Source organism: Xenopus laevis, chromosome 7S, assembly GCF_017654675.1.
Source record: "Xenopus laevis strain J_2021 chromosome 7S, Xenopus_laevis_v10.1, whole genome shotgun sequence".
Classification (NCBI taxonomy): Eukaryota; Metazoa; Chordata; class Amphibia; order Anura; family Pipidae; genus Xenopus; species Xenopus laevis.
In genome coordinates this window covers 27,266,213-27,410,391 of record NC_054384.1, presented here as the reverse complement: position 1 = coordinate 27,410,391, position 144,179 = coordinate 27,266,213, and the positions used below count along the sequence as shown (strand labels likewise).

Here is a 144,179-nt window from a genome sequence, read left to right as displayed (position 1 = left end):
GGCCGACCTGATACCCGCGGGTCGGGCGGGTTCGGGTCGACCTCGCAGTACTCCTCGCGGGTGGCGGGCGGGTGCAGGTTGAGCTCTTCTCCTGCTCTCCCAGCCCGCCACCCTCAAATGCCGGCATCCGACTTTTGGTTTCCAGTTTTATAGTGTCGCGTCTGCTCGCCCCGCCCCTATTGTGACGTCATGGCGGGTCGGCGCAGGTCTATAAATGGACCCCCGGAAGCGGGTGTTGGCTTGCAACTTTTTTTGAAATGCGCCCCACAGAAAACCTGACTTTATTGAATTCTCGCTGTGACAACTCGAATTTATCAGATTATGGATAATGATGGACGAATAAATTTTCCAGGCACGGATTCAAAGAAAATTTCCGAGTTTTGCCGCCCACGAATGTTTTTGTGAAACTGCTGCGAAGATTCGCCAGTGAAAATAAATTGTCGTGCGTCAAAATTGCTACGTGCATAAAAGTCGTCACACTTCAAAATTATTTGGACGCCCATTGACTGCATTTCGCTAATTTTTTCACTATTCGTGAATTTTTTTCACCGCTTTGCAAATTTTTCTGGGAAGTGAAATGGGACAGATTCGCCCATCACTAATAATGGAACAAAAACCAGCGCAAATAGCCCAAAACTATTGAGAATCCTGGAGGTAAATTACATGTCCCAATTGTTAAAGGGACCACCTGCCAGCTTCTACATGAGTTTAACAGATTTAAGCTGGAGTATTTGGGATTTGAATTTGTAGCAGCTTCAGAGTCAGAATTTTTTTTTTATAATTCTAGTTTTTCCCCCTTTAAAAACTCGACCCAGAAAAATTGGAGGTTTGATAAATAGACCCCTCAGATTCCCCTGAGGTCAATGTTTCTTTAACAATTTTCAGGGGAACCAAATTAATTCAGTAAGCATCTTAATAACCCAAAAACTTGGTGAAGAACCAGCCAATCTCATTTTAGTGACAATTTACTGTTGTAGAAAAATACACACATGTCACATTATCACAGGACTCACCCTAAACTGCATGAAGATCCATTTCAGTCCCAAACCATAGGTTAAGAATCTCTGCCTTAGGTTACAAGTGTCAGGCTTAAACCAGCACCTGAAATCATAAAAACATTCATCTGCCTAGAAGGACAAAGTTCTTCAACATCAATGATGGTCAATAATGACCTTTATATTTCCTCCTTCAGAAATGGATGACCAGAGCATTCCTAAGCACTTTACCGATAACATAGACTGGCTCACAAAGTCCCCTTGAACACAGCATAATGACTAAGGGCAGGTGAAGGACAAGCCCTACTGCCCATGGAGTGTTTGAAGGAGACAAACAGACAGCAATGCCCACAGGTGTAATGATGGGACTTATAACATCTCTGCAGATAGAGAGGCATCACCTCAGGCCAAGAGAAAACTGCTAAGAACTGAATATAGAAATAATCCCCTTTATAGAGAGTAAAATACCAGACTGAGTGTTTTAAAAAGAACACATGAAAGAGTCCATGTTAGTAATGTAACGCCTGTTTAAACTGACACATAAGACAATATGGTTTTCATTTTTCAAATGGATGGTAAGTGGATTTAAAGAGAAAACCTTTCACTGCTGGAACCCATGGGGAGATGGAATGCTGGAGATTATGGCAACTTTCATTGGACAAGCATGTGGATTACATTACATGCTTTAAAATGTCCTTTTGATATGGAAATGGAAGACATATCTAAGTATACTATACTAGTATAAGTGATGCACAACATTCTGATTGCAAACAAGGTCCGTTGAAAAGAAAGTATTGGCACAAATAAATGTACTTGCAGGTGCTGGGCAGTGAAGGAAGCCTGGACATTATAGGGTATATTTATCAAAGAGTGAAGTTAGCGATCGCCCAGTCCGCTAGACTAAAATACTGCCACTCTCCATTCATTCCTATGGGCTTTTTAAAGGCGTATTTATCAAAGGTCAAACTTTCACTTTCACCCATTGATAAATACTCTTTTAAAAATCCCATAGAAATGAATGTAGAGTGGCGGAATTTCACTCTAGAGGACTGCGGTGATGTCAGACTTCAATCTTTCATAAATATACCCCAATGAGTGGTCAAAAGAGTAAAAAAATTTGATTTGTACCAAGCTTCTAGGGGTGGTTCACCTTTCAGTTAACTTTTAGTATGTTATAGAATGGCCAATTATACGCACCTTTTCAAATGGTCTTCATTATTTATTTGTTTTTGTTTTTTTAAATATTTACCTTTTTCTTCTGACTCTTTTCAGCTTTTAAATTGGGGTCACTGACCCCATCTAAAAAACAAATTCTCTGTTATTGTTACTTTTTATTCTGATCTTTCTATTCAGGCCTCTCCTATTTATATTGCAGTCACTTATTCAAATCAACGCATGGATGCTAAGGTATTTGGGACCCTAGCAACCAGATTGCTGAAATCAAAAACCTTTGAGCTGCTGAATAAAAAGCTAAATAACGCAATAACCACAAATAATACGTGAAAACCAATTACAAATTGTCTCAGAATATCCCTCTCTATATCATATTAAAAGTTAACTCAAAGGTAAACAACCCCTTTACAGGGATCCTGTCATCGGAAAACATGTTTTTTTTTCAAAATGCATCAGTTTATAGTGCTACTCCAGCAGAATTCTGCACTGAAATCCATTTCTCAAAAGAACAAACAGATTTTTTTTATATTCAATTTTGAAATCTGACATGGGGCTAGACATTTTGTCAATTTCCCAGCTGCCCCTGGTCATGTGACTTGTGCCTGCACTTTAGGAGAGAAATGCTTTCTAGCAGGCTGCTGTTTTTCCTTCTCAATGTAACTGAATGTGTTTCAGTGGGACATGGGTTTTTACTATTGAGTGTTGTTCTTCGATCTACCAGGGAGCTGTTATCTTGTGTTAGGGAGCTGCTATCTGGTTACCTTCCCATTGTTCTTTTGTTTGGCTGCTGGGGGTAAAAAGGGAGGGGGTGATATCACTCCAACTTGCAGTACAGCAGTGAAGAGTGATTGAAGTTTATCAGAGCACAAGTCACATGACAGGGACAGCTGGGAAATTGACAATATGTCTAGTCCCATGTCAGATTTCAAAATTAAATATAAAAAAATCTGTTTGCTCTTTTGAGAAATGGATTTCAGTGCAGAATTCTGCTGGAGCAGCACTATTAACTGATTCATTTTGAAAAAAAAATGTTTCCCATGACAGTATCCCTTTAAACTCAGTCTTCTTGTACCTTGTGCACCTAACAATGGTAGCTAGAATTTATTTTTAGGGTTGGGGCAGACAGGCAGATTCGGGGAGATTTAGTCGCCTGGCGACTAATCGCCTCTTCTGCGTGGCAACAATCACCCGAACTGCCTATCATCTGCTTGAATGAAGAATTGCCTGCGCTAATGCAGTCGTGGCACTTCTATTACAGAAGTCGCCGAAGTTTCCTCATAAGGCGACTTTGGAAATCGAAGTGCCGCGAGTGCATTAGCACAGGTGATTCTTCATTCAAGAAGACAGAAGGCAGTTTGGGGAGATTGTCGCCACACAGAAGAGGCAATTGGTCGCCAGGCGACTAAATCTTCCCGAATCCGCCCGTCTGCCCCAACCCTTAGGGTCCATTATGCCTTATTTAAATAATTGTCTATCTGTGCCTTATCTTTGATGCACTAGGTTCATGAAAGCTGAAGTTAAGTAATAAGTGGCATGGCACAAATCTTTTTTTTTTCTTCTTTTTTCCTTCTTTGACCACCCATTAAGTCCATGCTTCCTTCAGTGCCTGCCAGTAAATTAATTTGTGCCAATGGAAAAGTACTCAATGGGAAGGTGCCTGAGAAACAGGAAAAATAAGTGACTTGCCAAATTCCACAAGCCCTGGACCTAGGCTTCCCTCACAATCCAGCCATTTAAAGGGGTATTATGCACCTACAGTATATCTATCGTTGCTTAAAATCAGTACAATAAATAGGAGTTATGTTAAAATATCTTCTGCCTATTCTTTGAATTAAACAAAAGTGATATATCTACACTGTTATAAAGTTATAAGTTATAAACAACCCCCTCCTCCCCTATAAACGGTAATTTGTTCAAATGGAAATAATTATAAACAAACCTTTGTTGGCCTTTAAGCTACAGACCAGCTCATTATACAGAGGGCTTATTTTTGGATTAATCACTGCCAGATTTATATGTGGCAATTCTCTAGGCAAGGCCTCCAACTGCCAGTTACCCAGTGGGCACATGTGCAGACAACTCTTTGTCATTGAACTTATTGCCTACAACAGGGTTTACCCCACTTCCAGGATATCTGGAGGGTCATGTACTCCATACTGCAGAGTTTTTTTTTGCATTAAAGGAAAACTATACCCCCCAAACAATGTAGGTCTCTATAAAAAGATATTGCATAAAACAGCTCATATGTAAAATCCTGCTTCATGTAAATAAACCATTTTCATAATAATATACTTTTCTAGTAGTATGTGCCATTGGGTAATCATAAATAGAAAATTGCCATTTTAAAAAATAAGGGCCGCCCCCTGGGATCGTAGGATTCACTGTACTCACAAACATACCAACAAACCATAAATGTTAGGTCACATGAGCCAATTAACAGACAGAGTTCTGTCTTTTGCTTCAACGCTTCTTCCTGTTACAGTTAGAGCTGCAGTATTTCTGGTCAGGTGATCTCTGAGGCAGCACACAGACCATCACGAAATGGTGGCTCAAGGCAAGAGATGTAAAAGGGCAATATTTACTTAAATATATATTCCAGTTTGGTAAGATTCTTTAATATGCCACTTAATATGATATGAACTATCTGTTGCTTAAGTGTTCATTTTGGGGGTATAGTTTTCCTTTAATACCAGCATATTTGCAGGTGACCAGTAAATCCTAACTATGGATTGCTTGCTATGGGTTACTGCTCCTTGGCAAACTTAGCGCCTTTTATTACAAGACTTCATGTAAGCTTTACCAGATATGCATGGGGTCTTGACTTTTACTGGTTATTTTTCATAGGTGAGGGGATCTTAAGGGGTAGTTCACCTTTAAGGTAACTTTTAGTATGTTATAGAATGGCTAATTATAAGCAATTGGTTTTGATTATTTTTTTTTATATAGTTTATAATAATTATTGGCTTTTTTCTTCTGACTCTTTCCAGCTTGGGCGTCGCTGACTTCCTTTTAAATAGCAAATGTTCTGTAAGGCAACAAATGTATTGTTATTACAGCAATCATAAATACTCCATTTAGAACCAGAACACAGGACATTCTGGACAAACACTATCCATATGCTAAGCAGAAATTGAAATTCAATTGGCAATAGTAGAATCTCATAAATAATGCTGGTCTACAAGACCCAGAAGAATACATTCATTCCCCACTTCCACGTGTCTCCTGGAAACTGTAGCTTCTGAAATCTTCCTTCATCTATACTGCAAATAAACTCTTTCCTACTACACCTAAATACTTACATTTTCTGTATTATTCTCCTGTCTGACCCTGAGATAATATTATATTGCTGCTATGTAATAATTCAAGCTAATTAGCAAGACACTTCTGTCTGTTTTATTAATGATACTTGCTATATAGAGTTTCAGTTTTACTTTCCCCTCCAGCTCCAACACGGAAAGATTAAATCAATGGCACAGTTTGCTGATGCTCTGATTTATGGAAAGAGATGACAAATAGAGAGCTATGGAATGTAGCTGTAGAGCGCTTTTTCTCCATCCTCTTAACATATACAGGTATCGGATCCATTATCTCGTAACCCATTATCCAGAAAGCTCTAAATTATGGGAAGGACATTGCCCATAGACTCAATTTTAATTAAGTAATTCAAGTTTTTACAAATGATTTCCTTATCTGTAATAATAAAACAGTACATTTTGCAGGTATGGGATCCATTATCTGGAAACCTGTTATCCATAAAGCTCTGAATTACAGAAAGGCCATCTCCCTCAGACTTCATTATAATCAAATAATCTAAATTTTTTAAAATGATTTACCTTTTTCACTGTAATAATAAAACAGTACCTCATACTTGATCCCAACTAAGATATAATTAATAGGGATGCACCAAATCCACTATTTTGGATTCGGCTGAACCCCCGAATCCTGGCAAAAGATTTCGCTGAATACCGAACAGAATCCAAATTCTAATTTGCATATGCAAATTAGGGGTGGGAAGAGTAAAACATTTTTTACTTCCTTATTTTGTGACAAAAGTCACGTGATTTCCCTCCTGCCCTAATTTGCATATGCAAATTAGAATTCGGATTCTGTTCGGCTGGGCAGAAGGATTTGGCCGAATCCGAAACCTGCTGAAAATGCCCGAATCTTGGCCAAACCGAATCCTGGATTCAGTGCAACCCTAATAATTAATCCTTAATGGAAGCAATACCATCCTATTGGGTTTACTGGGTATTTATTAAAGTCCAAATGCGAATAACTCGAATTTTTAGTGGAAAAAACCCTCAAATTTTTTGAGATTTATTATACCCCGAGGATGAAAAAAGTCAGAATCTGAAAATACTCCATCTTAAACCTACTGAGGTTGTATATAAGTCAACGGGAGAGGTCCCTATACCATTTGGAAGTTTCTGTGGTCTGCTCTGCATTTAGCCTGAAAAATCTGACTATTTCTGTCCTTTTCGTGCAAAAATCTGAAAAATTCTGACTTTTCATGAAAAGGCCTGAAAAAATCAGAAAAAATCTGATTTATACTCGATTTTTTCGTGATTGTCCACAATCTGATTAAATTGTGCTTTGATATTAATAAATAAGGTCCAATCAGGGATTTTAGTTTGATCTGACTTTTTTTCATTTAAATACTCGGATTTAATGTTTATCTAATTTTTCAGTAGACTAAGGGGTTATTAACTAAACTCTGAATGCAAAAATCACTGAATTCTTTTGATTTTTTTTTTTAAAAAAAATGAACTTTTAAAAAAGCATAAATTTTTTGGATGGAAAAGTCCGGATCAGAAAATCCGGCATCTCAGACTTGTCGAGGTTGCAAATAAGTCAATGGGAGTCCCATTTTTTGATGTGCACAGGGTTTTGTTCAATATCCCAAAGTTTTCAGGCAAAAAACATAAGAATTCAGAGTTTTTCGGTGAAAAATCCAAAAAAATTGTGAAAATTTGAATTTTTCTCGCAAATACTCGGATTTAATGTTTATCTAATTTTTCAGTAGACTTAGGGGTTATTAACTAAACTCTGAATGCAAAAATCACTGAATTCTTTTGATTTTTTTTTAAAAAATGAACTTTTAAAAAAGCATAAATTTTTTGGATGGAAAAGTCCGGATCAGAAAATCCGGCATCTCAGACTTGTCGAGGTTGCAAATAAGTCAATGGGAGTCCCATTGTTTGATGTGCACAGGGTTTTGTGCAATATCCCAAAGTTTTCAGGCAAAAAACATAAGAATTCAGAGTTTTTCGGTGAAAAATCCAAAAAAAATTGTGAAAATTTGAATTTTTCTCGCAAAGCAAATTTTCGGGAAAATGTAATAATAAATAAACATAAAAAACCTGAGCGGATTTGATCCGAGTTTGCAGCAGAAAATGTTGAGATAAAATCGGACTTTGATAAATAATGTATGAAGATCCAAATTATGGAAAGATTATATTTTCTGGATAACCTGTCCTATACCTGTGCTCAATCCCAACTAAGATACAATTCATCCTTATTGGAAGCAAAACAATCCTATTGGGTTACATTAATATTTAAATTATACATTAAGGTATGACGATCCAAATGACAGAAAGACCCCTTATCCTGAGCATTCTGTATAATAGGTCCCATACCTGTAGTACACTGAGGCCAGTTAGTTGCATAATCAACTTCATGATTGTTGCCTGATCTGACATAAGGGATTTGTAGCATCCCTGAAGCTGTGCGGGGGACAGACTCGACAACAAACGAATTATCGATACAAGGGGTAAAGAGCTTAGTGTCTCTATAAGACCAACCTCTAGGTGAATTGTGAATCATCTAGAATTTATTTGCCATTTTTTTAAGGCAGACACCTAATCACGAAGTCGAAGGATTTAGCGCAAATCCTACGATCGAACGATCGAAGGATTATTCGTTCGATCGAACGATTAAATCCTTCGAATCGAACGATTCGAAGGATTTTAATCCAACTATCGAAGGAATATCCTTCGATCAAAAATTCTTAGGCAAGCCTATGGGGACCTTCCCCATAGGCTAACATTGAGTTCGGTAGCTTTTAGCTGCCGAACTAGGGGGTCGAAGTTTTTTTTAAAGAGACAGTACTTCGACTATCGAATGGTCGAATAGTCGAACGATTTTTAGTTCGAATCGTTCGATTCGTAGTCGAAGGTCGAAGTAGCCCATTCGATGGTCGAAGTAGCCCAAAAAACACTTCGAAATTCGAAGTTTTTTTAATTCGAATCCTTCACTCGAGCTTCATGAATCGGCCCCCTAAATTCATGACATCCTTACTGATTATGATAAACAGACAAATACAAGAGTCCTCTGCACTCAATCCATTATCAATATATTTAAGACAGAGTGTTGTAGCTCCCACCCTATAGTCAGGTGATCCCACTGGTGTCTAATAAAAGGGCAGCCAAGTTTGGGAGTTTTACTTTGAAAGCAGCTAGTAAATTGCAGGTAAAACTTAGTCCCTTTGTAAAATGTATAATGAAGCAATAGAATTCTTAATGAATCAGATTAAATTAAGCGTAGGCCTGGCCAGATATGGGATGACTTTGACGTAGTTGGCCAGCTTAAATATATTGCAATATATGGACAAACAATCCCTGTTTTGTTTAAAGGGTAAGGCATTTTTTAGTAGCAGTATGCACAAAATGTCTCTGTCTTAAATACATTGATAATGGGTTGAGTGCAGAGGACTCTTGTATTTGTCTATATGTATTTTGTGGCCACAGCCTCATTGCACCCCCGCCTAATGGTTTTAAAAATTAGTGGTGAGCACAACTTTCCCTTGTTTGTTATGATTATGATAAACAGATTATGCTGATTGGAGCAACATTCCACAGTATTTATTCCAGAAAGATCTTTTTTAGAAGTCACTGGTGACTGGTGAAACGTCTTCAAGAAAAACACAGCAAGTCCAGTTGATTTGTCTTATTTCTACAGATTTACAAACTCTTTTGGTTTTTATTTGTTTCTAGTTAACAGATCGCTGGGGTTTCCTGCGGAGTCACTTTGGTGCAACTGTCCCCAGTGGTTTGAAAGGTCCCTGTGTAACATTAGCCAAACATGCTGTTATTTTGTTGTCAAGTTCAGACAAAAAAAAATTTGATTAGAATCTCTACACATGAATTTGTCTAGATTATTTTCCAAGTGTGGTTTTTCTAGCCCGGCAGTGTATTTTTAAGCAATCAGTTCCATAAAGTGCTATGCCGCAAATATTTTCTCTGGTGCTTTGGTTAATAACCTCTTAAATGTGGCTGTTGCTAAAAATCACACCGTACCGCATTTTCCTATGTAACGTTCCACTCCCCTCAAAGCACTATTTATTTTACAAAGATCCTTCTCTTGTAGAGACCTACAGGACAAACCCCTTTTCTGCTTATTTTAATAAAATCTGTTTGAAATAAAGCACATTACAACTACTGTTTACGGCAGGAGCCAAGGTAAAAATCTGTACTAAATATATTGGAATTTGCAACCATGGAAAGGAATTCCATGTATCTAATTTTTTTAGCTCAGACATAGCTCCCAGGTTTTAATGTTTAACATTATTTTTTTTTTTTTTAAATAAAAAAAGGTTATTTATTGTGAAATAGATAGTTATAGAGCATAACAGAGCCAAAGTAAGGTACGAAGATAAATGGCTGTGTATGACTGCTGATCTACACAGGCTATTTTGTGTTAAAGGTTTTTACACATTCTAAAGAAAACCAAGAAATTGATGTCAAAGCTGCCAAAGTTCTTTGCAGTGATCATTTATCAGCTCAGGTTCTTTCTGTTTGAATTATTACTGCATCAGCCAGGCATATCATTTTACTGTTAAAACAGCTTCCAGTTAGTAAGGAAGATAGGGCTGATGGAGTATGGTAGATCCTGGGCAGCTGAAATGAGCTAAAATAACACAATATAGTGGATCCATCATTGCTCGGTTTGTACTTATTTCTGGAAGTGCAATTTGTAAATGAAAACTCTTGTGAATAGATTCATTGGGCTTGTACCAATTTAGAGCTCTTTCATGCAATATATTGTGTGTCGCTGATGCTTTCCAAGGTTTTTGATGTTTAAAACACATGGGGAGAGGTCTATATAGAACATTCCATTTGAAACAAAACCTTTTTATTATTAAGAAGATGACATATTTGATCATTTTTGAGCATCTTTGATTGGCCTGCTTATGATATTGTATGTGGGCAATATGTAATTAAAAAGATATCTTGAATAAAAATAAGTTAAACCAGAAACTCTGTAGGCCAGGGAGTCTTCCTGTAATTTGATTTAATCATTAATCTTTCTTGGGGAAGTAATACTGAGTTCATAGAGGCCTTGAAAATTACATAGAATATGCTCAAAGTATCCAGACACCTTCCTGTTCTACATCTGTTCACATCGGTCCACCCATTGCTGCTATAACAGGCTCTCTATGTTGCTGGGATCGTTTTTCATTGGATGTTGGAGCATTATTGGTTGACTCACGTTGCCATTACAATTCACCCCACAGCTGTTCAGTCTGTTGAGGTCAGGGCCTTCTGCAGGACAGTTAAATTCTTCTAGTCACTTCTCTGCAAATCAATTCTGTGCAGACTTTACTTAATGTATAGGGTTGTTGGGGTTATCATGCTTAAAAACGGAAGGAAATGCAATTTTAGAAGAACTCTCCAGATACTTTTGCCCATGGAGTGTAGCTCACTAATAATGGGCAATAGGATTTCCCCCTAAAATTCTGAGCTTTGGCTGCTGAATGTAGATAATTGCAGTCATTAATACCTCTGCTAATGTGCACCGTGGGCTCATTATAAGTATTGCTAATGATTGAATTGAAGTGCTCAGTTGGGTTCATCTTTGATCCCTTCCAAATATGATACATAGACATCAGGCCCGGACTGGCAATCTGTGGGTTCTGGCAAATGCCAGAGGGGCTGCTATAAGGTGCCATACAAAGTCAATATTTAGTGGGCTGGTGTGGGGCTGTTTGGGCCTCTGTGTACCTGAAATGCCAGGGCCTATTTTAATTCTCAGTCCGGACTTGATAGACATTCCCTGTACTCTCTATTCTCTGTACAATTACATTTTGGCAAACATTTTAGTTTTGGGGAAACATCATAACCTATTATTAAGGGCAACAAAAAGAGTGAGACAAGTAAGGTTGTGTGTACCCTAAAATGTTCATGTGTGTGCACCACTTTCTGGTTACCAACCCTTGCTGATGAGATATGGGGTCTGGGGTATGAACAATCCCTGTTTTGTTTAAAGGGTAAGGCATTTTTCAGTAGCAGTATGCACAAAATGTCAATGTCTTAAATATATTGATAATGGGTTGAGTGCAGAGGACTCTTGTATTTGTCTGGGCTATGTACACCAGGACTCCAGGTTATACTAGGGTTGCTTGTTTATAATTATCATTATATGTCCTTCACATTCAAAATGACATCCCATTTAACCTTCCAGTATAGTTTTGGAGTGGTGGAGGAACCTGGTAAGAATGCATGAACATTGAACTTGCAGATACTGCTCCGGCTGGAATAGAACCCTAGCACTGCAAAGGCAAGTACCTTCAGTATATACATATCTGGTAGTCAAGCAGCCGCACTCAAATCTGGATTTTTTGGTATACGTGTGGGTGCAGGCTCAAAGTATATTGATACTTAATAAATTGCACAGACCCGCACTCCAAATAGTTTTGTGAATCAAATAGTTTTTATTCGCATATGTGTCCAACGTTTCGGCCCCCCTTGAAAATGGCCCCAAGGGGGGGCCGAAACGTTGGACACATATGTGAATAAAAACTATTTGGTTCACAATAACTATTTGGAGTGCTGCTCTGTGCAATTTATTAAGTATATATATATATATATATATATATATATATATATATATATATATATATATATATATAATATATATAGCGGAAGAAAGAAATGGTGAAAAACTTTAGATGCAGCCACCTAACAATAATGTTATTTTAATGTTAGGTTGCATTTAACTTGCTTTGTTTTGCTGTGCTGAATGCCTTTGTATCTTAGTTTTTGTGCTCGTGCTCTTAATACTGAAGGTGGGGATTTGTCATCTTACAGAAAATGTTCTCCTGGGAGACTGAACCTGCAATCCATTATGCTATCTGGAGCAAGGCTATATTTATAAAATTATTTTAAAAGGAATAAATCATTCATTTAGTAGAAATTACCATTTTTTTTGTTTATTATCTCTCAAAGAGAGAAAGTCATTCCCAGCCATGGCTGTAAATATAAGCACTGCTTCATCAATTAACAACATTGAGACAATATGTCCTCATGCATGACTTGTTTGCCTCACTGTTACTGTTGAATAGACCTCAGTATTATGCACTGGTACAAATTTGTTTAAGAAGATGTAAACTTTCCTATTGCATTTCCCAGCACTTCCGCCTAAACCTACACAGAGACAAGAGGATTGGGGCATCAGTCATCCTGCTGCTCTACAGCACGGCGTTTGCTGTGCAGGTTTGGTGGGTCTTTATTACACAGTTGTGGTAAGCAGACATACGGCTGTATAGGTGGTCTGGATAGTGTATTTAATGATTCCAGCACCAGTCTCATAAACAAGGAAAGTCAGTTGGAACAGGCAGAATTCTCACTGCATTAAGTAGGTTTCTGACAAGCCAGAACTGAGGCAGGCAGCAGAGGTGACAACAAAATAAGGCAGCTAGGGTTACCAAAACAAATCCCTGGCCATCACTGCTTCACACCCACCACTAGGTGTAGAGCAGTGATGGCCAGGGATTTGTTTTGGGCACCCTTAGCTTTTGGCCTGGCTCTGGCTTCTGGCCCTGGAGAGTTGGGAACAGCTATAATAGAACTGTGCTGCTCTATGATGAACCCTTGTTGTAGAACTATGTTTCCTAGTATGCTTTAATACTAAACTAAGTTGCATTTATCAACATCTAGGTAACTGCTAGCCAAGCAAGGCCAGTAAAAATCTTTAAGGTTTATAAGGAATATTAAACTCAGACAAGAAGAACGGCAAGGGATTGTTTATCATTTTGGAGCAAGGGCCAACAAAAGTGCAATTTTGTTCCCCGTAGGTTCTAGCACTTGCGGCCATATAATTAGTAAATTAACCTTTCTTGTTTTCATATTCTGTTAACCTTGTCTGAGTCTTCTTGGCTTATGAAGCATAGGGCTGTACACCTTCAAATAAAAAGCCTATCACATATGAAGATGCCCACTATACCTGTATATCTGTGCCCATTCAGTCTTCTCTTGGCCTGACTCTTGTGTAATGCCTACTGGTTGCATGGTTGGCAGGTGGTTGGCAGTTCCTATTGCTAAACTCCCCTGGAGTAAATTAGAACTCATCTGAGCACAGGGCAGACCAAGCTTCACTGTCAAGCTCAGTGTCTCAACATAAAGCTACCCGGAGCTCACGGAGAAACTCAGCCACACTTTCCTAATTCAGACTTTACAGCGACATCAAAAGATCTACCCAATCTAGGGGATGGAGGGGCCTAAAGCTATTTTTCAATGTGTATGGATTAAAGTTAGATTTGTCCTTGGTCAAAGTTAAACAGAAATTACATATGGGTACCAGTGTCGGAATGGGGGAGGTGTGGCCCACCAAAAAATCTGAGATAAGGGCCCACCCCCAACTTAGGGTCCCCTCTAGCACATTGGCTGATGCAACCCCCTCCAGTGCAGGTGATTTTTTTCGGATTATCGATCACTGTATTCTGCCTCCCACATTCCACCACTGCACTACATAGTCTGCCCATGTAGCCTGCATTGCAGGACCCAAAAGGACTGGGGGCCCATTGGGTAGATGCAACAAGGGCATTTACTTTAGGTGCAAGTAAACAAGGATGTAAGTGCTTCATGTATGATGTTTGAGCACAGGTAAACTATTCAACTAACCCGGCACCATGTAAAAAACGATCAAAATGCTCAAACTAATAATAATAATCCAAAATGCTCAAGCATGTTGTACGCTTCCTGCTGGTGTCACCTAAAGCAAAATTCTTCCCTTGCCTTATGACAGATATAGCACTGCCTTTAAGTACCTCTTTTTTTTAAAAAAAATATAAATAATTTTTTTTTGCAACAGGAGCTACATTCCAGCACAAAACACACAAAAACGCTTCTTTTGAGTCCATTGAATAACTAGATTCCCAAATGATCAACCTGGAAATAAAACTCCTACATAGACTGAACACTGGTGACTCATGAGATGATCCAAAAATAAAGTCTGGCTTTGTACTTGAGCTTAGCGTCGTGCATTGCAAGCTGTTTGCTTTCTCACGTAATAAATATTGTCATTGCCTCTCATTGGCTGACGAAGTGTGAATAAATATCTCTCCATGAATTATTTCTGCACACAAGTGTATTATTCACAAAATGCAATAAATAATGTTTGCAGCCGTTACATTAGGTCTCGCTCAGCCATCGCTGGAAATTTGGACTGCGCTTGGTATTTACTGTAACAGAGTTGCTGCCATTGTGCAATACACAAGACAAACGCTGTTTTGTTCTAATTTATTCTTATTTAGCTTAATATGAATCCTACCTTATGTAAATAAAAACAATTTGTTTTTTTCTTTTAATGCCAAGCTGTCTTTTTTTTCACTGATTGATTTGCCTCATACTGGTATGGGATCTCTTCTCTGGAAACCCACTATCCAGAAAGCCCCAAATTACAGGAAGACCATATCCCATAGAGTTTGAAGAAAATAATTCTTATTTTTCAAATGATTTCCTTTTTCTCTGTAATAATTAAACAGTACCTTGTACTTGATGGTACCATCACATATTGGTGACAAAGTAATCCTATTGGATCCTATTTTCATGTTTAAATTATTTTTAGCAGACTAATCCAAATTACAGAAATACCCCTTCTACAAAAAAGCCTTGTCTCCAGCATTTCAAATAATAGATCCTGTTCTTGTACTATGTGGAGTTAGTTTATTACATTTATATATTTTTAACCTAAAACAAAGGATTTGCATCTTATTAGTAGAGTCCATTTGGGCATATCCCTGCCATAAAAGGACAAGTATGGGACCTGTTATTGAGAATGCTCAGGACCTGGATAACAGATCTGTTTGTAATTTAGATCTTCATACCTTAAGTCTGCTAGAAAATCATGTAAACATAGGCTGATTTTGCTTCCAATAAGGATTTGCTTCCATAAGGTGGCACCAGACCTAAATACAGTGCTGACTTGCTTTCGCTAGAGTTACCACCCGCAGGGACATCGCCAAATCACTAACAAAAGAGACCATCGCTAGTGTTCGTTCGCACTCGCCAGGTGACTTTTCGCTTTGGCAAAAGGTCATTACTCCGCAAATTCAGTAAAGTGCGGATTTTACCGAATGTTACCTCTTTCGCCAGAGTTGACTTCGCCACCTCAGACCAGACGAAGTGCTAAAAAGAAGATAAATCTTCCTCAATCTTCTGTCACTTGCGTCATATCCTGTGTGCCAAAAATGCATTGAAGTTACAAAAATGCTGGCGACTTTTCCTTTTTTGAAGCGGGATTGGCTGCAAAAGTCCTAACAAACTTTTTTTGTAGAATTGGTTTTCTCCAGACATTTCCTAACATACAGTATGGAACATTCATTTTACAGTGGGCTCATGTGTAGGGCATTATATAATTGCTCTTGTCTTTATTAAAGGGCATGTAAAGGCAAAAAAATAAAATCCCATTTTTACTTTCTTTAATGAAAAAGAAACCCATCTCCCATGTACTTAAATTAAAAAATGTGTACCGTTTTTATAAGAAACCTGACTGTATGCAGTGAAATTCTCCCTTCATTTACTGCTGTGGATAGGAATTGTCAGATGGTCCCTTACTACTGAGCAGGGAAACAATCATACTTATGAACAGCAGGGGGAGCCCCCGCCTTACTTCCCAGCGATGCAGAATCCAAGCAGCTTTGTTTATGACGATCCCTAAGCAGCCCAGACCACACTGAGCATGTGCACAGTCTTGGTCTTGCAAAGATGTTTAACAAAGTTACAAGATGGTGACCCTCTGTGGTCAATTTTGAAAGCATAAATCCTTTGTTTGATTAGGCTTGTGGTGCAGTAAGTTCATGTTTATATTTAGTATACAAAATACAGCACTTCTAGCCGTTTTCTATTTTAGACTTTACATGCCCTTTAAGGTTCCCTGGACATTTGTAATAAAAAGTGGTAACTTCAAGCATTTGCACCAACATTTATTATAAAGACCTCCATACAACTTTAAGTTACCCGCCGTATGCAAATTGACCTAAGGGCAAGATCACTAGCGAATTTTCGCTAGGCACAAACGAACACTAGCGCAGTTTCGCTATGGAATGCTCGCACTGCTGAAGTAACGCTAGTGAAAAATTGCCAGCGCTTGGCGCCCAGGGTGCAACTTCCCATATGAGTGAATTAGTGTAGTGGTAGCGAATATGCGCCTGGCGAAGTGGTGCGATGTGTGTGAATTGGTCGATGGCGACAATTTACCCTTTAGTGAATCTGCCCCTTAGAATCATTTTCCCATTTACCAGGGTTTGCAATGGGTGCCTATACATACTTTATACTATGCAACATACATTTTTCCTCTTTTAGAACACAGACATCATAGTGAATTTTAACCGTCTTATTACGATATTTAGCAGGATGCAGTGAATTCCATTTGTACAGTGGTACTCAGAATGCAAACTGCTTCCGTTGTTCAGATGGTGATAAAATATAGAATTTAAAGTTCAGTAAACAATGAAGCAGACCTTATCTGTGAACGCTGCTGTGGGTCTACACCAAGCTTTTTATTCAAGCCGTATCGCCTGGTACATGGGTGGTATGTTATATTTCCCAGCTCAAACAAAAGATAGAAACATACAGAATATTTCTTAACACATTTCCAGAACATGAAAACCAGCTAAATGATCATCTGGGCAATGGGTAAACAGAAGATTCTCATGTAAACAAAAGAGAATGAACAGAACGCCAGGGCATTTGTCTGCGTGTCCATCTTTCAGTAAATGATGGAAAAATTCCAGACTCTATTCAATAATCACAAAACTTGACAAATGATTCTGCTTTCCACTTCTCTGCCAGCTGGCACGGACAAAAAGCCTCTAAGAAACCGTGTTTTTAAAGGTTCTTCAGAGCAACTGTATACATGATATACATAGATAAATGTCCGACTGGGGCCGCTCCATCTTCCATGTCAAGATGGATGAAGTGTTATGGCAAGGCCCAACCTGGTAGAACAATGATTTTCAGGCATATGCTACTGAACTTTATTCTGTTTTACAGGAGACATACACAATTTATTTCTCATTGTTTACTTTTCTAAATGTACTGTCTTTACTTTCAGGGGAGAAGGATAATGTTTGGTCAACTCTTCATAGCAGTGAGAAAGAAAAATGAAAAGAGACGCTAGTGAAGCATCTTGAAATGGTAAAGCCCAGTGTGCAAAGTACTTATGGCTTCAACAAATTACAGTCATATGAAAAAGTTTGGGAACCCCTCTCAGCCTGCATAGTAATTTACTCCACTTTCAACAAACAAGATAACAGTGATAGGTCTTTCATTTCACAGGAACATCTCAGTACTGGGGTGTTTTCTGAATAAAGATTTTTAGTGAAGCAGTATTCAGTTGTAAGAAATTATATGAAATGTGAAAAACTGGCTGTGCAAAAATGTGGATACCATTGCTAATTTGAATGCATGTAACTGCTCAATGCTGATTACTGGCAACACTAAATTGGTTGGATTAGCTTGTTAAGCCTTGAACGTCATAGGCAGGTGTGTCCAATTATCAGAAAATGTATTTAAGGTGGCCAATTGCAAGTTGTGCTTCTATTTGACTCTCCTCTGAAGAGTAACAGCATGGGGTCTTCAAAGCAACTCTCAAAATCTGAAAACAAAGATTGTTCAGTATCATGGTTTAAGGGAAGGCTACAAAAAGCCATCTCAGAGGTTTAAACTGTCAGTTTCAACTGTAAGGAATATAATCACGAAATGGAAGGCCACAGGCACAGTTGCTGTAAAACCCAGGTCTGGCAGGACAAGAAAAAAACAGGAGTGACATATGGGGAGGATTGTGAGAATAGTTACAGACAAACCAAAGATCCAAAGAACATCTTGCTGCAGATGGTGTATCTGTACATCGTTCTACAATTCAGCACAATTTGCACAAAGAACATCTGTATGGCAGGGGGATGTGAAAGAAGACTTGCTTGTTATATGCAAAAGCTCATTTAGACAAGCCACAATGACCCTAAACACACTTGGAAATCTACAAAGACATTTATGCAGAGGGAGAAGTACAATATTCTGGAATGGCCATCACAGTCCCCTGACTTGAATATCATGGAAAATCTATGGGATGATTTGAAGCAGACTGTCCATGCTCGGCAGCCATCGAATTTAACTGAACTGGAGAAATTTTGTATGGACGAATGGTCAAAAATACCGCCATTCAGAATCCAGACACTCATCAAAGACTATAGGAGGCGTCTAGAGGATGTTACATTTGCAAAAGGAGGCTCAACTAAGTATTGATGTAATGTCTATGTTGGGGTGCCCAACTTTATAATGCATATTGCATATTTTCTGTTAATCCATTAAACATTATGTCACTGCTGAAATACTACTGTTTCCATAAGGCATGTTCTATACTAAAAGGAAGTTGCTACTGAAAGTTCAGCCAATGATAAACAAAATAAATCAAGGGGTTCCCAAACTTTTTCATATGACTGTATGCTTTAAAGGAGTAGGAAAGGTTGAAACTAAGTAAGCCTTATCAGAAAGGTCCATCTAAATATACCAGTAAACCCCCAAAGTGGTGCTGCTTTGAGTCCCCTGTCAAAAGAAACGCTGCATTTCTTTCCATTGTGTACACATGGGCTTCTGTATCAGACTTCCTGCCTTCAGCTTAAACCACATTGCCCTGGGCAAGAGCATGCTCAGTTTGCTCCTCTTCCCCCCTCCCTTCTCTGCTGTAATCTGAGCCCAGAGCAGGGAGAGAATCAGGCAGGAAGTGATGTCACGCCATGTTAATACTGGAAGTTACTGAATCCCAGAGCAAATCCAATTTAGGGTCCCAAAATACCATATGTGTAAGTTGACCTATTCTACCAAGATATATTCAAATTGCTGATTAATTAGGGCCTCTACTCTCCTGCCCAACCTCCCCCCCCCCACCGTGACCAATGGGTCTGCTTTCTCTGTAGCTATTACCCTTACTACCACCTTTTTCCGGAGGTGGCAGTAGCTTCAGGATTCCCCTTCTTCCATAGGCACAGTGTTTTTCAATTCAGAAGAGCAAGGAGCACATTGCAACTCAAGTGGTTTTACCTGAAACTGACAGCAGGGATATTGTGGGAACCGCAACTGCACTTGCAGACGTATGTGAACCCTACAGCAATATGCACCCAACTACATCAAGAATTTAATAATTAATGTATCTATTGGAGGAATGTAATAAAATATTAGCATTGTGAAAAGTTATATATATATATATATATATATATATATATATAGCTTTTACGAACCAACGCAAGCACCTTTAATGAAAGTGGTTTTACGGAAAACTGATGTTGTGGGAACCGCAACTGCACTTGCAGGCGTATACGAACCGTGTTATTTTCCAGTGTGGACAGAATCACAACACATAGATCACCAGGCTACTTGAAAAATAGACTGATTAAACCCCAGTGGAAATATTAACACAAAAAGGTTTTTTTCAGTATATACTGCTCAATAGACATTGTGACTCAGGTCTCTATGCATTTTGTCCCAGTAGTCAAACCCACTGCCTCAACAGAAAACAGACAACAGAAAAAAAAGAATGACTCACACATTATTTTTTTTTTCTTAAACAAATGCTTGTTTCCCTGGACCACAATAAATAATAACTGGAACAGAGTTTACCCTATTCTAACAGAGTAAATCCTAAAATGAATTACAGCCCTTCCCTGCTGTGAACCAATGATATGTAATGTCTCAGCGATAGCCAAGACGGATCTAATATACAGTTTATATGGCTGAAAGTAATCTATAGACACATTAAAAGTGGGACTCAAGAATGTAAAAGTGTCAAAACCATAGGAGAGTTTGAATGATTTATGGTATCTTCAGTGTACAAACTTGTTGGTGGTTTATTGACTCGAAGCCAAACTGGACAGCTGCCTCAGCGATCAACATCATCAGCCCCACGGTGAATGTAACTCAATAACCTGGGATGCTATAAATACATGTAAAACTGCCTTCCCTCCTAATTGCCAGCTCTGTCTAACTGTCTTGTCCTGTAAAAACTGCTCAGCGTTACACAGTTGGCCTAAAGTGATTGCTGTGGTTTGAAGCATCTTTCTTGAAGCAACTCTTTGGGCCTTTTTAGATTTGTTTGTGTGTGTGTGTGTGTGTCTAGAAAAAAATTGAGAAACTTAACATAAAAATAACATGAAAACGGCAATTTTAATTCAACACCATCCACAGTGTAAAGATGTGGATGCAAATCAACGTATTTTTTTACCCATTACCCATTACATTTTCTCTAATTCAAGAAAATTGCAGTGAAAATGTTGCAGCAGTTGCTGCTGTCAAGTTTTTTTTTCCCAGTGATACAATGCAAAACAAGCTTTTGTTGTTTGAATTTTCTTGGAAATATGGCAGCGAGCAAGAAGAAAATTGTGAACATGAAGAAAAAGATTTTTTGAAATTGAACCTGAAAATTGTTATTGATTGTTGGCTTCCACCACAACTTGTGTGCAATGCACCAATATTGATGCAAATGATCATCTGTTAAATTGTATGCTGTGGTTCTTGCCCTGGGATGGCATCACTACTGGTTCTCGGTGTTAATAACAGTATTACCATCTGATTCACTGTAGCATAAAGCTGGCCATAGACATGCAGATTTACCTTCACATCGGACGAACGATCATTCGGTTCCATCTCCCGACCTGCCACTAACCATTCAGATCAAATAAAGTAGTAAAAGAACAGATCAGCGATGTTCTGCCCCTGAAGCAATCGTACAAACGTTATGTCTGACAAAAGCTGGTGACAGTCTTCCACTGATATCATCAGATCGGCAATACATGCAGGGATATTATCGGTAGCAGACAGAAATTTTCTAACCTGTCCGATCGTTTGAACGACCGTTCGCCATGGCACGAAAAATTTACCAATCATTTTTCTCAAAAAAATCAGCAGTGAGAAAAAAAAGTTGCAACAAAATGGAATGTCAATTCGAATCATACTTTTTTAGAAGTAAACCTAAATAGAAATTTGCCATTTTAAGGAAAAAGGGCCGCCTCCTGGGATCCTAGGATTCACGGTGCACTCAAACAAGCCATACAAGTTCGGTCACATGAGCCAATTAACAGACAGAGTTCTGTCTTTTGCTTCCACACTTCTTCCTGTTACAGTAAGGGGCACATTTACTTAGGGTCTGTCAAAGTAAAATCCTTCGACTTCGAATCGAAGTCGAGGGATTTATTGCATTTTCTTCTTTCGTACGGTCGAAGGAAAAATCGTTCGATTAACTCCTTCGAATCAAACGATTCGAAGGATTTTAATCCATTGATCGAACGATTTTCCTTTGATCACAAATTGCTAGTAAAGCCTATGGGGACCTAATATCTAAGAAGCAATCACCCTCCTTCCAAATGTTTTTATTAAAAAAAAGGTTTATTTATCCAGAATGCTTGGGCTCTGCGGTTTTTCGGATAAGGGAACTTTCTGTAATTTGGATCTTCATACTTTGTCTACTAGAAAATCATGTAAATATTAAATAAACCCAATAGGCTGGTTCTGCTTCCAATAAGGATTAATGATATCTTAGTTTGGATCAAGTACAAGGTACTGTTTTATTATTACAGAGAAAAAGGAAATCATTTTTAAAAATTTGGATTATTTGGATAAATATGGGAGATGGCCTTTCTCTAATTTGGAGCTTTCTATTAATGGATCCCATACCTGTACAGATATTTAATTATAGGGGAAGTTATAAACGGCTTCTTACACTGTGGCAGCTATATCACTAACTGTAGGACAACAACATATAAACACACTGATGCATTTAATTATAAAATTTGCTGTACATATTATACATTAGATAAATAGCGCCTCACCGGTATAGGATTTACTGTTATCTTGAAATCTCTAGAATAAGGCAACGGCATTTCCTATATGCAAACAGTTAATTTGTTTCTTGGTATCTTGTAGTTGAAATGATTTAGCAGAGCATGAATCCAACTTATTAGCAAATTGAACCCATTGTTTTTTTTTTAATATATGAATGACTTCAAACCTACTTCCCTGCATGGCATAAAGACCCCCGATCCCAAAAACCCTAGGCCCCCACCAAATGAGTTTAATTCCCTTGATTCTGGTGTATTATTATCTTATCTGTGTATTGAAACACATTAATTGCAATTGGTCTTTTTTATTATTTCTGGTTCCTCAGTTATTTAGCCTTCTGTCCAGCAGCTCTTTAGTTTGGTATTTTAGCTGCTATCCAGTTGCTGGAGTCTTCTTTGCACTAGCAACCAGGCAGTGGGTTGAATGAGAGACTGGACTATGAACAGTAAAGGGATCAAATCGATGTTAAAAAATAGGAAGGACAATCAAATTGTAGCCTCACAGAGAACTTCTGTGGCTTCTGGAGTCAGTAACCCCATTTGAAAGCTAAAGTTTTGTAACATCTGACGCTATCTACAGTTTTGGCAGAAGCGCGTGAAATGTTACCCAAGATTGCAATATCAGTACAAGAAATCCATAAGTTCCCAGTCGTCCCTTCTAGGAGTCTCCAGAACAGGGAATGAAGGGCTTAGCCTGAGCACAGTTCCATTAACGTGTAACTGTATAACATTTCTGGTTGCATGCATATGTAGCTTGTGATGCTCAGCCGAGGATCCTTGATATATTAACTTATTTTAAAATCCCTCACTTGCATGTCTGAATTGCAAGTTAGGGGATGGGTAGGGGGCAGGAAGAGGGACACCTATGTGCCACCCCACCTGTCCATCTTGAATAGAACACTGCCTAACGCAGACAAGGTTGTAGTCAAGGATAAGCATCAGGTCCCTGCACTCCAAAAAGGAGCACAGAGGTCTCTCATTACATTACCCCATGAGCATTGTTCATGCTTGTAGGTATATAAGCCGCTACATAATTTACACATCCTTCTTCTATCACACACTGTTCATTATACATTGCACTTCCCAATTATTTGCATTAAATACTACCTGCTAGTTGGTAAATTTTGGTTACATACTTCATTCCATAAAGGTAATGTAATAACTTTTTTTTGTTTTCTCACATTTAGTAACCATTTAGTCCCAAAAAACGCTGGCGTCTTTTACTTTTTTAAGGGTGATAGGCTGAAAAAGATCGTAAATTTTTTTGGGGGTACCCTCCTTCCCCCCTACATTTCCTAACATATGGCACCTAAACTATACAGTGGGCTCATGTGTAGGGCAATATAACAACTTTATTTTATCTTATGAAGCTTTCCCAGGCTTGTGTAGTGTAATGTATTTGCTGCTACATATACGTCCACTGTACTTTAACTTGGCGCCGTATGCAAATTAGTCAACGCTAGCGTAACTTCGCTTTACTTGACGAATTAACGCTAGCGCAACTTCACTACCTTTCACCTCCCTGAGCGCAAAGCCAACTCTGGCGCAACTTCGAAGGTAAGTAAATTCGCCCCCTAGTATGATGTAGAGAGTGACATTCTGAGACAATTTGCAATTGGTTTTCATTTTCATTATTTGTGTTTTTTGAGTTATATGGCTTTTTATTCAGCAGCTCTCCAGTTTGCAATTTCAACAGTCTGGTTGCTAGGGTCAAAATTATTGATTGATTTGAATAAGAGACTGGAATATGAACAGGAGAGGCCTGAATAGATAGACAAGTAATAAAAAGTAGCAACAACTATACATTTGTAGCCTTACAGAGCATTTGTTTTTAGATGGGGTCAGTGACCCTCACTTCTAATTTCCCTGGGGCAGACACATGCGAAGTAGAATGAAATTGGCAACTTTTTCATTGGCTTTTCACTCTACTACACATACACAGCCGCGAGAAAGAAGAAGAAGCAGCAGACCTTTCCTTCTCCTTTAAATTAATTTTTAGTACGTTATAGATTTATATAATTTTAGTACGTTATAGACAAATTCTAAGCAACTATTTAATTTGCCTTTTTTTTAAATAGATTTCGAATTATTTGTCTTCTTTTTCTTCTGACTCTTTCCAGCTTTCCGGGTCTGTAAGTAGGGATGCACCGAATCCACTATTTTGGATTCGGCCGAACCCTCGAATCTTTCACAAAAGATTTGGCCGAATACCGAACCGAATCAAATCCTAATTTGCATATGCAAATTATGGATGGGAAGGGGAAAACATTTTTTACTTCCTTGTTTTGTGACAAGTCATGCGATTTCCCTCCCCTAATTTGCATATGCAAATTAGGATTCGAATTCGGTTCGGCCTGGCAGAAGGATTCGGCCAAATCCGAATCCTGCTGAAAATGGCCGAATCCTGGCCGAATCCCGAACTACAAATTAATTGTTATTGCTACTTATTAATCCTCATCTTTCTATGTAGTCTCTTATACAAATCAATGCACGGTTGCTATGGTAATTTGGACCCTAGCAGCCAGATGGCTGAAATTGCCAACTGGAGAGCTGCTGAATAAAAAGCGAAATAACAAAGAAAAACAAACAAAATAATAAACTAATTACAAATTGTCTCAGAATATGACTCTCTACATCATACTAAAAGTTAATTTAAAGGGTAACAACCTATTAAAAGTAAGTCAGCTAGTTATAGGGGACACATGACTTGACATGGGATGAGGGGACTATAATAAAGATGTTTTATCTAAGAGACACTAATGTTGGATTGGAGCAATAAACATCATTCCAAAGCCAATGTACAACTTAAAAAGCACATGTATGTGAGTGTATGTAAAGTAAAAGTGAAAACTCTCTTGCTCTCATAGCCCATGGCTATGAGAGCACAGAAATGCTTTTAAACAGATGTGGTGTAAAAAGGTGTTATTATTAATGTATCTAAATACTAAATAACCCACGACTGACAGAATGTCTAGTTTCTTTTTCTCCTGCCCTTCACTGCTTGCCACACACAGAAATATAATTCATAATTTCTTTGCTTGCGCATTTCAGAGTTCCTTGTTTTATGGTCGGTATACAAGATCGTGACAGCTCACTTTACTTGCCTGCGCTCATTCTGTTTTATTGGCTATATATTAAGGCACTGGTTTCAGTAAAGGTTTCATTTTTTTTCTTCCCCCCCCCCCTCTGGGATTTGGCAGTTCATAAATACACGCAATAAACCTGAAATGGAAAGGTGAATTAGTAGTGGGGGGTGCTGGGGTTCTTATAGTTAGCGAGTTGCTTTTAAATGGAAACCTGCTGTGATGTCAACTTTACAGATGTTTTTTCTAGCTGACCATAAAACAGGCAATGACCTGTACAAGAGCAGGAAAATGAATGCCGCAGGGACGCAAGGTGCTGCCAATGATTAATTGGGAAAGATAAAAAAAAGTGACCTTTATAACAACTTTAAAGTCAACGTGAATGCGGCCAACTGAGTGGCACCTGAGATGGTCAGATTATTGAACTGTCTGAGCTCTAGATACAGGCCTGGATTTGTGGCAAGGCCACAAAGGCCCTGGCCTAGGGCGGCATAAATGCTGGGGCGGCATGCCGCCCAGTCGCATTAAAAAGTCCAATAATAGGCTTGATAAAGTGCCCTGTGAGGCCCGAAATGTTACCACCTTTTTGTCTACTTGAACAATTGAGCCAATAAAATCACATGAAATATCACTACAATTGATAGTGTTCTGCAGTTATTGGACTTTGCATAGTACTTTCCTGACCCGTGGCAAGTTGGGTTAATCACTGCTGAGCACCTGATCCTTTAGGATTACGCACAAGGTTTGCGCGCTCCATTATTGTGTGGGCCCAGCCGCAGTCAGTCAGTTGCGCATGCGTAATTTCGCATATTCAAGATATGCATACATATGCGCACGCACAAGGATATGGGGACGGGGAGAGAGATGCGGAGGGGGAAGCAGAAGGGGGGTCGGAATGGAAGGGGAGAGAGACACGGAGGGGGAAGCAGAAGAGGAGGCAGATGGGGAGGGGAGAAAGATGCTGAGGGGGAAGAAGAGGGAGACGCAGACGGGAAGGGGAAGCAGAAGCTGATGGGGAAGCAGAAGGGGAGGCAGACTGGGGGGAAGGGGAGAGAGCCGCGGAGGGGGAAGCAGAAGGGGAGGTCGAGGGGAAGGGGAGAGAGACGCAGATGTGGAGGGGGAAGCAGAAGGGGAGGCGCTCGCGGACGGAGAGTGGGAGATGAACAGAGAAGGCCTAGGGGCGCCCCGTTTGTAAGTCCGGGCCTGTCTGGATAAATCTACAAATATCAAAGGGCCTGGCGTGGATTCTGCCATAATCTGGAAATGATTCCAGATGATATAGAGAAGCAGAGGCAGATGTTGGTAGGAGGATCAAGAGAATAGAGTTCCCACTGGTGGTCCTGAATGTGTGCGTGTGTGTGAAACCAGTGGCGTAACAATGGCGCACACCAATCCGGCACTGCCTCCACCCGCCCATCTATTTGCCCACACTGTGTGAAACAGATCATGTTTGTTAAGGGGAAACTAATGTGAAAATGAAAATGCGATATGAGCTTCACCTTGTGAAAATATGAAACTTTCTACAATATGTATAATCAATATATAATCAATATTTAATAATCAATTAAACCATATTCCCCTCTCAGCAATCTGTCTCTCTTCATGCAACTTTTTTTTTTTGAAAGACAGTTAGCTCTAATACATTGTCTAGGCAAAGGGAGGCTATACCAATGTGACTTTGACTTCTGTATGAAGAGAGCTTGATTGGAGGGGGATCCTTGAGATTATCCTGACTGTTTCAGAAAACATACCGAATTTGTTATTGATTTAGAAATGAAGCTCATAGTCAATTTTATTTCATTTTTTCACTTGTTTTATGGTCCAAGAACATGGTGCCTTAGGAGCTGATCTAACAGCAACATTCTGGAAGGCATTTTAGGTTCAAAGGGGTGTTGTATGGGGTTTCTTTACTGTGGGTGTACACTATCCATGGCACCAGAGGAACACCAGTGTCACATTTGAGGGCAGTGCATGGGCCATGGGGTTGTGCTTTGGGAGGAAGATGGATCTCAAATGAGGTAGAAGAGGTATCTGATTGGCACCCATACCCTGGATTGCCTGGGGTGCCCAACCACCTTAGACCACATTGAAAGTAGGCTCCATATATTACTTTTCATTGTTACATGGCAAGAGCAATGCTGTATTCCTTCTTTGTACATTTCTTTTGCTAACAACCTGCATTCCCATTTGTGAAGTCCCCAATACATAAATGAGAAGCTAATGAGAGAAATCAAGAGTCAAAGTAATTTTTCTCATTTCTTAAGTTTTTCCCTTCGATAAACAGGGATTAAATGCTTGTGCTCAGCATCGTGTAACGGCACATCTCGGCAGGCACAGAGTCCCTGTTGGTGCACATTTAATCAATCCTAATGCCATTCGGCACTGCTTAGGTTTCAAGTAGAAAGGTTTTCCAATCAGTTGTCTCTGTGGAATTGTCCAGGAATTAAAGAGCTTATTCTAGCAGGAAAGGCTTCTCAGGCTTTAATAAATCTGAAAACAATCCAACTTTTTATTAACCGCTGTGTGTGTTTGGGCTTACTAATATTTATAGGCACATGTAAAGGTTAACCCCATTGTAGCTCAGTCTTGGGGATTCCTTATTGCTCAAGTTGGTTTACAGTTGAATTTAGTTATTATTTTGGCATATTTTCTTTTTAAAGGAACAGTAACTCCAAAGATTGGAACTGTTTTAAAGTAATAAATATATAGGGGCAGATTCACTAAAGGACGAATTGTCACCAGCGACCGCTTCGCACACATCGCACCACTTCGCCAGGCAACCCAACTTGCTAATGCTATATCCCCACTCCAAGCTAATGTGTACCACCCTGGAACCCAGCCCAAATGAACAGTGTACATACCTGAGGAAGGGGCAGTATTATGATAGGGAAACTGATATGATTTGATAGAGACGCATGGAGACACAGATATTTCACTGCACATGTCATATAAAAATAAGTCAGCTCTATACAATGAAATAAATGCCTAGGCAACATACCATTGGGTTTTTGGCTGGAGTTCTAGTTCTCTTTCTCTCCCTCCTAGTAGGGATGTAGCGAACTGTTCTGCTGCGAACTAGTTCGCGCGAACTTCGACCGTTCGCGTCCGCCGAATGTTCGCGAACGTTTGGGAACTTTCGCATTTTGAGTTCGCGTTCGGTCGTTCGACCATTCGACCATTCGAATTCCTTTGACCGCTAAAAATCGAACGATTTCCATTCGTTCGAACGATTGTAAGCATTCGATCGAATGAAAAGCATTCGATCGAATGGCTTCGATCGTTCGATTCGAATGAAAATCCTTCGATCGAACAATTAAAATCCTTCGATCGTTCGAATCGAACGATTTTAGCGGGTGTTCGAAGTTCGCGAACTGTCCGCGAACGTTCGCATTTTTGCCGGCGTTCGCGAACACCAAATCGCCAGTTCGCTACATCCCTACCTCCTAGCAACCATTTCTTGTCTGCTGATTTTCCTTCCACAATTAAAAGCAGAAAAGATTAGCAGTTAATTGTACTGGCGTGTCTTTTTTTTTTTTCAAAGCCTGCCTGTTTTATTCCTTTCATTCAGTTTCTGGAAACGAAATGATTATTTATTGTGTTTTCATGGGATGATTTAAAGTCCATCAGGGCACTGAGTCATAAAGAACCCAAACAAAAAGGGCTTCCTTCAATCATCCCTGTCAGGCCTAGGAAAACATTTTAGCTCTGTGAAATTTGTTTAACAGTATTATGCAAAAGGCGGGCTACTCTATAATGCAAAAAATTCTACATTTATGTTTTATTTAACGGAGACTGCAGAAAATATGTTCCATGTTCTCCTGACTGGCAGCTGTTGCTATAAAGGCTCCCTATCAGGGGTGAGTTGGGCAAATGGATAGTGCAATACAAATGAATCAAGTTATCTTGATCTTAATTCATAGTTTTGAAAAGAGGGGTCATTTAATGACAGCTAGACATGGTGGAAAATGCAAAAGATAGACTCAAGCTTCCACGTTTTTTGACACTTTGCACCCTACCCCACAATCAAAACCTCTGAATTTAGCAGAGCTGTATTCATGAGAGCAGTGTCAACTGGGCCTGCAGGACACCAGGAAAAACCCAGTAAGCCACATAGACTCTGCTGCCGACCCTTACCAGACCATCGCCTCTTCTTTCCTTTGGCTAGACCCGAATATAGGAGAGGAGTGAAGTGCACACTACCATCATGCTGGGGCTGGGAGTGGTGCAAGTTTTGGTGCCAGGCAGTGTTGGACTGGAATGCCAGTGGCCCACCAGAAAACCTTAGACTATGGGCCCACTTTCCAAACTATTATTCCTCCTCTCCTCACTCCACCTGTTTATTCTCCTAGTCTTTTATAGCTACTTACTATATTCTTCCATTATTATGCATTTCCTCCCATAAAGAAATAGTGAATGGCCATGAAATAGACTAAATGTTTAGAAGCAGGAGGTACCACTGACACCTGGGCCCACCGGGAGTTTTCCTGGTATCCCGTTGGGCCAGTCCGACACTGGTGCCAGGAGGAAGGCGCTTTAGTTCCCATGAAGGGGTCCTGACAAAAGATGGGCAAATTTATTCGCCAGGGATGGATTCACGATTCATTTCCGGATTTCACCGCCGGGCAATTCGCTGTGGAAAAATTCGCTGCAACAAAAAGATTGTCGCTTGTCAAAATTGTTGCACGTCAAAATTATTCGGACGCCCATTGACTTTAATGCATTTGGACAAAAGAGTTGCATGTATAAAAATTGTCGCTCGTTAAAACTGTCACACATCAAAATTATTCAGACACCCATTGACTTTAATGCATTTGGACAAAAGAGTCGCGTGTATAAAAATTGTCACTCGTGTCAAAATTGTCGTGCATCAAAATAATTTTGACGACCATTGACTTTAATGCATTTGACAATTTTTTTGCCGTTTCCCAATTTTCTTTGGAATTTCATGACCTCCTGACAGTTCTACTCCTGGTGGGCCCTGGATATATCAGTCCGTCCCTGCATGAGAGTTGTGCTTGAGTGTCACATAGGCATCTCACCTCCAGCCCCTTACCAGTCCCCTAATCTGCATGTTATTCGCACACACACACGTTAGGGGGCAATTGGGGTAGAGTTTCCAAGGGACCCTGTGCTTAGCCCCTGCCCAATGGCAGGTGGTTAAGAAAGGGCAGCCTTGTGCCCACCATTGCTGTACTGTGCCTCTCAAGCAACAAATGTTAAAATATCCAAAAGTTGAAAAGTGGAAAAATGATCCAGAATATATTTCACAACAAGAATTGACAGTAAAGGTTAAAAAAAAATCTATGAATTTTGAAAAATCTGTGCCTGTGTGGATTATATAGAGTTTAACACCTCTGTAGTGCCGAGTGCTGTCAGGTGCAACTCTTTATGACTCCCCTCTTTAGAGGAGCCAGAGTTGTGAGTGACAGCCAATTGCCTGTTGTCGCGCACACAGTAAAAATGGATGCACATGCATACCCTTCCAGCAGCTCTGTGCCAGTGCACTGCTACTTACCTATTCACCCTTTCCCCCTCCAGTGCACCTCTTTTCTTTCTCACCTTCCCGAAATGTTGTGGAGTGGTGTGAATTGGTGTCAAACCATTAAATCATGAAATAAATAAAGTGGATAAAAGCATTTTTTTACATTCTGTTTTTTACCCAAATGTTCTGTACGTAGTCACCCCACTAATATCTTCCATTTCCCCAGCTGGCTTTGTTTCCAACAGCAATGGCTGGTGCTTCTCCCAGTGCGCTCTCAAGAACAACATAAGGGAATTTATTTATGTATCTATGGCTGATTGTGCTTAACATCTCAACAAAATTCATTGGAGTCATTTATTATTTCTAGTGATGGGCGAATTCGCTGCAAATTTCCTGTGCCCATTAACTTCAATAGGCACCGGTGTCAACTTTGACGCCGACAAATTGCTTTCACAAATTTTTCGCCTGTTTTGTGAATTTCGCGGGAAATTCACGAGATTCGGGGTGAAACGGGACAAATTTGCCCATAACTAATTATTCCCCTGGGCACAAGTGCTAGAGTTTATAAGATTACTAAGGGGTACTAGAATGTACTCCTTAGTATTCACTTACCAACACTTGCCGGAGATGCTGCAGTCTGCCCCGAGTCGGATCAAAAATCCGGGACTTGGGGCAGAAACTGGTATCAGGAGGTGCAGCTGAGCCCTGACACTATCACCTGCCTATGGCCCATTGTGGCCTTTTTACACTGCATTTTTTTTCTTAAGAAATGATCCATGAATATTGCCAATATTTCATACTAACCACTGGAATGATATCCTTAAATGGTTTGTAAATCTAAAAAAATACATTTTAACTAATCAAAAATAATGTCATTCTAAGCAAATTTCCAATTTACATTCAGTATAAATATTCTGCAATTCTAAATGTATTTGTAAATGTATTGGTTCTGACTATTGAACCAAATTAGAAGAAGGCAGCTGACTTGTGAGGATGCATGCAAGGCACTCTGGGAGTTGAAGTCTGGAGGAAATCTGACTTTTGCTGCAATAGTCAGAACCAGCAGTGAGTTCAGAGAATAGCAAGTGGCAGAGAGCTGCCACTTTACATAGCAATTCAATTTAAACAATAACTTTAATAAGGAGACATATATATATATATATATATATATATTGGAAAGTTGCTTAGAACAAGATTTTCTTTCATTCTGCAAAATTCGATTTTTGGATTTACATCCCCAGTTTTATTGTTGTTCGAAAAGAAAAACCTGCAGAGGTCCAAATAATATTTTCAACTCTAGCTCCATAACAGTCAATTAGTGAATTGCTGGAATAAGTATCTTCCGAGGGGGGGCTTGTGTTTGTAGTTTCAGTGGTTTGAAGCTGAAAAGAGCCTGGGTGCCTTGAAAGATAATTGCAATTTTCAAAGGAGTGACCCTATGTACAGATCTTTATTGTGTGTGTTGAAAGTGTTCCTAAAAAAACCCACTCAGACAGGTTGACTGATATCACATACTTTCTCCGTTTGCTCATCTCCCTGTATCTCAGAACCACAAGTAACCAGAGCCTCTATCACGGCAAGCATCTGTCTGGAGAGTTCAACACTGAAAACCTGTGGTTTGGACTCCAGGCGGGCCTTATGTATAGGACACAATGTTTTTAGGACTTCTAAGCTTAAAAATGTATGAAAACATGTTTGTGGTCTACCGCATGCTACCACTGTGTTGCTAAGCTACTTGTATTTTATTTGCTGTGTGATAAATATGGCCATTGGCAATCTCATGACAAATTAGGACTCTTTATTATTCATGTAAGCACAATTTAATATCTGAATAGTGAACTAGCGGATGATACTTTCCCTGACATTCTGAACTGCAAATTGTTGGAATGTAGAAAGGGTTTGCCATCGTGATTTATTGCTATTCTTGCAAGGACATCCCTGGAGATGAGAGAGAGATTTACTCTATAGTCAGCCGGCTGATTCTGTATAATGTTTGAGCAATCAATGTTTTTAGGGAATGGTAAATAGGAGCAGCTGCAGGGCCGGGATTAGGGGTAGGCAGAAGAAGCACATGCCAAGGGCAAATGAGGGGGGGGGGGCACTAGGAAGGTATCTCTTTCATCGATTACCTCTTGTGCTGACCCTTGTCCTATCCTTGCCCTGAGTGCTGCTTTTCCTCTAGCAACCCCGTTGCCCAAGGCGCTTGGCCGGCTTGGCCTGACCCTGAGTAGCTCCCTTGGACTATATATATAAGAATTAAAATGAGAGTCCTGCATTGACGGCAACTAAGAGTGGACATTTGGGCATCCTTCAGTATGCATCAAAGGCACCCAATTCGTCAAGATTTGTCAAGATAGACACTGGTTGGGAATCCTTTAATATGGTGACTTTAAATTTTCCCCAAGCCTCTTGACTGATCAGCCCATGGGCCAAACATATGGCTACACAGGAAGGGCCACACCCCATATGCCATGCCTTGATCTATGTCTACATCAAAGATTCTTTAAGCTAGACACTGATTGGGCATCCTTTAATATGGGGACCCTAGACTTGTCCCAAGCCTCTTGACCTCTAAGAATTGTCATGTGGCTCATCAGCCCATGGGCCAAACATACGAATACATAGGAGGGGGCTTACACTTTATGCTATGCCCTGATTTGTGTCTGCAGTGAAGCCACCCAATTAGTCAAGATAGACACTGCTGTATCAACTGCTAGGTACAAGGTGGCAGTACCTTCAGGGATCACCTGCATCAATAGACACAATTGACCACCATTTGTCAGAGTACCTTAATCAGTTGCATGAATATGGGTTTTCTAATAGTGATGGGCGAATTTGTGCCATTTTGCTTCGCCGGAAAATGTGCCAATTTTCCGAGAAATTCCCAAAACGGCGAAAAATTTGCGAAACTGCGTTTTTTGATGCTGAGACAATTTTTTTTGACGCCAGCAAATTTTCCGGCGGCGAATCGCGCAAATTCGCACCTGGCGAATAAATTCGCCCATCACTATTTTCTAATGCATCTGTTTGAGAGCACCCACATTTGCACCTTGGAAGATGATTTCTTGGCATGCCTCCACCTGCACCCCCAGCGCAGCATCACTGTTGCTGGACTTCCCAATGTAATATCACAGGTTAAAGCATTCTGGGAATTGTAGTCTACCAACATCATTGATTTCTACTTAAAATGGACAAAAATCTTTCTTTGCAATGTTGCACCACCCATATAGCTGGACTACAGCTACCCCTATTCTCCTCCATATTTTCAAGCAGGTCCATTAAAGCATAATGAGACCTGCAGTCCAGATACTATACAGTTGGTTTCTAAAATCATCAGCACACCATTAAACTTTGTATATTTTGGGGAGGAGCTACATGGAACAACATGGAAGTTTTATACCCCCCCCCCCATAAAAGAAATGTGCCTAACATTGCCTAAATAACTAAGGAACCTGCATGGGAGATTTTTAGGAAGGGTTTATGCTTTCCCATACCCGGTACTTTAATTTTTACAGTATGTTCAGATGCCTTTGCAGCTCAGCAAATGTCCATTTATATGAGACTCGCATAAACATCTGCTTTTAAGCAGTTCGTTGGCAATTAGAATTTTTTCACGCAATATTTTTTCTTGTTCATAGAAATCATTTAACACTAATGAGAAATGTATCCAGCAGACCGAGAATCTTAACTAAAAGACTTTAAAAGAGCCCCTTCTAAATTACTTTCCTTTCTGTGTCTCTATGTGCAGCAGTATGAGAACAACCATTGTTCCCTCCCTCCCACATACAGCTGATAAAATAGAAAGGCAGCAGGAATCATTAAGGACAGGCTTGTACACCAGGGGATGAGCTTGTTATATGCCAGGTGAACCGTACAATGGCATATGGACTGAGTATCTGCTTCCAAGAATCATGTTAAAATGTTATTGTGCAAGATGCTAAATTAAAAAGGTAGATAGATGGACAGATAGATAGATAGATAGATCGACAGACAGAAAGATAGATAGATGAAAGATAGATAGATAGATAGATAGATAGATAGATAGAAAGATAGATAGATGATAGATAGATAAATAGATAGATAGGTACATAGATAGATGATAGATAGATAGATAGATAGATAGATAGATAGATAGATAGATAGATAGATAGATAGATAGATAGATAGATAGATGATAGATGATAGATAATAGACAGACAGATAGATAGATGATAGATAGATAGATAGATAGATAGATAGATAGATAGATAGATAGATAGATGATAGATAGATAGATAGATAAATAGATAGATAGATAGCTAGAGTAGATAGATAGATAGATAGATAGATAGATAGATAGATAGATAGATAGATAGATAGATAGATAGATAGATAGATAGATAGAATTATTAAAATGTTATTGTGCAATGATGCTAAATGAAAAAGGTAGATGGATGGACAGATAGATAGATAGGCAGATCTATAGATCGAAACACATGCAGAGAGATAGATAGGAATACAGATGAATAGATAGGTAGATGGATAGATAGATAAATTGATAAATAGATAGATAGATAGATAGATAGATACAGTAGATAGATACAGTAGATAGATAGATAGATAGATAGATAGATAGATAGATAGATGATAGATAGATAGATAGATAGATAGATAGATAGATAGATAGATAGATAGATAGATAGATAGATAGATAGATAGAATTATTAAAATGTTATTGTGCAATGATGATAAATTAAAAAGGTAGATGGATGGACAGATAGATAGATAGGCAGATCTATAGATCGAAACACATGCAGAGAGATAGATAGGAATACAGATGAATAGATAGGTAGATGGATAGATAGATAAATTGATAAATAGATAGATAGATGATACATTGATGATAGATAGATAGACAGATGATAGATAGATACATGGACAGAGAGATCGATAGATAGACACACGTGCAGAAAGATAGACAGGCATACGAATGGATAGATAGATGATAGATAGATAGCTAGATAGATAGATAGACATATGATATAGATAGATAGATTATAGATATGTGGTAGACAGATCAATAGATAGAAACACATGCAGAGAGATAGACAGACATACAGATGAACAGATAGGTAAACATATAGAGATAGATAGATGGATAGATAGATAGATAGATAGATAGATAGATAGATGTTAGATAGATTAAAAGATTATAGACAGAAGATAGAGGAACGGACAGATAGATGCTAGATAGATAGTTAGACAGACAGGCAGGTATTGTAGATAGATGGATGATAGTCAGCCAGAGAGATAAGCAATAGATAGATATATGAATGATAGATTAATCAATAGATCGACAGATATATAGGTGATAAGTTGACAGGGTTGTGGTTTGTATTTTCTATTATGTGAGTACGGGGTAAGGTTTATTGATGACATTCCTTTTGAAAGTCACCTTCTAATACATTGCCATATAAGTCACCCTGCTGCTATAGCATATAGGTGGTAAACCCCCAAATTCTACCTTACATTACACAGTTTGAATATTGCAGCTGTGTTACTTTGGTTACATTGCACAACCTTTCCACCCTGGATTCTGCAGAACATTACAGAATGGAGAGTAGCAACATGAGACCTGACCTCATACATGTAGGTAAATAAATACAGGCACCTTGTATAATCATTTAGGGGAACTGGTGAGTGATACTTACAATGTACAAATTTCTACAATTGCTGACATTCATGTCTTTGCCGCAGCTGTGTATTCTTTTTTGCAAGATCTGGCAGCAGAATGATACATAGTCAAAAATGCCTCCTGACCAAGTGACTGTTGTGTTCCAAGGGGAAGCTAAGCAACTGCTGTTTATCATTTACAGGGATACCAGTATACTGTATATGATTCCCTTACATCCCAGTTTTCAGGATCGTTCTTCATTTCAGTTATACATGTCACTATTCAGGCGGTTTACTCTAGGGATGCTAAAATGACCAGGTTTTCGGACCCATTTTTCTACCAAAAACTTGTAAAATGAACCATTTATATTTGTATTTTGTGTTTTTCTTGATGATGTCAATGTGGCCTTTAAAAATGGTCATGATTTGCAAACATTATATATAATATGATAGTATTATTACTACAGGTATGGGACCTGTTATCCAGAATGCTCGGGACCTGGGGGTTAACGGATAACAGATCTTTCTGTAATTTGGGTCTTGATACCATAAGTCTACTAGAAAATCATGTAAACATGAAATAAACCCAATGGTCTGGTTCTTCTCCCAATAAGGATTAAGTATATCTTAGTTGGGATCAAGTACAAAGTACTGTTTTATTATTACAGAGAAAAAGGAAATAATTTTTAAAAATTTGGATTATTTGGATAAAATGGAGTCTATGGGAGGTGGGCTTTCCGAAAGTCTGAGCTTTGTGGATAACGGGTTTCTAGATAACAGATCCCATACCTTTACTGTATTATAGTTTTGAACTTATTTTTTCAGTTCTAATATGCTGGAGTTCTATTCACGTCAGCTCTTTATTTAGTTTTTAGTTCCATCCATTCCATCCATTTTTACTTTTTTCATGTCTAATTCTCATATGTAAACCCCTGCTTTATGTAAATAAACCATTTGCATAACAATATACTTTTTTAGTAGTATGTCCCATTGGGTAATCATAAATAGAAAATTGCCATTTTAAAAAATAAGGGCCGCCCTTTGGGATCCTAGGACTCACGGTTCACACAAACTATACATGTTAGGTCACATGAGCCAATTAACAGTCAGAGTTCTGTCACTTCTTCCTGTTATAGTTAGTTACATTATTTCTGGTCAGGTGATCTCTGAGGCAGCACACAGACCATCATGAAATGGTGGTTCAAAGCAAGAGATGTAAAAGGGCAATATTTACTTAAATATATATACCAGTTTCGTAAGATTCTTTAATATGACACTTAATTTGATATAAACTATCTGTTCATCAGTATTGATTTTGGGGTTTATAGTTTTCCTTTAACTCATTCCTTCCCACCCAAGCACAGCTACATCTGATTCTCTGAACATAAACCAGTATAATTTGACTGCTGCTCATTTATATCTCTTGTCATGCAGCCTCTGTGCTAATTGTTTCAGGGCTTTTCTTTCCCTGCCTATTAGTACTTGTTAATACAAGTGCTTTATAAACATGTGCTGTTAATAATGATAATAATGGTACCGATATGGGATCCGTTATGCAGAAAACCATTATCCTGAAAGCTCTTCAATAGACTCCATTTTATTCAAATAATCCAAATTTCTAATTTATCTCTGTAATAATAAAACAGTAGCTTGTACTTGATCCAAGCTCAGATATAATTAACCCTTATTGGAAGCAAAACCAGCCTATTTGATTTATTCAATGTTGACATGATTTTCTAGTAAACATATGGAATGAAGATCCAAATTATGGAAAAACCCCTTCTCCAGAAAACCTCAGGTCCTGAGCATTCTGGATAACAGGTCCCATGCTGCTGTGAAAGAGTATCACCAGCAGCCAATTTTTCATGAAAATGGTGAATAAGTTAATTGGCTGTGGCGGGTAATTACTTATAAAGGAAACATTTCCATACATAAAATAAGTACTCTGGCTTTGTTTAGTCATTAAAGATCTGCCAAATATTGATTTTCCCTTCTATAACATGTTAGAATGACGTCCCTTTAAATTATTTATCCCTCTATCATTCCCATGTGTAAATGAGACTGAATGTTTTTCTCTCTGTAAAAATAAACCAGTGGCCAGTGAGGTACAAGTTCATAATGAACAAATAATCATCAAATTTAAGTTCTCTGTCATTAAGCAAAGTGTTAAAAAGATACTGCCCTTAAACATTTCCTATCAGCAACCCAGGAGGAAACGGGGGTGCTCTAGACTTTTAACTCTGATCTTTTAACTCGGCTTTGAGTCGCTAAAATAAATAAGAGACATGAAGAAATTTGTAGATATATATATATATTGAGTCAGTCAAGTCAAACCAACCCCTTCCTTGATTGCTTCTAAATGGCACTAGCTGCTGAAAGGTCAGGCTGTAATGGAGTGTGGCGCAGAAAAGTGAGGTGTTTTTATTAGAAGATTCTGCTGATTGAAGGAGTTGAAAGAGTTTAGTCCCTCACTGAGAAAGTCAGAGGTCACGTTGTAATGATCTCCTTACTACTGCAAGGCAGCTAAATAAGGCCTGTCTTCACATTCTATTTTGACTGAGGTCAATGTTCTGTAAAATGAGAAACTTGCCGTTTCCAATCATTTTTGCAAGTTAGTGGTGACGGAGAGGCACATTTATAAGGGTTGAATTTCGAGGGTTAATAAACCCTCGAATTCGACCCTCGATGTAAAATCCTTTGAATTCGAATACCGAATTCGAAGGATTTTAGCCCAAATACTTTGATCGATCGAATAAAAATCGTTTGATAGAACGATAAAATTGAAACGAACGATTCGAAGGATTTTAATCGATCGATCGAAGGATTTTTATTCGATCAAAAAAAACTTAGAAAAGTGCTGGGGAAGGTCCCCATAGGCTAACATTGCACCTCGGTAGGTTTAAAGTGGCGAAGTATGAAGTCAAAGTATTTTTTGATTATCGAATGGTCGAATAGTCGAATGATTCGAATCGAAGTCGAAGGTCGTAGTAGCCTATTCGATGGTCGAAGTACCCAAAAAAATACTTCGAAATTCAAAGTTTTTTTCATTCGAATCCTTCACTCAAGTTTAGTAAATGTGCCCCCTAGTATATTCCTGGCAATAACAGTTTTTAGTACTAGTTTTTCATTGACTAGTATTTTAGGCCTTTGGCACTGGATTGGCCACCAAGACACGTTGCCTTGGGTTCTATCCCATTGATAGAAATTCAATAAATGACACCAAACCGATGACTTATGTAGTGACATGCTTGCAGTCAAACGGTGTGCATGGCTAAGCAGCAAATAAAAAGAACGGGGAAGCCCATTTATCAAAGGTCGTGTTTTTAGAGGTCTTTAAAACCACGATTAAACTCTATTTGTCGAAAATCACAATCGCCATGAAAGTTCATCAAAAGATCTGAATGTAAAAACTACGAAAAAAAACACTGGGCGATTCCCTAAACGATTTAAAAAAAGAAACGGAAACCTCTAAAACCTCAGAGTAACCAATCCTTAGCAAAGCCAGGATGAAAGGACCCTGTGAACAAGGCTTAGCTAGTGATACACTAACTCCTGTGAAAATACACCCCAGACATGATGTAAGACAGTAGTAATAACCAGCTTTTATGGACATTTTGGTTAAGGGCATTCCTGCTGTTTTGCCATTGCCTTATGATTCATATTCCTGTTCCTGTTTCCCACTTCCTGTCTGAGCTGAGAGCAGGTGTAGAGCAGGGCTGTGTTACCTGCCATGTTGTAATAAATGTACCAAAGTTCCTGTGTTTGTCTGACTGCTTTACCTGAACTTACACAGCAGAATCATTTAACCCACTGCTAGCCAAGCAGTTTATTACAATAGTCAGGCACACTGAGAAAAAAACAGTCCTATGCTCCACTGAGGAGAAAAAAATCTGCGATTAGCATTTCTCAGGTGACATGTGCCTAAGGGCAGAGACACACGCTCAGATTCGGGGAGATTTAGTCGCCCGGCAATAAATCGCCTCTTCTTCGAGGCAACTAATCTACCTGAACTGCCTCCCGCCAGCAAGAATCTAAATCGTCAGCAGGATGGCACTCGGAGCGCTTCGATTTCCGAAGTCGTCCGAAGTTTCCTCGTGAGGCAACTTTGGACAACTTCGGAAAACGAAGCGCACCAATTGCCATCAGCCGGTGATTTACATTCTAACCGGGGAGAGGCAGTTCGAGGAGATAAGTCGCCCCCAAGAGGAGATTTGTCGCTGGGCAATTGATCTCCCCGAATCTGAGCGTGTCTCTGCCCTTAATGTAAGAATTTCAGATGAAAAATGACTATATTTATCTCCAAGAAGTTCCACTGCAGATGATCCATTCTGTTGGTGGGAATGAACACCCATTTTATTGATTCTATAATCTGACCAGTATATTGCAGCATGCTTAATTGTAGTTCACCAACATCAGGGTAAAGTTTATCTGCATTTGGCAGTTAACATGCCCTTCTGTCAGAGAAGACCCTCATAGACAATACTGGGGAGTGTTAACTTCTGTCTTTCTGTTCTGAGGAAAACAAAATAAGCCATGGCACAGTAATATTCTTACAAGTAAACACATGTTAGAGCCCTTTATTTTCTTGTATATATCAGGCTGTTACTGTCCTGGCAACCTCTGAAAGCTCTTTATCTACAGCGACAAGGTGGTTACCGAATGTGCAAGTACATGTAATAGAAAACAAATATTTCTACGGGAGCGAAGTCTGGAAAATCCAATGTGTCCCAGAATATTGTAATGTCAATATTTCCCCTCCTGAGAGACAGATAAAGAGCTGACATCATTCAGCAAACATACCCACTGTAGGTTATTTTAATTTCACAATCAGCAGGAGACCTCTTACTTATTTCTGGGCCTTGTGGTTTGCAAAGGATTAGAAACATTTAGGAAATCTAAGTGGAAGCAATTGTGAATTTCATACTTTGGAAATCAGATACCGCATTTGATATTTTTTTTTTTAAAAAAAAATTCTTTTCTTCTCAACCAGTTTCAAAATTTGTTGGTAAGGCTTAAAAATGTTTTTTTTTTGTTTTGCTTGGTTAATGTTAAGGTTTACTTATTCCAGGCTCGCAGGCAGTCGCATATGGGCTTCTTTGAACACTTTAAGAGATTTACCTTCAGACCAGACCAAGCCAGTCGGGCACCCTATGCAACCTGTTCAGGTTGCCCCCCTCCTGTAGGCACACAAGCTGTGAAGGCACGCAGGGGAGGAGCGCAGAGCCAGATTTACATAGCAGGCACCCCTAGGCCCGCTGCTGTTCATCAATCCCGTCTCCTCCACTTTGTGCACATGAGCAAATTTTCAGCATTGAGCACGGAGTACTGGGGATTGGTGCACAGGAACTTTAAAAAATGATTGTATCGAATCACCTATGCTTCCGAACCAATGCAGGTGTAGTTGGGCGGCATGCCACCCCCCTAAAAATCTGGGCCTGGAGGAGCGGGCACAGAGAAGGCAATTTCAAGGCCCTGGCATTATTGCTTTGCCCATTGAGAACTCCTGGGATCACTGGCATAATCTTGGGTGCAGGGGCAATGCTCTTTCATTGTTGCACCATACCACTGGTGGGCAGAGCTTCCCGGCATCACATTGTTTAAAGCAACAGCTTAATTTTTCCATTCATTTTTCAAAGACTGTATTTACTTGTATGGCAGCTCCAGAAACCGTAAAAGCTGCCATGGTGCTGTATTGGTGGGATAGTTTTGTGTGGGGTTTGCAGGAAGAGGACGAGACTCTGGTAGATTGGGGCGCCATTTTGGAAAAATGAGGGTGTGACCCTGCGTGCAGTAGCAATATTCTATCATTGGGTGGGTGCCGAGATAACGGTGGATAGGGCTCTCCATCCAAGGGCCCAGCCCAGGTGATTTTTGGGTAAATACTTGGGTCTCCCATATTGCACTATTTTAAGCAACTGGTTGATTTTAACTCTTATTTTGATAGACTGTGTTTGGTGGCATGGCAACTGCAGCAAGGCCCGCAAAAGCCACCAAAGTGGCATATTGGTGGGTCATATTTGAACTGGCCTTGCAGGGTGTGAGAGATGCTCTGCAGATTTCAGGAGGGGCATTTTGGGAGGATGTGCCTGTGTCACAGGCAAATCATTGGCGTTTGCAGCTGCAATGTTCTTCTACTTGGACGCCATAACTCTGTGTGGCAGAACTCTTTGCAGTGACAGGTGGGCTAATGCATGGGTCTACCATACTGAGCATATTGTTTCAAGCAACAGGGTAATATTCCCTTTCATTTTGCACAGACTGTGTTTAGTTGTATGACAAGATCCAGCAAAGTTCCAACAGCAATAAATGCAGAGCTGTAAAAACTTCCAAGGTGCCATGATGGGGGCCTATATTTGGGTGGGGTTTGCATGGTGGGGGCGAGACTCAGGCAGATATTTTGGGAAAATTACGGTGTTTCCTGGGTGAATCTTTGGAATGATCTTGCATGCAGGGGCAACATTATTTCAATGGCATGACTTGGTATAGGTCAGCAACAGCCCCGCCCCCTAGAATGCACAAGGTAGTTCCATATGCTATTATCAGATTGGGATACCAAGGGCCCACTAGAGAACTTGATATTAAGCGCCCTAAAATATTTTTGTCTTATAGGAAAAATGCTGGTAACTCTCTCTCTTACTCTATAACTCTTAAACCTTTATTGCTCAATATAGCCAAGAAGTCACTGTTTTTCAAAACCATTTACCAGCTAGACTAGACAGTGTTGGACACGGGTACCTTTGGAGAATCTGACTCCAAGGTGCCACCACCTCAGCTGCCACTGCTTTTTAATCCCAGCTGTTGTACACCACCAGCAAAACCACCCATGTTGACACTGTTGACACCTCCTCCTAACAAACCCAGGACAGTGGGGCTCACTGGGATTTTTCAAATAAAATTTCAAACAAAAGGACGTTCAGTCCTTCTGAATCCAGTATAAATTGCCAGCTGCCTAAATGCCTGTAGTTTGGCTATGGGGATATACCAGTGGCATCAATAGTTGGGAACAGATGGGTGATCCCTGTTCCCTCTTGGGTTGCAAATCCCAGTTCCCATCACCCGGGACCCTTGTTTTGGCTGCCTGCCCATGATGTCCCTTATAAATTTTCCTCCCATTGGCTTTTTACATCTTGTGCTATGCCACTGAGTATCCCCACAGGGAGCAAAGGCAACGTATCATCTTTTTGTAGCCTTAAAGCAATGATCCCCAACCAGTAGCTCGCGAGCAACATGTTGCTCTCCAACCCCTTGGATGTTGCTCTCAGGGTCCTCAAAGGAGATGCTTATTTTTGAATTCAGAGCTTGAAAGCAAGTTTTAATTGCATAAAAACGAAGTAAAGTGCCAAGTAAAGCCTCTTGTGGGCTGCCAGTCCACATAGGGGCTACCAAATAGCCAATCACAGCCCTTATTTGGCACCCTAAGGGACTTTTTCATGCTTGTGTTGCTCCCAAACTCTTTTTACATTTGAATGTGGCTCACAAGTAAAAAAGGTTGGGGACCACTGCCTTAAAGGCTGCTCTTGTTTATTACAGATGAAAATATACAGGGAAATCGGAGCAGGAAATTATCTGTAGCCTCATAATTTTCAATTTAAAGGGGAAATAACAGTTTTAAACATTACTTAGAACTAGAATGCGTTCTTTTTAAATGGCACTTAAACTTCAGTATTTATCAACTCTATCGCTTTTATAATGTATCATAAAATTAAACTGAATACAAACATAAAAACACCACTAAAAGTAATATAGTTCTAGTGGGTAATTTCCCTTACAATCTCATTGTTTTAAAAATGAATTAATAGCCTGGAGCTTTCTACATGTCGAAAATACAATAGCAACTCGACTTTTCCCTTTATTTTCGTTCTTACTCCACCTAGCAATCATTTTGAGTTACTGAGATAATAAAAGGTAAAGCTGAAAGCATTCTAGACAAGATTAGTAACATTATATTTACTCTTTAGATGTCTGGAGTGGTAAGAATCCATGCATAAAATAATCATCAGCACTTCAATAGGCTTAAATCTCTTCTCTCCTGGAAATGATATTGCTCTGTGCAAGGAAAAATAATAAGCTGCTTACATACAGAGAGGCCATTGCTATTTACTTGTGAATAAGAATAAGAATAATTCTCTCCATTTCCTTTATGAAAAGATTCTTACACTTATACTCATTGCACTTTCTCTTTTTTTTCGCTAATAACATAACAGAACAAAACGACATAGGATGCCCAATGTGGGACCAAAGGTAAGATAATAATAAGGTTAGCTAAAAGGAGGCAATAAAAACCCTGTATTGCCAAATATTATAACTATTTTTCTAAGCCTGAATGCAGACATTTATTGCAGGGTCATGGAATGAATTCATATTCTACTTTTGTACATTATCTGCCTTATGCCAGGCAATTAAGTTGACAGTGAAGAAAGGAATAACAAAAAGAAAATGAATAATGGTGCTGTGTAAGGGCAGCTACAATATGCCAACTTGGACCCTCCTTATTGAGTTGACAGATAACTGACCCCTTGCATGGGACCCTCCCGAATGGTCCAGGATAGAAAATCCCATTGGGCGAGGGCTACATTGGTGCATTGATGTGACACTGCACTGATGGGTCTTCCTAGCCCCTGTTGGCACTGGGACCAAACAATCAGATCATCTTGAGAAGGTCCAGTGTGTTGGTTACAAATTGGGTAAGGATCTGCATCTTATAGTACATGACCAATGTTCCAAAGATAGGTGCACCAGTGCAGATGCCCATAACAACAACAATCAGATGTTTGGTTTCATTTTCTAACTGGTTATCGACTGATTGAAACTAGTTGCACTAATTGTACATTTTTAGAAAATGAGCCCCAGGGTGATAATGTTGGACCGTTTAGAATTCTGTTGGTAAATCTGATAGCAAAGACCTAATAGTGAATAGGTTATTGCTCATTTTAGCCCTTCTGGTTTTTACTTACTAAGACCTACATCTCATAAGCCCTTGTCTCAATATGCACTGATACTAATACTGGCTGCTTATATTTTGGGTTATATACAGCTTGGAAATGTGTGACTGTTAGTATTTATGCTATTGTACTAACAGAATACAAACTGTTTTGACATCTGCGGGCCTTTTAGGGAGAACAGTGTTGATGACAACCTTGCCTACCTGCAGATACTTCATGCAGATAAGAAATGTGCTCTGGTGTCTGGTTTTTGTTGACATATTTGGGTACAGAACTGGGATTTATTATCCAGAATCATGTGATCCAGAAGCCAGAAATGCCATTTCCCACAGTATGTTAAATAACCAGTTCTTCGCTCTTCCCTTTTTAGATGTTCATTAATGCTCATTTACTGAGTAGTATAAGTAGTACAGCATTAATTGGGGCAAAATTGGCAGGAGACACTGTATACTACATAATAATGAAATGTTCTCCAACCAGTGACTCACAAACAACAGGCTGCTCACCAATCCCTTGGATGTTACTCCCGGTGGCCTCAAAGCAGGTGCCTTGTTTTGATTTCTGGTTTGGAGGCAAGTTTTAGTTGCATAAAAACCAGGAGTACAGCCAAACAGAACTGGTAGTCCACATAGGGCTAACAAATAGCCAATCCAAATCTTATTTGGAACCTCCCTGGAATTATTTTCATGCTTGTGTTGCTCTCCAACTATTTTTACACTTGAATGTAGCTCATGGGTAAAAAAGGTCAGGGACCTCTGTAATACTGTAGTACTGTCGCAATAGCTAAGCCTATCTCTGTTATAGGGCTGTCTAAAACTGCCTATTCCTGGGATGCTATAAGCTGCCAACTGAGCTCTCCAGACTGAGTCAGCACTTTATTGGCTTACGCATGAGGCCTGCCTGTACTACTTCCCTAGCTGACATCTGACTTCAGACATGTTATCTATTAAGTATGTTATAAACTTATTTTCCTTTAATTACTGTCTAGAACAAGATCTGCACAGATATTTCACAGGCACAGAAGAAATGTGGCAAAAGTCCACTCATGCATAATATTTTGTCACGCAATGAGCTTTGCATTTATAGTGTAGCTTTTAAAATTTAAATAAAGTACCATTTCTTCTAAATGAATGCCTTATAAATGTTTATCCTTAATAGCCCGTGTAGGAGTATAGGCAGTGCTCATTTGATACTGCATGGCAACACTATGCAGAAGGTATGTGTTCAGTTAAGTTGTGAATCGACAAAAAGACAATAAATCTTGTGTTGCTTTGATAAGGAAATCTTGTGTTGCTTTGGTAATGATGGGTACAAAGGGCACAGACCTATCTTTGTTGATAAGGAATCATTGAATATACCTCATTAACACCTTGAGAATATAATAGAGGAACTTGTCTTTTCTATAGAACTGAGGAGATACAAAAAAAAAACATGCAATATAAGTAAAGAGTTCAAAAGACTGATTTCATGAGTGCTGAGAAAAGATCTTTGTACTGTTGTTCAGTCACATATAAACAAGATTTGCATGTCTAGCAATAGCACAATTAATGTAGCTGTGAGTAAACTCTGGTCCTTCCTTATATCTTGTATTATGTACAGGTATGGAATCCATTATTAACAATACTTGAGACTTTAGGTTTTCCATGTAAGTGCTTTTTACATTACCTCAAGCCCAAAAATCTTTTTAAATATCCCTCTGTGGGTAATGGTAGTGCAGGTTCTCAGCTTTTGGAACAATAAATCCTAGACCTTTTTCCTGAACACCAGGTAATTAGGAATAGTATTTTGGGCTCATGTTTTGTGTAGAAAAGAATATCAGTAATTTTGTTTTCACCATCATTATGTTAAGTAGTAACCACCACCATCTCATTTACTCCTATGTACATATTTTAATGTTAGGGAATTTATTTTTCTAAATATGTAATTTTATAGCCTTACGATACCCTTAAGCCATAATTAATGCACTTTAGACTTTATCATATATGCTTTCCATGCTAGGAACGGCACTTTAGATAGGAAAGTCCAATGCTTATTTAACTTTGAGTTTTTTGAGATACAAGCAGGGCTAGGTTCTGCAATTTGCATAATTTTTGTCAGCACAGGGTGTCTCTGGCAATGATCATGACATAGCACTGCCATGCCATGGGGCATATATAACCTTTCTTTTTGTACCTTCCATATCCCCACTAGAAATTATGAACTGATACTGTATATATGAGTTAATATGTTTGGTGAGGCTGCTAAATCATTGGGCCCACAGGCCAATGACTGGATGTGGACCCCTTTGAAGAAAGTTGTATCCATACATCGATAATGCTCTCAAATAATTAGATTTTCAAAGCTCCCTGATAGAAATAAGGCTGATTTTGATATTGGCTTGTCAGTCTATCAAAAAGAACCTGTATGGTTCTGCTTTTTTCGTCCTCATCATCCTGTTCCTGCCATTTCCTCTCTGTATCCTGTGTGCACATACAGCTCTTGCCCAAAAGATTCGCCCTTCCCACCTCTGCCTCCACAGTGCACCCTACGTATCCCAAGGATCGGACTGGACCGACGGGACACGGGTAAAAAACCTTGCTCATGTGTGCTGGCTTTTGCTCATGAGCGCTGTGCACAGGGGCCCAGAATTGGCACATGCCCCCAGAGGTTTGGAACCCGGTGGGTCCCCCAATGTCCAGTCCGACCCTGCCTATCCCTGACAATAAGTGAAGAGTGTGTGGCTTTTCTGGTCTGGAATATGATTGTATAAGCAATAACAGCTCCCCACTTATATAAATGCACATAATTGCTTGGAAAATTCTGTGCTAGAATTGTTATGTTGTCCTGTTAAAAAGTGGAACATAATTCCTACCTTTTTGTTTTAAGTACTGGGATTTGTAAAGAGGGAACAATTTAATAGTTATCACTATGTGAATGTTGTTTCTCCAGTGGACAAAGTCAAAATAATTAGCCCTTTCCCCTCTGCAGGCCGATACCCATGTGAGGTGGATAATACATGCAAAAAAAAATATGATCAACTCTTTTTGTGTTGTTTCTGTATTGTGAAGGGCTCAGTTATTCAGCAAAAGAAATCACTTTAGCTAAAATATCATGGGTCGTGTTTCTAATATGCCCATGGATGAAGATCCACAGATCTTGTAATAGGAACATTTCTATCAAGCATTGCTGTCAGCTAGTGAAAATCTTTACATATTTGTTAAATGACAATGAGAAAAACACTCTTTTATATAGATTTATATAGCCTGTTTTTATCAAGCTTCTTTCATTTTAAATCAGAGAAAAAAATATTAACAATGGAACACTGAGCAGACTGGTTTCTCTCGCGGGGACACAGGTCAACTCTTTTTGTGACTTGGGAATCAATTTTATGTATTTGTATTTCTTCAAAGTTAACATGGAATATTTCCTATAAATAAAATCTGACACAAAAAATGTGATGGCTAGGAATTATGAGATATAATGTTGTTTACAGATGTAGCAAGCACCTATATATAAAGATGAAATCTCAAGGCATGTTAACTTGACATCCTTCAGAAGGATAAGTTATGACAATTCATCAGTCCTTCAGAAAATATTGTTTGTGTTACTACCAGCAGTGATTTAAGTCTCAATAATAATGTGTTTTTTCTAAGGGAATGATAAACTACGGCTCTCAACAATCGTGGCAATCCAGTCTTCCAAAGCTATTGTTGTAGTGTCCTTCTTCAACCATATCCAGTCTATGTTTATGCCAAACTCAACTGAAGATTCCATTTTCTCAATTCAATGCCTTTTCCCCTCAAATACATCACATTCATCCCCCTTTCGTAATTGTCATTCAACATACTACAACATACCCTAGTATTGCTTTTTAAAGTTTAACACCATCTTCACAAGAGGTTTTCAACACAAGTGAGTATGCTAAGTTATTGCTATTACTATAATATAAAATCCATTTGGTAAGGCTGGGCGATGGTGGCACTTAAAAGTCTACAGATGACAGTCTTAGCGGAAGGAACCCAAGTGTGATCCAGTGCCATGGGAAATAGTGTCAGAGCATGGATAGGAGTACATAAAATTCACTGCATACTTCATATCTTTGCTCTTCTTGTCCCACTTGTAGATGGCTGTAAGAATAAGTTTATTGTCCACTTTACGCCCCATGATAAGAAAGCTCCCACTTAGGTTGTCAAGCTGTGGACATGGACAACTTGCAGCATTCTTAATATACAGAACCAACTTGCGGAATTCTTTCCTCTTTAGCTTCCCTGCTTTAAGGACCTTTTTCTTTTTCTGAGCAGCGATTAGCTTACGATCTCCGTTCTCAATCTTAACTTCTTTAATACGCATCCGTAGCACTGGAAAAAATTCAAATAAATAAATAGTCAGTCTGGCTGGAAAGCCAAATGCATGCATAACTGCATTCTTCTATTTTCCTTATCTCTAGAATAATTTATTATGTTTTAAGGAAAACTACAAAGTGCTTGCAAGCCATATTTCATGTCCCAAAATATTACATAATTGTTAAAACAAAGCTTTTCATTTTCTTAAATCAAGTCAGCAGTATGATTTTGAGCTGTCAGGTTGTCACCATATTAATAGATTTATAACTGTTTTTTCAGCGAGATGAGTACAGCATATTTTTCTTTTCACCAGACTGTGAAATCGAACTTACCTTTTATATATAAAAGACTAAAGTTTAAGTTGTACTTTTTATGCAAAGGGTGTTTTATAGTGTAAGAAGCTCTATACAATGCTTTGCCCTAATTTACATTTTAAGAGGTTCCTAAGAAAGTATTTTCTAGAGCACATATTAATTCTGAGCAATGTGAGACAGAGACCATGTGACTCTCTGTCAATCTACCACACAGGATATAAAGCCAAATAAAATAGAAAAATATTCAACTGAATTATTTTTTAAAAATTCTTGTTTAAAAAAAATTTTCTTATTATTTCTCATCCTTCTTTTTACTACATAACAATCCTATGTCTACTGGACAATACAAACGATTAAGCATATCAACCATGATTAATGTAGCAAAAGCATAAATACCCAAATACTTGAGATCAGAAAGAATCCCCACAATAAAAGAATGGGCGCTTAAGGTACAGGAACTTTATCTATTTGAATGCCTTAAAGCCAATAGAGAGCAACTAACCCAGGAGCATAGATTCAGGCAGAATTGGTGCCACTGGCTTTTATTCACAGAAACACCAGAATATAAGATTTTAATCTCCTAAACTCCATATATCCCCAGAAAGGGGATCATCTAGTTGAGATATAGGTTCAAAGGTAACTGGCGTTTCCAGCATTCCTCCCTCCTTACAAATATCCTCAATTAGCTGCATTATTTAGATTATAAGCAACACTTGAAAACGTATAGTATGATACACTTGAACTGAGATCACAGAACACCCTAACTGTTTGTATAATATGTTATACTAATATGACTATGCTGAAGTTCCCCCTTACCCTTCCCTGTTACCCTTTTCAGAGTTTCTGAAGCTGAAACCTAAGATTTCATAGCAAAAATATTGATATAATTCAATGTATAAAACATGTGTGTTATGCAGAATGCAATGTGTTGTATGATGACTTACAACTACATCTCCTATTTTCCTAACTACCCTTTGGCATACTGTTTTTATCAATCAATAGGTCTAAAATTTGTTGTTGGGTTAGAAATTGCACACTAAGATCTACGAGAGACCATCTATTCTCTGTGGTATTTAAAAAAGTGACTTATAAGGTAGAATGTTGAGCAACACGTTATTTGGACACTTTGCTCTTAAATCATAAATTGAACAAATAAACTATTCGCCACAAAAGTTATGACCCAAAGGGTTTGGAATAGATATTTAAAAGCAGCCAGATATTTACACAGTTGTTCCTGCCATTTCTGTATTTGTCCAGTTGTAAAGCAGTCCAGCAAATAAACATCTATCTTGGTGGCATAAAAAATAGTTTAGTAACTCTAAAATTCAGTTTTTAGCACTCAGTGCAAACACTTACACTACTCAAGTTAAGCCTTTGTCACTTCTTCTGGAATTCCAGTAGGAAACTTACAGTTCCCCAAGACTAAGCCTCAGGCTCAGCATGAACATTCTGCTTCTCTGTACGGTACATTGACATTTCAGCCACAGAAAGACCTCCCGTGCTGAATATGGTTTTCTCTCTTAAGGGAAGTCATTGTAGGGGCTGGCAGCAGTGCATAGTATGAAGAGATCACTAAAAATAGTTGCAACACAAATATTTTGAAGTTCATTCTAAAAAGAAATTTGTCAAATAGCAAATTTGACAAATGTATATATTTATTCTATAAAGGTATTCTTCCTAAATAATATGAGCATTTTCTTTATCCACTGTCTACTGCATTTTGGAGTCATTCATGTTGTGAAGTCATACTAAAAAAAAGTCAAATATCTAAAAATATGATCCCAAAAGTAGCTTCAATAAAGGACAGTCAGTTTGCATATGTCACCTAAATGATGATCCAGGATTCGGTTCAGGATTCGGCAAGGATTCGACCAGGATTCTGGCTTTTTCAGCAGGATTTGGATTCGGCCGAATCCTTCTTCCTGGCCGAATCGAATCCTAATTTGCATGTACCATAGCAGCCATGCGGTATGTTTACAATCCAAGTTCTTTAATGATACAATATTGACATAAATATGTCAACAGCATCCAGTATTTTTATCTCCAAAACCCATGTTACCTGAAATAGGGTGTGGGATGTAAGTGCAATGCCTTTCATAAATGATTTCTTTCCTACCTGTCACAACATTTCTTCTTATTCAAACAAGTTTTACAGAAAGACATTGGGGAGTAATTAAAATATAATTTATGGGCTGACAACTCTTAAATGTTCATTGATGGGAAATATCATTTCAATGGATTATATGAGGATAGGGAAAGATCATGAGAGAAGAAATCACGTAAAACTACATTTGCACTCATTTTGCATTATTTGCATGTCTAAATTAAAAAAAATACTCTATATCACAAGGTACCTTGGCTAGCGCTAGTCACCAGATTATAATTAACATTACTAATGAAACCCCAAGTAACTCGACTTTAAGGAAACACAGGCTCTTTATCAAAACACAAGCTCTCACTTTCATACTAGAATGTTATGGTAACTGCACTTCCATTTTTATAGAATTGCAATTTACAAATTTATATTTAAAAAATGATTTATGGTTATAAATTACATGGATTATATTCTGGGAGATAAACAACTGACAAGGTTTCCACCAAAAAAACCTTGTGTTTTTCCCAAAATGCTGAAAAACTGTGCTTAGGCGCTCCAAGTACAGAGTAACCTTCATTGGGCAGATTGCATATTTTTTTAGAACTCATAAGTGATCTTTTTCTCAGTGAAAGTATACAACATGGACATTGTTTGTCCATACTGATTGAAGTATCCGCCATTATTGTCAACAAAATAAAAATTAACCTGTGGCTCAAAAAATATTGAAAATCACAAATTTTGTTCAAAATTCTATATTAAAATGATATACATACAAACCCCATGGTACTTTGCCTTACATGATTCATACCCTCCAGTACTTAATCATTGGCAATGGTAGCCACCATTATTGCTCTGGGTGTGCCTTATCCAGATAGATATGATATGATATGATATGCTGCTACTCAACAACACAAGTTGATATGAGTGTGTTCCCCAGTACACATTTCACACATCTAGTGACCCTAATCACTATTTTTATACATGAAATTAAATAAGACCAGATACCATGGCACCTGTCTCTCCCTATGATTCCCCTCACCATGTCCCTTTGCAAACTTTGCAAAATTCTGACCTTGTTATCTCCTCGTTAATGATATGCTTACTCTTTATCTTCAGAAGATTACTAAGTGTGTGGGGTTATTGAATATTTTTATTAGCAGCCTCTGATAATAACTGGTATCAATGTATTGGTATGCCTTCCAAATATATTCCAAATATTCGGTGTTCTAACCCATGTCACTTTGCAGGAAATATATTTTTTTATTAAATGTGGACAAAAGAAGTCTGATAAAGTTGAAAACTGAACTAAAAGAGCTACCCCATGTTTTATACACGCATCGAAATGTTTCAAACACAAAGAAACCATGGATGTATTTTAATGTAAACCAGAAGTAGGAGGAGGTAAAATATTTCAACACATAGGGACAAGTTTCACTTACAGAAAGGGATTCTAAACAAGGTTGTGCTTCAGACGCTCTCACAAGAGTGCAGACTTGTCAGATTGATATGGTGCAGTACTTCCTTGTTAATTTGCTAAGACACAAGCCATGTGCCCTTTTTTTTCTTGACATGAGTCAGTGAAGCATAAGGGAAGCCTATATCTCGTAGAATTCTACTTCTAACAAGTCATCACTTTTCTTGCTTCATTTTGAAGATGAAACTGAGGTGGTTCTGATGGCAATAAATGCTTTACCACCGCACATTTGTGACTACAATAAAGGCATGGAGTGCTCTTGGTCAAAACCTCTGAAGTGTTTGGTTTATGGACATAAACAGAAAGTTCATTGCTTGAAGCATATCACATGGTTTATAACATGACTGAATAACTGACTAGACATTTACTGTTAAACATGTTTCAATTCCGCTGGAAAATCTACACTTTCTGTTTTGATAAGACACGTTGATTAAAAAGATAGTGCCTGAAAAGAACTATCTACAACAACCAATAAATAATTGAAACTCTGAAAAAAATATTGTGGTCACTATTGTCCTTAAAATAAATAAATCAATAAATATGTATTTCCTGCTTCTCATGAGGCTGGGCTTTCCTTCTTTCAAACTGTAGCAGTTCCTACACCTTACCAAGGACTTTAGACATGAGAAAGAAAAAAACTCCTATTGCTAATGGACTGACTGTAAATATATATCATCATCATTGATTTATATAGCGCCGACAAGATACGCAGTGCTTTATATATATATTTATATATATATATATATATATGATACCTTATAGGAAACATGCTTAGTACCTTTTAACCCTCCCTGACCAGACTACTCCTGTTTTGTACATGGCTTTCTTTAGGATTGCTCATGTTAGCATGCATAAGTTCTCTGGCAACAACCCAGGCTCCTAAAAAAGCATTTTGGTTTATTGGCTGGTACCTTATGTGATATAGAAGTCACAGTAAATTCTTTAAATGCCAAACAGGGAATGACTTACTTACTCACTCACTCGCTCACTCCTTCATCATCTAGTCCAGGGATCCCCAACCTTTTTTACTCGTGAGCCACATTTAAATGTAAAAAAGGGTTGGAGAGCAACACAAGCATGAAATAGTCCATGGGGATGTTGAATAAGTTTGGTAGCCCCTATATGGACAGGAGGTTCTGTTTGGCAGTACACCTGGTTTTTATGCAACCAAAACTTGCCTCCAAGCCTGGAATTCAAAAATAATCACCTGCTTTGATGCCACTGGGAGCTAACATCCAAGGGATTGGTGAGCAACATGTTACTCGCGAGCTACTGGTTGGGGATCACTGATCTAGTCCATTTTGAAGTCAACTGCAAGGTATCCATCATTGTCTATATACTTGTGTCTCTATACTGTATCACACAAGGGTACTAACCCTAAAGATCTAAATCTCACTCCTAGATTGAACTAAACAAGAGATCCAATTAGTCCTTGTTCACAGGGTCCCTCTTCCTTGATCTCTCTCTTTACCAAAGCTCCTTCTTCACTCAGGCTTTCCCACCCACCCTTTTTATCATCAGGCCTAGAGTTCCAATATGACAACTTGGCCTGATTTTATAGAGGTAGAAAAAAGACAACTCTGTACTATTGTTAAACATCCTAGCACAGCAATGCAGAAACAAATGGAGTAAACCCCTGCATGCTTATTAAAGGGGAACTAACATGAAAATGAAAATTTTAGCTCATCCTAAAATAAGAAACTTTCTAAATACAATCATTTAATAATTCTGTAGCGTTTCTGAAATGATCAAGTTTATCTTCACTATTCATCTCTCAGCATCTGTTTCTCTTCATTCTGTCTTCATGCTGCAGTTGGGTGTCAGATGAATGATCCAATGTATCTTATAGGGGGGGCTTCCTTTCCTAGCAAATGAATTAGAGCTCACTCAAATAACTGATTCCAATAAAAACTAAATCTAACAAAATAACTGCCTTTTGCACAAACCCTGCATGTAGAGAGACATGATGTCTAGTGATTTTAATAGAGTGAGCTCTAATACATCTTCTAGGCAAAAGGAGCCCCCCTATAAGATATATTGGATCATTCATCTGACACCCAAGTCCCGAATGAAGACAGAATGAAGAGAAACAGATGCTGAGTGAGGAATAGTGAAGATAAACTTTATTATTTCAGAAACGCTACAGAATTATTAAATTATTGTATATAGAAAGTTTCTTATTTCAGTATGTTGAAGCTAATATTAAATTTAAATTTTCGCGATAGTTCCCCTTTAAGTTAATTTAATGTTTTGGGGACTCAGGGGCCGATGCATCAAGGGTCGAATATCGAGGGTTAAAGGATTTTGCGCAAATAGTTCGATCGAACGATCGAAGGAATAATCCTTCGATCAAACTATTACATCCTTCGAATCGAACGATTCGAAGGATTTTAATCCAACGATCGAAGGATTATCCTTCGACCAAAAAAACTTAGCCAAGCCTATGGGGACCTTCCACATAGGCTAACATTGGGTTCGGTAGCTTTTAGGTGGCGAACTAGGGGGTCGAAGTTTTTTCTTAAAGAGACAGTACTTCGACTATCGAATGGTCAAATAATTGTACGATTTTTAGTTCGAATCATTCGATTCGAAGTCTTTGTCGAAGGTCGAAGTAGCCCATTCGATGGTCGAAGTAGCCCAAAAAACACTTCGAAATTCGAAGTTTTTTTACTTCGAATCCTTCACTCGAAGTTAATGAATTGGCCCCTTAGATATACATGCAGGGATTTACTGCATATCTATAAAATTCATTTCAGATGGGTGCTGACCCTCTATACAACACACCAGATTATTCTTACAAGAATACCAATGGAAGTTACCATCACGCACATGGCATGCCTACACCTGTTTGGGGCTATACCCCTTACCATCCATTGCTAACACATTGTAGCTTGTCTAAGGCTACAGAACTGCCTTGTGTTATATGCATAAGGATTTAATGAGACATCATCGTTAGTGATAAACAACTTTTCGCCAAGTTTCACAGCAAAAATGACACCCATTGACTCTAATGGGTGAAAAAAAATAGTTGTGTGTCAAAACTTTGTTGCGCAATTTGTCACACGCCAAAAAAATGTTGTCGTCCATAGACTTTTGCCGTTTCGCGAAACGGGTCAAATTTGCCCATCACTAGTCATCATTTACACTCCAAAATCCTTAATTTTATTGAATAACAAATATTAAAGTTTTGTTCTTTCTCTGTGATATTTGTATTTATAGGCACAGATATATGACTTTTAAATTATTTGAAAATATATTTGAAAAAATGCTCTTTGTATTAGTATTTCCTAAATATTTTGTTGAACCACCTTTTGTAGGTATGCCCCATTTGGTACACAGTGTGGAGGTGATTTGGGCCCATTCTTCCATTAAGATTTGTTCTTGGTTTTTCAGGTATAATTTGTACACCTTCTCATCCTCTGCATCACTTCAGGTTGGGAACCTTTTCAGGTGGCACTTAAGCAGGGGCAGCAAAGAGCTGTCTCTAGTAACTTTAAGAGCCAACTGCTAGCAATCCTTTCCACCCTCAGTCTGGGCAGAGCACAAGAGAGGCAAGCATTGGGCGAAGGAACATCAGATCTACCACCTCAGATGGTAGTTTTGACCAGTTTCATTAACCAACTCCCTCATGTGTTTGTAGGTCTACTGCACAAATCCATATTTACTTTTTAAAGGAGCCCAGTGTCCACTTAATGCCAGTCAAAATGTTATGTAAAATACACAACATTTGTACTTCACCTATGGTTTCAATGCTACTTTATTTGGGCGGCCCCAAATTGTAAAGCTACCCACTCTTAGCTGGTGGACAGAGAAGCTCACCCTTGGGGAAATATGTGGGATACTTATGGTGTTGTTGCGGCTACAGTTGGGGAGCTTAAATATATTCTTCCATATATCTACGATCTTGTTATAAGCTGCAACATAAGAGTGGTCCAACCTCATGTTGGGCTGTGGATGAAGCAGATTTAACAACATTGAAATTTAGAATTCTCGAAAAAGCTTGAAAACTAGAAAATCTTAAACATACCCTGAAAGAGAAACTAGAAACCTTATAACTCTTAAAACTCATTTCAAAATTTGAAATTTGCAAACACAACTCCTATTGACTTCTAAATTTTTTTTTCATTTTTATGCTTAATAAATCTCAAAACCTACTAAAGTATGAAAAATTCCCATTCACATTTTACTGTATTTATCAATAAGGGGCAGATTTATCAAGGGTCGAATTTCAAGTTTATGGGAGATTTTAAAAACTCCCATAAACTCCAATGAACTCGAAATTTTGAAAAAAATCGACCAATCGAAATTTATTAAAAAACAATGATTTTTTTTAAATTCGGGTGAATAGGATCGACCTGCAAACTCGAATCGTATTCGAATCAAATTAGATCAAATTCGATTCGAGTTTTTTTCACAAAAAAAACTTTTTTTTTTCAAAAAGTCCACCAAATGACTCCAAATTGATTGTAGAACACCCCCATAGGCTAAAACACCAAATCAGCAGGTTTTCGATAGTGAATAGTTGAATTTGAATTCTTAAAGGGACAGAACATGATACATTTCAAAATTCAAATTTTAAAAATTTTTTAAAACTCGAATCGAATTTGGGCTATTCCTAGTCTAATTACACTAAAATAAACTTAAAATTAGAATTTTCAATTTTCCGCAAAAAATCTGGTGCGGGATTGGATGCCCAAGAACTGTTTTTTGTTGTTTTTATTATGGTACGAAACCACTAATTCTTAGGACTATTATATGAAACCCAACGCATATCATGATAAAATCCAGTTGTAAACGGAACAGCTGCCATTGACTTCTACATGACCTCGGCAGGTTTGAGTACTTTTTTATTCTGACTTTTAGCAGCCTCGGGGTTTAAAAAATCACACACAAAAAATTCCCTCTGATAAAATGGTGATTTCCGAAATGTGGCACAAAAAAAACTTGAATTAAAATTTTGCCCCTTAAAGGAGAACTAAACCCTAAAATATATATTCTTAAAAATGCCATATTTTACATACAGTATTCAACTTATTACACCAGCCTAGTGTGCCCCACACCCTGGGGCATCTTCAGAGGCACAGATCTCTACTTCTAAAGGGCTGAGGTTATTCTGGGCTTCTAAGGAAGCCAAAACATAATGTACAACACTTCTGCTATACTTCTTTAGTTAAGCTTTAGTTCTCCTTTAAGTTTTTTCTGCTTATTTGGTTTATAGACAAGGTTCAGTGAATTGTAAGTCTTTGTCTACTGCAATGCTCAGTTTCCCTGGGTTTGTCCATATGTATGCAAGTAAAATTATAAAGAGGTGGCAGAGAAAGGCAATGAGGTTTGCTTAGTAGATTTACCTTCATTATTCCTCCCTCAAACCTTTCTCTAACACCCTCTCTTCAGTAGTTTTCCCAGAACCCCTGCCTAGCTGTACAGTATTTAGACTGCCTGATGAAAAGCTTTGAGCTACTTTGAGCAGAAAAAGAACAGAAAGTAATATCTATGCACTTAACATTTGGAAGCTGGAAAAAGTAAATAAAGAGTGAAAGCTCAACATGTGGACTGGATTAATAAAGCCATAGTTTAACTTCAAGACATCCCTGGACTAGAAACAAAATGCATGCTGGCATGCTGAAAGACATGTTCAAACTGCTCTCGTTGTCTAATGTTGCCATAAAAGATGCAGACACATTTAAAGTGCCCGTGGTACTAAAATAAATATCTCTGTTTCATGAATGAAAATGTTCCTTTGTTTACTAGTATATGTGCATATGTAACAGATTCATACTATGTATATGTTATTGCTTGAACTAGTTTATACTCAAGACATTTTTCCATTCCTTGTTGTTTCTCAAAGTAATTTTATACAGACTTAGAATTCTGCTAACATTATGGCTAGCCCCAACTCTAAAAGATACTTTGGTTAAAGTTATTGAATCTTATATAGCAGATAAGGCACCCTCCCAACTCCAAGTAGGCTTTCCAAAATGAATTATAAATGCAAGAATTTCCTCCAAAATCATCGCTGCCACTAGCTTGCAGATACAAGTACGAGACCTGTTATCCAGAATGCTCGAACCTCGGGTTTTCTGGATAACAGATCTTTACGTAATTTGGATCTTCATGCATTAAGTCTACTAAAAAATCATATAAACATTAAATAAACCCAATAGGTGGTTTTGCTTCCAATAAGGATTAATTATATCTTAGCTTGGTCCAAGGTACTGATTTATCACTACAGAGAAAAAAGAAATCAGTTTAAAAAATGTAGATTATTTTGATTAAATAGAGTCTATGGGAGACACTATTTAGATGTGATGTGCAGATGTCATATGCATCATTCATAGATAGATTGATAGATGAGGTAGAAATATAAATAGATGACAGATAATAGATTGATAGATGAATGGATAGATAGATATACAGTATGATAGATAGATAGATGGATGGATGGATGGATGGATGGATGGATGGATGGATGGATGGATGGATGGATGGATGGATGGATGGATAGATAGATAGATGATAGATAGATGATAGATAGATAGATAGATAGATAGATAGATAGATAGATATATGATAGATAGATATGATAGATAGACAGACAGACCGATAGATAGATAGATAAATAGATAGATAGATGATAGATGGTAGATAAAGAGATACATGGTACATAGGTAGATAAAGAGATATAAGTAGATATATAGTGTCAGACTGGCCCACAGGGATACCAGGAAATCTCCCGTTGGCCCAGGTGTAAGTGGGTCTCTTGCGTCCAACCCTTTAGCCTATTTCATGGTCATTCCCTATTTCTTTATGGAGAAAAAAATGCTTAATAATAGAATAATATAGTAAGTAGATGTAAAAGACTAGGAGAATAAAGAGGTTCAGTGAGAGGAGGAATAATAGTTTGGAAAGTGGACCCACAGTCTAAGGTTTTCTGGTGGGCCCCTGGTATCCTAGTCTGACACAATGGAAAGATAGATACATGACAGATATATAGATAGACCATAATTTTAACATCCTGAACAATAACGGAATAATGTACAGAAAAAAAAAAATGTCATGTTCAATGATGACCAATGGAAAGAATTATTTCTATACCCCCACAAAACAGTATGAATATTACAGTGTGTTCCTTTTTGTAAGGACATACTGTAATATTTGTGTCATTTAGATCAGAGTCAGTGCTCTAAAGAACTTTCCCTTTACTCCCCACTGCTATAGAGGTTAATGATTTGTCTAAACAGCAGAGGTGCTTTTAGTAGAATATTTTCCCCACATGGCTACAGTTCCCAGTCACCAGACTGTTGACAGCACAGCTTGGCAGTGAAGTTCTTGGCAGGAATTTTATTTACAGAAGTTTCATTTGTAAAATGAAAATCATGTGCTCAGAATGCAAAGAGGTTTGGTGTGTAACAGCAATGTAGTGAGTCACTGTACGATAAAACATTAACGCACCGACAGGGCTGATGTATTAAACAATTATGCATTTTAACTGTATCTGCTAATTTAGCGAATGAGCAATATCAGAGCCAACATTTGCTGTTGGGAGATATCATTTGGTAATATGATGTTGGCTGATCTTTACACCCAAGCTAGATTGTTGGTGCATCCCCTCATATGACATTTTTATATTGCCGTGGCGAACTTCAATTTGGACATCCTTGTTTCATGGCTACTGATAATTAGTGATGGGCGAATTTATCTGGCAGGCGCAAAATCCTGCCGAATTTCCACATTTTCAAAATGTTTTTGACGCTGGAGACAAGTCTGACGTCAGCGACAAATTAAAGGCGCCCAATGACTTTAATGTGTGTTGGAATTGTCGCCAGCGTCAAGATTTGTCGCCAGCATCAAAAAAAAAATTGACACTGGCGCTCACAAATTATTTGCCGTTTTTAGAATTTCGCAGGAAATTCGCAAATTTTCCAGCGAAGTAAAACGGGAGAAATTCGTCCATCGCTGCTGATAATTATTCCTTCCAAAAGGAAATGTATACAGGTATGGTATCCATCTAGAAAGCTCTGAATTACAGAAAGGCCATCTCCCATAGACTGCATTTTAATCAAATAATTCAAATTAAAACAATTTCCTTTTTCTCTGTAATAACAAAACTGTACCTTGTACTTGATCCCAACTAAGATGTCATTAGAACAATCCTATTGGGTTTATTTCATGTTTCAATCAGTTTTTACTAAACTTAACGTATGGAAACCTAAATTATGGAAAGATCCCTTATCCAGAAAAAAGCCCCAAGAATTCTGTATCAATAGATACAATATAACAAATGCTGTGCTTCCTTTTTTAAAGTGGACACAGGGAAAGTGGTTATTTATGTCATATTCTGTCTGTGTATCACACTATATGGTCATACTGAATTTAAATCTTTATACAGACTGTATGGTTATACAGTACCTGCATGTATTTGTAATAACAGAATATATATGTACAAGCATACAATACATTGTCCAGAATTGTTATCCAGAATCTCTGAATTAGGGAAGTCCATCTCCCACGGACTCCATTTTAATCAAGCAATTCAAATTATTAAAATGATTTAATTGTTTCTCTGTAATAATAAAACAGTACCTTGTACTTGATCCCAACTAAGATATCAATAATCCTTATTGGAAGCAAAACCAGCCTATTGAGTTTATTTCATTCTTAGGTTTTTTTCTTCTTAGTAGACGTAGGGATTTATCAAGAGTTGAATTTCAAATTTGAAAAACTTTGAAATTCAAATTCATAAAGACCAACCGAAATTTATTTAAAAAAAATCAAAGTTTTTTTTTGCAGGTGAATAGTCCGTTCTTCCAAAAAAAAACTTTGATTTTTCAAGGTCCACCAATTCAGTCCAATAGGTTCTAGGAGGTCCCCCATAGGCTAAAACAGTGATTCATCAGGTTTTAGATATCAAATGATCAATGTCGAATTTTTAAAGAGACAGAACATGTGATAAATTTAAATTTTCACATTTTTTTCAAATTCTAATCGAATTTGGACTATTCCCTAGATGAAGTACACATAAATTAGAAATTAGAATTTTTTTTAATTTGAATTGTCACTTCAACCTTTGATAAATCTGCCCCCTAAAGTATAGTGATCCAGCTTACACAAAGACCCCAGGTCCCAAGCATTCTGGATAACAGGTCCCATACCTGTACAAGGTTCATTATAGGGCTTTAGCATATGTCTGCACTATATCATAATAAGGACATCATCGGTGATGGGCGAATTTGTCTCGATTCGCTGAAAAATTTGCGAATTTCCTTTGAAATTTGCAAAAGACGATAAATTTGCGAAACGCTACCGGCATCCAAAAAAACGGACGCGGCAGTTTCTCGAATTTATTCTCTGGTGGCGAAATGCAGGATTTTGCGCGCCTGCCGAATAAATTCGTCCAGCTAGACATCATTATACACAGGCATAAACTGGGTAGAAGTCTCTTTCTAAGTCATATCTAAGATCCTGAGAGCTGGAAATGTAATGTTGGAATCTATTTGATAGGATCATATTGAACAAAGTTGCATTTTGTCCCTTTCATGAATATCTTTTTACTTAATACATATCTTCGCTACTAGTGCAGGAAAATAATTGGGAGTACATACTACAAAGGTTTCTTTGTTACAATCCAATATACAGGGGGAGGGGCAACCTGTGACCGAGCACTGGCACCAAACTTATACATTTGACTTTGGACAAACAGGTTTCTTTCGTTGACACAAGACATGGCCAAAACCCCATTTAGACAAAATTTATATAAACGAGCATTTTAACCAGACTGCACACACTGGTAACTCCTTCGAGAGCTTAACTCCATTTCAGTGTTGCCTGGAAGAAAGCCAACGGGTTGGAGGGGAAAAATGCAATATCCAAAAACAAATATAGACTTACACTGGAAGCTGAAAACAGAGCTGTTTTTTTGATATGTCTAATAGAGAAGGTATATGTATTTAGCAGAGGGTTTTGAACATTGGAGGGGATTCTTTTAAATTTTTTTCAAATATATAGTAACCTGAGGGCTGTCCTCCAAAAGCTGCCACCCTTAGGCGCAGGCCTTCGGGTACCTGTATATAAATATGGCCCTGCAGCCAGGGACAGGGACAAATTTTTATTTTTGGGTTTATATCCACTTTGAATAACTTTTTGGCATATGTTAAAGTTATCACCTTGCCTCCATCAGCCTCTGTCTTATCCTTCCTTTATTTGCCTCTTATATTTTTTAAAGGAGAAGGAAAAGCTAAAATTAAGCAAGTTTTTTCAGAAAAGTCTATATAAATACATCAGTTAACCCTCATCGTAATTCTGTCAAAACTCTGTCAAAAGAAACACATCATTTCTTACCTTCTATTGTGTACACATAGGCTTCTGAATCACACTTCCTGTTTTCAGCTTAAACCTCCAGGGCTAGGGCTTGAGCATGCTCAGTTTGCTCCTCTCTCCCCCACCCTCCTCCCCTCCTTGCTGTAATCTGAGTTTAGAGCTATCAGTGAGCAGGGATAAACTCAGGCAGGAAGTGATGTCACAACAAGCTAAAATGGCAGCTAATATCCTAAACAAGCAGAGAGAGCTTCTAGAGCTGTTTACTCAAGTATGGTAACGCATTCAGCAGAATAATTATAGTGTTTTATAGATTGCAGTATTGTGGCTAATCTATTGGCAATAAACTGCTGTTTAGCTTTCCTTCTCCTTTAAGCATTGTCAGCTTGTGTTTGGGTCCTTGCACTATTCCTAATCTAACATCACTGAAAAGGTGTTGCCCTCTAGCAAAAACAAGGTGGGCTGTTACAGGGAATAACAAATTTCATTTTTTAATTCTTCAAAGAACATGTATTATTGCTATAAAACAGTTGTTCTTCATTAGAGCTGGTGCACCACATACACTTTTTTATAAACCCAGGCCACAGCAGAGTGAAGAGAGGACATTGACAGGCATCACAGGCAAGCAAAATCAAAACCAATCTTTCAAGGCTTGATATGTTCTTGTACCAATTTCCCAATGCCTTCTATTTTTCACGATATTCTTCTCAATTGCAAGGCTGACGGCTGATTAATTCTACCATATGCCAAATGTCACATGGACAGAAAATGTTAACTTTATATCTTTTATGGAATATTTTATCAATCAAATTAATCAAAAACAGAAATAGCTTGCAGCTTTTAAAAAATGTATAAACCAATATGAAAATCAAAACCAAAGGCCCACTCGGTCTGTGTATTTGGTTTATATTTCCCGATAAGTGTCTTTTGGAGAGGATGCAAGACTGATATAAAATAAATATGGGGTTGAGATGGACGATAAGGTAGAAAATATGTTTTTTTTTTCAGTGTGGAAAGACAAAACAGCAAATAATGTTACACGGTCACTTCAAATACAAGAAAACATGTTCTTTGAAATGTTGTTGAACGAGGAACATGATCTGACAAGTAAACGGAAGCAAAGTCATAGGCAATTTACTGGATAAACCAAGTGCTGTAGTGTAGACCTCAAATAAGTTATAAAAAGAACAACTTTTTTAAATAGGGAATACCAACTGCAGAACGCAACACCAGAAACATTTTACCCCTGGTTAGAGCCTATAATACTAAAACCATTGTTTTCTAAATAGTTTATCTTCCATGATCAATAGACCCAGGGCCGGATTTATATAGAGGGCGCCCCTAGGCCCGCTGTCATTCGATGCCCACCCGCCCCTCTGTTTTATTCGGTCAAATTTTCATCATTGGGATCGGAGCAATGGGGATTGGTGCACGGGAGATTTAAAAAACTATCATATCTCCTACTCATCCAACGTGTTTCTGAACCAATGTGGGTGTGGTTGGGCAGCATGCTGCCCCCTAAAATCCTGCTGCCCTAGGCCCGGGATTTGGTGGCCTCTCCACAAATCCAGGCCCCATACCCCAAAGGTAACATGAATAGCAGCTGCCATGGTTGTATAAAAGTTTTTTCTAATGTAGACACAATGGATCATTATGCCCATTAGTGATTATTAATCCAATGTATAGCTACATGCCACACCTGATATTAGATGTCAAATCTGGCACAAGGTGTACAATGTAGTGCTGGCAGTCACAAGGCAGCCTTGCCAGTTGCTGCTTACCATTGGGCAGGCATTAAGGACGGGGCTTCTTTGCACCCTTTCCAGCAACAGTGCTCCTTAACTTGTGCATTTTTTTACAAATAGTGTCTATGTCTTCTTCATAACCCAATAGTTTAGGGACCTCTTTTTTGACTGGAGGGAGACTGAGCTTTTTAGTCACTAAAATATCCCCTCCACTGCTCCTTTAAGCTGAAGTTCATTGTTCCCCTCACTTTGCTAAAAGATTGCAGAAAGCCAGACCAACAACTGCTCGAGAAACCCTACTAATAATTATTGGGCCCTGAAATTGATGTACATTATTTGTCACATGAATGCCTCAATACTTTGAGAAGATTTGCAATTCTTAATACTGATCTCTTATAGTAAAAGTGGGGATAAAAAAATTGATGAATTAACTGTATGACTAAGGTCTTTCCTCCATATATCAGTCCATAAGCATTCTCTGCTTATGGGTCACAAATCCTGGGGGGGAAATGTACAACATAATACCCTAATAATAAATAGTGTTTCTAATTTTCTAATGAAATATTCCTTAAAATGTGATGGCAGCCTTGTTTCCCTGGGTATTAGTGTCAGCTTTAGTGCCCTAGTGAGTTAAACTATGACCTCCTGTCTGTTCCCAAGCAATATACGTTTTTTCACTAAGCACAATCCTTGTTTTATACTATTTAGGGTACTCAGAAAAATGTGATTCAAAATGCAGAAAAATATACTTTTAGGAAATAGTGAGATTGATTTTGGGTTCTTATCTTTGTGTAAATTGGATGAAAATGTCACCATAAAACTAAGCTTAAACTGTCCCAGACAATACCCTTGTTTTACTCAACAACAACAAAATAGACTATGAAGCTTATTCCATTCCCTAAATTGTTAAATATAATGTCTTGAATGTTTAGTTTTGCTCTTCTGGTAATATCCTCAGAGCACATGGAATGAGCAGCAGCCATCCCACAAACATGAATGGATGAAGGGAGATATATATCTATATCCAGGAGCTGCACACCCAGTTTTGGCTACTTTATAAACCTGGCAGCAGTAGTGAAAGGTCAGTCAGTGCACGGATTGTGTATATCTGGTCTATGCCTTGTTTGTGCCTAATCTTGTTCTGGAGACCCTCGCATTCTTTTGTTCCGTGTAACATGCATTAGTAGGAGTGAATCCAGCGACAGGACATTTTGGTACAAAGGGGTGCCGGGTACTGAAGGATTTAAGCTTCAAAGAACATCATACATTGTTTTAATCAAGATAAAAACATATCTCTATTCATTGTGTTGTATTGTATATTTCATCTATTCATTGGGAATCAGCATAAAAAAAGGCGCTTATGTAGAAGTTATTGATAAAAATATCACGACTCGTTAAGCAGAAAACAGCGAACACATACAATGTGCCAGGACAATTTCTATAAATGTATTACTCCAATGCAGTTTCAATAGTGAAATCATAGGTTTCACTAGGGTAATTATCTGAGTCAATAAATATTAATCTGGGTCAATAAATACTCATGTCTAAATAAATGATTTTCAGGTCTGTCTCCATAAAATAAAACCTAACATTGCACCAGGCACCACTTATACACCTTCCTGGACCTGAGAATAGGGAGAGATAGGGAGCATCATTTAAGTAGTATGGGGCAAGATGCAAAGTGCATAAGGCAGGTGCAAAGTGGGTTATTTTTTGCACTTTGCAACCAGCCCTGTTTGTTGAACCCTTAGGCACATATCTCTTTTGCTCTGGTATGGAGTGCAAAACCATCTGCCTGTCCCATGAATTAGGCACTGCCTGCTTTTAGCATTACTGCATTCATAAGGGTTAGGCTGGTGGCATTACATAGAATCCCATTGGGTGCCCCTAGCTTGCACGGCATTCAGACACATATTCTGGGAACAACAAAGAGGAGTAAGGTGCTATAGAGCCCTAGAGCAAGTGTTAGGTTTGGGGCTGCCTTTTAAATTTGGCACAAGGTGCAGTGTGCACACTACAGAAACCACAGCCCCAGGCACAGCAGGTAAGTGCACGGGTCTTAAGTAGGGATGTCGCGGACTGTTCGCCTGCGAACTAATTCGCGCGAACATCGACTGTTCGCGTCCGCCGAATGTTCGCGAACGTCGCGCGACGTTCGCCAATTTGGGTTCGCCTTAGCTGGCGCTTATTTTTGACCTCTCACCCCAGACCAGCAGATACATGGCAGCCAATCAGGAAGCTCTCCCTCCTGGACCACCCCTACACCCCCTGGACCACTCTCCTTCCATATATAAACTGAAGCCCTGCAGCGTTTTTTCATTCTGCCTGTGTGTGCTTGGAAGAGCTAGTGTAGGGAGAGAGCTGGTTAGTGATTTGAGGAACAGTTGATAGTAATTTTGCTGGCTAGTAATCTACTTGATACTGCTCTGTATTGTAGGGACAGAACTCTGCAGGGATTTTGAGGGACATTTTAGGTTAGGTAGCTTTGCTGGCTAGTAATCTACCTTCTACTGCAGTGCTCTGTATGTAGCTGCTGTGGGCAGCTGTCCTGCTGCTGATCTCTCATCTGCTGACTGCTGCCTGTAACCCAATAGTCCTTGTAAGGACTGCTTTTATTTTCTTTTTGTTTTTTTACTTTGCTACTATAAGAGCCCAGTGCTATTAGTCTAGCTGTGTTGGGGAGTGGGACTGGTGTGCTGCTCCTCCTAGTAGTTCACCACTACCAGCACCAACCAGAGTCAAAATTGTTACAAAGTATCTTATTTGCACCTGTTAGCTGTTCTGAGCTCTTTGCCAAAAGCTAATTAAGTTAGCTGTTCAGTTCAGAGAAAAGAGGGACTTTCCAGTACAAAAGAGGGACAGGGGGTTGAGTGGTCAAAAGAGGGACAGTTGGGAGGTATGCAAGTGCCACCTAGCTGTGTGAGCTTTTTCACATTCTGTCTAAATAACAATAATAATTCTGTGTCCGTAAACATCACCTGAGTGATACAGCAGCAATAATATATTCCGTATCCACTACTGTATACGTTGCCCTTGCAGGCATTGTTTGCCCAGTCTTTAACCAAGTGCCACCTCGCTGTGTGAGCTTTTTCACATTCCGTGTCCAGAAACATCACCTGAGTGACGTAGTGTGATTTCTGCCCTTTACAGCACAAAACGCAGCGCTGTGTCAACAATGTATTTTTCAGATACATTTTTGCCCTTGACCCCCCTCTGGCATGCCACTGTCCAGGTCGTTGCACCCTTTAAACAACTTTAAAATCATTTTTCTGGCCAGAAATGTCTTTTCTAGCTTTTAAAATTCGCCTTCCAATTGAAGTCTATGGGGTTCGCGACGTTCGCGAACCGTTCGCATTTTTGACGCAAGTTCGCGAATATGTTCGCGAACATTTTTTCCGCCGTTCGCTACATCCCTAGTCTTAAGGGGAGCAGTTTTGGCACCTTAATGCTCTTGAATTCACATCTGGGGTAATGATAAATTACCCCTTGTCTCTAACTGGAAGTTACTGGCTATCTCATATAAAGTAAATATAGCACAGGTTGGTGAAATACAAGTTTAGGAGAGAATCAGTAGATACAATTGCTGAACCAGTACAGGATAGCTGGGAATGTGCTCTCCAATGTTGTTAGGCTCATATTATACCTAGAGAGTAGTAGTACCATTCAGCTTGCTTTCTCTGGTAGGACATAATTAAATCTATAAAATCTATTATAGCATACATACTCTCCATGTGATAAGGGGGAAGCTTGTTTATAAAGAACTTTTAGTATGACGTAGGCAATGAAATTTTACATCTTCATTATGGAAATTAAAAGAAATGAGCCATAGGAGTTCTTAGTTGCATATCTGCCATGGAACAAGTAGCCTTAAGAAGCAGAATGAACTCTTTACTAGTCATGGGCGAATTTGTCCCGTATGGCACACACAGGGAGCATAGAACAAGAGTATGGTACACAAGGACCATAGGGCAGGCAGAGTATGGCACATGCAGACAGATTATGGCACACACAGGGAGCATAGTACGGACAGAATATGGCACACACAGGGAGCATAGGACAGGTAGAATATGGCACGCACAGGCAGAGTATGGCACACAGGGAGCATAGGGCAGGCAGAGTATGGCTCACACAGGGAGCATAGGGAAGGCAGAACAGAGCAGGAGACAGGGAAACCTGTCAGGACCACTCTAAAGGAGGCCATACACGGGCCTTTAGACCGATTCACCAGATTATCTGCCCATGTGGGGGCACCCGACGGGTCCTCCCAATCAATATCAGGCCAAAAATTGCCCAGATATCGATCGGTCAAGCTTGATTTTTTCTACAATCCAGGACCGCATCGGCTAGTTGATGCCGTCCTGCAAGCCATCGGCGCCCATTTTCAGCATTGTAATCCGATCGTTCGGCCCCAGGGCTGAACGTTCAAAGTTTAAACAATGCAGGGGCCAGTTAATCTCTGTAGTAATACCTTCATATGTTCTAAACTAAGTACAGTGAAATATATTTAAGACATCCAGTAGTCAGCAGCAGCGTTAGAATATCCACTGGCCAGTACAAACACACAGGCAGGGAGATGGGAGGGGTTTTCCAAGCTACAGCAGAGTTCAGCCTGTCAATCAGTGCTGTGACCATTTCCTGTGAGAGAATGAACAGACACTCCCACTCTTCATTTCAGCCTAGCTTCTGACCTGAGAGGTTCTCATTACAGCTCTGATGTAATGACACTTTTAGCAGGTAAAATGCATTCAAACCCTTTTTTTTTCTGCATCATTGCATTGTTTGAGGAAAAATTAATCATATATCTAAATATGAAGGTTATGCAAAATGTCCCCTTTAAAGCTTACACATGGTAAACAGACACAGCAGGCAGACTTTCATGGGGGGGGGGGCACACAATGGCTGGTGGCCCACTTTTGTCTGTGTGCATATATAACAGTTTACTGTTCCTCAAGATGAAGGTCTGGGGCTGGTGCACCTGGATCACTGATTCAACTTGGTGAGTTATCTACCTTGATTACCTGTATCACATTTTTCCTTTCTTCATAAAATAATGCTTTGTCCACAGGGAACAATGGCTCCTACTGATCTCCCTGTGTGACATCAAGCTAATGGGTGCAGAAGCCTAAGAAGCCAGTCTCTGGGTTGTCTGTTCTTCAAACACCTGTTCTTGGCAAGTACTGTACTATACCTCTCAGTCTAAACCTCACCCAATGTACATTTTGGAAAACTCAACATACATTGTGGCCGCTATGTAAATCAAAGTATACATCTGTCTCATGTTGTACAAAATGCTCCACGAAACCTTAGGGTTTATGTATGGTTTTGATTAAATCCCATTCAACAAGTGCTGTATTTATTTTAAATAATTCAATTAGTTCACTGAATGAAGACTTTACCCCGAGGTATTTGCCACAACAAGTCATTTTCCTATTGATTTAAACTCTATTCCGATCGCCCACAGCAACCGCATGTCTCGTTCCTATAAACAATAATAAGCCGACTTCCTTCCTCCTCGAGCCTTTTTTGGTGAGAGATGTTTGAGAGATGACTAGTTAAACAATTTTGTGGGGCTGTGATTTATGAAAACAGAGGAATGAAGATAGCATAGTATGAGGGATATGCTTTAAAATAACAACACTTTCTCACTGGCTTGTTTGCCTAGAGAGCAACGAAACACAATATTCCTTGTACGCTCTCTGGCGTTTATTAGAAATGTCAGCAAAGTTGTGGAGGTTTGTAATTGGATAGTTCATTGTCGTTGTCTTTATTATGACAGCAAATTATGTTTTTTTTTATAACAGTTTTACAAGCCGCTATTGGAATATATTTACAAAGACTTGTGTGTGGTCATAGGAACGCACTTGTCTTCAAAGTGCCTTGGCCTGACAGTATCCAGAGCCTATCTTCTATGCAACTGAGCAGAAATAACTCACCTGATTAAGTGAGGGACTATCAATTCTGGGCTTTTTTTTTTATATCACACATTCATGTTCAGACCCTGTCATTCTAATACAGCAGACTATGAGACTAGTTTTAACTAATATTGTATAGACCTAAAGACTTTCTCTCCAAAATCCATTTGAATAAAGAATCTCCCCTCATTTTAATGATTTAAAATAGCTCAAAACTACCACTATTTTGAGGAAAACCCCACAGGAGGAGATACTGTTAATCTCTTTTAGTTAGTTGAGTACCTAGAGTGCACCGCGACCCCCCAAAAAATAAAAAAAATCTTTGAAGGGGACAGTGCAAAGCAATCCCTACCAGCCCTCCACCCACCCACTTCCCACCGGCCAACTCTCCCGCCCAAATGTAACCTCCTCCATGGCTGGGGAGGAGGGACATTCTTTAGAATTATAGAGGAAGCAGACCAACCAAGGGGTCTGCTTCTTCTACATTTACACCACAGCTTGGTGTCATGTGTAATGCTCTAATGTGCATGCAGTATGATGTATAGGAGGCAGTACTCACCAGTCTAGTTTTGGTGGAAGTAGAAACACATTAGTTGCCATTCAGATTACAAAACATCAATGACAGGGGTAGCATCATTTAATGGACCTCTACCCCAATAAACCAACCCCACCATCCCGTTTGTCAAATTATTTTAAATCTAAATATTTTATTATTGACCTGATTTGAAACTTTGGGTAGTAAAGGCCACAGCTTGTTTATGAACAAAATGACATACATAAATATCAAACATTGGAGTTTCAAGCATCCAAAAAGTGTAAAGCTTGAAACCAATAATCTCATTTTAACCTCTTTTAGCTGCTCTGGGCTGAAAACATTGTAACCAAAAAAAAAGGGTCAGCCTATGGTTACTATGCCTATGATCCCACTCTTCTCCATATTCCATTACTTGTCCCTAGACTTGACCCCTGCCACAACCCATCCCTTTTGGTGTTACCTTGTAGTACCAACTTCCACGTGATTCCCCATTCCCCACTACTGTTAGGGTGTACTGGTGGGCAGGGATGCTTGAAGTAAAAGCGACCCCCAAACCCACTTCCATACTCCTTTGGCCACTCCTAACCCCCCACACACTGAACCATTGCACATATTGTTATATATGCTCACATTTTTCAGGGCCCCCTTTCTGTGGCCTCAAGGATTTTTTGGGGGACAACAAACTATTTTGGTCCTTATTCAAATAAATGCATATGTGCATTTGCCAATAGCAACCAGTCAGCAAATAGTTTTGGACAAGAAGATTTAAAATAAATGCAAAGACCCGACTGGTTGAAACCTATGTTTGTAAATGAGCCTTATGTTTTAATTTTTTACTGTATAACCAGTAAAGCACAAAGGTACATTGCTGGCTGTTTGCACAGGACAATGGTGTATAATTTCACTTTGTACAATATTTAACTTTAGGGGGCACATTTACTCAACTCGAGTGAAGGATTCGAAGGAAAAAAACTTTGAATTTCTACTTTTTTTTTGGGTACTTCGACCATCGAATTGGCTACTTCGACCTTCGACTACATCTTCGAATCGAACGATTCAAACTAAAAATCGTTTGACTATTCGACTATTCGATAGTCGAAGTACTGTCTCTTTAAAAAAAACTTCGACCACCTACTTCGCCACCTAAAACCTACCGAGCACCAATATTAGCCTATGGGGAAGGTCCCCATAAGCTTTCTAAGTATTTTTTTATCGAAGGAAAATCGTTCGATCGATGAATTAAAATCCTTTGATTCAAAGGATTTAATCGCTCAATCGAACGATTTTTCCTTCGATTGATCGATCAAACGAAATGCTGTAAATCCTTTGACTTCGATATTCAAAGTCGAAGGATTTAACTTCGATGGTCGAATATCGAGGGTTAATTAACCCTCGATATTCGACCCATAGTAAATGTGCCCATAGGTGTTTTTGCCATTAAGACTCAACTAGAAGCACCTGGAGCCCCAGCACTGAGTGGAGGCTATTGGGGATGCCAATGGTTGTAGTTTAGCAACAGCTGGAGGGATGCAATAGGGCATTACTGATTGACATTGTTTTTTTCATGATTAGTTTGGGGCCCTGTCTTTCCAGAATAAATCTGGGGCCCTGTCTTTTTTTGTAAGCAATGAGTGATGGGTTTCTTCTCCACTAACACTAGCACAGCTAACATAAAATACATAATTCATATTAATTCAATTAAGCTAAAAATGATTCTTCAGGCGTCTGCAGAAATAAAATTAGAATTAGGGCAGTACCTGTCAAATAAATGTCTGGAAGGAGAAAAAATATTTGGTTTCACCTCTAACATATGATATTCTATTACATGACAGATAATAGCCTTGCGCGTGTGTAATTATCAGCAGAAGTCTCCTGAGGTGCTAATTCTTTCTTCTTTTCAATTTAATTAAATACCACAGTGTTAGCTCTGCTGAGGAAAAATGCTACATTTTAAACATAACTCCTCAAATGTTAGATTTTTTTCACAGCTACTTCTGTACTGGTATCACACGCAATCACAGGCCTGCCACAGATTGCAAATAGATTAGTACACACTGAGCCACATGAATGGCACCAGTCGAAGATACAAAAACTGCTCCACATTTTTGTTATATGGCACTTTGACATCAATTTCTTTGCTGGAAAAATATAAATAAAAATGTGATGAAACTGAAAAAATGCAGAAAAAACACTAACATCATTATTGCAATCACAAATATTTCTGCAGTTTTGTGAGTTTTAGTGCAAAGTTAAATGACTGCTGTTGATAAACATGTTGACTATTATATAATGATATTTATTGCAGGTCAGATCACCAGGACCTTTAATGGCCCATTTGCTCAGTAAATCACAACCTGTGTATTTACACTAACAGTCATTGGTTCCTTTATATTCTAGATTGTTAGAATAACTGGATCTTATATCACATATAAGCCATTACCCATTATCCATGCCAGCCCTTTCTTGATTTTCATGATAATAAAAGTATTCTGTCATTTTTCAGAATAACCTTTGCCAGGGTAGAGAGCTGATTATTCACTATACCATATGTCTACAAAATTAAGATTGTAGGGGGAATCCACTACCACCTTTGCTGCATGCCCTCACAATGAGGCGAAAATGGGTTTGGGTGATCTTTGTATGTTGTTTATAAGTTTCAATTGCTATTTTTGGTAATCACTTGTCCTTCACAGACAGTCCTAGTAGTGCAGATAAAATCTGTGAATATTGGGCAAGGTGTATTGCAATACACAGGTTAATGCTGAATTGAAGCTGTTTGGGTGTTGATGGCACAATGGATAGATAGCATTACTGCCTGTATGGTTATAAAGGATTTCATTTAACCAGGTCATGGTATGTCTTGCAGAAGTAAATACATGCAGATATTAGAGGCAATAATATCTGGTAGAAGTAAATCTAGATTCACCCCACCTACATTGACTGGGTCAAAGCACTATACCACCTTCTAATAGTTAGGGTATGGACTAACGCTATGCTCTCTAAACCCCTTATTTTAAGTATGGGTACTAGACAAGAGTGCCCCCTATTCCCCCTGCTATTCACTCTGGCCATGGAACCCATGGCCCAGTGTATTACATTTCTAAATGCCATAGAGAGTTTGAGACTGGACCCGCTTAAGAAAATAATCTGATGATGTATGTATGCTGGTGATATTGTCCTCTATTTGGCCAATTCAGATCAAGCACTATCCCTAGTACTACAGGTAATTAACGCCCACACTGACTATTCGGGCCTTAAAATTAACTGGACTAAATCAGTATTCTTTCTAATTAATTCTCGCCTGCCTGGTGTACCCAGCCACACTCAAGGGTTACAATGGGTTGGGCATATGAATCTACGCTAATCTAAATAAATTTGTAGAACTCAATGTAAACCCAATCCTTAGATCAATCAATTTAGAAAAAGATTGAGCTATGGGAAAACCTTCCTCTATCACTTATAGGGACACATTAACTTGTTTAAGATGGTGATACTGCCTAAATTAACATGTCTTTAGACAAGCTCCCGATTGTGATGCCAATATCTAACTTTGCAAAAATTAAAAGCCTTATGCTTACACTATTCTGGTATCATAACCCCCCCCCCCAGACTAGCTCTAACTACACAGACCCCAATTAAATGGTGTGAGTTGGTGGCCCCTAATTTACATTTATACTATCTGGTGACACAGCTTACAATAGCAAGGAACTGGGCCACACCCTCTATAACTAATGCTGCAACTATTCGGGAGGCTCAAGCTGTAGGGCGACAGTAGGTGCCTAGCAAACAGCACTACAACTTTATCCTAGACTTTAACACACACACCTCTGTGGTGTAACCCCCTTTTTAAACATTTAAAATGCTAACAGATCTGCACGAATGGGTGCAATGCAATATCCTTGCTGACATATAAGTGGATGGAACCCTAATGGCCTATCAGGATCTTAATATTATTATTCCCTAACAAAATGATCTTTAGAGGTAATGATACACAGTGAGAACCTTGCAAACTTTCTCTCAAATTTTTGTGCACAATTAATACTGGTGGGAAGTAGGGATGTAGCGAACGTCGGAAAAAAAGTTCGCGAACATATTCGCGAACTTGCGCAAAAACGCGAGCGGTTCGCGAACGGTTCGCGAACCCCATAGACTTCAATGGGAAGGCGAACTTTAACATCTAGAAAAGACATTTCTGGCCAGAAAAATGATTTTAAAGTTGTTTAAAGGGTGCAACGACCTGGACAGTGGCATGCCAGAGGGGGATCAAGGGCAAAAATGTATCTGAAAAATCTGCCTGTGTGTGCTTGGAAGAGATAGTGTAGGGGGAGAGCTGTTAGTGATTTCAGGGACAGATGATAGTAAGTTTGCTGGCTAGTAATCTGCTTGATACTGCTCTGTATTGGAGGGACAGAAGTCTGCAGGGATTTGAGGGACATTTTAGCTTAGGTAGCTTTGCTGGCTAGTAATCTACTGTTCTCTTTAAACAACTGCCATACGTTGACCTTGTAGGCATTGTTTGCCCAGTTTTTTTGGACGCAGCCACTGAAGCACAGTTGCCAGAAAAAATATGCCATATAAATGCTGAAAATAGTCATTTTTCGCCATTACGTAAAATATATTATGGCTGCTTGAAAAAAGTGACTCCGGTGTTTTTTCTGGAGACGGTAATATTATGGATATTTAGACAGAATGGGAACAAGGTCACACAGCTCGATAGCGGGTTGAAGAAAACACTGTGCAAATAATGCCTACAAGGCCAACGTATACACTACTACAGCGGTGGATACGGATTACGTAAAATATATGAATGCTGCTTGAAAAAAGTGACTCCGGTGTTTTTTCTGGAGACGGTAATATTATGGATATTTAGACAGAATGTGAACAAGGTCACACAGCTCGATGGCGGGTTGAAGAAAACAGTGTGCAAATAATGCCTACAAGGCCAACGTATACACTACTACAGCGGTGGATACGGATTACGTAAAATATATGAATGCTGCTTGAAAAAAGTGACTCCGGTGTTTTTTCTGGAGACGGTAATATTATGGATATTTAGACAGAATGTGAACAAGGTCACACAGCTCGATGGCGGGTTGAAGAAAACAGTGTGCAAATAATGCCTACAGGGCAAATAATGCCTAAAAGGTCAACTTATACACTACTACAGCGGTAGTAAAATAAAAAAAAAATGAATATTAAAAAAAAAAATTAAAGTTGGTGCTGCTGAACTACTAGGAGCAGCAGATTAGCACACCAGTCCCACTCCCCACACTGCTAGACTAATAGCACTGGGCTCTTATAGTAGTAGTAGTAGTAGTAGTAGTAAAACAACAAAAAAAAAATAAAAGCAGTCCTTACAAGGACTACTGTTATTGCAGCAGTCAGCAGATGAGATCAGAAGCAGGACAGCTGCCCACTGCAGCTACATACAGAGCACTGCAGTAGAAGGTAGATTACTAGCCAGCAAAGCTACCTAAGCTTAAATGTCCCTCAAACCCCTGCAGACTTCTGTCCCTCCAATAACAGAGCAGTATCAAAACGATTACTAGCCAGCAAACTTTCAACTGTCCCTGAAATCACTAACAGGCAGCAGCTCTCTCCCTACACTATCTCTTCAGCACACACAGGCAGAGTGAAAAAACGCTGCAGGGCTTCGGTTTTTATAGGGAAGGGGAGTGGTCCAGGGGAGAGCTTCCTGATTGGCTGCCATGTACCTGCTGGTCTGGGGTGAGAGGGCAAAAAAAAGCGCCAACAATGGCGAACCCAAAATGGCGAACGTCGCGCGACGTTCGCGAACTTCCGGCGAGCGCGAACACCCGATGTTCGCGCGAACAAGTTCGCCGGCGAACAGTTCGCGACATCTCTAGTGGGAAGTGTATCATTGAATAAACTGTAGACTAAGTGGCAACACAATATCCGCCAGATAACAATAAAGCACACGGAAGACATACTAGACTCTACCTTTGAAGGGAACATTGATAGTAAAGACAGAATGATGCAATTAAACTTCCTACATAGGGTGTAACTCACTCCACAAAGACTCCACAATATAAACCCTGGCTTATGCCAAGAAGGTCCCAGGTGCCAACACTCCACTGCAAACTTTATTCACATGATATGGGAATGCACTAAAATCAAATCATTCTGTAAGCAGGTAACGTAGACGATTAGAGCAAAAATTGATATCCTACTCCCAATGGACCCTAAATTAATATTACTTAACATAGTAGAGGAGGTGTCACCTAGAAGGGCACAGCGTACGCTAGTCTCCATATTATGTATGTATGCCAAAAAAGTGATGGCAATGCACTGAAAATCCAGTCTATACAAGCATGGAGGCAAGTTACATAGTTACATAGTTAAATCGGTTGAAAAACGAAAAAAGTCCTTCAAGTTCAACCCCTCCAAATGAAAACCCAGCATCCATACACACACCCCTCCATACACTCACATGAATTCTTTATACCCATATCTATACTAACTATAGAGTTTAGTATCACAATAGCCTTTGATATTATGTCTGTAGGGATGTAGCGAACCGCCGATAATGTGTTCGCGAACGCCGTTCGCGAACACCGGCAAAAAATGCGAACAGTTCGCGAACAGTTCGCGAACTTCGAACATCCGAAAATCGTTCGATTCGAACGATCGAAGGATTTTAATCGTTCGATCGAACGATTTTCGTTCGAATCGAACGAAAATCGTTCGATTTTAGCGACCGAATGGTCGAATGGTCGAACGATTTTGACGCGAACGCCTATTGGCGAACGTCGCGCGACGTTCGCGAACTTGCGGCGGACGCGAACAGCCGATGTTCGCGCGAACAAGTTCGCCGCAGAACAGTCCGCGACATCCCTATATGTCTGTCCAAAAAATCATCCAAGCCATTCTTAAAGGCATTAACTGAATCAGCATCACAACATCACCCGGCAGTGCATTCCACAACCTCACTGCCCTGACTGTGAAGAACCACCTACACTGCTTGTCTAGTCTGAAGGGGTGGCCTCTGGTACGGTGATCCTCTGTATGGGTTAAAAGGTCCCCTGATTTTTGTCTATAATGTCCTCTAATGTCATGTCCCCTCGCAAGCACCTTTTTTTCCAGAGAAAACAACCCCAACACTCATGATTCAAGTGTAATAAAAACTTACCCTGTTGGCCTCTTCTCCCGAACTTCCGGGTTCCTAGGGCGCGCGGCGCACCACTGCTTTATTTAAAGGCGCAGTCATTACGCCAGTGCGCAATGGCAAGAAATTTGAAAGTATAAATAGCTTGTTAAAGCTTTGAGCTATCTGTTCTGATCCTGTTTTGATTCTGATTGATTCCTGTTGTGACCCCTGCCTGGCTATTCGACTATCCTGACTTCTGAAACCTGACCCTTGCCTGATATCTGACTTTGATTCTGCTTAACCCCACTGATATGACTTCCTGGTTTGACCCTTGCCTGCCTGATTACGTTTACTCTCTGCCTGCCTCGACCCGGCCTGATCTGACTACGATTCTGTCTAACGCCTTGTACCACGACCTTCTGCCCAAAGACTTTTGCTTACAGTTGTGCCCCTTTGTTTGTCCACAACCCTCGCCTTGCACCTCTCATTATAAGACCTGGCGGCATCTGAATAGCTGAGGGCTCCTCCCGAGGCCAAAGGCGGCTGCTACAGGTAGAAGCACGAGACCAGGCTGCTTGGCATCGGCTCTGGGTTTAGGGTGCCAATCGTTAAGACATTAACGGGGGAATGTATTAAAAATCACTAACGGAAAAATTATTCGCAATGCGAAAAGTTATGCCGCGAACAAATTTTGCTTTGTGCGAATTTAATATGGCTTTTGCAAGCCCGGAAACTGTTTAGCGACCACTTCCGTTTGCGAATTTTATAGTTTGCGCCAATGCGCAGTCAATGTAATAAAACTTCTTACTGAAAAAGTCGTCATGTTTGCTCCAAAAGATTACGACACCTTCAAGCACTTCTTATTAGTGCGCAATTAAAATTCGCAATGCAATAACAGTTTAAGGAACAATATTACATTGCGAGATGTGGATTTTTAGTCTTATTGGTGCGAATTGTTTTGCTCTTTGCGACTTTTATTACATTCCCCTGTAAGTCTTCCATCCCTCTAACCAATTTAGTTGCACGTCTCTGCACTCTCTCCAGCTCATTTATATCCCTCTTAAGGACTGGAGTCCAAAACTGCACTGCATACTCCAGATGAGGCCTTACCATGGACCTATAAAGAGGCATAATTATGTTTTCATCCCTTGAGTTAATGCCCTTTTTATGCAAGACAGAACTTTATTTGCTTTAGTAGCCACAGAATGACACTGCCCAGAATTAGACAACTTGTTATCTACAAAAACCCCAAGATCCTTCTCATTTAAGGAAACTCCCAACACACTGCCATTTAGTGTATAACTTGCATTTATATTATTTTTGCCAAAGTGCATAACCTTGCATTTATCAACATTGAACCTCATTTTCCAGTTTGCTGCCCAGTTTAACAACTTAGACAAATCACTCTGCAAAGTGGCAGCATCCTGCATGGAACCTATAGTTCTGCACAATTCAGTATCATCTGCAAAAATCGAAACAGTACTTTCAATGCCCACCTCCAGGTCATTAATAAACAAGTTGAAAAGCAAGGGACCTAGTACAGAGCCCTGTGGTACTCAACTAACAATGTAGGTCAAATTAGAAAATGTTCCATTTACCACCACTCTTTGTAGTCTATCTTTTAGCCAGTTCTCTATCCAGGTACAAATACTATGTTCCAGGCCAACATTCCTTAATTTAACCAGTAACCTTCTGTGTGGCACTGTATCAAATGCTTTAGCAAAGTCTTAGTAAATCACATCCACTGCCATCCTAGAATCGAGGTCCCATTTACACCTTCTCATAAAAAGAAGTGATAGAGAAAGCTGCTGTATTCCTCTGTACTGTATAAGATTACGTATATGAGAAGGGGCTGTCCCTGAAAAAAATTATAAAGTATGGGAGTTGTGGATATATAAATAGATCTAGAAGTGGATTAAAACCTTTATATGGAAGGAATTTACAAGAATAATTGGTAATTTAGGGGCAACATACGGTTCAAGGTAGTAATTCTCAATATCTCAGTGCCACAACCTTTCTGTTCCCAACATATGTATGCAGATTTTGAAATGAAACATTTAGAAACAAGACAACACTTTTGTTAATTTGTTTTGTTGTTTTTGAAATGTTTTTACTTTTTATTGTTAAAACTCAGCAACATGCAATACTGATACTTTATTGAGCATGTAAATGCACACCATGCAGTTGTTCGATAAAGGAAATGTTGAAAAAAAGAGGTTAATCTAGAGCAACTGGATTTGCTGAGTAATCAGTGAAGACGTTTCACTACTCATCCGAGCAACTTCTTCAGTTCAACATTGAACTCAAAATGTTTTCGATGTTTCGCAAATTTTTCGGTGAAGCGATATGGGACAGATTCGCTCATCACTAGTCTTCACTGATTGCTCAGTGAAGTGAAGTCCAGATGCTCTAGATTTACTTCGACCAGATTTTACTGCCTGTAGTATCTGCATGTTTAAGTTACATTTTACTACTGCCTTGTGACCATGTATAGCTTGAGTTTATATTAAATATGGGAATACCTAATCCAGCATTCAGATCAGGATTTTACCATCCTTTGCTGGATTTTGATTCAACCAACTCCTTAGTGCCTAGACAAACTGAACCTAAACCCTTAGGGATATATTTATCAAAAAGTGAAGTTAGAGATCGCCACAGTCCTCTAGAGTGAAATTCCGCCCCTCTCCATTCATTTCTATGGGATTTTTAAAAGAGCATTTATCAATGTGTGAATGTTAAAGTTCATGCTTTGAAAAATACGCCTTTCAAAATCCCATAGAAATTAATGGAGAGTGGCGGGATTTCACTCTAGAGGACTGTGGCGATCTCTAACTTCACTTTTTGATAAATATACCCCTTAAAGTCTTGTTACAACTCAAGGTGACAGGGGCACATTTACTAAGGTCGAGTGAAGGATTCAAAGTAAAAACACGTATTTTTTTGGGTACTTCGACCATCGAATAGGCTACTACGACCTTCAACTATGACTTAGATTCGAACGATTCGAAATAAAAATCGTTCGACTATTCGACCATTCGATAGTCGAAGTACTGTCTCTTTAAAAAAAACTTCGACTGCATACTTCGGCAGTTTAAACTTACCGAGGTACAATGTTAGCCTATGTGGACCTTTCCCCATCAGTTTTCTAAGGTTTTTTTATCGAAGGAAATTCCTTCGATCGATCGATTAAAATCCTTCGAATTTTAGCGAAGGATTTCATTGTTCGATCAAAGATTTTTCCTTCGATCGATCGATCGTAGTATTTGAGGTAAATCTTTCGAATTGGATATTCGAAATTCATAGGATTTTACTTTGAGGGTCAAATTCGAGGGTTTATTAACCCTCGATATTCGACCCTTAGTAAATGTGCCCCTTTGTTTTCAGACAATGTAACTATTTTTGAACTTTGCGCCTATATTTATTCACAAATAATGTTTGGGTGTACTTAGATATTCAGTTTTTGTGGAGGGTTTGGTATTTCTCTGAATAATAAAAATGGTTCGGTGAATCACTAATATTGTGGACAGTGAAAGCCTGTTGTCCACGTTGAATTAAGTAGGTTCTATGTAGTCACTTGATAGTCAAGAGGTGGTGAAGTAGACTTCAGGGAACATAGGGAACATATCACTTTTTCCCATTTATGGAGATGACCTAGGTTATAGTGATCCCCTTCTATGCTAGAGCTGCAGGTGGTTACGCTATCTCATATCCACACATAGTGGAAGGGCACCTAAGTGTCTCAGATGTCCTTCCACATATACTACACATAAGCCCATACACATACTATACATCCAGTAGAGGATCTACTCACCAAAGTCACTTGCACAAAGTTGCACCCTCATTGTTTCAGACTTCTGTTCTATCTCACACTGAGTGCAGATCTTGGTCACTGTAATAACAAAATGACAGACGATCAGTTAGTTCCTACAGAAAGCATAACATTTATAATAACAGTTCCACAATGCTGTGCAGCAGGAAAGCCAGACCTTTGCGGCTGGTTCCCTTAATACGAAATAGTTGGCAGGGACTGTTTGGCTCATTGCTAAATTTATTAGCCACCATTTTCACATAATACATGGCACAGGCTGTGGCACACACTCCACAAACTGCTATTGTGTATCAATTTGCTTAATGTGTTCACTAGAGACTAGAGCTGTGCCAAATTAAAGGTCACTTAACTTGCTTTGAAAGCATGCACACTGTTCGAAATAACTACTCAGCTGTGGCGGTTGTTTTTTTTCTTTTTTCGAAAATCAGTCAGAATCTGGCTCTTTTTGGTGGTCTTTTTAAAAGCATTTTTTGGCTTCAGAGTTGTTATAATGAGCAGTGGAAAATGACAGCAACAGATTGTACAGATGGGACTAACTAAATTCTTAGACACTAGGGTCATGTTATTACATTGTATAGTTAGAGGGCAGTTAGGGTGCTTTTGGGTCAGATCCCATAGAACTTTGCAGTGATGGGAACTGGGAAGGGGCTACCTCACAATAATTGGGGGCCGATGCATCAAGGGTCGAATATCGAGGGTTAATTAACCCTCAATATTCGACTGGGGAATGAAAATCCTTCGACTTCGAATATCGAAGTCGAAGGATTTTGCGCAAAAGGTTTGATCGAACGATGGAAGGAATAATCCATAGATCGAACGATTCAATCCTTCGAATCGAACGATTCGAAGGATTTTAATCCAACGATCGAAGGATTGTCCTTCGACCAAAAAAACTTAGCCAAGCCTATGGGGACCTCCCCCATAGGCTAACATTGGGTTCGGTAGCTTTTAGGTGGCGAACTAGGGGGTTGAAGTTTTTTCTTAAAGAGACAGTACTTCGACTATCGAATGGTCGAATAGTCGAACGATTTTTAGTTCGAATCCTTCGATTCGAAGTCGAAGTCGTAGTCGAAGGTCGAAGTAGCCCATTCGATGGTCGAAGTAGCCCAAGAAACACTTCGAAATTAGAAGTTTTTTTCTTCGAATCCTTCACTTGACCTTGGTGAATTGGCCCCTTGATCTTCATGATCCTCATATGACCATTATTGCCCCCTTTAGTTAAGCTAATGGGAAAATCAGCAGTGTGTGTGTGTTACGATTTACTGAATCTAATCTGATTTGTGTACAGAGACACAAAGTAAAAAAAAGAGCACTTGTGGAGCAAAATTGTGGGTCACCTACCACCTACCCCAGAATGTTTTTTTTTAATGCAGGTGCGGAGCCTGTGCCATCGAATGTAAGATCCTGTATTAGATAGACCATAACTTTTCTACAACCTGTAAATATAGCCTCATTACGGCAATTTCTGATCTCATACAATAATCATATTTATATCAACATATTTATAACAGAACTGATCAATATGTTAAATCACCATCATTATACAACAAGGTTTGTATGAAAGCTATGCTATATTTTTCTACTTTTCTTTTTCCATGAGTCCATCTTAGCACTATTGCTAGTATAGTCAATGCAGGATGATTGGTAGTGATTAACGAATTTGTCCCATTTCGCTTTAACACGAAGGTCGTGAAGGTCGGGAAATTCGCGAAAGGGGGCGAAGAATTGGTGTAACGCGAATTTTAATGCCGACGTTGAATTTATTCACCGGTGGCGAAACACGCAATTTCGCTGCAAATTCGCGCCTGCCGAATAAATTCACCCATCACTAGTAGTGATCTCCCACTAACTTTATTGCGGTGGTTTTTATAATATTTCATCTAACAATATTAGCCTTACCTTTTTTATGCAATAACCCCATTTGCAAAATGCTAGACACTGTTTTAAAGATTTAACAGTTGGACTGGACTTGGACAATCAAGTACAGTCTGTGTTGTTGTTTTTTATGCAATCTGAGATAGAAGGGGAACAAATTCTGTCTCTGCCAATCACTGGTGTTATAGCAAGGAGTCACTGAGGAAGCAGAATGGTTTATAGAGGTTGTACAACACAGAGGGACAGAGAGCAAAGGTGATAAATAAGGGGAAGTAAAGGGGCAAATTCACTAAGATTCGTAGTTGCGCCAGCGTCCGCTTTGCTGAACTTCGCCAGGCGTATTTTCGCCAGCACTACGCAAATTCACTAAAATCCGAAGTTGCGCTCAGGGGCAGCGTAAGGTTGCGAAGTTGCACTAGCGTGAATTCGCCAAGCAAAGCGAAGTTACGCTAGCGATGCTTAATTTGCATACGGCGCCAAATTGAAGTTACAATGGAGGGATATGTAGCATCACTACAAAAGCCTGGGAAACCTTCAAAACACCAAATAAAGTTTTTATTTTGCCCTACACATGTGCCCACTGTATAGTTAAGGTACCATGAGTTAGGAAATGTAGGGGGGAAGGAGGGTAGTCCCAAAAAAAATTCGATCTTTTTCAGCCTATCACCCATAAAAAAGAAAAAACGCCAGCGTTTTTTTGGGACTTAGAAATTTTTTTAACTTTTTTTGAAGCAATCCCTATCTACTCTATTGCACTTCACCTGGTCTGAGGTGGCGAAGGAAGTCTGGCGTAAAAGGTAGCGTTCAGAAAAATGTGCGCGTCCTTGAATTTGCGTAGTTACGTCCGTTGCGCAAATTCGCCAGGCGTAAGGGTGCGAAGTAACACTAGCGAATTTACGCCAGCGTCCGTTAGTGAATCGGCGAATTAACGAAAATGCGCTACGCTAGCGAATTAAAGCTAGCGTTAGGCGCTTCGTCCTTTAGTGAATTTGCCCCAAAGTATTTCTTTATCTGCTTTGCTATAATATTAATTCTAGAAGTTTTGTTTAGTAATTACAGACACAGTAAGTGCCTGGTATAATTCTTCGAAAATGACATCCTTTTTTATTGGGTGCTGCTCTGACTCAGTAACTTTATATTATTAAAGGGAGGGGTAACATAGGGGGTAATTAGATATTTGTATTTTTTGAATATGGCTAGAATTATTCCTATTCTGTACCTCATTTTGGGGGCTTTTGAAAGTTACATAAAAACCAACTGCAGAATAGAAAACTGCAAAAGAAGAAGTAAAAAAAAGCCAGATACTGAGGTTTGTGAAAAGTGAATACAAAGCGAGTTAGTACTTATCTAAAGTCATTTTGTTCGCTTCCATTACCCAAGAGTTGTGTGAAGTCTGTAAACTTTGAATAAGCCCTCGAAAGGAACGTGTCACTCTTTACATTCGGCAATGTGTCTAATTGCAAAGGATTTATCATCTGAAGGCCCTGATAAGAAGTAACATGACTATAAAGTGGAATCCATAGAGCAAAAAGCCTTGAGGCAAAGTTGGAATGTGGCGTTGGCTGAGTGCGGAGAAGGCTCCATGTTTATCAGATTGTCAGGCAGGCAATCTTTCATCACCTATTAGTGTTAGAAAGACACTTCTATGCACAGGCACCTGCTGCACCTCACATTTCCAGCTTGGAAAGAAACATGTCACTCAAGGCATGTACTCAACCATAGTGTAAATGATTAATGGACTGCGTGCTTGTGGAGGCACTGTACTGTGAATGGAATCTGATTTTACAAAAATGGCATATCCTTGTATATGTTTCTTTTATTAGACATATTAACACTAGCAGCATTACTAGCTTCAAAGGGAAACTTTTGCAATACAGTCCTCTTTTATTCTTCAGCATCTGAAGCTGAAGATGTGAGACATTCAACTAGATATCGATTATGTTGATACCTTTGTCTTTTCTTAGGAACATCGTTATTCTTTGATGGATCTCAGTGTTCTGCACCTTTAAGTTTGACAAATGCACTTCAAGGATTGTCATTCTACAGTTGCCACCATTGCACTGCTCAGCAATTCAAAAAGCCAACCTGTTCTTCTTTTGGTTTATCTGGGATATTTGGAACAATTGCAAATATATTTCATGGAGGAAGCTTCATGGGTGCAGTCCTCCAAATGTTATACCAGTCCTGCTTTCTAGCAGAAGGACAGAATAGCTAAACAAGTCACATGCATCATGTAACACCTTTAAAAAGTAGACAGCAGCTCTATGTTCCACTCACACATAGCTGAGAAGGAATTTGAGGGAACATTGGCAGGAGCCATATGCACAGCATGAAATAAGTTATCATCACAATTGTCTATAAAGCTTAGGACTAGTATGTCTAATGTCACACATCTGTGTGTGTTTTTTGTATAGTGGAATCCTACCTACTATGGGGCCATCAATGTTGTGCAATCTCAAAAACAAAAGTGCAGCCTATCCCCATTCTTTCATAGCGGCATTATCTGTGCATCTTTACAACGGAGCCAGCAATTTTTTTTGTGTTGAATTAAATAGTTGTCTAAAGGGCCAGCATCCCTATACCATTTGATTGTTTCTCTTTTGCCTTGGCGAATGATCATCAGTGTTCAGAAGCCCCTGAGAGTTTGACATCTCTGTGTGCAGGCCCGGATTTGTGGAAAGGCAACCTAGGTCCGGGCCTAGGGCGGCAAGATTTTAGGGGGGCGGCATACTGCCCAACCACACCCACATTTGTTCAAAAACACTGGGGATGCGCTGGAGATACAATAATTTTTTACATTTCCTGTGCACCAATCCCCATTGCTCCTGTTCCCCTGGAGGGGACAGGGGTGACGAACGGTAGTGGGCCTAGGGGAGCCCACTATGTAAATCCGGCCCTGTCTGTGTGATTATTTGCAAACTCAACAAATTCCTCTAACATTGCCTTTCCTATAGATTTCAGAATCACAATGCCCTTAAGGGAATTCTACACATATTCACAAGGAATCGTCAAATCAAACTAATAACAAGTTTAAGAGAAGTGGTCCTCAGACTTTGAGGGTGGCCCCTATGCTTGTAAAGGACAAGAAAAGTCTAAGAAATTGGGGGAAGCAATTTGTTTTCTAACCACAGTAATACAAAATCCCCTTGGGCTGGTGTACCTCTCCTTAAAAATAACATCCTGGTTACCTTACCCCAGAGAGCTCCACCACCCCCCCCACTCTTGTGCCCCTAGGTGGAGCATGCAAAGTACTGGACTATCTTTGAAGCTTGTATCACAAGGGAAATCAGGGCCTGTGCAACCGCCAAAGAAAAAGAGGTGGCAATTTTGGTAAATTTGTACACCTCTAAAAATGAAAGGCACGGCAGATTACATTTTCAAATTTGGATATACAAATAAGACTGCTTTTGAATTTGACCCCTACTTAGGTACTATACATGCCAAGATGGGCCTGCAGTATGGTCAAAATCAGCCCAAGCTAGCCAGACACATTTAGGCATAAGTATATAAAGACCTATTTGTCCAGATTTTAACTTGTGTTATGCTAATGTTTTTTTTCTACTTCCAATAAACTTATAATTAAAAAAAATCCAAATATAAAACATTTATTAAATAAAATCATGGGAAAAAAAGTAATGTCTTATATTTTTATTCTGTTTGTTGTTGTCAATGGGTCGAAAAATTGGAAAAACTTGCACTGAAAAAAAATCCTTATATCTGCCATAGATAGCTCCCATTGACTCCTTTGAACTCAGCAGCTTTTAGATGCCAAAGTCTTACATTCCAGTTTTACATGGGTTTTTTGTGCCATTTTTGTGCATATGAATTTTTGAAAGCCTAATTCAAGTTCAGTTCAATTCATTTTAGCGTTTAGCAAAAACACTTTAGCGTTTTGATGCAAAAATTAGAATTGGATTGTTAATAAACAATCCCCTTAATGTTAATGTCAATTAATATGTAATATTGGTAACACAAAAATTAAAGTAGAGTATTCATTAGTGGCATTTTGTAAGGGACACTGTCAGCAAAACTGAGAACAAGTGAGAGCTGTATATTCTAGTTCAGTGTTGCTTTATGGCTGGGAATCTAAATACGGTATCAGCTACAATCTCTGATGCTTTGATTATATGACTCGTTAATTGCAGTCTTTATATTTACAGCACTGTAAACTATTATTGTTTTTTATAAAAAAACACACGCAGTGATTTGAAACTATCATGCATGTGAGCCACATGAGCGCGTCTTATATGTGAACTCTGCACGGCTGAAATTTTGGAAAGTTTCCTAGATAAGCCAAAAATAAGGTGTAAATATACTACACTATATATTGCTATTTTGCTATACTGCTTGTTTCTCTAAGCTGTTTTAGCGCTGACTCCGTCCTAATTGAAAGAAGTTTTTGTCTATTGTACTCGGAGGAGAACGAGTCGTCCAGGAGCCGGCAAAGAAAGGGGGACTCCAGGAATCTTTGGATAGACTATTTGACATTTGAATTCATGTCCAATTAACTACATGAAAACCAACCTTTTATGATAAATTCTTTAGTGACATAGTTACACAGGTGACAGATATCCTCATTCATCAAGTTCAGTTTTTCACAGGGGGTCATTGACCTAGAGGAGGCTCTTTCCGACTGTTTAGGAAAAGTAAGCGATTATCTTTAGTCCCTTAGTAAGCAGAATAATGATAATATTTCAGTCGTTTCGGAAACCCCCAATTAAGGCTAGGGCCAGACGGGGCTGACATCAGTCTGCTGAAATCCACAGGCCAATTTCAGCCCCCGACTGCTAGCCAAATTCTCTTCTTATCCTCTTCAGTGTTCCCGTCCAGAAGCATTGTGCTGGCTCCAGCACAAAAAAACACTCTGTGGATTTTTACAAAGAAACGCAAGACCTTGCATTCTGTTGAGTGTCGGAGCCGACATAAGGCTTCCAGGCGTGAAGACAGCAGGAGATTCTGCTATCGGTCGGAGGCTGAAATCGGCATGTGGATGTCAGCAGGCTGATTTGAGCCCTGTCTGACTCTAGCCTAAAGGGGTTGCTGACCTTTGAATTAACTTTTTGAATGATGTAGACAGAGAAATTCTGAGACAATTTGCTGTTGGCTTTCATTTTTTTTTTATGATTTGTGTTTTTTTGAGTTACTTAGCTTATTATTTAGCTTATCTTTGCGTTTCAGCAATCTGGTTCCTAGGGTCCAAATTACCGTAGCAACCATGCATTGATTTTAATAATGGAAAACTGGAATATGCATAGGAAAGGGACTGAACAGAATAAAGAGGTTATTTATCAAAGTCCGAATTTATCTCAATATTTTCTGCTACAAACTCCGAACAAACCCGCTCGGGTTTTTTCCACTTATTTATTATTACATTTTGCCGAAAAATTTGCTTCGTGGGAAAAAATCTGATTTTCAGGATTTTTTCAGATATTTTATCAGATTTTCACAAAATATTTTTTTTTCAGGATTTTCAGATTTTTCACCCGAAAACTTCGGGTATAGCACGAAACCCAGTGCCAAAAAAATCATTGGGACTTCTCCCATTGACTTATATGCAACCTCGACAGGTCTGAGATGCCGGATTTTCAGGTTCAGACTTTTCCATCCTCGGGGGTTTAATCAATTGCAAAAAATTCATGATTTTTTAAAATCTTCTAAAAAAAAAATCTAGAATTTTTCATGATTTTTGCCTTTGGGGTTTAGTATATATCCCCCTAAATGTATAGCCTTACAGAGCATTTGTTTTTTTAGATGGGGTGTGATATTCTGAGCCAAGTTGGGTTTCATTTTTTATTATTTGTGGTGTTTGAGTTATTTATTCAGCTGCTCTCCAATCTGCAATTTCAACAATCTGGTTGCTAGGGTCCAAATTACCATAGCAACCATGCAGTGATATGAATAAGGGACTTTAATATGAATAGGAGAGGGCCTAAATGAAAGGTGAGTAATACAAAGTAGCAATAACAATACATTTGTAGCCTTACAGAGCAGGTCAGACGATGATGGCAGATAATTAAAAAACTATAAAAAAGAAACAATGAAGACCAATTGAAAAGGTGCTAAGAATTAGCTATTCTATACCATACTAAAAATGATCTTTAAGGTGAACCACCCCTTTAACTGTATTGCTTTACACATAAAAATTAGCAGAATGGTTGCAGGCAAAGCTATTGATTTGTTCAGTGACATGATGGAGTCAGTGACATGATGGTAACTGCTCCAAGCATTCATAGGCAATCCTTTAGTTATTAAAGAATTATGGCAGCCATGATCATACCCCTCCCACTGTGCAAGACATAAAATCCAGCTATACTTCTCCCTTGAACATTCTTCAGAGGGAAGAATAACCAGTCCATTCACCTTAATTATTGAAAAAATGTTCGACTCATTCCCCAAGGAAGTTGGTAAAAGTCATACATCTAGATCGTAGCGTGCCCTTGCTATCATGAGTGATATTAAAAGCCCAGTGACTGCCCTGGCAGTGCAGCCAGGTGTTACTCACAATAAGCACTCAAATCGTTTGCACACTTCTAGGTTCTGGCAGTTTTTATGTAGCTACAAAAATGTCTGGAACAGATTTGCAAAAATATGTTTTCATAATTGTGGCTTCAGTCCCACTCACATTGTGACTATCCAATATTTTTTTTTTTCACTGAATGAGTCATAATCTCTAGGCTTATTTTCTGAAAAAAAGGCTATCCAGGCTAAAAATAAGGGTCTCGTGTTCCAAGGGAATACGATCCAAAAAGCCTCTTTAGGGTAATGTGATTGCTTACGTTACTTCCTGCCGGGCATCCCTTTCTTTCTGACGAAACAGAAAAGTAAACTGTCAATGAAAAATGAAAAATCCCTCTCTAAAACAGTTTATTGGAATGTCATTTAGCTGCTATTAAATCACTTTGGTAAGTGCATCCCATGTCTGGCTTTGATATACCAGAGAGGAAAAAAAGTTGCCATTTTGTTGCGCCCCAGAAGAAAGCTTTACCTATACATTTTGGTTTGTGACCACTATGAAATGTAATGGTTTAAATTAAGCATTATCCAGAAAGTTCTGAATTATGTTTCTCCAAAGGTCACTGTTAAAGTACAGGTATGGGACCTGTTATCCAGGCTGCTCAGGACCTGGAGTTTTCCAGATAACGGATCTTTCAGTAATTTGGATATTCATACCTTAAATTTAGTAGAAAATCATTTAAACATTAAATCAGCCTAATAGGCTGGTTTTGTATCCAATAAGGATTTATTATATTTTTGTTTGGATCAAGTACAAGATACTATTTTATTAATACAGGGGGAAAAAATACTATTTTATTAATACAGGGGAAAAATTTGGATAAAATGGAGTCTATGGAAGATGGCCTCTACTGTATGTAATTCAGAGCTTTCTGCATAATAGATCTCATACCTAACATGATTTTTTTTTCCCTCTGTAGTAATAAAACAGTACCTTGTACTTGATGGTAAATAAGCTGCATACCATAAAAATCGCCATATTAAAATTCACACATTGCTATACTGGTGGAATTGTAAACAATGATGGAAATCTAAATATTTTGATATTATTAAATACAGTATATGTGTGTATAAATATACAGTTTGGTATGGTGCACACAGAAAACCAAAAAAATTTTTTGCCTGGGTGCCGGTTTAATAGATTACTAATATATATCAAGAAAAACAAACCGCACTCTCAGGACTTCTAATTGAGCAAAAAATTTGTGATTTTATTCAACGTTTTCGGCTCTACACCGAAGCGTTGAATAAAATCACAAATTTTTTGCTCAATTAGAAGTCCTGAGAGTGCGGTTTGTTTTTCTTGAGATATATATATATTTATATATATATATATATATATATATATATATATATATATATATATATATATATATATATATATATATATATATATAACTTTCAGACGAGTATCCGCACTCCAAGTCAATCTTAATAGAAGGAGGGGTGACCGGTAAATCGTGTATACACCAATAGTTTCCAGACCAGCACTCCCTTTTGTGTAAAAAACGTAACCTTTTATTGTTGCATAGTCAATACAATCACTTGGGGTGCCTAACATTTGGCACCCCCAAGTGCTGCAAGCCTTTCCTTCTCCTTTAAGAATGCATATGGCTGGTAAGGACCAGCAGTCTCTTTTATTCAATTTTAAAAAAAACTCCCCATAGGTATATATATATATATATATATATATATATATATATATATATATATATATATATATATATTGCTCTCTGCACTGGAACTGAAACAGCAACTGAGACTGGGAATTGCTAAATACAGTTTTTAGGATTTGGCTTGGCATAGAAAAGAGTTTGTGGTGAGGCTTACATTTCTTACTCTTAATAACTCCGTCCTTTTACCTCCTGAATTACCAGCACACCTCAGAACTTGCTGAAAGTTATGGCCAAGTAGTGAGATACTTGACAAATCACTGTTTAATGCCAACCCACTTATCTAAGGAACAGACACAGTTGTGAAAATAATTTACAGTAAAAGCTTTTGCAAGCCTATTAATGAGTCTACTCACCCTAATGTTTTCATTATTCATTCCAACATAAACTTTTCTTATAGCTGAAGCAGTCACTGGCAAAATAAAAAAAGTGCCAAGCTACCCTATTAAAGGTTAACCTGAAAGAAGCAGAAGGTCCTCAATAAACTGTACCAAGGTCAGACAGATGAAATTAAAATTTGAATAAGGAAATTCTTGTGACCTGTGTTTGCAGTTATAGCTAAATCTTTTAATTCTTCAAGAGCCCAGGAAGTGATAATGAGATGATTTGTTGATGTTCCATGAACTGAGCTGTAGGTGCTGTTGCATGGACTTCTAAACATCCCTTGGCCTTGGCTACAATGCAACTCATCCACTTTGCCCATGCCATTATGCCAAACAAAACAGACAGAAGAACCATCTAGGTTATGGCATCACTTATATACATCTTACATACTGTAGATCTTAAATGTCTCCCTTCAGTTAAACAAACTCAGGATCACAAACTTGTTTCACAGCTAATTTCATGCCAGGGAAACAGAGACATGTCAATTGGGAACTACAGCAGGTTGTAGCAGTAACCGGGTAAACTTTTTAAATGCATCTAGCAACTACCTGTTTTAATACATTTGGATAAGGGTAAAAACTATCATGGTCTGGGCTCCTTCACAAGGCAAAAGCTCTGCTTTCACACAGTGCTGCTAATATACTCTATTGCCCCCTGTAAAGGAATGGTTTTTATCTGGAAAATATGGGGAGAAGCTGGATAATTTGTTCATACAAGCTGTGCCTCTGCATTATAAACCAGAATTTTAGTTTGGGATTCAACCAAATCCTAATCCTGCATCTTTAGTGCTGGATTTCAAATATGGTGTTAAGTGCTGAGCTCTATGCCAGAGCCAGTGAACTCCTGTCCTTACCACATGTCATTGGGCAGGCAGCAATGTAGAGCTCCATTATGGCATGGGTAGTGGGCAGGACCGGGAGTGCTAAAAGGCTTCCCCCCTTAATGAATATTATACTGCCAAATGCAGGCAATGCTGTATTCATGGGGGGAAAACAGATCACTGCCCTACGTTTGGAAATATCTACTCAACTCAACAAAGTAAAGGGCTTTTAAAGTCTTTAAAATCATGTACTTAAACAAAAGTCAAATTGATTTGCATCCAGGTCACATCATTTCTGCATATTTAGTTACAGTAGTTCTACAAACAATTTAAGTCAACCCAAAGTGCCTTATCATCAACCAAGTACAAATGTGTGTAACTGTATATGGTTAAACCACAGACAAAGGGGGCATAATACTGTATATATTGATCACTCACCACGTGGAACAGGTGCACCAGCCCCAGACCCTCAGCTTAGGCAGTGGATAAACCAGCAAAATACAAAATGAGGGGTATCGGGCACTCCACATGGGCTGCCAAAAGTAAAGTTAAAAGTGTAATATTTATTATAGATTATCATCATCATCATTTATTTATTTAAATGGATTCATTAAAAAAAAAAAGGAACAGTATCTCCAATTGCCCTACACATTTATGATTATTTATGTTTATGTATATGGTTATTTAAGGTGATTTAAACCTTCCACAAAACTGTCCGCCTACATCCGATGGTTCTTTAAATAGAAGACCAAAACCTTAATTACAGATACAAAAGAATTCACCAATCATGATGCTTCTTTCTAGCACTATGCTTCCATTGATTAGGCTGTGATAGAATACTAGGTTTAAAGAATCCAGAGTTCAGCTGCAGGAAAAGAGATCTTGGAGCCACATATACACATATTAGGACTAGAGGGTTAGAGGAGGGGCTGCTGGTAAAGAGCTGAAAAAAAGATTTAATATTGGTTTTAGGAAATAAATGGCCCAGTGTGCTTAATTGTTGACAATATCCAAATAGATAAAAGTTATAAATACAAATGCACGTGCATCCAAGCTAAAACGGACAGAAGGTTGTGTGTGTATTGGCACAATTCATATAAAGTACTTACATCTGAACATGCTCCTTGCACTCCTCCTGCCCCCTCCCCCCATTGAATAGAGCACATGTTGAGTACCTGTTGATGCTGGGGATCCCTGGCTCTACTGCCACATTAAACATGGAGATATTTGCAGGGTTCCCTCATTGTACTGCATATATACTGTAGGTGTAGTACAGGAAGCAACACAATCCCAATAACAAACATTTCACTCACATTTGCATCGAAATGAAAGGAATTGCATTGGACACGAGGACACTGGAAATATGGGCAAATCCTTGCATTATGTATAAAAAAATGGTGCTTTGGGTATGAAACTGTATTTGATTACAGCCATTGTGTAAAGTGTTCTGATGCCTACTAGTTCCTTGATGAAGAATAAACCACCCGCCCTTGTGTATTTTAATTGTGAGCCATCCCACTTTACAGTTTGATTTTTTTAGAAATGACCTATTACAGTGAGCACTTTTATATGGAGGAAAGCTTATACTGATGCCACATCTTCTCGTCTTTTGCTACTCCTGTTCTCTGCCAAGTTTGAAGATGTGAGTTGTTTCCCATCCCTGTTCAGCCTGGAGCTGGAGATACAGGTGACCAGGAGCCACACTTTCAAAAGGATTTCCACCTCTTAAAATTCTGTCAGGTTAAAGCTGACCACAAAACAGGTATACACTCTGGTCATTTGTTTTCAAATTGCCTATCCATAATTCCCCTGCAAATGGGAGAGGCCCCTATCCCTTCAGCCTCCTTGTTTATTTAGCCCAAGGGCTGAATGACCTGATCTGAGTAAAGGTGGCCATACACGGAGAGATCCGCTCGTTTGGCGACATCGCCAAACAAGTGGATCTCTCCCCGATATGCCTTGAGGTGGGCAATATCGGGCTGATCCGATCGTGGGCTCCTAACAATGCTTAACGGGCTCTCGGATCGCGGGACCGCATCAATGAATGCCGCGATCCAACGGGATTTTTAGTCCCATCCGATCGAGATCTGGCCGACTTTTGGCCAGATCTCGATCGGGGAAGCCCGTCGGGGGGCCCCATACACGGGCCAACTCGGTCTGTCGGCAGCTTTTATCAGCCCGTGTATGGTCACCTTAATTTGCCTTTAATATACTGTATGTGAATCTAATTGTTTACGCTGTGGGCCAAATGACTAGATCATAGGGAAAGCTGCCTCTAAGTCGCCACTTTCCCAGCAATGCCAAATGAGCTATTCCGATGGCATTATTTTAGACTGAGCTCTCTTAATCTAAACCACATTCATCTTTTGAAATAGATGGAATTAGTATAACACATATAATTCCAATCCAAAAGACATAGTCACAATGAGCTATGATATTATCACAGTTGCTGTTTTTTTATCTACGCTTACACCATTTTTTATAAAGAAAATACATAACAATACTCTAAGCTATACCCTAATACCCTAAGCTTCGCCGAAAAATTTGCGAAAAATTTGCCGCGAATTCGCCCCTGCAGAATAAATTCTCCCATCACTAATGAATACATATCATTTCCTGAAAATGCTAGCACACATGAAATAACATTGGGACAAACCTGCGCCCCCAAGGAAGTGTAGGCTTCTAAGAGAAAACACCCCAGAAGAACTGCTGAAAAGCTAGGGATAATGGTTATTAAAAACTCGTCCTGATAAACATATCTTCTGCTGGTCAGTGGTCGTACCTATAATGCCTTGGCTCATGAGTATAATTCAGAAGCTGAGATCAGAGCAATAGGGTTATCCATGTGTGTGGCCAGATTGTAAATATATTCAACCAACACAATTGCTCATTTGTCAGATATTTAAAACCTTGGAAGTAAAAAACTTGGAACACTTTTAGCAAAATATTGGTATAAATCTGTATTTTGATCTGCTAATTTTCCATACAACTTGTGCCAGTGATAAAGGAGGAGGCCTGAAACATATTTCTAAATGGAAAAGAACATGACTGTACATTTGCAAACATTAACAATGCAAAGAAGGCTGTGCCAACTTTGCTTTTTGGGGAATTATATTCTTTAAGGGATAAACCTATTGTCCCTTAGGTTTTTAAAAAAAGGCTTGACGCAAACAGGAACAGAGAGGCTGTTTATGTCTGAAAATAATGTAATCCTGGCTTTCCGTTCAGATTCTGTACACCTAGTATATGTATTTTGCTCACATCTTTCTCCAGGGAACAATTTGCTTTCTTATCTGTCTCATGAAAAAATGTCAGTCCAGGAATGCAGCCCCCCCCCTCAAATTATAAGAAATGGCCTGACAATGCACAATCACCGCCATAAAGTCCTGTTCTTTTGTGGGTAGAAAAAAAAGATCAAGGTTCCTTAAAACCATTTCAAAAGTAAAAAGTGAAATGGAATAATGCAGAAGTTGCAAGATGAGTGCCGGGTGTGAAAGACGTGGGTCTGTATAAGTTATATGACGTCTTAATGTACTGTGTAATCTCTGATTTTATCTGCCCTGGTGACTATGATAATTACAGTGAAACCGAAAGCTCTACTTAGTTGCTAAGAAGAAGGAATAAAGTTTGTTGAATAATTACTTTTAAATTCAATTTACATAAATGTGCTTTTTTTTTTTATAATTCAGCTGCTTAATTTAATGATCAATTATTTACAATTTTTGTAGCAGAAAAGGTAATAGCAGAGCTTAAATCCATTGATACATTTGTTAGGATGCTAATAGTTCATTTTTCGAAATTGCAGAAAAATACCTTTTTGATTTTTTTTCACTTGTTTTAAGGTTTATTGGAGATACTGTATTTCCTCCAATGACCCTACCGTGTAAATCCAAATGCATCCCATCAATCCTTTTACCTAAGACTCTCTTTAAATGGCATTATTTTGGCTTGTCTTTCTTCGTTATCAGTTCTTGCATATGTAGATCTTGTTTATAATAAAGTTAACAAAGCCTTTTTCTTTCTTTTCATTGGAGGCATATCAATTGTATATACAAAGATTTAATAGAAACCAATTTTACTTCTCTGCACCCAATTCAATTTTCCTCCAAAAGAAAAAAAAAATCAAGTAATGAAATAAAAAAAAAAAAAAGTGTGTGAAGTTGTTTCTATAAAAATGTTACAATAATAAAGATATCAGAGATCGGAGTCATTTATATAGTGCTGTATATATATATATATATATAATACACAAAAGCCATGAATATCTGATTGATGTCATCAGTTATAAATGGTGAGTAGTGATGTAATTTCTGTCACATGACTCACTGAAACTTGTGTATTATAATAAAGTACCCCCAGTTGTAAAATATGAGGATATTATAAGTTACCTCGGAGTTCCATGACCTGTATAAAAACACTCGGCCTTCGGCCTCGCGTTTTTATATGGTCATGAAACTCCTCGGTAACTTATAATATCCTTATATTTTACAAGAGGGGGTACTTTATTCACTATATATATATATATATATATATATATATATATATATATATATATATATATTACCTTTCACCAAGTATACAGTGACTCCATATAATACTGTAACAACTTGGAAATAATTACATTAATTTTTCAGTGTTGTCCATGACGATCAAACTTATATCACAATAGGACTCAAGATATTTCTTTTTAAACTCCTTTAAATGAGATTATTTTCCTGTCAGAAAAGCAAATTGGCTAAGGAAGGAAAGTATTTTACCTGGTGGCTGAGTGACTTGTTTGCTGCCAAACTGCACAGTGATGCACAGATCATTATCAAGAGGGAACTTATTGCAGTTCAACATCTCTGGCCAAGGGAAACCATAGGATTCCATAACTGGAGCACAGCTGTCACGCACTACCTCACATAATGACCGGCATGGATAAATGGGCCTTTCCAAGCAAATTGGAGCAAAAAGGGAGCAGAGAAAGAGTTGAGTATCTCGATGACATTGCTTGGCCAGCAGAGGCACCCAGCTACTGGCTTGCTGTTTCACCTCAGGCATGGTCTCATGGTCCAGCAAATTAGGCAGTCGCATTTTTTTATAGCCAACATTATGGCAGAGATGGAGATCCGAAGGGATGTCTACACATTGACTCTGTTTAGTGTAGAACCGTCCGTTCTGGAAGTTGTCCGACTGCCAGCTGTAATAGTCATATTCTTCTGCAGAGCTCCAAAGAATCAGCCCAAGTAGTAAAGAATTCATCCAAGCCAAAATATTCCACTGAAATCGCATGATTTCTCCAAAAAGTGGTAAATGCAATGCAAAATAATGTTTATAAATATTTAACCCAAAGGCTTATCCTCCTGATATATGATTTCTGGTATTATTAGTTTTACAAAAAAAAATTAAAATAACATATATTAATCTAACAGTAATAAAGTCCTCCCAATTTCTGGTTTAAAGAGTTACCAAGCAGTGGCCTGTCTTTCTCATTCCTTCCCACTATTTCACTCTCCCTTTCAGTCTCGCTAGACCTTTCCGCAGCTGTAAGGAGAGACAGCTGGAGCTTGTATGCTGCACAAGAAGTGCATTAAAAGTCTGTGCCTGTTGCCTGCTTCCCAACTCTTTCCCCAGTTCAGGGAACCTTAGCACCACCCACCTCTAATCTTTTAAGTGAATCCTGAAGGATTAGCCAGCAGCCAATCTACAGTGGCCATGCCTCCGCCTGCTGCTTGGATTCAGAAGCCTGACTGCATGTGTGGGTATGACAGTTCTACACATTTCTCCCTCTGTGCAGCCAGACCCCCTGATACAATCTTTTCTAACAAAAGACTTGCATTTTCCCAGCTGCTTTTCACCTGTAAGCATAGAGCTTTGCTTTGTAGTGTATTAGTAATGCTGGCTTTGAATGTTAAAAATTCCTAGGTTGGAAAGGGATATAAGACAGAAAAATTTCAAAATGTAAAAAATGTAAAAAAAAGTTTCTAAAATTATACATACAGTATACAGGTATGGGAAACCCGTTATCCAGAAAGCTCGGAATTACGGAAGGGCCGTCTCCCATAGACTCCATTTCTTTTTCTCTGTAATAATAAAACAGTATCTTGCACTTGATCCAAACTAAGATATAATTAATGCTAATTGGAAGCACCACCAGCCGATTGGGTTTATTTAATGTTTCATGATTTTCTAGTAGACAAAATATAAAGATTTAAATAACGGAAAGATCCGTACTAGAGAAAACCCCAGGTCCTAAGCATTCTGGATAACAGGTCCCATTCCTGTAATTAAAAAAGGTAATTTAGCATGACAGCAAGAAGTGTAAACAGTCTTCTCTTCTATAGCATAAATAAAAATGCTATTTTCCAGTATTTTAATATTAAAAAGTACTATATGTTGGTACCCACTGAATAGATATTGGACTATTTTAGCAAGAATATCATTGAGCAGCCTATTTATAAAGTGGGGAAGTTTATACAGTTTATACGGGAATTTGGTGCATTTTTTACTCATTTGACGATGTGCAGATTTGGGATCAGTAACATCAAAACATTTTTTTTTAAAAAATCTTTAGTAGACATCAAAAAATAAACACCAAGACAAAAATAACTTTAAAATTGCAAAGCCTTTATTAAGAAATAACTTACCGAAACTCCACTTCCACTCCTGTTCAGAAAAGGCGACAGGGCGACCATCCATTGTGCGGCACTGGATTTCTCCTCCCTGGCTATCTCTCATGTTGTATTGACAGCATGTGAAGCGGCTGCACCTCGATGGCGTTTGTCATGGCTCTGTCCCTGTGTCTGCTCAGAACCTGCAAGAATTTAAAATACAAGATCTACGAGGAGCAGATGATTGGTACCGTGGTGGCCAGGCTCTCCGAGTATGTGGCTGATGTGCTGTCTGGATGCTGCTAGCCGGGGCGATCATCTACATTCTGTGCAGGATCCTGGTGCTCATCCCGCTCTGCTGGATTCCCAATATCATAATTATCGAATTCTATGACCCTCGGGTGCCGCCCCCCCAAAATCGAGAGATGGGGGCCGCTTTGTATGTAGGGTGGGGGCCACTGCCCTGCTGCTGCTTGGGGGCTCCCTACTGTGCTGCTCGTTTGCTATGAAAGATGGAATAAGTAACCTGCCAGTCAAGTACTCCGCGGCCCGCATGCCCACCTCCAACGGGGACTATGACTAGGGATGTAGCGAACCGCCGCCGATGTGTTCGCGAACGCCGTTCGCGAACACCGGCAAAATTTGCGAACAGTTCGCGAACTGTTCGCGAACTTCGAACATCCGAAAATCGTTCGATTCGAACGATCGAAGGATTGAAATCGTTCGATCGAAGGATTTTCGTTCGATTCGAACGAAAATCCTTCGATTCTAGCGGTCGAATGGTCGAACGGTCGAACGATTTTGACGCGAACGCCTATTGGCGAACGTCGCGCGACGTTCGCGAACTTGCGGCGGACGCGAACAGTCGAAGTTCGCGCGAACTAGTTCGCTGGCGAACAGTTCGCTACATCCCTAACTATGACAAAAAGAACTATGTGTAGTAGGAGAGGGGTCGCAGGGAACACAAGATCTTACCCACTACTGGACTGTGACCTGTACATACAGTAACTTGGCTCTTCCCCAGAGGCAGTAACTTCCCCCGTGGATGGAGGGAATATGTGGATATGGGCGGCAGGTGCTGCAGGGGGGTTAGCGTGGTGTAGGTGCTGCTAAGGCTCATCTCTGAAAGAAATTCCACCTCTGGCTGGAATACTGTATCGCTTTTCTGAACAGGAGCGGAAGTGGCGTTTCGGTAAGATATCTCTTAATAAAGGTTTTGCAATTTTAAAGTTTTATTTGTCTTGGTATTTATTTTTTGATGTATACTAACACATTTTTAAAAAAAAAGAAAATAAAGTAATGGACAAAGCAGTGAGCCCATTTGGCACGTGTAGAAGGCACATGCATTGGGACAATTAGGGGTTATTTATTAAAGTCAGAATCCTAAAAACTACTATAAAATCCAAATTTTTTGTGGAAAAAAAAAATTCAGAATCCGAAAATCCGCCATCTCAGACCTGCCTAGGTTGTATATATGTCAATGGGAGAGGTCCCTATCTTATTTGGAAGTTTCTGTGGTCTGCTCTGGAATTCGCCCAAAAATCTGACTATTTCAGGCAAAAATCAAAACAATTCAGGCTTTTTTTGGAAACAGTCAGAAAAAATCAAGTGATTCGGGAAAAAAAATCTGAAAAAAATCATACAATTTGGGGTTTTTCTTGATTTTATGGAATTTTTCCCCAATACGATTAAATCAAGCTTGGTCAGACTTAAATAACCCCAGTAAAATCTATACATGGACCACAGGGCTGATTTTTTTGCTGTGTATATTAATTCATTGTTAGCAAGGTTCAATCAGCTTGACGGACTAAAATTATTTAGCATGTAATTCCTTGCTCCAAACAGAAGCAGATCATCAAAATATATGCGGCTGCATTGTGCAGCTATGTGGAGGCTTATCTATTAATGGCTGGATTTTAGTGGTTTTAGAGTATTTTAAAAGTGAGAACGAAAAATCATGATGAAAACTAAGAATACCTCGAAAGCCCTCTAAAATTAAATTTTTCGGACAATTCCTAGTGGAAACCCCCCCCCAATAAACCTCTAAAAGTCTGATTTGATTAAAAGAGGTCCAATAAGATCAGTGCAGTTCCCATTGACTTCTTTAGCACCTCGACAACTTTTACTTGGCAAAGTTTGATATTAAAGGTTTCCATGTTTTTTCACGTAATAAATATCACATTTTTAGAGCTTTTCAGTGATGAACTTGCTCAATTCATAGTCCTCAAGTATTAAACTGAAGTGGGGAAAGGTTCTGTCCCATTGGTACTTGTGTCCAAACATACAACCTGCAATGGACTTTATTTAGGCTGTCTTTTGATGAGCTTTTAATGAAATTATTGTAGAATTCTACAAAAGTATGGAATGCATGATCCTGTACTGGAGCATTGGCAGACACACAATTCATTGTGCTGCAGCATTTCTTTATGTATTTGTCCATAAAATGGTATATGGAGAGTAGGGACATTGCTGGACCATAACACTGCATGCATATCAAGTTTGGTCATTCAGAGATGAAACATATTCTATCATATTGGCATATCTGCTATTTTGTGATGTTTACAGAGAGTGAGAGAGAGAGAGAGAGAGAGAGAGAGACAGACAGACAGAGACAGACAGAGACAGACAGAGAAGAGATATTCTTACTGAAAAAACTTCATATACTGTACATAATTGCAATAGTCATGTAATCTTAGTATACGTAAAAAGTAAGTGCTCCATCATCCTGATGAAGGGTGGGTGTTCCCCCCCCCGAAACATTGAGTGTCCCCCCCCCCGAAATGTTGAATGTTTGGTGGCTGAATAAAAGGGGATAATCGCCGACTGCATTAACCAGTGTGTGTGCGGATCCATGTACATGTACGCATAGACTGGGATGAACTGTTGAGTTCTTTCTCTTTTTTCCATTATTTGCCTTTGTTATTGAACTGTAATATAGTTTGGTACAGCTTATATTTTAATCTGTTTTTTTTCACCATATCCCCACATTTTTACATAAAAATTCTTCCTAACGCATTTTTCTTCAATTCTATATTTATTTTCTATATTTATTTTACCAAATCATATACTTTTAAAATAAGAATATTCCAGTATTTATGCAATTCTCTAGAACACCATGTTTTAAGTCAAAGACTGACGTCCAGATCTACCGTAAAAGCTGCAACTCTGCTTTTCTACTACACCTATAAATTATCACTCACCCAAAAGCTGATTTGTTAATCTAAACACAAGCATCTTCCAAGTGGAGTGTATGTCTGGTTCAGGGTATTGAGTTATTATGTCAAACAGTTTGGTCTTGTAATGCTATTAAGTCTGCATGTAATGTTTTGCTTAAAGAAGTCATAAAAGAATGTCAATAATGTGCCGGAATAACATGCACAATCCATTAAAAGTAAACATTGTCTTTATTCTACTATAGTGTTTCTATCTTTACAGGACAAGGAAAGCAAGATTCACTGGTGGGTTTTTTCAGACACCCCTAGTAATTCTAGCTGCTTACTTCAGACTTTCTTTTCTTCCAATAATTCATTGGCCGGTGATGAGGATGCTGGGGCGCTGGAATAGTATGGAGATGCGGCACTTAAAAGAGAAAAACTACTGGGCGTTGTGCATTTATGAAAAAGAGAAACCCCAATGTGGGGTCTGAAGTAAACAAACAGAATCAATGGAGGTGTCTAAAAATTTTGCTACCCCAATGATTCTTCCTTACCTTGTCCTTCAAGCAAAGCTGTATACACCATTACAGTAAAATGTTTGGTTCTTTGTGCTGAAACAATGTTCTTCCCTTCTCTTCTTATAAGTCCATCAAGAAGCATGATATATAATATTATGCCCACGAGTTTTGATTTGAAGCACACAAAAAATTGTGTATACACTTAAATTATTCATTCATTTCTTAGATTCACGTACTGCTATTAGGGATGTAGCGAACTGCCGATTTGGTGTTCGCGAACGCCGTTCGCGAACACCGGCAAAAAATGCAAACGTTCGCGAACAGTTCGCGAACTTCGAACACCCGCTAAAATCGTTCGATTCGAACGTTCGAAGGATTTTTCATTCGAATCGAACGTTCGAAGGATTTTAATCGTTCGAACGAATGGAAATCGTTCGAACGAATGGAAATCGTTCGAACGAATGGAAATCGTTCGAACGAATGGAAATCGTTCGAACGAATGGAAATCGTTCGATTTTAGCGGTCGAATGGTCGAACGATTTGTATTCGAATCGAACGCGAACTCAAAATGCGAACGTTCCCAAACGTTCGCGAACATTAGGCGGACGCGAACGGTCGAAGTTCGCGCGAACAAGTTCGCCGGCGAACAGTTCGCTACATCCCTAACTGCTATAGACATATTTAAATATTGGCGTTATATATTCTGCAGTACTGTGCAATAAATGGTTGCGTACAATGAACAAACAAACATAACAACTGATACCAGAGGTACGGAGGATCCTGCCCAACAGAGCTTACAATCTAAAAGCCAGCACGTTTAAGAAGCAGTTAAGGCTGAAATGTGCATTTCCATGGCACAGGGCTGTTCAGCTACTGTACATGGATTACCACTGAATAAAGTAACAGCAATAAAACCCAGGTAGGTATTTATAATCAAATCCCTTAATAATGGACGAGACAGGATCAGACTGGCAGTACCTTCCCAATTTTGCTTGCTGACATTGCTCTCATTCAGTGGAAATTCCATTACAGCACAGCAACAGACTTAGAAGAAGTTTCCCCAGCAGTAGCAGTTTTTGTCTTTGAAGTTAAAGTATAGCCTAATCAAAGGTATTACAGTAACAATAAATAATGTCATCGAAAACATTGGATCAACCCATATGTCATTTTTTTTGTCATCTTCAGTTTTCCTGATGGCAGGAAGACTGTCTCATTGACTGCTTTCTCTTGGGAAATAAATGAACTACTGACTGGAAGGCTTTTGAAATCCACACCAAACTATAGGAGCATTTTTGTTATTTGAAGTGGGAGCTGGATATGTAGATATTCTGATATATATATATATATATATTTTGCTGGAATTGTCAGGGAGAGAACCATGCATGTGACATAGTTTCTACTCTTTATTCTTAGAAAAGCAGGTTTATGTATAAAATATCATAGGGCTGATGGGGCTATTCAGTTTCTGCTTTTAGATCTTAGTATTGCTCTATGTATTGGTCCCTTCCCATTAAATCTGTAGTATATATTGATGGGCGAATTTGTTGCGTTTCACTTTGACGAAAAATTCGCGAAACACGAGTTTTGACCCGGGAGACAATTTTGACACCAGTGACAATTTTGACACCCGCTGCAATTTGACACGCCAATTTTGTGCAAATGCATTAAAGTCAATGGCCGTCCAAATAATTTTTTTTTGGACCAAGCCAATTTTCTCGCATTTATTCACCAGTGGCGAAATGCGGAAATTCCGGGGCTCTTTAAATATATATATATACAGATGAAGCCACTTGGATTTGTGAGATAAATGCGTCATGACTCATGGTTAATTGAAGAAACTGCGTTATCTAAAGTCATCTTAACTCATTTAATGCATTTAACCTTTCCATTAGCATACCAAAGCACCATTGTGAACAATGGTGAATGGCTTAATTAGATGGGATGTTGTGACGCAGTTTTCTGTGTTAAATGAGATAAATGGGATATCTGTGTTTAGTTATTCTGTGTCAAACAGACAAACCAAAGTGGCTGCATCTGTATATATATATATATATATATATATATATATATATATATATATATATATATATATATATATATATATATATATATATATATATATATATATATATGCCCTATATTCCCTTAAAGGGTTGCCACATTTTCTGGAAAACCTTTAATCTACTGTATCTTCTCTATTATTAACCTTAACGTTAAAACAATGACCAGGTGACAACTCTATTCCCTGAATGTCATTGTAGTACAACTGGTATAATCAGGACTTGCTGAAAAAGGCAATAAAAAATTAGCCACAGATGATCATACTTTTCTTGCATTTCTTACTGAGTAATACTGAGTAATAAGAAGGTTTTCCATGCCAGAGAGAACAGCTAGTGATGCTTTGTGAAACACAAAGTTTGATGCCCGAGTCAATTTTGACATCCGAGTCAATTCTGACACTTGTATCAATTTTGATGCAGGTGTTAAAGTCAATGGGCGTCCGAATAATTTTTTTGACGCCAGCAAATTTTTGCTGGCAGTTTCGCAAAATGTATTCGCCGGCGGCGATGCACGGAAATTTGCCACAAATTTATTCGCCCATCACTAAGAACAGCTTGTGAGTATGCTTGTTAATGTGTAATAATATTTCTGAATATTTATAGAAAATGAATGTGACTCTAAGTGTTCCAGATAAATATGCTATATTTTCCCTTAAATCTCACAGATCTGGGCTGGCTGGAGAGAACATAACTCTGGTTCTGGGCAGCTGACAGTTGTTTGTACTGTAAAAGGCAGAGAAGCAGTGAAGCAATTCCAGGTTACTTATCTTAGAGAATCATTTTCTCGGGTGAGAGTGGCTCCCGTAACTGAGATTATGTGCCTTTGTCAAATGCATTAGAAGATATTTCTTTTTCGTGCCATCAGTTTTCACTTGTCAGATTTTCCATGTGTATGTTATCTACAGTTTCTTGCTAAGGATACCAAGAGACTCATTGTTGGCAGCCTCTTGTATTCTAATGTGAGGCCTGATTTGTTAGTTTGGGGGATAAGGAAATCATCTACCATCAACAATGAAACACTTTCGCCTTTCTGGCAGCACAAAGGATGCAGGGAGGAAACACACTCAGTGCTGGAAGGATCTGCCTGCTATAAAACGTGGTGTAAAAATCTGGAGCTACTAAGGGTAGTAATGTGTCAATAGCAATAAAAAGGGGAATTTAAGATCATTTGATGAGAGAATAATATTATATTAACAAAAGTAGAGATATCTGGATGGAAAGCTGCATTGATATGTCTTAATCCACGTGGTTTCCATCTCTTCAAGTCAGTGAGGTCTTTATTAGTGATGGGCGAATTTGCGCCGTTTGGTATGCCAAAAAATTTTTTCCCACGAAATTTGCAAAACATCGGAAAATTAGCAAAATGGTGCCGGCATCTCGTTTTTGTCCATTTTTTGGGACGCCGGCGTTGCATCGCGCAAATTCGCGCCTACCGAAAAAATTTGCATCCTATCACTAGTCTTTATCTAACCTTAGGAACCAAAATATTGGGTAGCTGAGCAAATATAACATTTTGTACATGACCTTTTAGTGGGTCAAGAATATTACCTTTTAAATAGGGAACACACAATTGCACCCCAGCCCTTAACGGTCCATAATTGTTGCAAAAGTTTTGTTGCTCTGGATGGTGGAAACAATAGTATTTTTTTTTCAAGAAAAACCCCCATCAGTGGTGGGGTCAACTGACTCTCATCATAGCACCGTGAACTTACTCCCAGTTGATGGTGCTATGCTGGGACACACAAAAAAAAAACGACACTCAATGGAAGGCTTTTCTTAAAAAAAAAATCTATTTTTTCTCCAGGAAGAGTGTGGGCTCTATTAGCCTGCACCTTCTGGGAGGGGAAACAACATTTTTGCAGCAGGCACACTTTAAACCCATGGGATATTTTTAAAATAACGCACATTTAACCCCACTAATAGTAGCTATTATATTTTTATCAAGACACTTCTCAAAACATCTCAAAACATTAACTCAGTACAACCAAAGCAAATTCTTATCATAAATGTAGCATTAACAAATTCAGCCAGTCAAGCCTTGATCTACTGTATTTGTCTGGCTTGCCTTCAATGTGGGAGCTATTGTCCTCTTAAACAAACAAACTATGCTTCAGGCTTGCTCATGGGTCCCTTTATTCACTGCTTATAATTCATGATACTCGAGTGACAAACAACAGTAGCCCTGTTTTTCTGATGACAGGAATTCTAAATATAAACTCAGGATTAACTACAGGTATGGAACCTGTTATCAAGAATGCTTGGGACCTGTTTTTTTTCTGCATGAGGGGTATTTTCTTAATTTGGATCTCCATACATATGTCTACTAAAAAATAAAATACACATGAATTGATTGTTTTACCTCCAATAAGGATTAATTATATCTTAGTTTGGATCAGTACAAGATACTGTCTTCTTATTTCATGGAAAAAGGAAATCTTCCCATAATTCAGAGCTTTCTAGATCACAAGTTGTTCAAGAAAATACAAGTCAAGTCAAATGAGCCATTACCTTTTATCTGAAAAGACCATTGCATTGGGTGCCTACAGCATGTCTGATTTAATAAAGAGAGAGAGAGAGATAAGAAAGATTGGCTGAAGCAGAGTAATCAAGTATTTGAGCTTTGTAGGACAAGGTAACACAGGGCTGTTTGGGAGCTTCAAATGACACACTTTAAAGATGTCTGAAGACAGCGAACTAATAACACCCGGCAATAAAAAAATCAAGATTCCTATGTCTGTTTTACATATACAGAACAGTAATAAAAAAGCAAGCCAAGCCAGATCGATCATTTTAATCAGGTAGTCTTAATTCCTTTTTTTAAAAAAATAACAGCATATAATTTTATAACCATGTGCTTTAATTTTGTTATTAAAGTGAAAAAATCTCCATCAGAGCTAAGTTTGGTCAAGTCCGCTGTACGCAGAAAAGGGTCCCCCTGATTTGTTATATATCAAATTGACTTTTGAGGTGATAGGATATACTGTGTGTGTTTTGTCTGAGGTTCAATACCATCTGTGCATCAGCATATGAGCCAGTTCAAAGTGATTGAATGTTTGGGTGTTTGTAGATATCTGTTCTTCCATTGTTTATGATCTATGGAAGTCTGGAGGTCCTGCTCCCATAACATTTTCTTCTACTTCTGGTTGAGAAATAGGCAGAAGCCTTTCCTTTTTGATGGGGTCTTAATTAGTGATGGGTGAATTTGTCCTGTTTAGATTCGCCGGAAAATTTGCGAATTTCCCCCGAAACAGCAAAAAATGTGCAAAACGCATTGAAGCCAATGGTCATCAAAATTATTTTGACATGTGTCAATTTTGACGCCTGCGACAATTTTTATACGCTCGCCTATATTGTCCAAATGCATTAAAGTCAATGGACGTCCAAATAATTTTCACACACGACAATTTTTATGTCCAAATTTTTTTGATGCTGTTGATTTTTTCTGGTGACAAAACGTGGAAATTCGCTGAGAATTCCCACCTGGTAAATTTATTGCCCATCACTAGTCTTAATTCTAACTTGGTTGAACTAATTATACAATCCAAACAAACAAATATAAAAGCCTGCAGAAAGATTCAGGCCTGTGAAGATGAATGTGTTTGGGACACCCAGCAGATGTTCTGCTCCATTAGATGTTAGAACATTGTTTTAAAGATATTTTATGAATCGAGCTATGGTCACCAAAGTAGGTAGCATTTCCTCATTCCTCTGGATTTATACCCCTCCCGTTCGGTAGATATTCCTATTTTTCAGCATTGTATGATCCAATCATTTTCCCCTCAGCCCCACGACTACTGGAGAAAACCGATAATGTCCCCCGCTTACAGTACATACTTGCCATTTGCCAGTAAATTACATTTTAATGTGGTCTGTAGACTATAGATTTTATTGTATATGCAATGATATAAAATTACTTGATGTAATGTATTCTTCAACACTATTACTGCACACATTATTGTGAGTAATTAGCTAATAGTTTACAACAGTTCATGACAATATTTCTGGTACTACAGTTCAGAGGAATGAACGTCAAATGGATTAAACTAGTTCCAAAACCTGCCCTAATTCTTCCATTTAAGCAGATATATCACAGATTGTACTTTTCTCCAAAATATACAGTACAACTGATATTACTTTTTAAAGGGCTTCGGGGAACTCTGTTAAATTGTTCAACTGCTTTAATTTTACACAGATGCATTTTATATCCACACTGTGGGAATACGAGAAGACTTACAGCTAGCATTGATTTATCTGTCAAATTCATCAAAAGATGGTCAGATTGCAGAACGGGTAAAGCGTCTCTCCCAACAAATAAATTGGAAAAGAATTTAATACAGGCCAATTGGTTTAGCTTTGCATTTTGCAGTAATAAAAGAAGCTAATATAAAGGGACTTTCTGTAATATGGAAAATGGTGCAGATGGAATCCTGTTTTGTATGAAAATTCAAATCTGTAATAATGAACTTTTATCTGTGCTGGCCATGGGGTCTGTATGATTATACTGGGGGATATGTATTGTAGTGAGATCATTCCTTAATAATCAATTGCACATTTATTTCCTTTTCTGACTTTCTAACTCAATGTACAGGACAGAGACACAAACAGGGCAAGGACAAATCACTAAATAAAATGCTTAAATGGCTCAGTTTAGTTGGGATTGTGCCGGCAGTATCTCTGTTTGCTCTGTTATGTACCGATCATGATTATTTATTCTGGAGGCACTACAGTCACTTCATAGAAGGGAATTCATTTGTTTGTACGGAAATGTTGCTTGTAGGACCAGAAAAAAACATAAGCCCAGCAAATGTAACATTTGCCAAGCTTTTTTTTTTACAACAGAGCTTAGGATCCCAAACTGAGGGGCTTAGGTTCCCTTAAATGAAGGGGAATAAAACGGGGGTGAATGGATACTGTATGTGATGGGCAGAACAGAACTGGGCACTTTTGTAAATAGAGAGGACTTTGATTTTTGGTTACATACATTGCTTTATTATTGATGTTATGGGGAACATAGGTAACAATATATAGGTCCTTATAGCACACACTGATTTACTATATATGAAAATACAGTTATGGGTGCTCTTTACTTAGCACAATAGACAAAAAAAAAAAACAGAAAAATTAGACACATAATAAAGACCCCAGAGAAAGAAAGTGCTTAATAGATAAGGAACTTAATTTGCGTATTAAGGTGTCTTACTTTCTCTGGAGCATTTTTAAGCCTCTGTATCTCTATATGGTAAGCATAGGTGGCACATTTTTTGTACGTCTTAGTTCTACCTGTCTTTTATCACATACTGTATATAATATTGCAAGACATATTGCAAGACTTTTCTGATATAGGATTCTATTTTATTTGCGATGCTGTGCTCTGTGCAGAGAGCAGCCAGACCTCTGTGTAAGGGGCACGCTTTTACCTTTTCATTAATGCCCCGAGTTTGGTAAATGACCCTTATAGTGTTTTATGGGAAAGGAGGTTTTCTTTCCTCCAGAGTGTGATTCAAGAAGATTAAGTGGTCCCTTAGGGTCAAAATGGGCTGGTTTGGCACACCAGGAAAAATCCAGAAGGGCTCCATTGACCTAGACTCGCTCCACCTCCATGATGCAGACCTGCTACTCTGGCTCACTATTTCCATCTCCTCTTTCCATGCAGACTGTCTCCTTTCCCTGCCCAGACAGTCCCCTCTCCCTGCTCCAACCATCCCCCTCTCTCTGATGATAGGAGGAAAGGGATGTAAAACTGTAAGGTGAGCATGGGAGGTGGGTGGCAGTTGGGCCCTTGAATTCAGCCCTGTTGGGCCCCCAATTGTCCCAGTCTGACCTTGGGGTACCTGGGAAATCCCAGTGGCCCCCTGTCCTGCTTTGATCCAGTTCCCCTGGTTAGTTTTGCTGCCTGCCCACCCGCTACCTGAGTCAGGTGCTTGAGGGGGTGTGGCAGTGGTACAGGGGGCTGGGTTGGGGAGGATTTGTGGCATGTTGAGGATCTGCAGCAGATCATCACTTAGAGGTCTTCTTCCCTGGTTGGCCCAAAGTACTTCATTCCAACACTGTCTACACTCTTCTCTTCCAGAACCCTTTATATGGCATATGTTGTAGTTCTTGTATGGATACTGACTTATCATCACTGAAAGAAATAGCTAGAGGTAAGGAAAAGAAGACTTTGTCTATGCCTGATTACATCAAACCAATTCCAATAGCATTTTTAAAACTGCGTTGAAAGATAATTATCAAAACTAAATGTCTTACCAGTGACTGTACACTGCAAGGGCCCATTTATATTTCAAACTCCCTGGCCCATCCCCCTGTAATTAATCAAGTCAAACTAAAAGAAAATAGCTACGTTTATTACCCTGACCGTGGGTTACACTGACAGGGCAAATAATTATATTTACAGAAATCATCCCAGGCTTTAAATCAAAAGGTGAAAGGCAAAACAGATATGAAGAGCAGATTAGCTTAAATTCTGGAAAAAAGTTAACAAGCTACCCTGGCTTGAAAATAACATTCAGTTCTCCTAATATAAAGTATTTTCCACCTGTTTATTTTTATCTGCTTAGCAACTTTTGTTACTGATCTCTCCAAACATTGCGATGGCATTAGACAAGATTCTTTTCTGTCTCCTGAGAAGGCCGCAGGTGCAATCAGTCTAGCTCTTGAATTGTTTTAGCCTACTTTCTGGGATGTGATGTGCCTACATGCCTAAAGCTCATATATTGAGGTTAAATATGAAAGGCCAAACTGTGCAGATGACCGGCAGTTGCATATGGAACATTTCAGTGGGAGAAAAATTGTGTAATCATTAAAATGTGCAAGAAAACAGAGCCATGAAGCAGAAAGTGACTAAAGAAATAACTGTGTATTATCTAGTATGATACACAAATATCATAACATGCAGTATTTAGAGACATGTTGCACTCACCGAGAATAACAAAATACTGCTGAGGTACTATATGGCTGGCCATACATGTGTATAGTCAAATTCCATTGTTCCTTTCATTTAGTCCAACAGCCCAGTCAGAAGTACAAGAAGGGAAGAGGCTCTGTGGCTGCTCTTCACTTCATCTGCTGATATAGATTCTACTTGCCAACGTGGCACACATTCTCAAACATGACATATCATCTGTGATCCAACAACTGCCTGACTCAATATGTTTTGGCCAACTTTAGATCAACACCAGTACCCACACACAGGGCCGCCATCAGGGGGGAGAGGGGGGACAAGTGTCCCGGGGCTGAAGGGGGACTGTTCCACAGCCGCGCCTCTGCTTGCGAAGTCCCGAAGAGGCATAATGCAGAAGTGCCAAACATAAGAAGTCCTAAGCAGCGTATAGACCCGAAGTCACGAAAGGATTCGACACTGAAGTCCTGAAGTGGCCAAAAGAAACAAAGTCACAAAAGGAGCCGACACTGAAGTCCTGAAGCGGCGAAAAGACCCAAAGTCACGAAAACAGTCCTGAAGCCACGAGTTCAATTCTACTGACACCAATGTGGGGTTGTTTTTTTTTTAATCCCCTGGCCACCAATGTTTTATTTTAATAATCTATAGGCCCCTGCCACCAATTTTTAAAAAAAAATATTTTATGGGGCCCCAATTTTTTTTAACTTGTAAGGGGGGCCCTGGCGCAAAGGTTTTTTTAAAAAATAATTTTTGGGCCCTGTATTTTTCTAACTTGTAAGGGGGGCTCTGGCGCCAATGTTTTTTTAAAAAATTATTTTTGGGGCCCCAATTTTTTTTAACTTGTAAGGGGGGCCCTGGCACCAATGCTTTTTTAAAAAAAACTTTTATGGGGGGCCCTGGCGCCAATGTTTTTTTTTTCACTTATAAAGGGGCCCTGTGGGGGGGTTACTTTTTTAGCGCTGATGTCTGTGTGGTCTTAAATTGTGATGTGGAGTGGGCGGGATCAGGGGTGGGGCTTGGGCACCAGGGTGGGCGGGGCCCAGGACCCCCGAAAAATTTTGGTGTATTCGGCCTCATGATTTCTGAAGGTGGCCCTGCACACCCAGAGACACTTATGACTAAGCACCGGAGGGTGCGAAACGCGTGAGGTGGGCCATGTGGGGTCAGTATGTATCTGAATTTTAATGTGAACTTAAATTAAAAAAAATTTACTGAAGAAAGAAAGCCTTGGGACAGATATCTTTTGATATAGGAATTTTTGTATATGATTGCCTGTGAACTGGGGCAAGTCTCTTTGCTTAATTAAGGCAGTAATCATATGTGGACTCCCAATCGATGAATACCTGCACATAGATGCCCTCAATTAGAACCATGGCAACACACACTTGTACACTTAGTTCCATGCTAAGACATACCTGGATATTAAGATACTTATTCAGACACATATAAATCCATATAGATCCACCCTGATACACCAGAACAACCAAGTCTAAACTCACATACTGACATGCACCCAATTATACAAGATCTTTAGCAGCCACATGGCTATCTGACTTAACACCCACACATTGCTTTTATATTACTTTCTTTGCCCCTGCTTCCCTAGTCAAAATCAAGTACATCAGAACCCAACCAAAAAAATTCTTTTATTTTTTGTCCAGAGTCTTTTTTAGTTTAATCATTTAAAATTCCTGGATAATATAACCTTACGGTTGTGTCAGCAACAGTAAAAATACTGCATACTTAGTGTACCCCAGACTCATGACAAAGTCATTGCTGTAACAAGTGTTAGTATGTGCAGTTAGAATCATCAGGTTCCATGTCTGGTGGCAGGCCCTTTTAGAGCTAGGATTTGCAATCTAGTCAAATCTGAGTGATGTATGCTTGAGCGACAGTGTTTACATCTCCTTTAAAGCATTGTGTTCAGTATATTTCTGATAACATTGTTAAAACCCCCTACAAAAATGTCTGCATTTTAGGACTGAGTTCTCTATCTCCATGTCCATTCTAACACCTCACAGATGTTTGTGGTTTCAGAGCTTATTGACCCTTAAATCCACTTACTGCCAGTTTTTTACATGGTTGGGTTGAAAGTGGTGCCGTTCCTCTGCTAAAATGATAAATGTGATGCTGGTCTGCACAAAATTCACAAAAATAGTAACAATATAATTATACAGCAAGGGAATGTGGATAACTAACAACAGTCTCCAGCTTTGTTGAGAGTAGGTAGAGCACAACATGCCCCTAATTCCCATAAATCCTCAGCCTTGTCAGAGGAAATCATATGCTGTTTAGTGGAACTGAAAGCTCTTGATTTTTATGAGAAACCTCTTGAGTCACGTTTGTGACAATCACGTTGTTGAGGCCAATAGTGTATTCAGACATGAATATAAGTCAGAGCTTGTCCATGTAGTATTGCCACCATGTTTTTACATGTTTGCCCTATGCTGCACTCTTCAACATTGCTATAGGTCTTTGGTTTCCAAAATGGAGCATAGAGACATAGAGACCTGTGTCAGCTCCATGTATATGTCTGTGTTTGGCAGCATTACATTCATGAGAGATGGGTAGGCACATAGATGGCCCCTACCAAACCCCCATCCCCTAACTATCATGTCTGCCCTGTAGCAGCTGGTCCTTGTTGTGCTCTATACCTCACAGTTACATAATTATATTGTTAAGTTGGGATGAAAAAAGACCAAAATTAATACATTTCAATCCCTCCAAATGAAGTCCAGTGCACACAAATACACATACTTATACTGACTTATCTATACACTTACATATATGTAAACCATATATAACAATATCTATACTAATTGTAGATTTTAATATCGCAGTCTTTGATATTATCCTTATCTACTGTTTTAATCAAAGTTGCCCAACCAAGCGAAAGATCGTCTGTTGCAGTCTTCTGACATAACACTGGCCATTCATATTAAATAAAGTAGTAAAATAATAAATCAAACAATGTTCTGGCCATGAATTGACAGACCACAATCTTGCAAAAGTTATGTCCGCCAAATAATAGGGACCCATTGATACTGTCAGATAGGCTACATGCAGAGATATTATTGTTAGCTGATATTGTAGAACCTGTCTGATCGCCTAAACAACCGATCTCCAAGGCATGGAAAAATATCGAGAAAGTACACACACGGACTCGCAGGTGGTGCAGGCCCTGGTACAATTGCACCCCCTGCTCCCTCGGTAGTTACGCCACTGTTCCTGGGCATAAGTATATGACCCTTGGATGTTACATTTTGATATATGATCATATTAATATGTCAATACAGCCACATTTTAGAATGATATAAATTGAATAAAAGTTCAACTAGTGGCAGTGGCATGCATTTATGGCCAGCTCTGCATCAAGGAAGATGGTTGCACCTACCTAGATGTATCCCCAACCAACTAGTTCCTTCCTACCCCAGGAAATTCCCCTTCTAGCAAAGAAGCATGATGACAGTTCAGGGTGAATGTATAAAGACCACCGCTTTATTAAAACATCAGTTAAAAAGTTAAAACATGTTATGCACAACTAATACCAAGCTATGCCATAGGAATGCTTGCCAGAACTCCACAGGAGTAATTGAGCAACCTGCAATGCTGGCCACCCAAGGTAAACCTCACTCCAGACCCCTATCTCCCAGGACCAGCACCCAAGGGGGTTGCAACTGAACTCCATTAATAAAGGGAATCCCACCCCCTTCCAACAATGGTGAGTACCCTCCTCACCCACTGCACTGACAAGTTTAACATCCTAAGAAAATATCCAAACCACAGAAAAACCTTCCCATGCCTAATGTGACATGATGGGAGGGTGGGATGCTACTCCTATGTTGCACATCTGTGTAAGTTAACACTTTGGCTAAGGTATGCTCTTTTTTCCTACAGCCCTGACTTAAATCTCCCTTCCTAACTTGATCAAGGCCACCCTCCCTTAAGTTGGGTGTATAAGTAACTATATTTGGTGCAAGTTGCATGTTTGGGAAACACACAAAGGGAGCTCAATTTTCTGGGCTATGTTTGCATGCATGCACTTTGTACTGTGCACCATGCCTTGCTTTTGATACAGCATATGAAATGCAACTGCTATTTCAGTGTAAGGTGCAAGTATCGAGGAACCTGTGTTGATGCAAGTACCTTTGTAAATGACATTTTAATAAACAGGATGCAAACTGAGTTTTTAAAATGACTGCCAGTCCAATCAATAGTCAATCAATGGTGAGCAATTTCATTTATTTTGCCACTGCCTTCACAAATATTAAACAAGCATTTTCAAGAGAAAAGATTGGCTGCGGAGTTAAAAGTCTTGCTATTCCGTGGTGTTTAATCAAGGCAAGAACTGTATCATGTCATGTTTTCAAAAATGAAATGTGAAAAAAAAACACCCATCATTCAACCAAAATTAAAGAAAACTTTTGATACGGTACAATTATTTCCCACAGATTTTAACCACCATTTCTCAGCTGGAAAACATTAGTAAATATCCTTCGGAAGCACAGAGGAAAGGTGACATTTATGGAAAATCTCAACTTTTGAACTCCAGCGCTTATGATGTATGTTTTCAAAGTGAAATGATCCCAGGAACAAGAATCATTTATTTGTAATAAGTCACATTGTATTTATCATTTATTTAAATACCGAAATTGCGCTGAAATTTGGAAGTAAGGAGAATTCAAGTCAAGCAATCAGAATCGAGGGAACGGCTGTTCTGGATCATCGACTACTGCCGGGATCAGGAATTTACATAACTCACACATATCGCCATTAAATTTCAAACAAAGTTTTATTAGTTCATGGAAAAGTGACGTCAAAGAATTACCTTGTATTTAAGCAGAGTGTGTTCAGTGTAACGAAAATCTCAAGTGTTTTAAAGATTTCCCTATGCAGAATGAATGAGCTCTCATTATTGATGTACTACTTGTATTCAGTACTGTACTTAGGTATTTGACATGCTACTTCTTATTCAGTATCTGAATGACCTTCCTAGTGGGTCAGGAAAAATGTAGTACAGTGAGGCCTGTTTATTAGTGCAGCCAGTGGCACAAAAACATATTTGAAAGGGACCCAGTGACAGAGATGCCTACCCAGCACCCTGCCCGCCCCCTGCCTCCCATCGGCTTCTCTAGGCCCCCAGTAGGAAGAATGGCCGGGGAAGGAGAAATAATTTCCAACTATAGACGAAACAGACCTCACTTTCGGTGCCTCTGCTTACTCCACTGAGTGCAACTTAGGAGCAAGGGTTCATGACCAGGACAGCCTACTTACTATGAGGATAGGCTAGTTCAATTAAGGCAAATAGGCAAAGAATAAAGTTGGTGGAAGGAGCTATAGATTCTTTTTTGGAAGAAGCAAAGTTATAGCAAAAGATGCCTATCTGTCATCCCTAGATTGGGGGAATGTATTTGTTTTGTTAGCTTGTATTGTACCTCAAAATAGTTCTAATTAGTAAAGTTAGAAACAGGAAAGGTAGCCAGGCTATTAATCAGGTTGTCTATGTAATCTAGTCAAGCCACAGCTTTTTGGAGGAGAGTCCTTGTCAGTATTCAAGTACTTTAGTCAAGATATGGATGGTATGGAAAGGTATTGATAACCCCTAAGATAAGTGACCAAGTGAATTTATGAAGGGCTTTGTCCCTGTGGGGAAATGTACTACTCCATTGGAGGGGTTTCCTATGGACAGTGTTGAGAACGTACACTGAGCTAGTGTTTCCGCTAGTGGACATTGCAGGGCAGAATAACAGGGGCTCAGGGTTGGTCATGTTATAAAGTGTGATACAATGTGATCAAGAGAACAGCTATGTTATTGCTGTAAGATTATATTGTGAACTAATAAAACTGAGGTCAGTTTCATCCAATAACATTGTCATCCCTTTTTTTATTGCCAGGCAGTTAAGTAGCTTAGAGAAAAGGTGGGACTGTGCTGAATTCAAGAGTTTTGTACAATAAGGGGCAAATTCATCAAGGGTCGAATATCAAGGGTTAATTAACCCTCGATATTCGTCTGGGGAATGAAAATCCTTTGACTTCGAATATCGAAGTCGAAGGATTTTGCGCAAATACTTTGATCGCACGATCGAAGGAATAATCGTTCGATCGAACGATTAAATCCTTCGAATCGAACGTTTTGAAGGATTTTAATCTAACGATCAAAGGATTATCCTTCGACCAAAAAAAGTTAGGCAAGCCTATGGGGACCTTCCCCATAGGCTAACATTGGGTTCAGTAGCTTTTAGGTGGCCAACTAGGGGGTCGAAGTTTTTTCTTAAAGAGACAGTACTTCGACTATCGAATGGTCGAATAGTCGAACTATTTTTAGTTCGGATCGTTTGATTCGAAGTTATAGTCGTAGTCGAAGGTCGAAGTAGCCAATTCGATGGTCGAAGTAGCCAAAAAAACACTTCGAAATTCGAAGTTTTTTTTCTTCTATTCCTTCACTCAAAGTTAATGAATTGGCCCCTAAGTGTAAATGTAATTGTAATCCCTATTAGGAAGCTATGGCAATAGGATACACACATTTACACACACATACGGCTTGTTCCTTGCCGTCCACTTTAGCACATTTATTCTTGATCACTTTTCAGAAGGCATGGTCCAAAGTGCAAATCAGCCCAAACTGCTATGTTTGTTGTTCTTTGCACCTTGCCCCATTTTCTTGCACACTAATTTCCAACTCTGTACTCCTAGAATTGAGTGTAAAAAAGTTGCAGCTTATCCTGTATGCGGTATTGTCGTGCAGCATACAGTACAGAGAGGTTTGGAAGAGGGTCCCGTAGAATGTAGCTAAGGGTCAAAGTGCCTTGTACTTGTCACTTGCCACAAAGAAAACTATGCCAAATACAGTGAAACCTAAATTTTACACCCCTGATTATCATTTCCTGATTTTACACGATTTTCATTGTGGTCCCATCAATATAATGTAGAATACATAACATCATTTTACATTTTCCCAGATTTCTACACAATTTTTTTACTGGTCCCCTGAAAAGGTAAAATGGGGGTTCTACTGTCTATAAAAGACAGCGAGAATGAAAAGTCATATGCATCTATACCTTTAGCACAGCTTTCAAGTTTGTAGTCTAAACTTGTGTAACACCTGGAGAAAGAGTTCTTTGCATCAGCTCAACACAAGTGAAATGGGCCATGACCACACTTTAAGACATCATGGCATACAGCAAGCAGGAACAGCTATACACTTGGGAGATACTGACGCTGCAAAATTCAATGAAATCACTTTAGGTCACAGTTCCTAAAGCAAAAAAGAAATGGGGCGTAGATCATTCCCATAGATCATCTGATCATTCATATAGACTGCCTGATTATTCAAATAGATCAGGGTGATAAAATCATTTTTTGGTCCACCATTTACTCCAAATGAAAATATTACCTTAGCCTAATGTGACTTTGCCTGCTCTTGGGGTTCAGTTGGCAATATTTTAGGGGCAATCCCACCTGACCTTTTTCACATTTCTCACCCATAATATCTGCCATTCTTTACCCTTCTTTTTGTATTTACCACCCCCAATTCTTGTTTAGCCACAGAACATGACGTTTTAAATGTTACTTCTTATCATTATTGTTACATGAATGATTATTACATTTCAAACATTTGTCAGACTCAAGGATCCAGAGCTTTGCTGTGATTGTGACAACGGAAAAGCTATTTCTTGCAGTGCTCTCTAAACAATTGATGTGCCCTCCATGCCAACCCTACCTGCAATCAATATGCCAAGGCTGACAGTTTTATTGGAAAGTTACACTATTTAGTAAGATGTCTTTGCACTGAAATTATTAATTGATCGTGTAATAACAATTTTTTTAAAAAAAAAAATCACCATGACAAAACAAACTAACCATTAATTTGGAAGATAAGAATTCCTGCAACACTTTGTCAGCTGGAAACACTAATACAAACAGGATCCTGTGGAGCTCCGTTGGCAAAAAGGCTGGTTATTGTTGGTTTATTTTATATGGAGCATGCTCCACTGTGTTCTGCCAGCTGCAGCACTTAACACTTGCACTGATGTTGGGCACATGGTATTCATGTTTTGGAGATCTCGGGGTTTAAGCCAGAGGCTCAGCTTATTTTTATTCTATAATAAAATCGAACAGTTTATGAAAGATTTAAGCATTGCAGCAGCAGCTCATTCCGCAGGTCTCCAGGTATCGTGATGTCATGCACACGTTCACATTCGACAACTACAGCCAACATTTAGTGCACTGGGTGGCTGATAAGATCTTTTATAGCAGCTCCAAACCTGTAGGGGCCTGGAAACTGTCAGCATAAAAATGTTTCAGTACGTTACACTTGATTTAGATCAAGCGATGAAAACTTTTCCAGCAAGCAAAATTTCCAAATACATTTTTTTTAATGAAATCTCTAAAATATATTCAATGTAAATAAATTTTGGTCGTTGCTGGTGGGAAAGCATTTGGAGGTTGTCAGTCGTCCGTGCTAGAGGAGATTAATCGCAAGGAACAAATCTACTCATCTGTCAGTGCCCTAATAAGGGTCACAGTTTGGGACAAAGGTTTTTTTTTAATGATACAGGAGGCTGTGTGCAAAGTGCAAAAAAAGGCCTTCGATACTTTCTGCATTGACTCTTCAGAGCACAAAGACCTGCCATTACTCCAACATATCAAACATGTTAGTCAGATGTTTATTGGTGAAGGTAGTGGTTGGTAGACAACTTCCATTCCAACCCCTACCTGTCAAGCATAGCTTTGTCATATAAAGCAAGTAATAGTTGGTGACTGACCCGATAAAACCACTCTAACATCTAATAAGGGAAAATGTGGTTAATAAAATGAATCCGCAGGTTTGGATCTAGGACAGACTTGATATCTCAGAGTCAAATGAATAGGAAGTGCCTGTCAGACTTAAACTAGCTTAACTAATTTAAAAGTGGAGCTGCTTGTGGAGCCCACTTATTCTCTGTGGAAGCAAATGAAAACATGCAACAAAATTCACCAATAGAATCATACTGACCAAAAACTTAATTAAGGATGCAAGAGAATCCACCAATGAAAATCAACAGTTCAGTTTTGCTTTTCAGCATTTAAAAACAAAGGCTCTGTAAAGTTGACCATACACAGGGAGATCCGCTCGTTTGGCGATATCGCCCAGTGAGCAGATCTTTCCCCGATATGCCCACATTGAGGTGGGCGATATCGGGCTGACCTGATCGTGGGCCCTAGGGCCCAACTATACAAAGGTATTTCAGGGTCTCTTGCTGCCCAGAGTGGTGTGTGATTTCATTCTGAACAAGAAAAGCACCCCTTGTGCCATTGACCTATGCAGGAATCTGTGTATAGCATGTGTCATTTTCACAGACCTCCCTTGAGTGTGCGTTGCTCTGGCTTTCTGCTTTATACACAATATGAAGAACATATGAAGAATGGGATATAAAGGCACTTGTTCCAATGATCAGGGGCGTAACTACGGCTGCAGGGGGGCCCAGGAGGTATAGGGGGCCTATGAGGCCCTAATTAATGAGAAATGTCAATATATATTGGTAAAACAGGACAACCTCTGGAAATGTTGGGGGCCCTAAAATGAATTTGCTGTGGGCCCAGTAGCATCTAGTTACTCCACTGCCAATGATGGAAGGTTCCTGGAGGCTGGAATACCCATGTTCCCATTATTAGCAGAGTTCCACAACCACAGCAAACAAGAAGTCTGCACAAACTGTAATATGAAAAAAAAAGTACCATGAACTCCATTCATAAATGGCCCTGAGCATTCTCTAATGAATATTGTTAGAAGTATAACAAATGGCCATAACTTATAAACTGTGGGTATATTTATTGATTTATTGACAACAACACATGGACATCACAATTGAAATGGTGGTTTCTCTGTTTGGAAGCTGAGTATATTGGGCTAAACCCGGGCTTCTGGCCTGATTCTGTTGGAATCACAAACAGTGACGCAACCATATAAAACATCACATACTGTAGCACAGTTTTTACCATGACCTCTGGGTTGTTTGTATAACATTAATATCATGTTACTGGCTTTTTTGCACACATACTTTCACCTACTGTACTGTATGTCTATATTGTAACACCAATTCCTTCCCTAATTCCTGTAATTAAGTGACTCATTATTAGTGATGGGCGAATTTGCGCTGTTTCGCTTTGCCGAAAAATGTGCGAATTTTGCGCGAAATTTGCGAAACGGTAAAAAATTCGCGAAATGGTGTCTCGTTTTTGACGCCAGCGCCCGTTTTTGACGCTGGTGCCCGTTTTTGGCGCCGGCACCCGTTTTTGACGCCGGCGTCCATTTTTTTCTGGAAATTTTTTTTTGACGCTGGCGAATTGTAGCCCCGAATTTATTCGCTGGCGGCGAATTGCGCAAATTCACTGCAAATTCGCTCCTGGCGAATAGATTGTATTATGGAATATCCCAGCTCAATAGTTCTAACATACTCCATTCTTTATGTTGAAGGTCTTCTTCTTCTTTATGTCTGACTATAAGTGGCAAACAATCAATGTAGAGCTCTCAGCAATTAAATCTGGTTTGTCCTCTGCCCTCTCCATTTGGTAAAGATCATTGTTTTTCTTGCTAATTCATCTTCCCTTATAAGAATGTTATGTGTTTTATAAGTTCTTTAGCTCAGTTTCATCTATTTAGATTGTGTAACTTATGTATATGTGTCCAGCTCATATCGCAAGTGTTGTATTCACCAGAGTCCTAGACTAATAAAGCTGTGGAAAATGCCTGTTTTTATATCATTAATTATTGTATAGATATTACTCCTATACAACAGTTCTTCTATTCTTAAAGTCCTTCTGATCCTAACGTAATAAACAATGAATGAATTTGCTCTTCAGAGGTTTACAGACTGAGATGTTTGCATGTGTCACGGTGCAGGACTTTGCCAGCTAGATAAAGAACGACTGTGTTGGTGGCTTTCCCAGCAGAAGTCTTTCCATAATCTGTTTCCAGCCACTCACTGCTCGAATGTGGATTACTTCTTCAATCATCAAGGTTGCAGCTCAAAATGCCTTTACCTGGAAATTTAAGAAAATATAATTCAGTCAAAAGATGGCTAGTAAACAAATGGAATGAAAAGGATTCTTATACAATTATTATCATTCTAAGTGTGCTTTGTTTTGGTTATGGCATATGCAGTGTTTTAATCTCTGATTATTACCATAGGAATGAAGATTTTAAAAAAAGGGAAAACATTTTTTACTTCCTTGTTTTGTGACAAAAAAGTCACGAGATTTCCCTCCCGCCTTTCATTTGCATGTGCGAACCCGAATCCTGCTGAAAAAGGCCGAATCCCAAACCGAATCCTGGATTCGGTGCATCCCTAGTTTAATTGTTAGGAAGCTGAGCACCCAACCTATTATTACTACAATAGTGTTCCTAGTGCGTAATAGTTTGTGCTTAGTGGTAAATTTGTACAATTTATAACACACATCTCTTTGATAAAAACGCATCAAGTGTAAGTGGTCCGGAAAGTAAGCCATGTTTGCAAGAGTAGCCAAGGGTTACACCTTTAGTACAGTTATCAATTTACTTCAGTTCATGTTTGGTAAAACCTTTAACTAAACAGCTTGAATTCATGTATTATAAAATAGGATCACCATAAAATGTGTACAGGCATAAAAAGTGTGCATCTGTGTTCTAATAACTAATCCTGTTTTCTTGCTAATCCCAGGAAACTTCAACACTAAAGAGAGGCATTTAACAAGAGATCTCCGGTTTAGAGAATTCAGATGTATTAACATGTTTAAGCCAATTACATCCACAGAAAGAAATTCATTTGGTTCAGTTGACTGGATGGATGAATAGGATTACCTTTGCTGGCCCCAAGAGCAATAATATCTAACTAAAGTGCAGAAGTGATAAGATAGGCAAAGTATTTGGCAGGGAGATCCAGTAGCAGAGCAGGGGTAGGTTGTATATTTGGGGTCCGGCCAAAAGATTGCAAATCACAGGTAAAAAATGAAGGAAGTTGAGATAAACCATGAAAAGGCTACAATGACAGAAAATAGTTAATCCATGATTGATTTAGACCAGGGAGCTGCAATTACACAGAAACTCTGCTAATTATCTGGATTCCAGAGATTTCTGAGAGAGCCAACATTCCAAAGCATGTTTCAGTGTTTACTCCAATGCACGTTACAAATGTAAATACAGATAGCAATTCCATTAACCGGCAAGAGTAAATGGGAATTTATTGTTTAGGATTTCTGTATAACATATTTAAATGAAGGGTTTACCTTTATAGATATCATTCTATGCATATTCAATAGAGCAGAGATATAGGTGACTCTACACAATCACCTCTGTATATTTGGGAGCTGAGTGGCAAAGTGAAAGCTCATCCTTAGACTTCCATGACCTCAGTGAACCAAATCATCATAAAACAGAAGAATGGGTGCTTGACTTTTCCATGTATCGACCCTTGAATCATATATCTTTCAGACACAAGTTCATGGGAGGAGGGTGTAGCTTGTATTTGAAGAGGATAACAATAGATGGTATTCTATGGGAGAGCAAATAACAGTATACTTACTGTATATGGGAGTTCATATCTTTTTGTGGCATTTACCAACGGATTACATTATTGCAGGGTTGCACTAGTCCATAATATAAAATAAATAAATAAACTACAACTTGGCTCCAGGTTTCAACATTGTGGTTCGAATAGGTGCCATCCTGCCATAAATATTCCAATGGTAAATTCCCCTTGCTGAAGGTGTGGGGCTCGAGCACCCAGACCCACTGTTATATGCAGTAAACCTATACTGAATTCCACTCAACTGATGTTTTCAACCATTTTTGATATATTTTTGTGGAGGCTAAACCTCCCTTAGGGTAAGGGCACACGTGCAGATTCGGGGAGATTAGTCGCCCTGGCGACAAATCTCTTCTTTGGAACGACAATCTCCCCGAATTGCCTTCCCCTTCCCTATAATGAAAAATCGCCAGCGGGATGGCACTTGCGATGCTTCATTTTTCAAAGTTGCCCAAAGTTTCCTCGTGAGGCAACTTCAGGTGACTTCGGAAAACAAAGCTCCGTGAGTTCCATACCACTGGCGATTTTTCATTATAGCCGGCAGGAAGGAAGGGGAAGGCAGTTCGAGGAGATTATGGCCTTGAAGAAGAGGCGTTTTGTCGTCGGGGCGTCTAATCTCCCCGAATTTGCCCGTGTGCCTTTACTCTTAAACCTGCATCATTGTCCCCTTGATGATCGCTATCATTTTAGTAGTTTAAAAATGTTATACACAACTGCACAGTTGTACTGGTGGCAGAATCCACTTGTGTACTTTGCCGAATAATCTTGTTTTCCTAAGAGGGGTATATCCCAGCATTGTCCTGCTTAAAGTATCTCCAGCTGGCAGAGAGCATTAGATTAAAGCCACATGGGCTGTTTTTACCACTGTGGCCCTACAATGGCCCTCCAAATATGTCTGTAGCTGATCACTGATGTCTGCTTCATTCTTTTTTCCCTGCACTAAACGTTTCCCTAAAATTTGTTTTTAGAGGTCCCAGAGGAAAACATAAAAACAGGGTTCTACTGGACATATATGGGGTTACATAGGGCTTCTTCTGTTTTCAGCAGAGCTTATGACTTAGGGGCACATTTACTTAGCTCGAGTGAAGGATTAGAATGAAAAATACTTAGAATTTCGAAGTATTTTTTTGGCTACTTCGACCATCGAATTGGCTACTTCGACCTTTGAATGATTCGAACTAAAAATCTTTCGACTATCGACCATTCGATAGTCGAAGTACTGTCTCTTTAAAAAAAACTTTGACCACCTACTTCACCACCTAAAACCCATCTAGCACCAATGTTAGCCTATGGGGAAGGTTCCCATAGGCTTTCTAGGCAATTTAGGATCGAAGGAAAATCGTTCGATCGATGGATTAAAATCCTTTGAATCGTTCGATCGAAGGAATTGCGCTAAATCCTTCGACTTCGAAGTCGAAGGATTTAACTTCGAGGGTCGAATATCGAGGGTCGATATTCGACCAATAGTAAATGTGCCCCTTAGTGTTTCTAACATGAAACATGTAAGGATGTATATGTGCACATAATAAACTTGTTCTACATAATTTTACCTGCGTGGTGGAAGAATGCCTTTATTCTGAGTGTATGCTCTACTAGTTTTTTACTTCCTCTGTTTTACTCAACACTTAAAAATACAGTGTATGTAATGACTGAAAGCTACTGGTCTATAGACCTATAATTAACAATTTCAGTGGCCACTCCACACCCCAGAACACCCTGTATTTGGCCTCATATAAAATGATGAATGGGATGGGAAAAAGAGCTGGCGATGATATAACTGACCCTGCAGTTCACACTGTATTGAGTGTACAAAAATAAATGTGCCTTGGTATGTTATGTTTTTAATGAGGAAAATGAGCCCCTGGAATGTTAAAAAGCTACAATATATTTTTTCTGTAAATGACTAATTATATTATAGCGTTACTGTAGGAATAGGAACAAAGTACATTTATGAACATTACGACTTGAACTCCTGGGCAGATCAGTTACATTCCTGATGACAAAGGTACCAGTCTTTTCAGCTTTACTTATCCCATATATGTTTATTTTATCCCGATACAGCTGACACGTGAGTTCGCTTTTGATCTTTCACACTGTTGCTCACCAGTCATCCATATTCATTATTGAAAGCAATATACATCAATCTTCTCCCAAACAAGAACTTTCAGTAATCAAGTCGTTTTTATCACAAGAAATAATACTTCTAGGAAAGATCACCTAAAGGCTAGACTTGTTTTAGACACTTGTTCATGGAATGGCTTTGATACTGGTGGCAAGTTGGTATTGGCAAACCATGCTGAGCTGAAGGTATCTAGACTGGTGGTAATGTATAGCATGACAGGAGTTATAATGGTACCTATAGTACAGGATCAGGTTCAGTTGAGCTCTGCAAATGGCACCAAATTAAAGATCCTGCTTAAAATTTAGAGTGCAGTGCTGTCAAGTGCAGTTATGCAATGTACTTAATCAGCATCGAACTGGCTCACCGGCATACCAGGAAAACTCCAGGTGGGCCCAGGTGTCAGTGGGATCTCTTGCTTCTAACCATTTAGCCTATTTCATGGTCATTCCCTTTATGGGAAAAATGCTTAATAATAAGTAGATATATAGTAAGTAGATATAAAAGACTAGGAGAATAAAGAGGTTGAGTGAGGAGAGGAGGAATAAGTGTTTGGAAAGTGGGCCCATGGTCTACAGTGGCATCTCAGTCCAACACTGTACTTAATGCACGGAGAACTGCAAATAGTGAGGTGCATTCTTTATGCTTCTAGAGTTGTGCTTCAGGACCTAACCAGCACATTTCTATGAGACAAGATCTATAATGCAAATTACATGGCCTTGTTTGTTGAATTACCCATGCTGTATCTGTTTTTATTAGCTGCTAGGCTGGTGCCAAATGGTACAAACCTGTCCTTGACTAATACAGCACCCAGGTTCTCCTGAGACGTTGCTGAGCATCTCGCCAGGAAGGAGTGGGTGGAACAGATGAGCCAGTGAATGTAATTACTAACGTTAACAGACTTGTCGCCATTGATTGTACTTTGCACCATGCCCTGCAGGTAGTAAATGACACCTCTTATAAAAATCTGTATTCCATACCTCCCAACGTTTGATAAATGACCATGCCCATTTTATGGCCACACCTCCCAATTACCATGTCTATTTTATAAAATTTGTCAGCTTATGAAACCCAGATCCCGAGCATTCTGGATAACAGGTCCCATATATATAAAAAGTCACTAGCTTGAAGGAAGAGCTAATATACTAGAAAAAAAATAGCGTACATACAACCATAAGCAATTTGCGATGATGTGCATTCAGCTGCAGAAAGAATAGCCTTATTTTGGATGCCAGGTAAGTAAACTTTAGGCCCAGGGTAGCATGTGCAAATACAGGATTGGTCACTTAGAACAATGAAGGTTTGAACCTTCAAGATACTTTAAAAAAAAAAAGCCAAGCCCCTTCCAACCGGAGAGCAGTTACTGGTGTTTTGAAAGCATATGTCTGATTATTGGTTAGCCATATGATTAGGGATGTAGCGAACGTCGGAAAAAAAGTTCGCGAACATATTCGCGAACTTGCGCAAAAATGCGAGCGGTTCGCGAACGGTTCGCGAACCCCATAGACTTCAATGGGAAGGCGAACTTTAACATCTAGAAAAGACATTTCTGGCCAGAAAAATGATTTTAAAGTTGTTTAAAGGGTGCAACGACCTGGACAGTGGCATGCCAGAGGGGGATCAAGGGCAAAAATGTATCTGAAAAATCTGCCTGTGTGTGCTTGGAAGAGATAGTGTAGGGGGAGAGCTGTTAGTGATTTCAGGGACAGATGATAGTAAGCTTGCTGGCTAGTAATCTGCTTGATACTGCTCTGTATTGGAGGGACAGAAGTCTGCAGGGATTTGAGGGACATTTTAGCTTAGGTAGCTTTGCTGGCTAGTAATCTACTGTTCTCTTTAAACAACTGCCATACGTTGACCTTGTAGGCATTGTTTGCCCAGTTTTTTTGGACGCAGCCACTGAAGCACAGTTGCCAGAAAAAATATGCCATATAAATGCTGAAAATAGTAATTTTTCGCCATACGTTGACCTTGTAGACATTGTTTGCCCAGTTTTTTTGGACGCAGCCACTGAAGCACAGTTGCCAGAAAAATTATGCCATATAAATGCTGAAAATATAAATTTTTTGGTTGCAGCCACTGAAGCACAGAGGCCAGAAAAATTATGCCATATAAATGCAGAAAATATGCATTTTTTGGTCGCAGCCACTGAAGCACAGTTGCCAGAAAAATTATGCCATATAAATGCTGAAAATATAAATTTTTTTGGTTGCAGCCACTGAAGCACAGAGGCCAGAAAAATTATGCCATATAAATGCAGAAAATATGCATTTTTTTGGTCGCAGCCACTGAAGCACAGTTGCCAGAAAAAATATGCCATATAAATGCTGAAAATAGTCATTTTTTGCCATATACGTTGAGTCAACGTATGGCAAAAAATTACTATTTTCAGCATTTATATGGCATATTTTTTCTGGCCTCTGTGCTTCAGTGGCTGCGGCCAAAAAAACTGGGCAAACAATGCCTACAAGGTCAACGTATACACTACTACAGCGGTGGATACGGATTACGTAAAATATATGAATGCTGCTTGAAAAAAAGTAACTCAAGTGGTTTTTCTAGAGACGGTAATATTATGGATATTTAGACAGAATGTGAACAATGTCACACAGCTAGATGGCGGGTTGAAGAAAACAGTGTGCAAATAATGCCTACAAGGTCAACGTATACACTACTACAGCGGTGGATACGGATTACGTAAAATATATTATGGCTGCTTGAAAAAAGTCACTCCGGTGTTTTTTCTGGAGACGGTAATATTATGGATATTTAGACAGAATGTGAACAAGGTCACACAGCTAGATGGCGGGTTGAAGAAAACAGTGTGCAAATAATGCCTACAAGGTCAACGTATACACTACTACAGCGGTAGTAAAATAAAAAAAAGTAAAATAAAAAAAAAATGAATATTAAAAAAAAAAAATTAAAGTTGGTGCTGCTGAACTACTAGGAGCAGCAGATTAGCACACCAGTCCCACTCCCCAACACTGCTAGACTAATAGCACTGGGCTCTTATAGTAGTAGTAGTAGTAGTAGTAAAACAACAAAAAAATAAATAAAAGCAGTCCTTACAAGGACTACTGTTATTGCAGCAGTCAGCAGATGAGATCAGAAGCAGGACAGCTGCCCACTGCAGCTACATACAGAGCACTGCAGTAGAAGGTAGATTACTAGCCAGCAAAGCTACCTAAGCTTAAATGTCCCTCAAACCCCTGCAGACTTCTGTCCCTCCAATAACAGAGCAGTATCAAAACGATTACTAGCCAGCAAACTTTCAACTGTCCCTGAAATCACTAACAGGCAGCAGCTCTCTCCCTACACTATCTCTTCAGCACACACAGGCAGAGTGAAAAAACGCTGCAGGGCTTCGGTTTTTATAGGGAAGGGGAGTGGTCCAGGGGAGAGCTTCCTGATTGGCTGCCATGTACCTGCTGGTCTGGGGTGAGAGGGCAAAAAAAAGCGCCAACAATGGCGAACCCAAAATGGTGAACGTCGCGCGACGTTCGCGAACTTCCGGCGAGCGCGAACACCCGATGTTCGCGCGAACAAGTTCGCCGGCGAACAGTTCGCGACATCTCTACATATGATAACAGCGTATGTGAAATGCCGATGATATATCCACTCTTCATTCCTGCTTTAGTTTCACCTTGCACACCACTAAAGAGGCTCTTTGAGAACCCCATTTAAAGCTTGACAAATTTTTATTGGTTTGTAAATGTCCCATTTCAGTCCCATTTGCAGTGATTGCTTTGTTGTTCATTATCTCACATTAGTCTGATGAGAATAACGCTTATGGGTTGCTAACTTGCTGCAAATGATCAGTTTACAAGGTTCATTTAAAGTAGATAAGCTAATGCCAGTGCAGTTCATTATCAGTAAATCGGCTCAACAGAGATGATATGCAAATAGAAAATAAACCAGAGTTGATTGTATTCATGCAATAACATTATTGAGGCCCCATCATCAATATATATATATAGTTGGGTACTGTATCTAGCCTGTTGAATTAATGGAGGTATGGACAAATATCTAGATTGTTTGAGGACATGCACCCCCCCCCCCTTTGTTTTACTGACACAACTGAATTGATTCTCTAGGGAATTATAATACAGTATATTCTAAAATGAATGTATAATGATACATCTGCTTTCTCTTGCTTCCTATGAGTTTATTTGTCATTATCTTGGATCCATAATTAGTGGTGAGCAAACTTACGGTTTTACAGTGAATTTCACTGTTGTCTAAAAATTTCATAAAACATGCCAAAAATTCAGCATGCAGTAAAGTTTCGCATGCGACAAAAATGTCACGTAGAAAACAAAAATGTTGTGCTGTAGATGAAAAAGTCACTCTAATGTATTTTGCTCCAAATAAGTCACCGTGATAAAATTGTCACCCATAGACTTTAATACTTTTCGCAAATTTTTTGCCATTTGCAAATTTTCTTGTAGTTTCGCAAATTTTTGTGTCACATTGTTGATGCGACGCAACACAACTGTCGGATGCAGATGCAGCGTGCAGTCGTGTTGCATCAATGCTGTGACACGATCTGACAATAGAATTACTTACCTTATTTCTGTTGCATCCGACGTGACGCCTGCGTTTTTGCACAGCGCGTCAGATCATGGCGGAATCGTCTGTGGAGTCCTGCCCTTTTACCTGCAGCATTGTCTGTATGTACATAAACATTTAAAAAAAATGCTGAATGAGTCATATGTAACTGAGCAATTAGGGAAACAGGGTAATAGTACATGAGTTTGTGTTAATATTAAATAGCAGCCTACTTCACTAGATAATGTATCAGTTTCATGAGTCAAAGGTGCTATTATTGATTGACTGATGCAATTTAAAAGAAAATCAATAGGTTTTATGATCATCCATTTATGACTAGACTAAGAACAAAGAAAATAATCATAAATTTCAGTTTGTCGTGTCTCCAAGGTCTAATCATGTAGTGATTATTGACACTGATTCTTATTCCAACTGACTAACACAAGCAATGGCGCCATCCACACAGTGGAAGAACTGATTGAGTCAATGGGGTATATTTATGAAAGAGTAAAGTTAGAGATCACCACGGTCCTCTAGAGTGAAATACAGCTTCTCTCCATTCATTTCTATGGGATCAAATGGTGAACTTTCACTTTCACCCTTTGATAAATACGCCTTTAAAAATCCCATAGAAATGAATGAAGAGAGGTGGGATCTCACTCTAGTGGACTGTGGTGATCTCTAACTTCACTCTTTGATAAATATACCCCAATGGATCTATCATGTCCCTACTAGAAATAGGCTATGTAATGAATTGCATTTTACTTTACCCAATTCTTTGAGTTTTAGCCTCCACACAGTAGAAGGTCTTCAGACTCAGGCGCCAATTTAGAAACTGTTGGGAAACTGAATAGTGATAGTTCCTGTTAGTAAAACATTGCCAATAAGGATTCAGCAACTTATTTCCCACATTAAAGGGGTTGTTCACCTTCCAAAGACTTTTTTTTGTTGTTTTTGTTCCCCAGAAATAAAGACTTTTTTCCAATTACTTTTCATTATTTATTTTCTACTGTTTTTCCAAAATCTAAGTTTAAAGTTGAATGTTCGTGTCTCTGGTGTGAGTCTGGCAGCTCAGTAATTCAGGTGCAGACTCTAAACTGTTACAATTTTGCAACATTTAGTTGATACATTTCTCAGCAGCATCTCTGGAGTATTAGCAACTATTGTATCAATTCTAACAACTGCCTGTAATGAAACCCAGAGATTCTGCTCAGCATGGACAGAGATGAGAAATGTATCAACTAAATGAATCAATGTAGAACAGTTTACAGGGTCGGCGACCCCCCCTCCCAGAGCTGCTTTAGATGGTAAAAAATGACACTTTACATTTCAATATTGGAAAAACGGTGACACAGAAAATAGAAAGTAATTGTAAAAAGTTGTTATTTCTGGTGATCTATCTGAAACCAACTAGTTGTTTGAAGGTGAACAAACCTTTAAGGGCTAAACTCCATGGAGGATTTTGATCAGTGGCATAACTATAGAGAAACAGACACCTCAGTTGTGGGGGGTCTGGAAAACGGGGGATCCTGAAAACAGGGGGGCCCAGACCGCTGGGTCTGCTTCCTCTATAGTTGAAATAAATACCCCCCCCCACACTCTCCAGCCTCTTATCTTTTGTGGGGAAAGGGGACAAAGGTGGCAGGAGTACGCTGGCGGGGGCAGAGAGTAGGCAGTTACGGGGTGGGGAGTGGGTGGATGTGGGCAGGGAGTAGACAAGTGGATGGAAGGTTGGGGATCATATTATTGTGCAGTGGGGCTCAGTGCACTCTAGTTATGACACTGATTTTGATCAGATTTTGTGGGTCAGCTTTAATCTGATCTTGCTATGTATCACCACGCAACACCACAAGATTTTGTAGGATGCTACAAATTCTGATCCCCGACAGCTGTAATGTAATGCCAGTTTAGAGGATGACATATTTTGTTCATGCATTTACATCCGACAGTCAATATATTTCAATGAATGCTGTGTTCCCATCCAACAGGTGTGTTGTGCTGGACAGCATATATGTAGTTCACCCACCAGATGTTTGTATCAGTCCCATTATATTTTATCCCAAGCGACTACATTTAACTTGTAGGATCCGATTTTGTCAATCCAATGGCATCCTACTAAATCTCCAGTGACATTTAGCCCTTATATTGATTCAAATAAGCACCAAAATAGTTGCTTGAATCTTTAATTCCCCATACGTGTTTTGGATTGGATAATGATTTGGGCAGGTGATTATGATTGGCAGTGTTACTGGCAGGGCGGGATTTCTATCTTCGGCGGCCCGAGGCCACTCTTGCCCTGCAGGGTCCTTGCGCTGCAGGGTCCTTGCGCTTGGCAATGGCGCACCTCTGGTTCCTACTGCCCACAAACGTCAAGCGCAACCCCCTGTCCACCGTCAGGTCAGGTGTAGGTGGCTGGGCGGCATGCCGCCCCAGGCCCGGGCCTATGTGGCCTTGCAAAATCACAAATCCGGCCTGGTTACTGTGGTGTGTTGAGCACTACTATGCCAGAGAGCAGGATAGTGTTTGACTGCTCGCATTCAATCAATACGATAGATAAACAGATAGACAGTGTTAAAGGACAGGGAAAGGCTAATACACGTGAAGGGCAATTAAGGGCAATCCTTTTTCCTTGGGCTGGCACTCCTGTTTGGAGATCCAGGGTTCCTTCTGAAAGAACACCAACAACTAAATTGGAGTAATGGCAGAAAATCTTTAAAGGGGTTGTTCACCTTTAAATTTACTTTTAGTATGATGTAGAGTGATAATCTGAGAATATTTGTAATCAGTTTCCATATTTTGTTATTTTTGTGTTATTGGGTTATTTAGCTTTTTTATTCAGCAGCTCTCCAGTTTGCAATTTCAGCAATCTGGTTGCTAGGATCCAAATTACATTAACAACCATGCATTGATTGAATAAAATACTGGAATATAAATACAATATGACCTGAATAGAAAGCAAAAAATGTGTAGCCTTATAGAGCATTTGTTTTTTTTTTTAGATTAGGTCAGTGACCTCCATTTGAAAGCTGGAAAGAGTCAGAAGAAGAAAGAAACAATCATTTAAAAACTGTAAAAAAATCAAGAACTATTGAAAAGTTGCTTGGAATTATTCATTCTATAACATACTAATTGGCAGATTTACTCGAGGGTGAAGTGGCTAATGATATCGTCAATTTGCAGGCGTCACTTCGCTAGCGAAAGAAATAGACGCTAGAGGTCATTTGCACTCTATCGCCAGGTGACAATTTGCTCTGGCGAATGGACATTACTCCGCAAATTCAATGAATTGCGGATTTTACTGAACGTTACCTCTATCGCCAGACTTGCCTTCACCAGCTCAGACCAGGCGAAGTGCACTGCAGTGCATAGATCTTCCTCAATCTTCTGTTACTTACATCATATTCTGAGTGGAAAAAGCATCAAAGTTCAAAAAACGCTGGCGTCTTTTCCTTTTTTCAGAGTGATAGCCTGCAAAAATGTTTTTTGGGGTAACCAGCTTCCACCATACATTTTCTAACACATGGAACATAAACTATACAGTGGGCTCATGTGTAGGGCATTATAACAACTCTATTTTCTTTATTATGTTTCCCTGGAATTGTATAATGTAATTTGCCGAAGTAAAGCTAGTGAAACGACGACAGCGTTCGGCGCCCATGACGAATTAGCGTTGTCTGAGCGAATTTTCACCTGGCGAAGTGTAGTAAAGGCTGCAAATTGAGTAGATCTAAAAGTTAACTTAAAGGTGAACCTCCGCTTTCAATGACCATTCAAGACTGAACGCCAATTTATTTTTTATGCATGCCCTCCTATGCCAAGCATTTTCTTTCTAAATTTGCCATTATCAATGGCATTAATAATGACAAAAAAATGACACTTTAAACTTCAAACTGTATTATTGTTGCTGTAATTGATATCTTTTTGAGTATGGCTTTTGTTTGTTGTTGGGTTACTTTTAAGATGGCTTTGAGCTATTTCTTGGGGTTAGTTTTGAGATGGTTATAAAATGAGACCTGGCAACCCTGTGTGCGACCCTGCTTCCATGCTTAGGGATGGGGCGGTTTTCAGTTGGATAGTTTTCAACAACTGCCTGCAATCTACTCACAATTCTAATCAACAAAGGTCTCCCTGTCTGGTTTCTACAAGAGATCTCTCCTTAGGAAATGCGGGATACAAAGAATGATATGAGATATTTATCTAAAATCCAGTTGGCATTGCCAAGAAGTCAATAGCTGGCAAGGCAGCAAGTGCCAATCTTCAATTAATAGCCCCAAAGCAACTCTGATTAGTGTTCTATTATACCTTCAATTTTCTTTAAAGCTGGTTTTGCTTTAGTCCATGCCAAGAAAAACAGCATAAGCCTTCTTCTTTCAATAAAGAGAAATAACTCCATGGATATCAGCTTTTTTTCAAATCACTTTCCCTGTCTTTTTTATCAGGTTAAATACAGTTTATGTTCCATTTTCTGGAGGAAGTCCAGCAACAGTGAAATGTCTGAACAGCCTCAATCTTTTATTGAGTTCTTATTACATGTGGGGGGGGGATATGCCCTTGTCAGAACTAAAAATGCACATCTCAAAAACTGGACCTTATTGACACAATTTTAACAGTAATCAATATTTCATAATCCTACTGCCATGGAAACTCAGGCATCAGCTCCCCGCGGCCAATTAACTTCTCTGCACATTTCATAGTAATAGCACTTTGGCTGGCCCCCACCTCAGTACTCATATGGTTTGTATTTGCCAAAGTCAGGCAGGAAAAAATATTTTTATATTTCTAGTGTTAAAGATAAAGAAGCCCCGTGAGGCTGAATGGGCTTGAGGCTGGCATTACATAGAGGTCAGATAGGGGCAGGTGCAAAGGGTACAGATAGGTTTTTATGTGGGGGACAGGGTCTAATACTGTTTCTTATCTAGAGAAGCCAGGTGCATTGAACAGTCTGACTCTACTTCTCTTATAGTACCAGAGGGGCCGATTGGTTTATTAAAAATTGAATACAATATATGGTGTGAACAGTGTGTTAGGAAAAGTATTGAGTCAGTAGAATGTTCAGAACACTGGAATTGTAATCCCAGTCTAGTCTTGTTAGGCTAGTAATTAGTGATAGTGCGGCTCAAAGATGCAGTAAGGGACTGGGTATACTTATGTTATTTTCTTGTGTTCAGAGAGCAATGGTTTAGCATATATTTAGTGTTTGGATAATTTTCCTGTAAATTTGTGTGGCTATTATCATCCAAAAGATTAAATTTGATGGCCAAGTTATTGGGTGGAGTAGGCAGAGATACAGTATATAGAGGTTGGATGTATGTATGGGAAATTAGGCTGCAATACATCTGGCTTTACACAGTCATGTGGAATAGGAATGTGCAAGCTTTCTAACCCTGTACAATTTCACAGCAAAATTTATAGTTTTAGGGTGGTGGCAGAAGAGGCAAATCGCCTCTTCTTCGTCCGGCGGGAAGGTATTTAGGGGAGATTAGTCACCCAAAGAAGAAGCGATTTGATGGCACTCAGAACCCTTCGGGGGACTTCGAAAAACTAAGCGTTTCGTGTGCCATTCCACCAGTGATTTACATTCTAGCTGGCGGGAAGGCATTTAGGGTAGATTAGTCACCCAAAGAAGAGGCAATTTGATGGCACTCAGAACCCTTCGTTTTCTTTGAAGTTGCCACAAGGAAACTTAGGGGGACTTAGCGTTTCGAGTGCCACTCCACCAGTGATTTACTGTACATTCTAGCTGGTGGGTAGGCATTTAGGGGAGATTAGTCGCCTGAAGAAGAGGCAATTTGTAGCTGGGCAACTAATCTCCCCCAGTAGCCTCGTCTGCCACCACCCTTACCTAAACACAAATATAATTATTATCCATACAATCGTTTAAAAGACTATGGATGTATGATGGTGGTGCTCTATCCAGAAACCTTGCTGCTTGACTTGGTTCCCTTATTCCATATAGTGAAGAAGTAGGATGGCACACACTGTTGAATTGTGCTAAAACATAAGTGGTTTATTTGGATCTCAAACACAACGTTTCGGAGGTACACTACAACCTCCTTTATCAAGAACACTTGATAAAGGAGGTTTTACCTCTGAAACGTTGTGTTTGAGATCCAAATAAACCACTTATGTTTTAGCACAATTCAACAGTGTGTGCCATCCTACTTCTTCACTATAATTATTATCCCCCTTTTCCATCAGTTAAATTGGGGTTCTAAGGAGCTGTCTGGATGCCATGTTTGGAAGTAATTGGCAACATGGGAGCCTTTTTCTATGAAGAACAGATGTAGGTTAGTAGAAAGGGGCTTCTGTTAGGCAGTGTATACACTATTGCAGAGCTAAAAATGCCTTAATTGCAATGTAATTTTCCATTCCCACTGACCCCAATGACATTTTACAACATTTTGTGTGTTTTCACAAAATTTTCCGTGAGCTGCCACAAGTGTCTCCTCATTATTGTGGAGCAATGGGAAGGTTTTATTTTAGCATTAAATAAAGACAAACACTGTTAATATCATGCATTTGGCATTGAAGCTCTTAGTTGATATGCTGACCTGCCACCTGATGCTTAATGACTAATGTATGTGGTAGAGTTGTTTTCACCTGGACAGTCAATTCTTGGAGGGGTTGTCTGGGTAATAACTGCCTGTCTAGATTTCGATAACTTTAAAGTAAACGGTGCTTTGACCAGCCAATCACTGATTGCTGAATCTTAACCTTGCCCTTCAATGTCACATACCCATCAGCTGCCCGCTACCAAATATTCCCTGTTGTGAAGGGGGCAACCCTTGCATGTGTTGTCATTTAATCCTCTGGCCACAGGCTTCCATAGTAGAGCATGCCATTAGCAGGATACAACTGCAAATATTGAATGATACAATTTTATTATTTAGAATTTAAAATTGTATGAAAATGGCAAAACTGCTTAAAAGACTACATTTATAATGTATGCCAAGGAAATGATGCCAATAATGTCAGATAATTAAAAGTATTCCTGCCCATGCAGATCATAAATTACTAGCATTTCTAGCAATAATCTTTTTTTGAATGTTTAGTTCTCATTTATAGGGATGGGCGAATTCTTTCGCCTTGTTTTGTCGCGGAATTGATGCCCGTAGAATTGTATGGCGTTGTGCGACAAAAAAATTTTTTTTGGGCGAAACGGGTCAAATTCGCCCATCCCTACTCATTTAACCTTGCCCAAAATAATACTGGCATCCAACTACTGTCTTATTGCCCACCCCTGTATATAGAATTTTTAATGCATAATTTTACAGAGAAGTAACCAATTAAAATACAGTTTATGGTCAAATTCCATAATACATACACATATGGCTTTTCCGCTGCTCAGTAAAATGTACCATTGGGTGCAACGTTACAACCTTTAATCAACGAATAATGAAAGTGAAACGGACGCGCAGAACACAAGACTGAATCCATAGCTTTTTCTGGATTGATATCACTGTTCTTGCAGCTATAAATTACCCAGGCTTGGTTTCATGATCTTTTTATGAATGCTGTCCTGTCTAATCATGAGCAGGCCCAGGGGGCATCTAACTACAACATAATGATTTCTATCCCCTTCACATATTGTAGAACACCCTCTCAAACAAAGAGCATTACACGAGACACATTAAAGGAATCGTTTCCTGTCTGTTGCACATCAGAACAAGGCTCTTAGATCAAGGCATCAAGTCAAGGAAAAGATGTGTGGGGTTTTGAGGAATTTTTGCATCGAAATTTTTTTAAAATTCAAGGGCAATTTATAAAATTGCTTGCAATTAAATATAAATATATGCAATATTCATTTTATTGCCCTCACCTCATTTCACTGTGCATGGCTTCTCGAGACACAACTCTCATTAAACCTCTCCCCACGTTCACCACTCTTTGATCCGAAAGCACAGCTCTCCGTTTGCCAAGGGTAACCATTCCCATCTGCCTGCTGTCTTTCAGAATTAACTGGATGAACCATCAAAAGGGGCTGACAGGACAACAGCTTGCGATTATGGGCCAAGGGCTTTCAGCCACACAAGGGGAGGAACACACAGTTCTGCCAGATCACTTGGCCAGCTTCGTTCTCCACACCCATCTCAATCACACAGGCCAGGCTTGTGTTCCAGAACCTTATTGATTGCTTCTTTGCATTAATGTAAAGGAAATGTAAACTTTTAGATATATGCGGTGACAGGACAAATGTGGAGACAGTGATAACATTATAAAATAATGCTGGAATAACTTATTCCATCTGGACTTTGGAATGTCCTCTATACATTCATCATCGAGAATGAATTTTTTAATCTATTCTTTTTTGTTGTTTAATGCTACGTTTCCATGTCTTTTTTAAAAACACAAAATGCATTTATCACTTTTACTGTCTCAATAAAATATAAATGAGTTTCCTTTATATTCCAGCCAAATTAATTATTGATGGAACTATGAATATATACGAAGAGCACTGGGGTTATTGCTTTGCACAATAATATTAATACTATTGACAAAGATGCAAACTTGGAAAATCAGCCTATAGATACATGTCAATGGGGGTCCTGATTGCCTTCTCAAATGCAATGTAAACCCTCAAAACTAATTAAAAGCTCGTCTGAGCACTTTTGAAGCTTATCTTCATTATTTTTCTTTCTAGTTCTCAAGGCAAGGCATTAGCAGTTTTTAAACAGAAACAACCAGCAACTGACAACCAGCCTGATGGTCGAAAAAAAGTCTCAGAAGAATAAAATGTTTTGATGTTGCTATGCTTGGAAAGCAGTTCAGAGGTGTAATTAGACATTACTTTGTTGAGAGGGGTTATATATCCTTTAATATTTCTGTATCAGTTATATATATAACAGGAAGACGTTTCATTGTCTAGTTCTGAAATGAGTTTTAAATTTAGAATGTATAAATTTACAGCTCCTTCCCTGCTTAACCCGAATTAAAAACATATTGATACAAAAAAATGGAAGAGATTCTATATTTTTCAGGATTCCATGGGTTCTGGCACTGTCTTTCGGCGCAGATGTCGGAATCCACGTTTTCGTCCAGATTCAATGCAACGGCATGACGCATCGATTCCGGATTTGACACAGACAACGTGACGCTTGCGCCGTGACGTGACGCCATTGATGCTGGGGCCAATTTAAACCTTTCTTCAAGGTCAGGACTTTACTCAGACATCGTCTTGGCTACTCCAACCTAAGACTTTTGGAAAACTTTATTCGTGTATTGATTTGGATATCTCTTCTGACCTACGCTTGCTGATCTCCCTTCCTGTTGTGACACTTGGAACTTCTCTGCCTTCCTGGTTTGACCTTGCCTGTTCCTGACTACGCTGATTTCCATCTTCCCTGACTCAGCCCGCCTGACCATTCTACTTCTTCACTCCACAGAGCCAGACTTCGCGGTCATCATCACTGATTATTTCGGCTCTCATACCTCCCCCTACCAGTTTCTCCTCTGTGCATAGTTGAGGACACACCGTGTGGGGCACTGTATGAGTGGCCTCCCTTCAGCTAATTGGTTCCAGACTCCAGTAAGCCTAATATTGCCTAATATTGTTTCATCATTATAATGGAAACCAGCATAATTTGGAATATTTCACTATTATAAACATTTCGTAGGGAAATGACCCTACCCAGCTCATATCTACATTATGAGATGTTATCAAGTTCATTAACTTGGGCATGCCTTAGTTAGTATGGTTCTTGAATTATTCTTGAGTATGTAATTACAGGTATGGGATTCCTTATCCAGAATGCTCTGAATTACAGGAAGCCATTTCCGACAGAGTCTACTTTAAGAAAAGAATTCTAATTTTTAAAATAATTCCCTTTTCTCTGCAATAATAAAACAATACCTTGTACTTGAAGCTAACTAAGCTGCATGAATCTGTATTTGTGGCCAAATAATTCTTTTGGGTTTATTTGATGTATGAATGATTTTTAGCAGACAAGTTATGGTGATCCCAATTACAGAAGGACCCCTTATACTGAAAACACGAGGTCACAAGCATTCCAGAAAATAGAGCCTATACCTGTATCTGATTTGATTCTATTATTATTTTTATACACACATTTTCCTTTTCTACCCATCTATTGATATTCCATTCTGACTTTAAAACTGCTTCCTGGTTGCTATGGTTTGCAGCCAGCAGTTGAATTTCCAAGCCTGGGAGCTGCAGAACGAAAAAATGTAAATATGTCAAACACAGTTATAATAATGAAAAATAATGACTTATATGAAAGTGTTTCAGAATAATACTGCCTACATCATACTAGAAGTTAATATTAAGGTAAACAGGCCCTTTAAAGGGATTCTGTCATGATTTTTATGGTGTATTTTTTATTCCTAAATGACACTGTTTACACTGCAAATATTTTACTTTGCCATATAAAATTTAATTCCTGAACCAACAAGTGTATATTTTTAGTTGTAATATTGGTGTGTAGGCGCCATCTCAGATCATTTCGCCTTGTCATGTGCTTTCAGAAAGAGCCAGTGCTGCACTATGAACTGCTTTCTGACAGGCTATTGTTTCTTCTACTCAATGTAACTGAATGGGGTCGCAGTGGGACATGAGTTTTACTATTGATTGCTATTATCATATGTACCATGGAGCTGTTATCTTTCCCATTGTTCTGCTGATGGGCTGCTGTGGGGGAAGGGAGACGGGTGACATCACTCCAACTTGCAGTGCAGTGCAGCATTAAAGAGTGTCTGATGTTCAGCACAAGTCACATGACTGGGGCACCTGGGAAACTGACAATATGTCTAGCCCCATGTCGGATTTCAAAATTAAATATAAAATAATCAGTTTGCTCTTTTGAAAAACAGATTTCAGCACAGAAGTCTGCTAGAGCATCACTATTAACTGATGCATTTTGAAAAAAAAACACGTTTTCCCATAACATGATCCCTTTAAGTACAGGTTCATACTGTGCAGTCATTCAAATAAAAAATGTAAAAATGTTAATCAAATAAAATTTTAATTTCAATATAGAATTTTAAATAGTGAATAACGGTAAAAGCACACAATCATGGTTAAAATGTGACTGTCTTGTCCCAAAACGCCTCCTTAATAAGTAGCCTCGGTGTATCGGACACACTGCTGGACAGAAACACAGGTGAGTACCTACTTGAAGTTACACTGGGTGTTGCCAACTTGTCCTTTGAAAAAAACTATGCCACTCTTGAGGGAACTCCCATAGCAAGTACTGTTAGACCTCTACAAACAGTAGCTCAGATCTTGCTTGATTATAATTTAATAAAAGTTTAACTTTTCAAACTCCTCTTCTTTTTTATCGTTTTTGAATTATTTGCCTTCTTCTTTCATGCTTTCAAATGAAGTTTACTGTCTTATCTATATTCCAGTTTCTTATTCATATCAATGCTTGGATGCTAAGGTC

The 144,179-nt window shown here is 39.0% G+C and overlaps 1 protein-coding gene across 1 annotated transcript; it reads right to left on the bottom strand.

Annotated features, from left to right (window-relative positions):
• Positions 1–48,649: 48,649 nt before the first annotated feature.
• On the bottom strand, positions 48,650–99,916 carry sfrp5.S (secreted frizzled-related protein 5 S homeolog). Its single transcript, NM_001094505.1, is given in 3 exon segments — positions 48,650–49,768; positions 83,062–83,139; positions 99,102–99,916. Coding segments are annotated over 3 exon segments (948 nt in total). The 5' UTR covers positions 99,619–99,916; the 3' UTR covers positions 48,650–49,415.
• Positions 99,917–144,179: the final 44,263 nt, after the last annotated feature.